Source organism: Fundulus heteroclitus, chromosome 14 (assembly GCF_011125445.2).
Source record: "Fundulus heteroclitus isolate FHET01 chromosome 14, MU-UCD_Fhet_4.1, whole genome shotgun sequence".
NCBI lineage: Eukaryota > Metazoa > Chordata > Actinopteri > Cyprinodontiformes > Fundulidae > Fundulus > Fundulus heteroclitus.
In genome coordinates this window covers 29,100,166-29,244,344 of record NC_046374.1, presented here as the reverse complement: position 1 = coordinate 29,244,344, position 144,179 = coordinate 29,100,166, and the positions used below count along the sequence as shown (strand labels likewise).

The following is a 144,179-nucleotide window of genomic DNA, read 5'->3' as shown; positions in this document are numbered from 1 at the left end:
TTAACCAGAGCTCCAGCAGAGCGGTTTAGACCGATGGTTTGTTATTTTAAGATGAGAAGATGTGAAAAAAAAAGTTTAACGGCTACAAGTTCTTCAGTGATGTGCTTGTTGGTGAGTTTGTAATGACATCATGAAATATTAAACCACTTTTTTTTTTTAATCCTCATCTCCTTTAAATAACTAAATGAATCTGTTTCTACTGTTTGGGAAGTTGCTGGAGAATACAAAGTGACTGTTTGAATTCATTCATGCAGCAGACATGTCTTGAACAGCATCCATGTGCGGATTTTCTCCAGAAGGACGCACCTGCGACGCCGAGCGGTAGGAAGCAGGTAAAAGAATTTAAATAAACAATATTTCCCATAAAAATCCATCTGGAGGGGGAAAACGCCCGTGCACTTGAGTGTCTCTTAAAACTCCAGATGTTCTCTAATTAAAATGCTTCCACATCATTGTTTTTCCACCCGTTGCTTTAACGGCTCGCCGAAGATGGCGGAGTCTTCTATAGTTTCTGCGTTTTCGTACCAGTAGTCAGCTTTTAACCGGCTCACAGAGCTGCCGTCCGTCTTCCTCCCCTCCACACTAACTTGCTGACATCCACTTCGCTCGGTGATTATCCTCCTTTTTTTCCCCCCCTCCCTCTGCCTCCATTCTTCCTGTCTTCCCTCCTGCGAGGCGGCGCTGGGAGAGTGAAGAAAATGGAGCAATCCTCCAGCAGAGCTGAATTTATTCCTGCACTTAGTTTAATGGAACAGCCGATAATCGCTGTGTGATTGTTTGTGCTGCAAAATCATTTTAGAAATCTCCCCCTTTTTCCATTCATTTCTCTTCCGGCTGCACCGGAGCCCGCTGTCATAAACGGAAAGCTCGTTTTCTCTTGTGCACATTTTGATTAATAAGACACTTTACTGGGTAGTGTGATGGGCAGTAAACGTCTAGCACCGTGTTTGGAGGAGCCCCAAAAAACAGCATTTCAGCAGAGACATACCAAGGGTCAAGCACAGTGGTGGGAGGGTAATGATTCAAGCTCAAAGCCGCAAGTCACCGATTTGACCATGAACGCCTCTGTGTACCAAAATGTTCCAAAACAGCTGAAGCTTAGCTCCCACTGGGTCATGCACGAAATATGACAACATTGGTTCCTGTGTCTGCGTCTGTGATTGGTTGGGAGGATGTAATGACTGTAGTATTAACCTACATGACTAGAAACTTCTATTCTGATTAACTTTTTATTGGCTCCTATCATCGATATACGTCTATTGATCGATATATGTCATTATTGCGTTATCGTCCAGCCCTACAATAGAGATAAAAACTTAGGAAAAGCAGCTACTTCACGTTATTTCTTCTCATCCTTTTATGCATTGTGATCCCTTCAGTGGAAAGCTATTGAAAAGCTGTTTTTAGCTACTTGAGAAGTTGTTGATGGTGTAAAGGAATCCAAGCTTCATCAGTTCAATTTTATTTATATCGCCAATTAACAGCACACTTCATCTCAAGGCACTTTAAAAAGTCAAATTCATTCAAATCATCCAGGCAGATTGGTCAAAAGGTTTCTTATCTAAACAAACCCAGCAGATTGCATCAAGTCCTGACAAGCAGCATTCACTCCTGGAGAAGAGTAGAGCTAGAGTCGTCTGCATTGTTGATGGGTTTGCAGCAATCCCTCATACTGAGCATGCATGAAGCGACAGTGGAAAGAAAAACTCCCCTTTAACAGGAAGGAAAACCTCCAGCAGAACCAGAACCAGGCTCAGTGTGAACGGTCATCTGCCTCGACCCACTGGGAGTTAGAGAAGACAGAGCAGAGACACAGAAAGCACAGAAGCACACATTGATCTAGTAATCTGTTCTACATTAGATGGTAGTAGCGGGTGATCTGTCTTCCCTGGATGATGTCACAGTTAACAGAACGCCAGACCAGGTGTACCTTCTATGAAGAGAAAAATGACAGTGGTTTCACTTGGTTGCTGTATTTAAAGTTTTAGTACTCTGCCGCTTTGGTAAATGTTATTAGGACCAGCTTTTCATTATTTCGTCATGACTGTCATTTTAATTCACTTGGTTCAGCTCTTGTGGAAGGATAGGTGAATCTTGTCTGATTATCTGATCACAATTTACTTTATAGATAGCAAAGTCATAAATTATTTTGGAACAAATTCCGTTGATCTGCAAACACCTGCCTTCACATATATACTATCTATATATTCTGTATTTATTCTGTATATAGTCTCTCTCTTGCTCAACAGTTTCATTATAAATCTCTCCTGCAGAGCTGAAATCTGGGCCTGAGGAAATGCATTTCAGATAAGATTTAAAAAGGCAGGTAATCCATTTTTATGAGTAGCTCCCCCCCCCACCCCACCCGCCAGTGTTGGGGAAATGAGATGGGAGGAAGAAAGGAGGTGTAGACCAGCTGATTGGACGACAGGTGGAACGTTAAAAGGAGGACGGTCCTCTTCCTGCAAGAAAACCCGCCTGACATAGAGCTAGAGCTACAACGGGCAAGGTCAAGGCCTAAATCCAAGCGGGGAATCTGCATCAATCGATGTTTGCTGATGCTTTCCATCCAATCTGATTGAGCTCGAGCTTTTTTAGAAAGAAGATTTTAGCCTCTAGATGCGCAAAGATGGGGGAGACATACTTGACTTGCAGCTGCAACAAAAGGTCGGTCTAGAAAGGTTATTATAAAATATTTAAATGATGTTTTATTTTGGTGTTGCAAATTTGTTGTCGGATCAGTATTCTCTGGCTCCATCTGAATACCCTTATAGAGGAAGGACTCTTTAGCCAAAGCGGAAGTGCGTCAGCGGTCGCCATGATAAGTGATGTCTGAATTGTGCAGTCTGTAAGAAAGGAGGTAGGAAAAGGAGCCTGTATGCTTCCTCCCACGGCTAATTCAGCTTAGGAACCTAATGTCTCCTACCAGTACTAATGAGCTATAAGGAATCCCACAATCCTTTGCGTGACATGACGTCTAAGCACCTCCCACCTCACAGAAATGTGCCTAGAGAGAGACTCCTTCCCTCTCAGTGATCTCAGCTACTCCTAATGCCATCTTGTTACCTCCACCTGTCTTCTTCCTGATTTCTCCTCTCCTCTCCTCTGCATATATGTGTACTCCCTGGTTTTCTGGACCCACTGCTGGTTCTTCTGCTGTCATTTTTGTACCACACCACCTTTCCTCCCGTTTGTCCATCATGTACACCTTCCCTATGCCAAAAACACTTATCTTAACACACAAGCTTGGCTCAGCTTGACGGTAATATTGTCAAACAACTGGGATCTGTTTACAGAGCCCTGGCAGGATAGGAGTTATCTAAAGGTCACCCCCCCCCCCAAGAAAAAATAAATAAAATAAAAAGCAGGGGTGGCAAGTCTCATTGGGGTCAGCAGATGATCCAAATGATGATCCAAAATTTCTGACTTTACAATGTCAGAGATATGCTTGGTTTAATATAGCAAATGTGTGCCTTTTAATCATAGTAAAATTATTTTTTTCTAGAAAATTTAAGAAAACTTTCACGTTTAATCTTTCAGATTATGTTAATGAATAAAGTTCAACTGTTTCAAAGCCCTGACACTAATAATAGTTTGATGCTGATTTGATAAAAAAGATTTAGTATTTCTTTAATTGTGATGAAACTGAAACCAAAAATATAACTTTACATGATGCTGAATGTTCCTCATTTTTACTTTTTTAAGGGAGGACACTGCATTTCTTGTACAGTATTTTTTGGACTATGAGGCGCACTTAAAATCCTTAAATTTTCTCAAAAATTCACAGTGAGCCTTAAATATTATTACCGTTGTGCTCACTGACCAGTTTTATGTGGTGCAATGCACTCAAAAATCTGTTGAAATGTGTAAGTACGACTTTGGTAAGCAACAAATCCACTCTGTTCAATGGATATTCGGAGCATTACGGTACACTGTGTCACTACCTGATCGGACCCCTGAGCTGTCTACAAGACTACCTGACTGTAATGTCTAAACTAGAAGTGCAGCCCGCGGCCGGAGTACGCCCTAGCAACAATAAACCAAGTTAATTCAATATAAAAGTTTATCCTGGGCTTATGTTAGAAACAGGGCAGTGTAGTCCAACTACTCTGTGCTCCCCACAGAGACGGATAGTTCTGGCTCTCAGGAGAGAGCTGTGTACGCGGAGGGGCGCACTGCAAAAAGGGAACTAAATGTAAGGAAAATTTTCTTGAAGTGAGTATATTTATCCTTGATTTGAGAGCTAAATAATTTGCCAGTGGAATGAGTATTTTTACCCCTTAAAATTAGATAATTAGATATCCTGCACTTGAAATAAGACGATGGAGATGAATTGTCGCGATAGACTAGCGACCTGTCCAGGGTGTACCCCGCCTCTTGCTCATTGACAGCTGGAGATAGGCACCAGCAACCCTCACGACCCCAACAGGGATAAGAGTGTTAGGAACTGGATAGATGGAGATGAATTGTTTTTATTTTAAGTGCAAAAATCTTTTTCCATTGGCTTATTTACCTGCTCAAATCAAGGAAAAATACACTAATTTCAAGAAAAATGTACTTACTTTAAGTCCCCTTTTTGCAGTGCAGCGTGATATTACACACTTGGGAAGAATTGTTTATTCTGTTCTATAATCCGGTGCGCTTTATGGTCTGAAAAATTCAGACCATAAAGTGAGATTTCATAAAATTACTACTTTATTGGTGCAATGTTATGACTAAATTCTCGTGTAATTTCCAAACATAAAAACATTAAGCCTTGTAAAAATTCTATCGGAGCTTTACTTTGAATGATGCTGCTATAGATAATTGAGGAATAAAGTCATTTGGTTTCCTTTTATAAAGGACGGTCAGCTCAGACTCCTCTCCTGTAGGAGACCAGCTCTTTGCTATCTCTGGGATTCTACTGAAGAGTTTCACTCAGGAACCTTGCTAAGGTAAGAAACATTGCTTTCCTGGAGCACGGCCATGTCTCCGCGGCTCAAAGAGGACGTTTTCCTTTGTCGGTGTTAAATCACACCGAGGTTAATCTCAGACACTTCCTGATTGGTTTGGAGTTAAGCCTCACCGGAGCTGCCGTACCGACTCAGATCCACACACACTGTCTTCTATATGGAGCCATTCATCAGTACGTTTCTCTGCTGTGATTCTCTGAGAAGCTCAAACCACTGATTATGATTCAGGACCTTCGCCCTGAGCTGAATGCATGTCCCTTTGCCAGTTTTTAACACTTCCTGTCTTTTTCTATCAATCCAAGCTGTGATGGAGATTTGTATGGGAAGTGGCAGAAGTTGGCACAGGGAGTGGACTTTAAATCACTCCTTATTTCATCATACAGATCCCTGAAAAGCATCTGTTCCCTTATAGAGGTTTTTTTTGTTTGCTTTATTGTCACACAAATACGTTTCACATCATTAAACAAATGTTAATATTAGACAAAGCGAATAAAAAAGGTTTCTTTCAAATGATTTTCTACTTGAAGGTCAAATAGAAGCTATCCAGACCTAACTTTCCCCATGTGAAAGAAACCCAGCAAACCCAATAAACTGGCCCTGCCATCCTTGGCAGCAACAATGCCATCAAAGCTTCATGATGACTGCTAATGAGTCTTTAACATCGCTGTACAGCCATTTTTGGCCCACGCAGCTTTGCAGAATTGCTTAAATCAAGGCGCGCTTAAAGGCTCTTGAGCATGAGCGGCCCATTTGTGGTCTAGCCAGTACGTCAACAAGGTTTAAATCCAGACTTTGACTAAGCCACTTAAAAATATTTTTGGAGGTGGACCTGCTGGTTCAGATCGTTGTCCTGCTGCGTAACTCAAGTGTGCTTGAGCTTAAAGGTCACACACTGGTGAAAGGATATTCCCCCCCAGGCTCTCCTGGTAGGGACTGAATTAACTGAGTTAATGCAGCGGTTCAAAAACTGTGCGGCAAGCAGCGTTCAAATTTTCTTTCTTTGTTCAATCACCAATAAATCAGGCATCGTAACAATTGCAATTGTGGTTGCACTGCAAACATATTCTTCTACGTCTCACTTTGACACATACACCTGAAGTTTGCATTTAGACTTTATAACCAAGATAAGATAAGATAGGCTTTATTGATCTCACGTTGGAGAAATTTGTCCCATCGGCTCAATAGTCAGAAGAAGGTGCCAAAAGTAGGAAAAGGTGCATCAGTTATATACAGTGTATCTTCACATTTACAGTGGATCATAAAGAAAATGAGAAAAAATAAGAAGAAAAATACAAAAGAAATCGGAGTAGGCAGATGATGTCATATGTACATTCTCGGTTATATATATATATATATATATATATATATATATATATATATATATATATATATATATATATATATATTGACATATATTCACATATATTCACTTGGTGATAGCAGCAGAAGACTCTTCTTTCGGGATTATTGCACGGGTTATAGCACAGTGTATTAAATAGATTATTGCGCATTAGTTATTACAGTTATGGTTACAGTTATAGTACAGCATTGTATAATCTGGTAGCAGCTGGAATGAAACTGTGGATCTGTACTTGATTTATATCAAGTATGTAATTTTAGGCAGAAACTGCTCCTAATCCCCTCTGGGCTTATTAGAAAATGTATTTATCTGTTATGAAATGTTAACGTAGGACAAGCCTTTGAGTTCTTTTGGTTCTGCGGTGGTTCTGGCTTGGAGCGCTCCAGTGGAAGCAAACTTTTTGCTTATATTTTCTCTTTGTTTAATCATGAACTCTGCAGGGCTCTCTTGTCTCCATTAAGGCCAGTGTGCAGATGTTGTTCTGTGGTTCTTTTGTGACCTGGATGAGTCGTAAATGAACTCTTGGAGTAATTGGAGGGGAAGGTTCTCCAGGTAAACCATTAGTGGTTAATGAGGTTTATTCGAGTCCCAACGCCATTTCAAGACAAGGAGGACAAATCCAGTCCCTTTTTAATGGTCAGAAAATGATTTGAAAAGCAGCCAAAGTTCAAAAGAACACTGTTGTTTTTTGTTTTTTACCTTCAGAGTTTCTGAAGAGCTGCTGGTATGCACCACTTCAAAAGATGAAACAGTGTAGATTGTTCTCTGTGCACCTCTGTGCCACCGTTGCCCGGTTTATCTTTGCATTTAGAGGTTGGAGAACAACATTTGTCAAGAGATTACGTCACGGTCAAATCACAGGGGAAGCTCTGCTCTGACCGGTTAGTTTTTTTGGGTTATCCCTTTCGTCTATTCGCGCATTACCTCTGCAGGGCGAAGTAGGAATATCCCTTCGACACGGGTTTGTACCTGCCACCCCACAGGGACAGATGCACAGTTTCACCTCCATGCACAAAGCGTCCCTCACGTCTCCCACGTAGGAGAAGGTTGCGGGAGGCATGCGGGGCGTTCTTCCACGCGGGCAGCCATCGAAGGCAGAGCGGCTCCTCCACCAACCTCTGCAGAGGTCATCGCTGCAGTCCCTAAAGCCCCCGGGCCTTTGAAGGAGCATCAATCACCGCAGACCTTCCACCTACGCCTCTGTTCTCACACCCAGACCTCTTACATGCGGGCCTTAGGGACAGCTGTGGCCACCACTTTTATCAAGGTATTGCTATTTCCATGGTCAAACTGATAAATCTGTGTTTGAACTCTGGTAAAAATCTGTTATTGGCCCCATGTTTACAATGACAAACCACAGACACTGATCAGGTTTCAGGTTTTGGCCTTTATTGGCACGTATCGATACCTGTGGGAGTTTTTTCACCCTGTGAAACATATTGAAGGTAAAAATACACACACACATATATACATATATATATATATATATATATATATATATATATATATATATATATATATATATATATATATATATATATATACACATATACATACACATATGTATATATATATATACACATATACATACACATATGTATATATATATATACACATATACATACACATATGTATATATATATATACACATATACATACACATATGTATATATATATATATATATATATATATATATATATGTGTGCTATCTTAGAATAATCGATAATTTTACCTTTAAGGTTTCCCAATATATACTTCATGAGAAAGTATATATAAAAATATATATATGTAATAATAAAAAAAAAAACGTGATTTTCATCCACACTACTTTCAAATGTGATTGAAAAGTAGTTTAAGCCCGCAAGCTGAATGTTCCACATCATTCAGCCGATTGTGGATACAAACGTGTAATTGAATAATTTGCCTTAACAGATTAACTGTCAGTTTTTAAGTCTAGGATTGTGTGAAATAAACTTCTAAATAAATGCGACTAATAGTCCAGTGCGACTTATATATATGCTTTTTCCTCATTATGACACATTTCTTAACTGATACGCCTTATGTTCCGTAGCGACTATTCCTGCAAAAAAATACGGTACCCTGAATGTAATGTGGCGGATCTAATTACCTTCTCAGGCTGTGATTCTAAAGAAAAGGGTGATGCACTTTTACTCAAAATCAGCTCGTCCTTGAAGTTGGGAGTTTAGGTGAGTCATTATTGAGGAGCGCACACGCTGACGTTCAGGTGCTCATCCATCCATCGTCTGCACCCACTTATCCTTGCGTCGTGGGGGCTGTTGTCTGTCTCCAGCTGTGATTGGCTGAGAGGCAGGGCACACCCTGAAAAGGTTGCCAGCGTGTCACGGGGCAACGCAGAGTCACACTCCTACCTGAGGGAAACTGAGAGGAGCCAGCTCGATGCAGACAGAGCCCAGGCTGGGATCCAAACCCAGGATCTTCATCGCTGCAAGGCAACCGTGCCACATAAATAAAACAGTCTAACTGGTCAGTCCTCTGCATTGTGTGGAAATAAAGATGTTTTATTGCAAATAAGTTGCAGTATCAAGAAAGGACTATTCTTGTTTATGTGCAACACACACCCCCAGGAAGCTGTCATGCACAGCAGTCTAAACTTTTCTGCAGGCACAAGCAAGGGAGGAAATTCCATTTCATTGTTGGGGGGATAATAAAGAAATTTCTCAGGGGCAATATTTTGGGACGGACACCAAAAGAATAGACATTATGTGCGCTTTTAGTGGTTTTCTGCTCTCTTTTTCTCTCTTTGCTGCCACTTGCTCTGATCTCTCCTTTCTCTCTTCTCAGTGATCAATCCCTCCTTCCCGTTTCAAGCTCTTCTCAAAAGTTTTTTTAAATAGTATCACTTAGAGAGTTAGATATTACTGAAATATCATGTTACTAGAACAAAAAAGTTCAAATCGGACCCCAAAAACAACATTTCTAAGTTTGGATTTACATGACACTACATTGCGGTCTGTTGCAAGATTCAATGAGGTGAAAAATATGTGGAGTGATTACAAATATTGAGAAGGTGGAGTGAATAAACGTGACATCTTTGTTTTAAGTAGCTACTTCTTGGAGGTCAGTTATTTTCTGCTTAGTAGACACATCTCTGCTGCTAAGATGGCACCGCTGTGTTTGTTTGTGCTCGATAACTCGATACGGTGGACCAAACCCCAATAATAGGTGTATATACATCGTTTTGCCTAGATGAATGTCGGATTTCCTTTAATTTATATTATTTAAAACAAATATAGGCTCATCTAATTATTTATTGGATTTCTTTACAAATCTACATCTTTTGCCAGATGAGGGGTCCAGGCCCCACTCCCCGCTCCGTGATTTCCGCCGATTGGCACAAGGTTCAAAACGCCGAGTGCAAACCAAACACAGATGCTGCAGCGGAGAACGCACAGGTCGTGCCTTCCAGCGCGGCATTATGTATGCATAGCTCGGAAAATCCTGCACAGATGATATTAGCTCGTACCTGCAGAAACAGAAGCCATCTTCTGATGATAACAGCAAACGCTCTCATGCTGATTTGTACTTTATTTGTAACCTTCGCACACCAAAAATTGCAAGAAAATCTAAAACGGACGGCGCGTTCAGACCGATGAAACGCAAACGCAGAATTATTGGAGATAACCAATAAGCTTGAATGCAGCTACTGTTCAGTGTGGTTAGCAGATTTATTCATTTTTTTCTGCCAAACTGCATAAAGCATCAGACGTAGCACAATATACTAACCCTGGGATGTGCCTTTCTGTTTATTGTGATCTCAATTCAATTCAATTCAATTTTATTTATATAGCGCCAAATCATGAAACATGTCATCTCAAGGCACTTTACAAAGTCAAGTTCAATCATATTATACAGATTGGGTCAGATTATACAGATTGGTCAAAAATGTCCTATATAAGGAAACCAGTTGATTGCATCAAAGTCCCGACAAGCAGCAGTCACTCCTGGGGAACCGTAGAGCCACAGGGAGAGTCGTCTGCATTGTACATGGCTTTGCTGCAATCCCTCATACTGAGCAAGCATGAAGCGACAGTGGGAAGAAAAACCACCCATTAACGGGAAGGAAAAACCTCCGGCAGAACCGGGCTCAGTATGAACGGTCATCTGCCTCGACCGACTGGGGTTACAGAAGACAGAACAGAGACACAACAAGACAGACAAACAAGCACAGAAGCACACATTGATCTAGTAATCTGTTCTACATTAGATGGTAGTAGCGGGTGAGCCGTCTTCTCTGGATGATGTCACAGTTAACAGAACGCCAGACCAGGTGTACCTACTATGAAGAAAAAGAGAGAGAGCAAAAAGTTAAAAGCTGAAATGACGACAGTCATTTCAATGTAATACAATGCAAAACTGGAGAACAGTAGACTGAAGAACAGTAGAAATCAGTAGAGTGAGAAAATTAGACCCTGATGTCCTCCAGCAGCCTAGGCCTATCACAGCACAACTATAGAGATAGCTCAGGGTATGAGCCACTCTAACTATAAGCTTTGTCAAAAAGGAAAGTTTTAACATTAGTCTTAAAAATAGATAGGGTGTCTGCCTCACGGACCAAAACTGGGAGTTGGTTCCACAGGAGAGGAGCCTGATAGCTAAAGGATCTGCCTCCCATTCTACTTTTAGAGACTCTAGGAACCAGCAGCAGACCTGCAGTCTGAGAGCGAAGTGCTCTGTTAGGAACATACGGGGTAATCAGAGCTCTGATATATGGTGGAGCTTGATTATTAAGGGCTTTATACGTTAGAAGGAGAATTTTAAATTCTATTCTTGATTTAACAGGAAGCCAATGAAGGGAAGCTAAAATTGGAGAAATATGATCCCTCTTGTTGATTTTCATCAGAACTCTTGCCGCAGCATTTTGAATCAGCTGAAGACTTCGAACTGCATTTTGTGGACTTCCTGATAGTAAAGAATTACAATAGTCCAGCCTTGAAGTAACAAATGCATGGACTAGTTTTTCAGCATCACTCCTGGACAGAATGTTTCTAATTTTGGCGATATTCCGGAGGTGAAAAAAGGAAACTCTGGAAACCTGTTTAATATGGGATTTAAATGACATGTCTTGGTCGAAAACAACACCAAGATTTTTAACTTTATTACCAGAGGCCAAGTTAATGCCATCCAGATTAAGGGATTGATTAAGAACTTTATTTTTTGAAGACTCTGGCCCAAAGATTACAACTTCTGTCTTGTCAGAATTTAAATGCAGGAAATTTAAAGTCATCCAGCTTTTGATGTCATCAAGACATGACTGCAGTCGAAGTAACTGATTGGATTCATCAGGATTTATGGATAAATATAGCTGAGTGTCATCAGCATAACAGTGGAAATTAATCCCATGCTGTCTGATAATTTTGCCAATCGGAAGCATATATATAGTAAATAGAATTGGTCCAAGGACTGAACCCTGTGGTACTCCACAAGTGACCCTAGAGTTTGAGGAAGATTTATTATTAACATGAACAAACTGGAATCTGTCCGACAGATAAGATTTAAACCAGCCTAATGCTTTTCCCTTAATCCCTACAGTATGCTCAAGTCTTTGTAGGAGAATATTGTGATCAACTGTATCAAATGCAGCACTGAGATCTAACAGGACAAGTATAGACACAAGTCCATTATCTGAGGCCATGAGAATATCATTAGTGACCTTCACCAGAGCTGTTTCAGTGCTATGATGAGCTCTGAAGCCTGACTGAAACTCCTCAAGTAGGTCATTACTTTGTAAATGTTCACATAGTTGATTAGCAACTACTTTCTCAAGAATTTTAGATAAGAAAAGAAGATTAGATATAGGTCTGTAATTTACTAACTCATCTTGATCAAGAGATGGTTTCTTAAGTAAAGGTTTAATAACAGCTACTTTAAAAGCCTGTGGTACATATCCATTTACCAAGGATACATTAATCATGTCTAAAATAGGACCACTGATCAGAGGGAATACCTCCTTAAACAACTTGGTTGGGATTGGGTCTAACATACAGGTAGAAGGTTTAGATGAAGCTAAAATTTTAGATAGCTCAGAAAGCTCTACTGCTTTTAAACAGTTCAGACACTGCGCAGGTTCTAAGGATTCCTCCAATGCTGCCTCACTTACTGAGGATGAGGTAATCATGTTTGGGAGGATGCCAATTATTTTATTTTTAATGGAATCAATTTTATTTATGAAGAATCCCATAAAATCATTACTGCTAAGAGCTAAGGGTATGGATGGATCAACAGAGCTGTGGCTCTGAGTAAGTTTGGCAACTGTACTGAAGAGAAATCTAGGATTATTCTTATTCTCCTCAATTAATGATGAAAAATATGCTGCTCTAGCTCTGCGAAGGGTCTTGTTATACAACAATAGACTGTTCTTCCAGATTAGGTAGGATTCCTCTTGGTGTGTAGAGCGCCATTTTCTCTCCAATTTCCTAACATTGTGCTTCAAGGAACGCAGCTCTGAATTAAACCAAGGAGCCAGCTTCCTGTGAATAATCACCTTCTTTTTCAAGGGAGCTACATTGTCTAATGCAGAACGCAATGACGAAGTCATACCGTTTACAAAGACATCTATTTGTGAATTGGAAGAAACAACATTGCTGCTATCTGCAGGGCATTTCTGCAATACGGAGGATATTAAAAAGGGGACAGACTCTTTAAGTTTTGATACAGCATTATCCGATAAAGATCTACTATAATGGAACCCTCTTTTGGGGGTGGAGAACTCAGTTAGATTAAACTCAAATGTTATTAAAAAATGATCAGATAGGACAGGGTTGTGAGGAAATACTGTTAATTCTTCACAATCAATGCCATATGTCAGAACAAGGTCTAAAGTATGGAGCCGAGAGTGCGTCGGTTCATGCACATTTTGAGCAAAACCAATTGAATCTAGGATAGTTTTAAAGGCTACACTAAGGTTATCACATTCTGTGTCAACATGGATGTTAAAATCACCCACTATAATAGCCTTATCAGTATTTAACACCAAATCAGATAAGAAATCTGACAACTCATCCAAAAACTGAGTGTAAGGGCCTGGTGGACGATACAAAACAACAAACAGAAGAGGTTTTATTGCTTTGCAGCTTGGATGAGGGAAACTGAGGGTTAAATGTTCAAAAGAACTGTAGTTATTAATTGGCCTGGGACTAATTAATAAATCAGACTGAAAGATAGTTGCCACTCCTCCTCCTCTTCCCACAGATCTGGGAATGTGGAAATTTGAATAATTGGAGGGAGTTGACTCATTTATACTAACGTAGTCCTCTTGTAGCCAGGTTTCTGTGAGACAAAACAAATCAATCTGTTTATCAGAAATCAATTCATTAACTAACAAAGTCTTTGGAGGGAGAGACCTTATATTTAATAGACCACATTTAATTGTTTTATTTTTAGGTTCAAGGTGAACCGTATTGATTTTTATTAGGTTTTTATGATTTGTTCCTTTTAGATAAGTTTTTGATCTGTTAAGTTTTGGCCGTGGGAAAGACACCGTCTCAATAGGATAATGGATGGGTAACAGTACAGAAGCTGCAGAGAGGTGTGTTAAACTACGGCTCTGCTTCCTGGTCTGGACCCTGGATTGTCAGCATTTAGGAGGACTAATAAATCCGGCCAGATTTCTAGAAAGAAGAGCTGCACCATCCAAAGTAGGATGGATGCCGTCTCTCCGGATCAGACCAGGTTTTCCCCAGAAAGTTCTCCAGTTATCAATGTAGCCCACGTCGTTTTCAGGACACCACCTAGACAACCAGCGGTTGAATGATGACATGCGGCTAAACATGTCATCACTGGTCAAATCAGGCAGGGGACCAGAGAAAATTACGGAGTCCGACATTGCTTTAGCAAACTCACACACCGAAGCAACACCAACTTTAGTGACCTCCGATCGGCGTGATCGGGTGTCATTACCGCCAGCGTGAATAACAATCTTACTGTATTTACGCTTATCCTTAGCCAGCAGTTTTAGGTAAGATTCTATGTCGCCCGTTCTGGCCCCTGGCAGGCATTTAACTATGGTCCCTGGTGTCTCTAGTGCCACGTTTCTGACTATTGAGCTCCCAATAACCAGGATCGGCTTCTCAGCGGGTGTGTCGCTGAGTGGGGAAAATTTATTTGAAACGCAGACGGGTCGGTGGTGAACTGGGGGCTGAAATCTAGAGCTATGCTTCCTACGAACTGTCACCCAGCCGGCCTGCTTACCCGGCTGCTCGGGTGCTTCTGGAGGACCACTAAGTGAACTAACGCTAGGTCTATGTGGCTCCGCGCTAGCAGAGGGGCGGCTATCAGCTGGTCTTTCCATAGCACGGAGCCGGGACTCTAATTCTGACACCCTCGCCTCCAAAGCTACAAAAACACTACATTTATTACAAGTACCATTATCACTAAAGGAGGCAGAGGAATAGCTAAACATCTGACACAGAGAGCAGGAGATAAGGGGAGACTTAGTCAGAGACGGAGAAGCTGAAGTAATAGTAGGAGAGGAAGTCATTGTGGAGCTAAGGCTAGGCTAGGCTAAAGCTAGGCTAGCGCCCTTCTACCACGCCAAGAGAGCAAACCGTGAAACACGAGGAGTTCCCAAGCGTGATGTGCAGCAACAGAAAATGTTTTAAAAGTGCTTATGTGTTAGAAACAGATGTTACAGCAAAGAGATTAAAGATAAAAGCGAGAGAATCTGGAGCAACAAACCGTTGCTCACGCAGTGAAAACAGGAAGTGATACAATACGCCTTACCGCAAACAGGAAGTGACGTCAGTTTTAGATCTTGCAACCTAGAATGAACATAATGGATTATGTAAATATATTGAAATACCGAGGCATTGGACTGATCTCTGCGATTAGCAATAAATTCAAACTATCCTAGCTATCTTTTTTTTTTTTTTTTTTTATCCAGAACAGATGTTTTTTTTTTTCCTGAGCTTCTACTACATCTGCCCCTAAACAATAAAACTTGTTTATCAAGAGCCGATCCAAATAAGAGTCATTAAATGGTGAAAGGCTGCACAGTGGCAGCCCTCCGCTCCATTAAAGGGACGGGGTTAGACGTGAAGGACACATTTCGTTGGAATGTATTTTTCAATGACAAATAAAGATGATTATTATTCATATTGCTTTGCCGTCTTATCTGCTACTTTTCTAACTCCCTTTGAGCAACTCTTCTCCCGCCTTCAGCTTTTCTTCTTCCAATCCTGACACACGCGCACACAAACGGTGACAAGATGCTGCCTGCTTCCTGACTTATTAACATTTCTGTGATCTCAGGGATGCGTGAATGTTTTTTTGCTGCCGTGGGGAATCTTCCTTGAAGTTTGAATGTTTTAAAGGTGGGTTAAAATCCTTGAGTTTTTATTCAAACAGCAGCCATCATGCTTGTGTGTTATCTTACCTCCCAAGCCAGTGTGTATGGAAACATGCTATGTAGGGTCCAAACATGAAGTGCATTTTATGAAACATCTTGTTGTCTCTGAGGTGTGCTTGTCTACGTGTAAAGAGTCCTTGTTTTGGGACTATAGAGCACAGTTATTGGGATAAAGGGTGTAAAAGGTGCATACTGCTATGAGATTTACCACATCAACATTTTCCCCATTATCCATACATGTGGATTGCCTGACCAAGTAGGCCTAAAAGATCAATGCTCTACACGCAGCCTCTGACTGCCTCAAGTGGCTCAGTATTTATCTGCTTAAATGTGCAACAAGTGAATTTTCACCACTAGGTGGGTTGTTGAGCACGGGCACGCCCGGCCGGCCCGGCCATGTAAACTAGAGACTGGAGAACAACACAGAGAGATGGTGTGTGATGTCATACCATATCCCATCTAAAAAGATAGCTGTAGTTCTTCACTAAACACCTTGAGATGTTCAATGACCTCAAGGCAAATACATATTGAGCCACTTGAAGCAGTCATAGGCTGTATATAGAGCGCACTTAAAGGACAGAGACTTTTTTGTATCAACAGGTAACTTTACTTTGGAGTCCTTAAAAATCACATGTGGGGTTCCCCAAGGGTCCATCCTGGGTCCCCTCCTCTTCAATATCTACATGCTCCCTCTAGCTCAGATCATAAAAAACAACATCAGCTACCATAACTATGCTGACGACACACAGCTCTACATCACCATGTCACCAGGTGACTATGAACCAGTTCAGGCACTGAGTAAATGCCTAGAAGAAATCAATGCATGGATGTACAAAAATTTTCTTCAGTTGAATAAAAACAAAACAGAAGTAATAATTTTTGGACCAATAGAGGAGAGATCAAAAGTTAGCACACAGCTTCAGTCGCTTCAGCTAAAAACCACCAATCAGGCCCGAAACCTGGGTGTAGTGATGGACTCAGACCTGAACCTCCAAAAGCATCTAAAGACAGTTACAAGGTCGGCTTTCTATCACCTGAAGAACATTTCTAGGATTAAAGGACTGATGTCTCAGCAGGATCTGGAAAAACTAATCCATGCGTTTATTTTTAGTCTAATCGTTGTTTTCACAGGTCTGCCTAAAAAGTGGATCAGACAGCTGCAGCTGATCCAGAACGCTGCTGCCCGCGTCCTCACTAAGACTAAGAAAGTAGAGCACATCACCCCAGTTCTAAAGTCCTTACACTGGCTCCCTGTATCTCAGAGAATAGACTTTAAAATACTTATGTTAGTTTATAAATCCCTGAATGGCTTAGCACTTAAATACATCACAGACTGTCAGTGTATCAACCATCCAGACCACTCAGGTCTTCTTGCTCCAGCCTACTCTGCAGAACCAGAACCAAATACGGAGCAGCAGCATTTACTGAAAAAAAAAACCTGTTTGTTTAGAACTGATTTAGAATTTTCTTCTTAAACTATTAATTAAATCATCATTTGACTTTGTATTCCAACATTTCTGTACCTGCGTTTATCATTCCTCTGTGATAATGCAATGTACAGTACTTTAAATTGTCCCATTACTGAAACATGCTATACAAATAAACTTGCCTTGGCTATCTGCAGAGTTGGGCAAATGTGCAGTAAAAACTGCATCACAAGGTTGCAGCGTCCGTGTCCGCGCTCTTCTCCCAACATCTGAGGATAGGTTTATTATGAAAAAGAAGAGACAACATTCTAACTTGAGTGAGCATTGGAAAAGCTAACAATTTATAGTTACTACTACTTCCAATATGGCCATCTATCCATTTCCTCTGAGCCTGAAGACACAGTTGGAACCCGTCTGTGAGGGAAACCACAACATAAATCATTCCAGCCATGTTGTCCAGCTCCTCATGGAGAATCCCCCCTGGCAGGAAGGGTTTCCACCAGCAAGTTTGGACATTTCAATCATGCCCACAAAGTAGTCTACAACATTGATTCTACAAGGTTCATGGGGATTGGTTAGACGTCTGACTGAGATGCTTCATGGATGCTGTCCAGGTTTTCCAGGCACGTCCCACTGAGAGGAGGCAACCTTCAGAGAGGGGTTTCCAGGAGTTGTACTTTTCTTTTGACCGACCCAACAAGTCTTATTGGTTTTATTAGACCGCCGTTGTCTTTTCCTACTTTTCAATGTTCTTTAAGCTCTTAAACATAGACCTTAATGGAGCTAATTTATTACAGTAATTAAATGCAGAATAAAGGTTAAAGACTCTGCACGCTTGGGTTTCTCGCGAAACAAGATTGCTGACTGCGCCGAAAAGAGGTGACCTGCAGCACACACACAAAATATTTAACTTCCTGTTTGGATGAGAGAGAGCGCACGTGCTAGTTCACACAAACACGGTACAATGACAAGGAAGGACTGTGTGATTTAAGACCGTGGCGATAATCATTCTTTGGCTGTTGCAGCTTCTCCCCTGCGCTGTTTGTTTCCGGACCTTACCACCATCATGATCAGCCGTCTGTCACGGTTCATAGAAGATAGTCTCCTGGCTTCTGACAACATTACGGTCATCATTTTTAAAGGCTAACCCCACACTGCTAAAACGGATCTAAAAATAAGAAAATTTTTCTTAAAATTAGTGTTTTTGTCCTAGATTTGAGCAGGTAAATAAGATTATCTGCCAATGGAATGAGTGTTTTCACCCCTAAAATAAGATAATTAGATATACTGCACTTGAAATAAGATGATGGATGTAAAAATCTTATTTCATTGGCAGATCATCTTATTTACCTGCTCAAATCAAGGACAGATACACTTATTTCAAGACAATATTACTTATTTTTAGTTCCGTTTTTGCAGTGCATGAAGAAAATACTTGCATACCAACATAGGAAGCTGTGTACGGTAAGGAACATATTTATGGCGAATGAAACGTGAGGAAATTCCCCCAGCCTCGAGACGTTTGATCACACAGAAAACGATGCACTCTAATACCATCAAAGGCCCTCCCTGTGTGCCGGGCAGGGTAGAATACAGTGATTTACATCATCTATACATAAATAAAAAGATTTGGAATTAAGAGATAGTGCATAAGAGATCCATCAAACATTGTTTCAGTAGGATTTAAGGGAAGTCTGGCTGTAACCAAAGTTTACTTGAGTGAGTAACAAAAAAGGAAACAACAAATCTTCCCTCCCAGCCTACTTTTAGCCAGAGAATAATAATAATAATATTAAAAAGATCAGCTTGAAAGCTCCAGCTCCGTGTCCCTCTCCATCCTTGGCTTCTGCTTTTATCCCTCTTTTCTCTTGTGCGGATCATGGAAGACTAATCTCAATCTGTTTTGCTGCGATATCACACAAACGGCTCCATGGCCAGACCGGCGCCAGCCTGTTGGGCTCGCCGCTCTGCCAGCCGGCATCAGCTCGCGTACGCCGCTTTACTGAGGCTGTCCGCTGGCCGCTCTGCAGCGACAAAAGTGTGTCTAAGCCATTATATCCAAGAGCATTGTTTAGACATTCCCCACAAATTTTTCCCCTTTTTCACTGGTGGAACGAGCTCTGAAGCGTTCACACCAGCGCAAGCCAAACATGAGGACCTGACATCATAATCATGAGGTGGAAGGAGTATCTTTTTACGCATTTATATCTGAAAAGTGTGGATTGTCTTTGTATTGAACCCCCTTTTCTCTGATACCAAGATCAGTTCAAGGTGCAAAACCATGTGTTTTGCAATAAACTAACACTGCAAATCACCCCGAGAATACCGTCCTCACTATTAAACATGGAGGTGAAGGCATGATGATTTTTTGTCAGGAGAACTTGATGAGAAGATAGATGGAAATGGAGGTTCACCTTCCATCATGCAACCATAAGCAGCCATAGCTATAATAATAATAATAATGCACAAGTTTAGATCAAACCGTGTTCATGGGGTAGAATGGCCTAGTTAAAGTCTGGACCAAAACACAATTGGGAATCTGTAGCAAGACCCGAAAGCTGACATTCACAGACACTTTCCATCCAATCTGAAGAGTGGGCAAACATTTCCCCCTCTGGATGTCAAGCTCTGGTTCATTTAGCCTCTGGTTGACCTGGAAGGACGCCGGGGACAACTCTTTGTCTTTCTGGAGACATATTCAGGTTGATGACTTTCAAACAAGAAAAGGCAAAGTTCTTCACACTTCCGTGCGCTTAATCTCAAACGCATTGAGTTTTTTTTACCATTACTTAATCATCATTTGCAGGAATAACCCATTCAGTTTTAAATGTTGTAAACCGACACAAAGGTTTGTCCTGATTTAAATTTAAATCAAACAAGCGATTAATTTTCACCCAACATATAAAACCCTCTACTTTGAACAGTTAAGCACAGTTATCTCCAGAGCTGGAAGAAAATTCAGTAACAATATATATCGATTGATAGACGTATATCCATGATAGAAAAAAAAAAGGGTCAGTAAAAAGTTCATTAAAGGTCATTAAAATAACAGTTTTCCTTCCTTTTCCATTCTAAGCATGTAGGTTCATATTACAGTCATTACATCCTCCCAACCAATCACAACGCAGATCCAGGAACGCTCAATCACCAAGCTCCGCCCCCTTCAAAGTTCAGAGAGTAAAAAGTTGGTTGGATAAAGGGTTGAGTTTGAATTCAGTGTTTGTGTGTTCTGTATCAAAAAATAGATCCTTAAGCAACAGCATTAAATGGTCAGGGCTGCACGTAAAATATTGTTTTGAATTTGTCGATAATTATCGATATCGAACAATATGATTTCTATTTTATCAATATGATTTTTTTTTAAATATATATTGTCCAGCCCTAGTTCTATGCAAAGATCAAGGAGAAAAACGGAGTTTCCTTTAGCAGTTGGATCCTCCAGGTAAACCAGTGAAGTTCGTCGTTGTTCTGCGTGTCTGGGACTGTTGGAGGACCCTATATTCGAACCAGACAAACCGGTAAATCTAAAGAAGGTTTATATAAGACAGATATGAGTAAAAACAGACAAGCAGTCTGGCTAGACGGGTTCAGGCAGGCTCGGTGGTCAGATAGCAAGTCCAGGTCGATGCACAGACTAGCAGGTTAAACAGACAGGGGTCAGGCAAACCCGGATAATCCAGAAACAGGCTGGGTCTGGTACACAGGTTAGCAGGGAGAAACAGGCAGCAAAATCAGGTAACAGGGATCAGGCTGGCTCAGAATATCCAGAGGCTAGTCGAGTCTATATCAACAGCTCAATTGGAAATATGAAAGCTGGATAAAACTCACGGAATGGCTTGTAATGATCTGGCAAAGTGGAGTGTACTGAAATGGGTTTAAGTATGGAGGTGAACAGAACAGAGTGCTAATTACCAATAATCAAAAATTATAATCAAAGGGCAGGTGGGGACTGAAATGAACCCAACTGATTGGTCAGTGACCGGTGAAAGGGGCGTGGCAGGCAAACAGACTAGCAGGTGAACTGAGCTGATGACTGAGAAGTAAAGTGCAAAACAGAATGAACACAAAAAACCAACCTGAGACAGAAACTAGAACGAACCGAACTAAAACTAAGATAGAACCCAAACCAAAAAAGGACCTAAGCTAAGACATAAACTCAAACTTTGACACGCACAGGTGTTTAAGGTCTCTTGAAAAGCTTCCTGTCATCCTCAAGTGGTGTCTCGGGTTTTAGACCTCCACTAGAAGCTTCCCACTTCTAAAGAACTTTGTGTGTTTCACATGAAATCCCAGGAGATTAAATTGAACCTGGTGGCTTTTAAACAGGGAAATACATATTTTATTACACTGCTATACCTTTGTGTCTTGTGTTTACAGGCGCTTCGTTTTTTTAATGATTCCTATGTTTTACGTGCGTTGAGATTTAGTTGCTCTCCTTATTAGGTTATTCCTGTGTCGGGTCTTGACGGGAGCTCCGCTGTGAACACTTTTAATTAAGTGTTGCAAAGTTTCCATATGTGTGCTCTAAAAAGACGAGAGCACGTTCTGTAACTGTGCCTCTGTTAGATTTCCCAGGTGTGCACGCCGTAATCTCTTTCTGATGGGCCGTTTTAATACTTTGGCGAGCACAGAATGTTAATTGGAGATTAAAGCTTTTAATGACAATTTCCTAAAAGATGTCATTGGTAAATGGTGCAATCACTTTGCTGTGTTTTATATGTGTAATCTATTTATCTCAACTTGACAGCTCCTCTATGGTTGAGTCAGAACCGAATCAGTTTGGAGCACATGGGGCAAGTTTACCTGCAGGATTCATGTAAGCAGGTTTGGAGAGATCCAAAAGCACTTTGTGATAAACTAAGAAGACCCCGTTTGATGAATGCAGACCCGTCTCTAGCGGCAATAAAGTCTGCATGACTGAATGCTTTGGCTTGCAGAGGCGTTCATGGTCCGCTCAATGACTGCAAGGAGTGCAGGTCCTGTTGCTGCAAACCAAGCCTGAACCATTTGATTTCTTCCAAACGTAGCGATGTGCATTACTACCAGACATTTGTACCTTGGTCTTGCTTGTCCAAAGGGCTTTTTTCCAGAAGTGTTGTTGTTCGTTCAGCTGCAACTCTGCAAAGCGAAGTTGTGCTGACCCTTTATACGGTGCATCAAAGGACTTCTGCAAATAACCATGTAACCCTTCCCATAGTGATTAATCACTAATAAAGTATTCAGTCATTCTATTGCTTGGCTACGGAGCCCTAGAGGGGTCATCGCAAAATGTTTTGCATGTTGAGAAAATGTGCACTCGTTTTACTATAGTGTGAGCTAATTTTACTAAATTGAGCTCTAATTTTAAGCATAGTAAAACGAGGGCACAATTTATTAAACGAGTGCACTATTACTCAAACGAGAGCACAATTTAGTGAACATGGTTATAGAACATTGTGTGCACGATCTACTTAAACGTGGCCACAATATGTAAAACATGCACTCAATATTGTCTTGACAAATGTAAACATGAGCATGTTATAGTATATTCAAGATCTTGATCTACCAAAACGCACCCACGAATAATTAAAACGTGTGCTCGAATAAGTTTTATTAATTCGAGGACTCAATTAAAGGAAACGTGCTCACTAATTATCACGACCTGAAAAAAAAATATCACTTAAAGTGAGCTCTCCCAGGCTCCGTACTTGGCAATGTTTTTTTTTTTTTTTAGTTTTATTTGTAGATACCTTCTCCTGCATGTTCGAAATAAAGATATCAATTTAATTCAATTCAATTCAATGTGCTAAAGGGAATTGCATGTTCCAGACCAGAAAAATGCCAAAATGTCTACTTTTATAGACGTAATAACACAGTGAACAATCAGTTCATCAACTGGTTTTGGTTATCAGCACCTGGTTGCTGCTTTTACAATCAAATCCCATTAAAGCAGATTTCTGAACAAAATGCAATTTGCATTCCCATTCCAGCTGTCTGCTTTAGTCTTGTAAAACATATTTTTATTCTAGACAGAGCCCCAAAATGTGACAAATGATCTCTGAATAAAATAAAGACCATCATTGGGCCAGAGTTGATAGCCATCATAACTCAGTGAGCCCGTGTGAGCAGCTTTTAATTTAGGACAATCAGCAGCCACAGACCTGCATCTGAGGGGATTGACTGAGAAACTGACCAGTTTCATTTTTCTGTAACCAGAAAAAGGTAACGCTGTAGACCCAGGTAAGCCCGTGCATTAACGCGGCTTAGCTTGGTGATTTGAAGGCAATTCTAAAGGAGCAGAGAACGTGATTTTTTTCTCGTTTGATGTGGAACATTAGAAACTTTAAAAAGAGGAGCATCTGTACTACGTATGATGTAAGACGGCATGTGGTAGTATGTTAAAAAAAGGTTTGAATAAACTTCGCCGAGAGTGCAGTGGATGTCCCACTTCTTCCATTATTCTGAGCGTATGTAAAAAAAACACATTTATGATGTAGTGGCTGGATGAGGAGCTGATTTGGGTCTCGGAGCTGCAGAGGGATTGTCTGCTCTGTTCAAATGGGCGCCTGGCATCTCCACAAGACAACGGGTCAGCCTTCCTCCTCCTCCTCCTCCTCCTCACTGCTTCGGTTCCTTGAGGATTCAAAGCCGCTCGCATATTCTTCCTCCCCTGCTCTCTGTCGGTTCTCATGGCTCTCATCGTGGGCCCCTTGTCAGCTTCTCTCTCCTCATCCTTCTGTTTTTGTCATCTCCCCCTTTCATTTCCTCTCAAGTCGTCCGCTCTTCATCCACGGATTTCTGTCTCGGGACATGATGTCTGCTGGCTGCTGCACTGCCTCCCGTCTTGTTTGTGTGTTTTCACTGTCCTGTCGAATCCTTCCCGTATGAACTAATTCTTCCTGCTCTTTTTTTGTTTTTTAAACCTCTGCTTATGAGTTTAGACTTCTTGTCTGCGATTGTGCTCACTCATGAATATTCAGGGCTGGCTCTGCAGGAGAGCCACGTGTAAAGAGACAATGTTTACGACGTGGGGCTCCTGTGTGTGTGTGTGTTTTGAAAAGATTGACTGCATCGCAGATGGCGCCGCCGCCGCCGTGCATCAAACTCGGCAGCAGTGCAGAACAGAGCACAGGTCTGTTCCTCAATCCACAAATTGTCCCGGAGGCTGCCGGCGAGGTAGAGCCGGTTGTTGCAGAAGCTGCTGGGATCCTGCTTGAGTCGGTTTGATTCGCAGACGTGTTTTTGCTCTTCGAGTCGTTTTCTGTGAAGCACTGAGTTGTAAAGTAGAAGTCTTTCAGCACAGCCGCTGTGTGCGGTGTCAGAGCGTAATTTCCCACCTTGATTTAATCCAAAAGTTATTTATCAAACCTGCTATTTAACTGTACTTTACAGGGTACTCAGCTGTGGGGTTTTACACAGCAGCAGCACTCTTGCCTTTGACTTTTTTTATATATATATATATTGTCCTGATGGTTTAATTGAAAACGACCATTAATAAAAGGTGACTTTTTTTTCAACTGAGACTGATTTACAGCTCTGATTGAACTTTTCCACATTTTGCTACGTTACAGCCACAAAATGATTTATTTTTTTCACTGAGATTTTACTGAGAGGTGGAAGTAAATGATCAGTCACAAATACATTTGATTTTACATGATAGTAATGGATGAATTATTGTAATGTTGAAGGATGATAATGCAAGGCTTTAAAAAGTCGATCCTCTGTAGAACCAACGATCACTGATGTTACAGCTGAGAGCTTTTTGAGGTACATTTTTACTTTGCACATCAAAAACTACATTTTTGTCCATTGTTGTTTGAAAAATAGCTTAAGGGAAGTCAAAGTGGATGGAGAGGATCTGGGAACATCAATCGTTTAACTACCAGCAGTAATTATTCAACTTTGGTCTAAACTCTGACTCTTTGACTAATGAACATGCTTTTTCTTTACAATTATGTGTTCTTATGCAAAGATGATTACCTAAGACTGAGGATGTTGTATTGTTCTCTCCCTTTTCTCTCCTCTTTCTCTTTCACCTTTTTATATAACATGAAATATTCCCTGCATAAATTATAATAAAGCTTCTTATATGTATAAAACAAGCGGAGCCCTATGGTGAAAGCGGTAAGGCTCCACTGGTGAAAATCTGTTGGGCTCTTTTTGGCATTAAGACAACAATTCTTATTGTTGCATTGCCAGACAGGAAACACACAAAAAAGATAATTATATCCATTTTTCTTAATTTTATTAAAGAAAACTCCAGCTTTTAATTGAATCCAGGCATTTGAAATAAAATGTGATGTTTTGAAACTTCACTTTGAAGGAAGGAAATATGCATCTGCATAGTTAAAAGATGGCAGGATGGAGCCAAGCAGGAGCAGATAAAGCATTGTTGAAAATGTTTTATACGTTTATTCAGTTTGCAAAAGTCAAAAAGTTAGGAGTTTCAGTGATTTGTTTGACACAAAAACCCGACCCAGTTTAAAACCAATCTAAAACCTGTAGGTAAAACAGCAGCAAATTGAGGGTTGACAAGAAAATCAACTTTTCGTTTTGGCCTTACAGCAATAAAGTCTGGAAACTGAAACAAAATTGCTCATCCATACCAGGACAAATCTTAACAGCAAATTTTATACTTTTTTCTCTAAGCTGTGGGAACCACATTGACCATTAAAGCCTGCTACGTGTCCACTGCTTTGCGTTTTTCATCCCTAGGTTTATGCACCAGTTTTTTTTATCATTGGGTCATTAATGCATAAATTTTACTTCCTCTGGAAGTCGTGGGCTAATTTAGATGTTTATGAAGATAGTATGACCTCCACTGGCAAAAGAAAATGAAAAATAAAGGTATTCTGGCTGGACAATGAAAAGGCAAGCAGGGAACTATGAATATATCAACTAAACATTAGTCTGTTGTCTGCTGTCAACAGCAAAAACACATTTTTTTTCTTCCCTGACTGTAATTTACTTCACAAAAACGAAGTAAAAAATTTAATTAGAGACACAGAAGATAAAGACATGTTTTGGGTTGGAGGTTTTTGAACACGGATCACAGGCCTGAATGCGATTTTAAATGTTTGAGGGGGTTTTAATTATTCACTTGCACTATTATTTTTCCAGGTCGCATGTTTTCCTCCAGTTTTTCTTTCCCATTTAGTCGAGACTCAGATTGTCTGCGCTGACGCTAAGACTCGTTATGGTTCCAGTCTGCAGCCTGGGACCGTTCCTGGCACAATCATTAGTGGGAGCTTCAGTCTTGTTGCTCGTCTTGTAGTACAGACAGAAAAGTGTAGAAAGTGACGCTTTACTGCACTCAGATAATCACTTGCTGGGCAGAACATGCACCGTTCTCCGCTCGCACGGTTACAAATTACAGAGGAAATCAACTGATGGGCTGGTGAAGAAGTCAGCAGTGACTAAGGAGGGTGTCAGCTCGCTCGTCTTTCCTCCAGCCTTCAGCCGTTAAATCTGACTTCTTTGTCTGCGACGAGTTTTCTTCAGCTTTGGAGTGTTTTTGTGTGGGACTGTGTGACATTGGCAGCTGCCACACTGATTTAAACACAGACACACATCGTCTAAACCAATTTTTACACGAGTGGATATCAAAGGTCCGAGGTTTAAGGAAAGTGTTTTAGAGACTTAAATGCAGTCTCCACAGCAAACAATAGCATACAATACATTCCAAAAAAGCTAGAAAACAAAACAATTGGACTTTTTTCCGTAGTTTGAAGACGTTTCACTTTCTGGATAGGAAGCAAAACGTCTTCAAACTTCGGAAAAAAATCCAATCGTTTTGTTTTTTTACTTTTTTTTGGAATGACCATGACCTGGATGACCGAGAATCTTCACCAGCACACAGTACAGTATCGCAATGCAAAAACAGAACTAAAATTAAGTCAAATTTTCTTGAATTTAGTGTCTTTGTCCTTGATTTGAGCAGGTAAATAAGATGAGCTGCCAATGGAATGAGTATTTTGACCCCTAAAATAAGATAATTAGATATACTGCACTTGAAAAAAGATGATAAAGATGAATTGTTCCTATTTTAAGTGCAGAAATTTTATTCCATTGGCAAATCATCTTATTTGCGTGCTCAAATGAAGGACAAATACACTCAGTTCAGGAAAATTTGACTTATTTTTAGTTTAGTTTTTGCAGTGCAGCTTTGATTTTTGGACTAGCCTAAAATGATCAGGAGGACCGTATAGGAATTTTATCTGATATTTCCAAGTGTTACAGTAAAAACATGGAGTTCAGTTGTAGGGATTGGGTGTGACGTGCTTTAAAACCTGAGTTTGCATGATCTTCAAATTCTGAAACAAAGTCAAAGGCAGAGCTGCTCCTAAAACATTTTCCCAGAGCAACCAGCTTCTCTCTGACAGACGTCCTTTACCCACATTTGAATGATACATGCACACATTTAGGGTGAATCACGTCTCAATTATGCATGTTTTTGTAATTACCAGCCAACAGAATTACGTGGGTGGTCATAATGTTTTGCCTAAGCACCGTGTGTTTATTTTGGTGGCTTCAGATTGTAATTTGAGGTGAAAATAAGTGAGTTTTGAGTTTTTTTCCCCCTTAGTTTCATCTGTTATTTTCCTGTGTTTGGCTTTGTTTTCATACTTCTGTGTCTTTAGAAGTCTTTCTGTTGTTCAAACACCAATTCACTTTGTCCAAGAACAGAGTTCATGCAAGAACAAAATAACACAATTTAGTTCTGTTTATCTGAACTAAATAATGGACATTATTACTGTAATATCCACCAAATAATGTCTAGGCAACAGTTGCGTTACTGTAGGCCGTACACACACCAACCCATCCCATCATTGTAACATACGAGGTGGCTACATTACTTTATTTATTTTAAAATGAAGAATTAATCTTGGTTTTTTCATCTTTATGTATTTTCCTTGATTAATGTGCATCTGCACATCATAAGGGTGTTTAAACTCTCAGCCTTACAACTAAAAATCCCTCAGTGAGGCTAAAACCTCCATGGAAAAGGTGATTTGTCCGCAGCTGTGCAAGTTAACCAATCAGATGTCAAGGTGTGTTTAGTGAAATACTTTTATGACGTACTGTGGTACAGGATATAAAAAGTGTTTAAAAACATACCTACATGTTGGTATGTGAATTTACCATGTAAATGATTAAGATTTTAATCAGATTTTTCTATTTAAACAATCGTTGCTTAAACTGAAGCCTTTAGAACAGGGGTCAGCAACCTTTACAACCCGCAGAGTCATTTTCACCCTCGGTCCAGCTAAACAAATTTTGTTTAGAGCCACAAAAGTTACACATCTCTTTGAAACAAGAGCTTGTTTTTATGGTATACAATAGGAAATTTGTTTTAATTTTTTAATTTAAATATCAACAGTTATTATTTCACCAATAGTATTTTTATGTTTAGGTTTAATAAATTTTCTTGAATTGGACATTTGATTTTTATAGCAAATGGCATCAAAATTATGAAAAAGCAAGTTGTTTGCAAGCTATTGACAAAAAGCTACTACATTTATCTATAGTAAAATATTATACACACCATTAGTTTCTTTATTTCTGCAAATATTATGCATATATTGCAGAACTAAATGCATCCTAAAGCTAGGAATTTTAAGTTACCTTTACATTTAGAAATATTAACCATTTTCCCCCCTCCCGCATTTTTGGTTTTTAAGAGCCAAAGCTGAAGGTGTAAAGAGCCACATGCGGCTCTGGAGCGACAGGTTGCAGACCCCTGCTTTAGAACATACAGCTGGATTTACACATATTTTTGATATTTTCATATTTTGGGACTGTAAACGATAAAAGGAGGAACCAGAATTGAACTTCAAATGCCAACTAATCATGACTTTTCTACTAGTTACAGAATGCCAAGGGTGGGTAGGCTGGCCAGCCAGACTGACATGAACCAGAACCTCAGAAATCCACAAGAACTACTAGTTAAAATTCTTCTAAAGCAAAGACAAAGTCTGGTTAGTTGGTAGTAACGTATACAGACTATGGACGTGGTTTCCTTCACACTGGATTTACGTGGATCTGTCAACATAATCTGCAGAACCTGCCCACCATATATCTGCATTCCAGTCCGGTCTCTTTTCTTTTTTTTTACCCCCTGTCACCGGCTTTTATTTGCAGCATCCGGAGAAGTCAGAGTGGCGGATACCTGCATTATGTGTTCATTTAAAGTCCCCTGCAGAGGAACCCTCCGTATCAGTCCCAATTTGGGGCTCATTTGTCTCAGGCTGGTGCCAGTTAACGGCCCCTGACTGGCACGAGGGAGCAGAGCGTTACTACATTATCTATAACAGCGCGGCGCCGCCGAGGTGTAATTTAGAGTCTAATTCACAGCTGTATCCAGAGACCTGGCGTTATACGGGGTTCGACTTAAAGACGGAGCAACGTGTCCAAACAGACCGATGAACGGCAACATATTCCCTCTCTTGCGTTAGCTTCAACCTGGTTCCCTTTATCCTCTGGCAAACCTACAGTGCAAGCTTTCCGTCTTTATTGGACATATTTGTCTGTGACACTAAAGACTTGGAGGAATGTTGGCTGAAATATGAAGTCATAACGCATCTGCGCCCTCAGCTCCCTTTCATGCAATTGCCAGCGTCGAGATGACAAATCCTGACTAATAGTCTGTGTGTCTCTGTCGTTTTCGGCGTCTCCGGAGCAGATGCTAAAATCTGATTTACAAGCGCGTACGTACGGCCACAGTGCGAAAAGGGATGAACGCGAAGATCGAAGCCACTCCGACGAGGCCTCGAATTATGATCTCGTAATTCGTGTTGCGGAGAACAGACACAGGGAGAGAGAACGTGTTACGCAGCATGAAGACTGGAAATACTTTGCGGAGAGAAATATGTCTCCTCGTTGCTGATGAGGTCTAATCCAATCCTCTCCGGGTCTCTTTGTTTCATTGTCCTTCTGTCTCTGTATATCTGTGTCTTGGCCAGAGTTCGTGATTCTCTTCTCTTCTCTGCCCCCAGCACCCCCCCCCCCCACCCCTGCTCCTCTGTGTCTTAGCCAGTTTGCGCAGAATGATGTTCATTCCAGTCTGCCTCCGTCAATATTTTCCACTCCAAACCAAAGCTCTGCCTTCTGCTTCCCTCGCTGAGACTTTTGTTTCGCAAGGGCTGGATCCCATCTCCCCTCTCGCCCCTACCACCTTGTACTGTTTCCTGGTGTAAAAGTAAGACAGGAGTGTCCCCTTGACCTTTGATTTGTCTTCTCCCGTGGGGTAGCAGCTGTGATATCCCTCCACAAAATGGCACAACCTGCCGGCTGGTCTTGCATGAATGGCCCTCTGGGTGAACCCGAAGTAATCGAAATGCTGGAAATTCAAAATGCAGTGGCGTCCTGCACCTTGCGGACAATAGTCTCCCTTTTGGGGGGGCGTGGGTCCTCATTGACCGCATACACGTTAAAGCAATAGAAAACATGTGCCGAGGACAATAAAAGAGGTGCTGTGAATTTGACGTCTATATTTAGGTTCTTGTGCTCCGATGTAAGAGGCGACTCTGCCAGATTGCTTGGGTTCCCAACAGGAACCGAATGTTTTAACCGCGCCAAAGGGTGGCGATTTACCCCCAAAGGAACAACGCTGTCTCATTCACTACAAACTCGCAAGTTTTTTTTTTCCCTCAACCTGGCCGACTCTGAAAGTTGGTACCCCCCCCCCCCCCCCCCGGTGTCGGTTTCCTAAGTTTATTCTCATGGTGGGTGCTGTGGGATGCCTCCCAGAATGGATGTTGCTGTGTGAGAGAAAAGCATTGGAGCGAGGAGAGATAATCATGTTATTTAACAGCCCAGGAAACTTGCCATAGGTGAGTGCGTGTTTGTGTGTAAGGGGGGCAAGGGGGGGGGGGGGGGTATCCTGCGGGGTTTTCTCTTGCTGCTCTCTACTAGGCCAGCAGAAAAGGAGAGGAATAGAGCAGCGCCAGGCCCGCTGGCCACAAATCACAGGTTCCCTCGATCGCTTTACTTTTGCCTTCCCAGGGGGAGCGCCGGCTGCTCCAAAGGGTGACCACTCTTGCTTAGCTGTCATCTCACTTTATGTAAACCTTGTATAACATCAGAGCGGAAATTAATCTACACTTTTTTATTAAAGCCTGTGTGGGCAGTTTATCATTGGAGCACTTGGTGATTTTTTTTTCTTTTTTACCTATGGCTGCTAATATAATCTAATGCTCTTGTTTAACTCCAAAATTGACACCTTGTATCCTGACTGAGCACAATATCCTGAATAAATTACAGTCTTCCATCAATGTACTACTGAGTACACCCTTGTCAGTGTTACTTATTCTGCGTTTTGCTTGGTTCAGATGAAACGACGATGCCAGTCTGCTGTTTGTTTCAGCCCTTGCAGATGAAACATTGATGTAAGGCAGAAAAGGAGTCTCGTATCGAAGCTGTTCTGCCAGCTAATTGCTGGTGTCACTTGCGGCATTACACAACGACCTTCGAGGATGAAATATGAAACCAACAAATAAGTACCTAAATCTGAAGTGCCTCAAGTTTGGATCGCTTGCAAACGCAATGGCAGCAAACAACCTATAATTGACGAGGGCTGAGGGTGCAGCCTTGTCTCCACACGAGGTCCAGTCCTTTTCTTGGTGCTAAAGCAGGGGTGTCCAACGTGAAGCCCGGGGGCCACTTGTGGGGCTCTGAAGGGTGTTGTGTGTCTCTAAATCACGATACAACAATGACATAAATCTAGTTTGCCAACTCAGGCAGCTGATACAGATATACATGTAAAGAAATCAAGTGAAAAATACAAGTGAATTATTGTTTTTCTTAAATTGGAAAATAAAAGGTGCAATTGCTCATATTGAGGAACTCCTCCTCGGACGGGCCATCAGTTTGCCTGTCACTCTATTCAGGGCCTATGTATCTCACAATAAAGTGTTGTGTGGTTCCCTTGACACTTTGTGGGTGAAAAAGGAAAAAAATTGTGGTGTTTTTACTTTTCTTCTATACCACAACAACGGGCGTTTCTTCTGGAAACGGCACAACTTGAAAACAAGTTGTTTTCAAGTCGTCAGTGGGATTTAGCGGCCGCAACTTTTTAAGCCTTGTGGGAATGTTGTTGCGTATCAAAGAAGATTCAAATCCATTTAAATTTTTTTTATATAGCACCAATTCATGAAACATGTCATTTCAAGGCACTTTCCATAGTCAAATTCAGTCAGATTATAGAGATTGGTCCAAAAAAAAAATCCTATCTAAGGGAATCCAGTAGATTGCATCAAGTCCTGACAAGCAGCATTCACTCCTCCATGAAGGAGCGTAGAGCCACAGTGGACAGTCGTCTGCATTGTTCATGGCTTTGCAGCAATCCCTCATACTGAGAATGCATGAAGTGACAGTGGAGAGAAAAACTCCCCATTAACGGGAAGTTAAAATCTCCAGCAGAACCAGGGTAAGTGTGAACGGTCATCTGCCTCGACCCACTGGGGGTTACAGAAGACAGAGCAGAGACAAAAAGCACAGAAGCACACATTGATCCAGGAATCTTTTCTACAAGATACTGCCTACTAGTGGCTTGGCAGTGAAACTACTAGATTTTTAACATTTCTGCTATTGTCATGTGTGCATAATTAAAGCATTGCAATGTAGTTGCGTTAAAAGAAAAGGAACAACAATCCCGTTTCCGACGGATCTTTGTTGTGTGCGCAGGGCATTTTGGTGGTTTCACATTAGAGCTGACTGGTCTGCTTTAAATGGTCCAGAGTTTGTTTCCTCGGATAGCCCACTCTGTTTGGGCAGGCATCTGATCAAACAAGTGATCTTGGGTCTGCCTGAAAACACAAGTCTTCCTCAAACCTGTTTTATTATAGAATTAGTGACGATGTTCTTTGTGTACCGCAACCTTCGTCTCCTCTTCAGAACATGCTGGATTGCTCGCTGCCTCTGAAACAATGAGCTGCATAACGTTCTTCACTGCAGATTTAAAAAAAAAAATCAGAGTTAAGGTGAACTGGCCCCAAAGCAATTGTGAAACTTCAGCATTCTCTGCCTAACTGTGCTTCTGGCGTGAAAACATCCTTAAAACTCCTTCCCTTGAAGAACTAACTCTGCAGACTGTTCCTGTCTGAGGACCACATCCACAGGCTCTGAGGTTTTAATCTTCATTGCACCCTCACTCAGCCACAAAATCTCCAAAGTGCTGGTTTGACGTCCGTACTCAACGAGGTCAATAGAACCATATCGTGAACAAAGACCTGGGACAGGAGTGAAAGTTATGAGCAGACTTTGAGACAATGACACAAGCCAGCACTGACGAGAATAAAGAGCATGACACATCTTAAACCTAATATTCATAATGTGGTTGACTTTATTTAATTAAGATAAAATAGCCATGCTAAGGCAAAAGACTGGATGGAAAGTTAGGGAAAAAGCATCCAGCATCCATAGAAAATGTTTAAATACCTGCTTTATAAGAGCACACGAAAGTCTGGTACTTTGGAGGAAAGACAAAAGAAATTGAGTGTGGTTTTAAACTTTGGTTGCTTTATTATGGAAATACCCACTGAGATTTAAAATAACATTTACGAGGGTGTCCTGGACAAAAAACAAGCACTCAAACACATTACATATGAGATTTTAAAAATTATGAAACATCAGTGATTGGTAAAAACACAAAAAGAAAATATGTCGGTCAAAACATCTACATCCACATTTTTGACGTGAGAGTTGGGTTGTAGCTGTGCCTGCAGCGAGCAGCCGGGACCTCTGGAGACCAGAGTTTCTGTGTAAGGTTCTTGTTCCTATCCGGTCAAATCTGACTACCTGTCACGTTGAGCCAGTCAGCACCAGCGTTTGATGGCGCGTAATTGGGTTTTTCCCCCGCGCGTTGACGTCCGTGACAGCAGTGACGCAATATCACAGACTGTGCCACGGCGTCTTTGCGTCCTTCTCGGAGCGCAGCACCGACAGGCTGGCTCAGTTTGTCTCTTTAAGCCGACATCACTTCTGAGCTCGGTGGTGGTGGTGGTGGTGGTGGAGGGAGGTGGGTGGGGGGGGGGGGGGGAGCAGGGGCACCCCCGAGCCCAGCCCAGCCCTGTCCCAGCCGGTAGGTGGGACATAATATCTCCGACGTGAAAGGAGGGCTCTGAAAGACGGAGGGGGAGGAGAAATGGGAAGGAGAAAGAGGAGGGTTCAGGGAAATGAATTAAAGAGAGTGTGTGTGTGTATTTGTGTGAGTGTGTGTGTGTGTACACTCTGTAATGCACTGTGAACAGGGACGAATGAGATGCCGAGTCTCTCTCCCACATACACACACACATTTCCATGCATGCTGCCTCTGTCACACACCTTCACCTTGTGGCACCGCTTCATCTACACGTGCACACCCTCCTTCACACCAGCCTGCAAGAAGGCTAAGAGGTGCCCCCCCCCCCCCCCCCCCCCCCCCCGTCCTTTGACTCTCTCCTCCACACGTCGGTGGACCCACTTGCACTCCGACCGCACCGGACCACCGTCGGCCACCGGTGGAGCCCCCACTCCCCCCCCTCCCGCCCCCCCGGACGAGAGTGAGGCACGGCTACCTGCAGGATCCCTCTACTAACCACCCACCCTCCTCATCTGGTCTCCTCCTCTACATTCATTCATCCCTCGCTCCCCCTGCTGCGAGAGGAAGCGTGCGCGGCTGAAGGACACAGCGCTGCGCTCTGCTGTGAGAGTTGGAGAGCCCGATCGGACGAAAAAAGAGGGGGATGCAAGAGACTGACTGGTCTTTTTCTTTGACACCCCTCTCCACCTCCCTCCCTCTCTCTGCATTCTTTCCCCCCCCCCCCTTTGCTTTTGAATGTCACCTCTATCTCTGGGCAGTAGTGGATTCATCAAGCCGTTGTGTGTCTCTTTTCCTTCTTCCCTCAGAGCGTAAGTGATCGGAGGGGTGATGCCAGGAATCAAGGCACGCTCCGCTCACCAGAGACCGCAGACCTGGTAACTCGGGCCGGGCAGGACTCCTCCATCTACTCGTCTCGCTCTGACAGTCGCGGATGGAGGGGGCTGCATCGGTGAAGGACAGAAGGTGAAGGGTTTGATATCTGGACAGTGTCTTCTCTGTTTGGCAACGGACTGAGGGGGTTAAAGCGGGACAGAGCCGATGTATGTTTGGTCCGGCGATGTGGCGGGTGGTCAAGTGTCCTCTCGGACTTGGCTAAGCTGAACTTGGCCGGAGCCGGCGGTGCTCTGGGGAGAATTTTGAGAGGAGAGCAACATGGCACGTCACAGCAGGAGATCGACGCCTTCGAACCGAGGAAGAATCGATTGCTTCGCCTCTTTCGCCAGCCGTCATCACATTTCCACGGGATTTTGAAGTGTCCGCCCTGATTTTCTGCCCCGGCTCATACCTAACCCCTGATTTCTTTGGACCGTCCCGAATCAGAACCCCCCCCGCCCTCCATCCCGACGCCTTGGTCCTCTCTGCAGCTTTCCCTCAGAGGTGCTTCATCGCCCTGGGTAAGCAGGTGGAGGGGGTGGCCCGTGGAACCCCTGGACACCTCGGCGCCACCGAGCCGCCAAAGGCCGGCGAGGCGGGGTAAGGCTCGGCGCTGGGAAGATGGCCGCTCTCGCCAGCTCCCTCATTCGCCAGCGACGGGAGGTCAAGGACCCCCAAGCGAACCGGCAGATTGCCAGCAAGCGCAAGCCCTGCCCGAAGAGCAACAAGTCGCTCTGCCAGAAACAGATTCTCATATTGATATCAAAAGTTCGACTATGTGGCAGTCGAGGGAGAAAAATGGAAAAAAGGCCCGGTGAGTTGACTTACTTTCTCTCCTTTACGGCTAAAAGTTGTTTTTTTCTCTCTCGCTTGGCCAGGCCACAGATTAATCCCGAACTGTAAACCCTCAGCAGAGGAACATGCGCAGCCCTTTAATTTCAGACTTCAGAACTTAATCTGAATGTGGAAAACATCCCGACCAAATCCCTTCTTTCCCAGCTGTCCGTAATAGCGTCAGCGGGAAGTGGAATACTTTCCAGCTTGATGCACATGGTTGTGCCACACTGACCACCGTCCAGGGCTTGTGTTGTGACTGCAGAGATGGCTCACTCTGGGCACGTGTCGGCACACGAACACATGCTGGTAAATCTGAAGGCACACAGAGAACTTGGCTGCACGCTACAGTGATTCACACGGCTAAATAAAAACGTCAGGAGATGTCTCATTTCTGACCCCGACAGGCCGGGCTCCGTCAAAGGCAGCTCAGATACACGTTTCTTCACGCTGGAGACAAATCTGGTCATGACAAGCTAATGAAAACCAAAACTTTGCTTCGATTTCCTCGGATTTGAACTGATCTTTCCTTTCCTGCTGTAGTACATCTAACCTTTTGCTTATTGTGTGATTCATTTTAGGCCTGTTTTAGGGGGTAAGCAAAGTTTAAACAGCGACAGAATTTAAGAGATTATATGTTTGCGCACATTTTCTTTCTAATGCTGTGAACAGAAAAATCACCATTGAACCCAAACATCTGCCACACTGCAAAAAGAGAAGGAAAAACAAGTAAAATTGTCTTGAAGTGAGTGTATTTGCCCTGAAATTGAGCAGGTAAATAAGATTATTTGCCAATGGAATGAGTATTTTTACCCCTAAAATAAGATTATTAGATATACTGCACTTGAAATGAGATGATGGAGATTAGTTGCTCCAGTTCTAAGTGCAACAATCTTATTCCATTGGCAAATAGTCTTATTTACCTGCCTAAATTTAAGGAAAAATACTTTCATTTCAAGAAAATTTTTCTTATTTTTAGTTCTATTTTTGCAGTGCAGAATTGTGGTTGATTGCCTGAAATACAAACCTGTCATTAACACCAAATAAATTTAAAACAGCCCACGTGATTCAATTCAGATCCAAAAACATTCCCTCCCAAATGAGTCCAGTGTAATTTCAGTAATATTCTCATTCAGTCCAACAACATCCTGTCCAACTTAATCTAACAATTAATCATTTCTCAACAGTCTAATAAAAAAACATAAGAATACCAATTAATAATAAAAAATAAGGCCAAAGAATGTACATCTATTCAGTCTTAATGTTGCAATCTGCCAACCTCAGAAAGGACATGGAGACAGTGGAGAGGAACAACTCCCACTTAACAGAAAATAAATATTAAAAAAAATTGTATTACATTAAAAAAACAACATATTCAGATTGATTTATAAAAATTAAGAAATTGTGTTTATGTAATAATTCAAAATAAAGTACAAGTCTTAGGTGCTGTACTGTAAGTAAAAGTCAAGTACCGCATTTACAGCTGTTGCCTCTCAATAGGGATGGTGTTTCAGCCTTACACCATGAAAGGCCCCGGAGCTTACACCTTCTCCTTCTGCACAGCATAACCCCCCCCCCCCCCCCCCCCCCCCCCCCCGGTACTCCAGTTTCCTTTGATTGTCCTAAAAAAAAGTTCCATGTTAAGCTAATTGGGCACGCCAATTTACCCTTTCCTATTTGGTCGGTTGGTGTTTTCATACATTTCTACCACCTTTAAGCTGTGTTGGATAAATTCAGCAAATGAAAATGAAAAATTTGTTCATTTCAAAAATATATTTCACAAATATGAAGTGAATGGAAACTACAACAAAGAATCAGTGGGAGCCCTGAGCTCGTTTCTCTCCAACGAGACGGTCCCGTCTAGGGGTAATGGGAGACAGCCAAAGTGTCTTTTCTCATTGCAACAATCCTTACATACCTTTAGGACTACCACCATTGTGCAGAAGCTCTATGTTATGAGCAGACTATAACAATGTCTGTTGTTGCAGGCCGGACAGAATCCAGATCCAGCTTCTATAAATTCTGCATCAAATCTAAACAATTGCTGTAGTCCAGACATATCCAGATACAACATCATTGCTTCTTTTTTGAAGAATAATATAAGTTTACATGAAGTAATTTCCACACTGCAAAAATGTTCCATCTAACCAAGTCTTACAATCCTTTATCTAGCTAAAAAAGGCTCTTTAATCTTTTGAGGATCTTTTCAAAGTAAGCACAGTATACTGCCAGTGCAGTAAAACATTTGCACTCGGTAGCAATTCTTGAAATCACGCTACATATTCTCAAAATAATAAGTCTTACCAAGTTAAAAAGAAAATTTATAATCTAACAGCATCTGCCCTAGCTTAGAATATCAATCTCCAAACAAGATCAAAAAGCCTTTTTGGCTAGATATAAGATTGTAAGACTTTTAAATGGTAGTCAACAAGTTGTGTGTGAAGTTAATCAAAGATTAAGGGGTTTAATACATTATAACAACTTTAATCAGGAATTTTGTTGGGTTAAATGTCAGAAAAATATAAGTTTATTAACAGTCCCATAAACAGCTTGGTGTTTGGTGTAAGGTAGACATTAAATCTCCAATTTAATGTCTAACGCCAAAGCCTCCAGTTTACATGCCAATGAGAAAAGCTGAAACATTAAATATTTTATAAATTATATTTTGAAATGATTGCTGTTACTACTTACTTTTTGAAGGGTTTTTAACAACATTCAAATGTATATTGATGATGAAGCCTTCTTGCTAGTTGCATCGCCTTCGTCCATTGAACATGGCAAAGAAAACAAAATAACCACGCTAATTTATCTGATTTTTTAAATGGACTTTACTGAATGCAATGGGAACCACCATTGCTGTAACATTTAATTTTAATTTTCTAAATGAATCATCACAATACATGTTGGCATGTTGAAGTGTTCTGTGTGTGACGTTTTTTTGTGTTTACATCTCACTGCAAAAAGGAAACTAACTAAAGTAACTAAAATATTATTGAAATTAGTGTATTTGTCCTTGATTTTGAGCAGGTAAATAAGATTATCTGCCAATGGAACGAGTTTTTCTACCCCTAAGATGAGATAATAATATTTTTTAATAATACTCTCCTGGATACCGTGAATAGCACACTGTCTATTTCCCCTGCATTGTTTACATTGTTTTACATTGTTTACATTTCAATTGTTTACATAAATCGCTGCTGCATCTTTATCCTGAAATTTAGTGCAATTTACTGTGATTTTTCAAGCTGTATGCAAACGAAATTTCATTCTGTACGCACTTTGTGCATACAAAATGACAAATAAAGATGTCTATGTCTAAGTCTAAGATAACTAGATATGTTGCACTTGAAATAAGATGATGGAGATGAGTTATTCTATTAGCAGATTAAACTTTCCTGCTCAAATCAAGGGCAAATATACTCACTTAAATACCATTTTACTACTTTTAGTTCCCTTTTCGCAGTGATTGGGTTTGAGCTGGTCTCTTGCAGCTTTGTTTCTGGAGGGTTTCAGTTTTTTTTGTGTGGCTCATGATTGTGTTTTCCTCATGATATTGTATTCCTGATGTTGTGCATTGAAAAGTGTCACACAGAGGAGGTTTAGTCCTTGCCTGGAAGCCTGGAAACAGATCTTCATCTTGTTGCTCATTCACCGTTTTTAACGCGAGTCATCACCGGCCATCGCCCCGTGAGTGAGGTCGCCGCTCCTCCGTCTTCTACCTGACTGCGTTTTCCCGTTCCCCGTGTGTGTGTCCCCTTCCACCTTGTGTAGGTGCAGCTGGTCGTGAGTGTCTCGCGATATTTATTACCCGAGCGTTGCCAAGTTCATCATGATAATTACCCGGGAAACCTCTAACGGGGAAGCGGCAGCTGCCATCGAGGCGGCGGCTCTCTTATTGTAATAATGGTTGTAAAATTTGTTGGACAGGCCGTGGCAGAGAGGACTCTTTGAGAAAAGGCCACACATGCATAATACCTATTGTTTGGTCTAATTTACACACGTATGGTGGACAATGCATGGGGCTGGATTCAAAATAGGCCTATTTATGTATTTGTAACAACGCAAGGACCACTGAGTCTGCAAGCCGGTGTGTAATTTACAGAGTGAGAGCATTAGTCCTCATCCTTCCCTTGAGGTTTGTGAGTATTTAGCATAGAGTGTTAAGAAAAAAAATTTAAGCCTTCTCAGTTTATTTTTTTGTCAGGTTTAAATATTTGAAGTTATTAAACAAATTATGTCAGACAAAGACAATCCCGAGTAAATACAAAAGGCAGTTTTGAAACTATGATTTCACATCCTTAACAGGAAAGTACTATCCAAACCAGCAGGATCCTATATATGTAAATATATCTGTCTCCTACATAAATCATAAATTAACTGGCAGATTTAAAAAATCTCCTAAACAGAACCCACCAGACTACATTAGTTTAGCTAAAGATCTCAGAACACATCAACTCATTCCCCAATTTAAAGAAATTCAAGAACAGAATCATGTAAAAACAAGCATATGAAAGAATCCAGTGTAGCTTAATTAAAATATTCCACAATAAGGAGTGGTCAAAAACTCATCCACATTAGACAAGGCTCTCTCCCAGTTATCACACACACTTGTTGCCACCAAGAGCAACAATCGGTTTGGTTAGTAATTACTTTTTCACATAGGGCTAGGCGCAAGGTTTGATTGGATAGCCTGTTTCCCCTTGGTAAATTAAATCATGTGTGTTTGGTGTTAACATTTTCTGATGATTTAAAACAGTTAACTATAACTAACAAGCAAATAAAAAAACAACAACCTTAAATGGGGGAAGACTTTTTCACACCACTTGTATGTAGGACACTCTTGACCCCTGGCCATGAATGTGTGTGTGTGGATTCTCATCTTTGAGTTACCTCATCCCTCACTGAGCTTCATCCTGAGGCCACGCTTGACCCTCGGCCAAGAATAATCAACCAGAATATTCTTAAGCTGTGTCCTCCTCCTCCTCCTCCTCTTCTTCCTCCTGCTGGCAGAACTTCAGAGAGGCCTGCTTACAGTTTACCGTCATTATTTCTAGCTGCTTTTCTCTGCATCCAGAGACTTTTAGTGGCATGTTTTATTGAAATGTTGTGCTGAATGACATTTTCATTTAACAACACTGTAAATGCTAATTTGCCTGTACTATAGTGTTTTATCAAGTCCCGGGGACCCCAAAGAGCTTTACGCTAAATTCAGTCATTCACCCATTCCCCTGCTGCCGGTGGTGAGCTGCAGTGTAGCCACAGCTGCCCTGGGGCAGACTGACAGAAGCTCCTACGCCACTGTGGGTAATTTTCTAATATTTTATAATATTTGCATAATCAGTGTTAATTTTGTAATATTTGTCATTTTTTGATCTTTCAAATATTTATAGTTGCAGTCTTGTTTTGATGGAGCAATCCTCAGAATATGTCTTATGCTACTTTCAGCTAACTAGAAAAATATCTTGCAACTAAATGCTGTATAAACTGTTCTACATTTGGGTTGTTATATTGGAGAAAGGAATATCTGTCATTTACAGACAATGATTTGAAAATTAAGTGACTTCTGCTATATTATGTACTGACTAATAAGTTAAAAAACTTAAAAAAAAACACCTTAGATTTAGGGTTGATTTTTCTGGCCGCATTAACATATGTTTACATTAGGCCTGTACCTGGCTAACCTAAATAATTAAAAGCCATAACCCAAGCCGTAGTAACAGTCATTAATTTAACACCTAATGTGGTTGCAGAGCATCCATCCATCCATCCATCCATCCATCCATCCACCCAATCTAACTTCACTTGAATCTCTTTCCCACTGGGACGTGGCTCTGACCGGCCATTAGGCTTACTCTGTTGAACCGTTAGCTTGTACCTGGCAGCTATTTGCTGGGCTGAAAGAAGCTTAACTATAGGCAGCTGTAACCCTGACTCTGAGGAGCCATTAGCTTCACATTGTGTAGCTTATGGCTATATTCAGAGTTATCCTTACCCTGAGTAGTTGTTAACTGAATTATGTGCTGCTATTAGCTTAAAACCCTGTTGCTATTAGCTAGGAGCTACTGAGATTTTAGATCATTTGAGCCATTCAGAGGTGGCCTTGAGCTTAAGGACATAGAGTGTAAGATTATTAACTGATGGCCAGCAATTCTCCTTCAGGATCTACTGTTAGAGAGCAGAATCCATGGTTCATGCACTGAGACTGCTGTCCAGATTCTGAAGCAGCAAGACAGCCTCAGATCATCACACTGACAATGCCATATTTGACCGTTGCGTTGTTGTTCTTTGTCCAACATTTTGTTTGTTTTACGCCATCAGATTCACACTAACCAAAAAGTTCCACTTTTGTCTCATCAGTACGCAGACCAATCTCCCAAACGTCTTTTGTCATCAAGATGTCTTTTGTCAAACTTGAGGGGGGTCTCCGTGTTTTTAATCTTTCATTGTCATTTTCAATGTTTCTGTCGAGCAGTGGTTTTGACCACTGAATTCTCCTGTGCAAGCCATTTTTGCCTGGTCTCTTCCTTATTGCTTAATTATGAACACTCTGCAAAACTTTGTCACAAAGTCATCTTAAACTGCTTTGAGTCCAAATACGTGTAGCCCTAAAGCTGACTGATGCATATTCAACACGTACCAAAGAGTGTCCTGGAAGCACTTTGTCTCAATTATGCCAACATATGTTTTTGCTAATTTGCACACTAAATTTATTCATCCATCCGTCCGTCCATCCGTCCGTCCGTCCATCCACTGTCTTCTGCTTATCAAATATTGAGTCGTGGGGACAACAGGGCCAGGAGGGAAATCCTGACATCACTCTCCCCAGCAACATCCCCCAGCTCATTCTGGGCATGTCAAGGTGTTCTCAGTGAGTCCTGGGTGTTTCCCAGGGTCTCCTCAACAATGGGACATGCTTATAGCTGAACCCTGCCACCCTCTGGAGGAAGCTCATTTAGGCAGCTCCAGTATTTCGACCATGATCCATACCTCATGATCATGGGTGAGAATCAGAACATGAACAGACTGGTGAATGGAGAGCTTTGCTTTTTGGCTAAGCTCTACAACAGACCAGAGAAGTGTCTGCATTACCAGATACAAAGCCCTAGTCTGTCTGTCTTGTCCATGAGTGATGATAGGATGGAACCAGAGCTGGACAGATACTGAAAGTCCTCTACTTGAGGCAGAGACTGAGCCCAAACCCTGAGTTGGAGACTATGGGGAGGGTCTTTACGTGCTAATCCCTGGTGACAAGGACTTACTTTAGGGAATTCATAGATTTAATATAGTTTCACTGTTACGACCTGGCTCAAAGGCCACAACAAAAAGGGAGTGCAAACATCTTTTTCCATTGGCAAATCACCTTATTTACCTGCTCAAATCAAGGACAAATGCATTCATTTTAAAGAATATTTTACTTATTTCTAGTTCCGTTTTTGCAGTGTGAGGTGTTGAAACCAATGAAAGGCCGAAAACATTAGCATTTACCGCAGCTTTTGATCTCTCTAATTAAACTTTTTTTAGTCAGGCCATGATGTGCAGCTTTGCGAGTTCCTTCGCCTACTTTATGTAGTCATAGTTGCATTGTTTCTACAGGTCTAGTATCAATCAGGCGCTTGTAGAAAACTAACAAAAGAAAAATGCTTTTACACAGGAGCCTTTTTTCCCCCCTTAGCAAAGCGACCGTTATCGGAAACGTTTATCCGTGACAGCACTGTAGGAATATGTCACGAGGTAAATGCCTTCGACAGCACGGCATGTAATGTAAACAGACACGAAAGTGTGTCAGCACATGTGTTGCAATTCCAGTCTACAAATCTGTCCTCTCCACTGTCAGCCCACGCCCTCCACTGTGCGTGAATGTTCTCATGCATCCAACGCTGTCTGTCACTGCGTCATTGCGTTGTGGCCGGATTGTTCGGGCTCCCTTTGTGCTGCTGAAGGCCATTCGAAGCTATTGTAGGAGAGGAGGTGTTGTTTAAAAAGAAAAAAAGAGAGCGAAACACATGTGTGTTTGGGTGACAGCACATGTCTGCACAGTTGTTTTCCTCCAGGTGACTGATGGGCGACGGTGACAAATTTGTTTGTCCCTTTTTGACCCTCCGGTTCTCTCTCTCTTTTACGTCTATCCCGCGTCTCTCCCCCCTTTCCGTGTTACCCTCTAACCTCACCAAACGCAGACGGGCGCCGTCTAACCTAAGCCATACTAATGACGCCCTGGCACCACTCGGTTTATAACAAGGTCATCTCGACCTGCAAGGGCGCACACAGACGAGCGCACCAGGTATCGTAGGATTGCGGCGACACGAAAAAGCACCCGCGTACGTTCGCGAAGACTAATAAATCAGCCGACGCTAACGCAAACAAACGATGAGACGTGGAGATAATTGAGGAAGTGGAGTGTAGGTGAGAGATAATTTCGCCCCCTGGCTTTGCGTCTGCGCGCGCGTCTGATGAAATCCATTGGGGATGATAAGCCGGCTATTGGATATCAAACAGGAATAGCCGGTGTTTTGTCCTCCGAGTGGCTGCTTCAAGCGGCTGTTAACAGGGTGGAATAACATTCGGAGTTGTTGTTGTTGCAGCAGCAGCAGCGCAGGGGCTAAGTATCTGTCCTGCTGCTGCAAATTAGTTTGTGGGCGCGCGCGACTGTGGGAGACGAGCGGCAAACAACAGGACGATGAACAACTGCACACACAGACACACACACAGAGGCTTGGGGTGGACTCTCCGTTTTGTGCGTGTCCGTTTAAGGCTCATTGTTGTGTCATGATTCATCGGACCACATCGGCTCCTCTCATTAACGCACACTGATTTATCAATAATGTGCGGCCGCGTTTGGAGAGCACACCCTGAATTGGGGGGAAATTTACTGCCTCATCGCTGGGCGGACGCCGTGGACAATCCGCACTTAGTGAGGACCGTTTTATCTGCTCGCATCCTACCTCCTCCTTCCTATCAATCCATCACCTCTCTCTGTCTAACCTCCCTTTTTTCCCCTCTTCACTGTAGCCTTGATCCCTTTCTGCCCCCACCCCCACCCCACCTACCTCCGCCCTCCACACTTATCATCTCAAGGACATCTAGACTCTTATAACTGTCTGTCCCGGGGTTTTTCCGTCTCTCTGCACTCACTGCATTTCCCCACCGTGCCTAATCAACTTGTCTTTGGTCCAGCTAGGCAGTCACTGGACGTTACAATAACAGAGGGGATGCCATGTACGGTAACTGGGGTTTCATTGTGAAAATGGGGCATTTACCGACTCATTTTTAGCAGAATGCTATTAAAGTTGAGCGTAACTGTGTCCATAAAGGACATTTTTGGATCATCCATGATTTCAACATTCATTGGTTGAATCATCACCAAAGCAAAGACTTCAAACCTGACTTAGCCTCGGTTCTATAGACTTGGCTTGGACTCAGAATCTGGGGCTTGACTTTGATACACTCAGGATGAAAGTGAACTGATAAGTACAGATTAATTGAGTACGCTATTAATGGGGTCCCCTCTGTCTTAGTATATGCCAATGGCGTTTTTTTGCCGTAACATATGGTACGGTACACATCAGGAGCTTCCGAGGCTGTCTACTTTTAATTTATATTAATGCTGGGTAGCATTTACCCTGACTTAACTCCAAACCACTGTAGCTAAAGGCTTATCTCTTACAGAGTTGTGTTCATTCCTCTGCTATGGGGTGCGTTTGATTTATTTACCTTTGACACTAGCAAACTTTGGGCTATTATGTCTTTATAGTTGTCCTATCTAGTTAGCTGTAGCTTCATAATACTGACCACATGGATATCTCTCAAAATTAACTTTTTCTTTAATGACTTCTCTTGTTTCAAAACAAAACAAATGAGAATAACATTGTCATTGTTAACCTAGCATGATGACAAAGACTTCCCGTTTGTGACTTCAAAATGAAAGCAACATCAACAGATGCTTCACCTGGTTCCACACTTCTTCTTTGAACATAAACGAGTAAATGGCTTGTACTTGTATAGCGCTTTATCAAGTCCAACGACCCCAAAGCGCTTTACTCTACAGTCAGTTATTCACCCATTCACACTATGTTAGTAGCCACAGCTGCCCTGGGGCAGACTGATGAAGGGGACACTGCCATACATCGCCACCGTTGGGCCCTCTGACCAAGGCCGGCAGAAAATTGGATGTAGTGTCTTGCCCAAGGACACAACAACTGACACAGTCAGAGCGGGGGATCGAATCAAAATTACAGCTGTACTAAAAATCCCTAAATATTAAACTGAATTTTCTGAAATATATAAAGATTTTAAATATTTATGTGTTTAAGGCTAATGATTTCAATACTGTGTTCTGTTTTTTAGGCAGATTATATGGCATTAATAAAATCTGAGGCAGTAAACAATGATGATTTCCATCTTTGAAGACTTTGGGCTTGACCTGGACTTGAACTTTAAGGATTTGACTCCTGACTTGGACTTGTGCATCCCATACTTCAGTCCTGAAGGGGAAAGTCAAATTAAAGTCTCATGTCTTTAAAGGAGCAATAAGCGAAATTTCATTATTTTAGATAGAAAGAACTAAAAAAAATGTTGTGTGGAGAACTAAAGGGATCTTTTCAGATTGACTGTTGTTAAACATCACATACTATCTCTCTGTGATGTTCTCCAATCTCTTGTTTACATTGCCGGACCAGCCTGCCTCCTCCCTGCCCATAAAATGCCACCGCCAGGCACAAAATGGCGGACATCACGCCGATCGGATCAAAACGTTCTCTTGCTAACAGCATTATAAAGTTATGAGTTACTTACATCTTCAATGGATATGTTCCTCTGAAAGGTGAAGCTGTTTTGCTCTGTTTTTATCCTTCGCAAATAGGCTCATACGAACTGATGGGTGAGAAGGGGAAGAGGTGCCGAGTTCTGGAGTTAGAGAGAGGCGTGGCTTGATACACGCCTTGTTTTGGTCTACAGACGGTGCTCAAGCTCCACCTAGTGGTGGAATATTGCTTATTGCTCCTTTAAGAGGCAAGTTTGAGTCACAAGACTTTACTTGGATCTGCCCCTCAAGTTCTTGAGACGTCACTTGAACGTACGGCAGAAATGTTTCAGAGCAGATGGACTTGTCCCTCAAGTACTTGAGATTTAGAAATTGACTTGGACATCCTAGTCTCAGATGCTGGATTTGAACTTTTCCTTGAAGGACTTGAGACTGGACTTGGATTTACCCTTTAAGTACTTCAGACTAGTCTTGGACCTGTCACTAAACAATTGTGATTTGACTTGGACTTGCACCTTAAAGACTGAAGTCTTTACTTGCATATCATGAAGCCATTTAAGGACATGAGACTTGACTAAGACTTACCCTAAAGTGTTTCAGAGCAGACTTGAGTTTGTCCCTCAAAGACTCAAAAATACACAACCGTTCTTTTAAGACCTGTTTAGCAGAACTGTTAATACATAATGATCTACAACACCTTTCAAACAATAACAAGAATAACACTTCCTTAAACACTTTTTTTCTTCTCGCAGATTTTGACTTTGGTGAGTAGAACGAATCCATAAAACTGGTCATTATATGATTGCTACACTGTTGCTCTTGTCTGTTCTCAAGCAGAGAGTTTTAGACAAATAGACTGCACACGTGCTATATGTTAGTGCTGAACCAAAAGGGTTGTACTGGTAGGTTTCAGTGTGACTACATATCCATTTACACCCCTACTGAGTAATGGAAGAGCAAGAAACTCAGAAAGTGCTGTGTACCCGGTTGGTATGGTTATTCTTGTCTTTTTTTTAGCACGGCTTGAACTTTACGTTTAAGCTGTCCGTGGTGTTGCTTTTGTAACACATGGCTGTTCTTAACTGGACGCAGAGATTTCCAGATATTTTAGCAAAAACTTTATTGTTAGTTTCTTTTTTCATTTTTGCAAATGCCGTAACCGCTAGAGTTTATTAAATGATTTAGTTTTGTTTACATAGGTTTGACAGCAGGCAAAAAGTAACGATAGAAAGTGTTAAATCTGTGAATTTTATGCTCAGAACCCAACAGTTTCAGCCCTAGATATAACTTTAAAAGTTGTTCGCAGTGTGTGGTTGTCCTGTGTGAAGAACTGCCACCTTTCCCCGGGTGTAGCCTGCCTCTTGCCAAATGACAAATGATGAAACCAACCCCTGAACCATTTGGAGCAACCTTTGTCCCGTCCATAATTTTTAGTCACTGACTCCTGCCAAAAATGCATTTCTCTAACACACTTTTTTCATGCATTGCACGTATTGCCTCAGCAGATTTTTGAAAACAGATATTTTTTTTATGAAGCAAATTAGGACTGACATCTAAGGGGTGAACATTTTAGAACATTTTGCTCTATATGGTGCGAGCAGCGGTTTACAATGACAAACATTAAAAAGTAAAATAAAAAATATGTTGAATGAATTGTAACAAACTTAAAAAAAAAAGCTTTTTTGTTGTGTTTTAAAGGAATACACATGGACCAGATCATGAAATGACCCCCAAGCGGAAGAACAATCCTATTTTTAACCTTCTTGTTTTTTAGTTGACAGCATCCAACCTTCAGTTTTGCCTAAATTATGTCCTCTGCTCTGTATTTTATCCTGTGGGCCTGCGTCGCCATCAGTCAGCCACATTCACTGGTTTATAACGGGTTCTGCCCTCTGCAACTGCCTCGGCGGCAGATTTTATTCATGAGACCCGGAACAAATGATCGGGAGACACTAACATTTGGCGATCAATGTGATCTCTCTGTGGTCCCTCCCCTCCCAACAGCTGATTTATGGAAAGCGCCACTTTTGTTTCTACTTTTATGCCTCTCCAGCTGCTGTTTCTGAGAGTGTCGACTGGTACATGTTTGGCTTACGATGGCTCCAGCGTTCTGGCAGGAACGACGACAGCCGCTCGGGCTCTTTGTGGAGCATCGGCGGCACAGAACCGCGCGGAGAATACCAAATATACTGTAATTAGAGCAGGGTAATGAAGCAGAGGGACTTCGGATCTGGTGGCTCTATACTTGAAGTGACCTCCAGCTGAGATTGTGCCGCGTACATTTTGTCTATCCAAGCATGCTACATCTTGAGAGCTCTTAAGCACCCCAACCTTGCCGTCCTCAATGTCACAAGAAGAATGCGCCATCCCTCTAATCGATATCTTATAGCTTGAATTGCAATATTAACATGCCGAGGACAGTAAAGCCAGAATTAGCGTTTCACATGCAGTCAGTTTGCCGCATGGTTTGCGTGCACAGCTGAGCGGGGCGTGTGCTACACGGCGATGACAGCTCATGGGGTACATGACACACGTGGGGCAGCATGAAAGCTAGAAAAAAGACAAAATGCTGCGGACAAGATCTTGGGCTAAAACACAAATCCCGGTGAAGTGTGGAGAGTCTGATCTCTGACACAGTGTCCCTGACCGAAGTAACGCTGTTCAGAAGACAGCTCTTTAAATCACACAGTGCCCACACACACACACACACACACACACACACACACACACACACCCGAGCTTCTCCATCTCTGTTTGTGCGTTAACCTCTCGCACACATTTCCTTAAGCCTGCTGTCCGGCAAAGCCACAGAACAAACTGGCCTTATGGGAAACGACTGTGTGTGCATGCTTTTCTGCTTGCGTCTGTATCTGATTACGAGCTAATTTGCTTTGATCACAGAGACGCTGGCACCCGGGGAGGGTGGGGGGTGTGTGTGTGGGTGCAGGAATTATTGACAGGTGCTACGGGCTGCAACAGATCAGCAGGCGGGACAGACTTATGGTCTGGTACCCGGAAAAGAAACACAGAAGTGTTCAGTGAGTTTTAGTGTTCATGTATCAACGCACTGTGGAGGGATTTTGTTTGGTTCATGCAATGGTATCACCTGTTCAGAACAAAAGCTAGCTAACGGCGCGATAATGACGAAGGTCAAACTCAAGTCTATCAAATCGTGCTCAATTCCTTTTCAACTGCAGATAAGTGAGGTTCCTTCACTGCCCACTTTTAAAACTCGCCTTAAAACCCACTATTATTATTTGGCTTCTAGCACTAGCCAGACTCAGTTTTCATTTTAAATAGTTTTTGTTGTGTCTTTGAAGTGTTTTAATGCATCATCTTTTTATTTACTTATTTTTTAATTGATGTGTTTTAGCTTGCAGCAATGTACAGCACTCTGTTTCAGCTGTTGGCTCTTTTTAAGCGCTTTATAAATAAAGATGATATGGTATGGTAACTCAGAAATGCATTAAAGTAGGATCCACACTTACTGGAAGTAAGTTGGATACAGTCCAGTTCAATCCGATTTGACACGTTCCAGTTGCAAGTCATAATCTGATTTCTTTGATTTCAATTCAATTAGTTTCAAATTTCAATTAAGATCTGATTCACACTTTGTTCCAGTGGCTTACATCCTAAATTACATAGTTCAACGGGTGATACATAAATACATGTAGAGCGTTCCAGATGCTAGAAAGTTACACGTTGCACTTAAAGGAGGAGCTAAATGACGCTGCCATTTTTTCTCTGGTTTTAAATTGAACTGCTAATCCTGGATGTGACATCACTGTGCTGTCTGTTGCCGTCCTGTGAGTCCATGAAGACGGCTATCCACAAAGTTGTTTTTCTTTTGTTTTGTTTTTTTGCCTCCTGCTTCGTATTGTGAACTGATTGTTTGAACGCCTACCAAATACATATCAACCTTAATCCCAATGCCTCAAAAACAAACCTTGGTTAATAAACATTTACTCTGAACTGTAACATCCCTGTATACAGAGACTGGTTAGTAATCTCAGTCTTACTCTTTTGTTTTAGTTTAAAAGTTTTCCTTATTCTTTTCATTTTTACTCAGTTTAGTTAGATTTAAGCATCTTAGTTAAAGACATTCTGTATCCTCTCAAGCACGTCTCCTAACCGGCACACAAACGTTTGACCAGATAAAACCTATTTTAGGCTCCCTGCACCGGCTGCCTGTACATTTTAGGATTCTTTTTAAAAGTCTCTCATTCAGGTAATGGCCCCGCCCCGCCCTACCTGTCCGAGCCGCTCCGTCATTCCATAGTTTAGGAGCTGTTAAAGGGATGTGATGACCTTCAGGCCTCTTCAGTGTCTGTGTTTAAATCCCTTCTTAAACCTCCTCTGCCTGGTATTTGACACCATCTGAGATAAAGACTCGATTATGAAATTATGAATTAATTCATTTTATAATCTATTTCCATTTTCCTTCATTCTGTTTCTGAATGTTTAATCATTTCAAAACTAGGCTGTTTTGTTATTTCTTAGGTCCTATTGATTATATTTTTTGATTTACTAGCGTATCATGGGACTACTGTTTTATTTATTCAGCGTGCAGCTTTTTGGACCCGCGGCTGTTTAAGAGCTCTATAAATACAGCTCATATGGTGTGGCATGACTCGATAATGTAGGCTTTGTTTTGTGCGGACAGCAGAGCGAAGAGTTTCCATTTCAAGACATCTCTCACGGCGTTCTTTTACAGAGACTGAAGACGTTCCAGCGTCTCCTCCGTTCGCACAGCGAGCATCCAGATTTGTTTGGATATAGAAATGCAAATATTATTGTACAGTTTTAGTGACAAATCTGGTTAATTACGCAGACAGACGGTTGGGTTTACATTTTCTGGTGCCAGCACCGTCTGTGGACACTCGCCGCACATGCATACCCACAGAAAATATAGACGAGACGCAGCGAACACAGAGCAATATAAAAAGTCCCTTGTGGTGGAAATGGAACAAAATAATGATTCAGATTTGTCTTCAGGAGGAAATGGTTGCAGCAGCAAAGCGATAGAATAAAACAAACAAAACAAATGATATAAGAAATAATCAGTAAATGAAATAACATATGACATGTCTGTAGTCTCACCGTATGACAACCTTGAGTAAAAAATACCTTGCTTCAAAGTATTCACACCAAGAAGTGTAAATAAATGCAAAGAAAATACAACAAGGCCTAATTTTGTTAAATTAAATTAGAAAAACATTATTTTTACTAATTCTAAAAGAAAGTAACACTTGTACTTGCACTTAAAATAATGTAATCTATTAATATGTAATGCTTAGATGTCAGATGAACAGATGTGTTCAAACGGCTACAATAACCATTATTTTTTTTCCTTATTGCTATTCTGCTCCTTATAGAGTAACACTGATGGTATTAAAGGGACCTATGACGCTTCTTTTTTAAAGAAGCTATTATAGATCCATGGGTGACAGAGAACATGTTCATTAATTATTTTACACAGACACATTCTCTGATAATGAGATTTCACCTGCTCGGTTTCACCTGTCTTGACTTGCGTTCAAAATGAGCTGTTTTTAGGGCTCTGTCACTTTCATACATATAACCTGTAGTTGGCCACGCCCCCAACCCGATGTTTGCACCCAGGCTCTATCCAAATTCCTTTAATTGTAAATGGTAAATGGACTGAACTTATATAGCGCTTTTCCATGCTGACCACCCAAAGCGCTGTACACTATAGCCACATTCACCCAGTCGCTCTCACTAACGCTCACACATTTATACACCGAGACGCAGCTCGGTAGGCAACTTGGGGTTAAGTGCCTTGCCCAAAGGCACATCGACATGTGGCAAGGGGAAGTTGGAATCGAACCCACAACCTTCTGGTTGCCAGACGACTACTCAACCCATCAAGCCACAGTCGCCCAGAGAATTGTAGATCCTAGCTCCTGCTCCTTGACCTTTCATGGGGTCAACAGTGAGGAACTGTATCGCTATGTCAGACAACTGAGCCGAACTCAGTCGTCCTTTAACTCCGACGTCGTTACGTGACTGAAACACACATGGATGATGCGAGTCAAATTCGAAAATAAACTACAAAGTGCTGCTCTTCAGCCATTTCTTGTTCATTTCGGTGAGGTGTGCTGTGCTTGTACGTCATGTCACACAAAGGATTGTGGGATACTTTTATAGCTCCTAAGCGCGCGTAAGGGACATTGTGATGTTCCTATGCTAAATTAGCCCTGTTAGGAAGCATACAGGCTCCTTTTTCCTATGTCCAGCACCTATCATGGCGACTACTGGTGCACTTCCGCTTTGGCTAAAGAGTCCTTATCCAATAGAGGTATTCGGATGGACCTACGCACTTTCACAATGTGGCTGGGACGTTGCCACGAAAGGAAAACGAAGCCCGGCAGCTCTGATCTCTGTGACTGGGAGAATGTGCACAGAAACATCCAGAAGCCATAGTACAGCTCACACAGAGCTAATACTAGCTGACCAGACATGCTCCTCTCTTAATAATGAAGTGGGCGGAGCTTTGTAAGAGTAGCTAAGAGAGGGGTGGTGCCCGGCGATTGTGACGTAATAATCAGGCATGCACTAATATCCTGCATCAGTCAGTGTGTAAAACAGCGCCATCAAGGGGGAGGTGCAGCTCTTCTGCCATGTATTTGAACAGGCAAAGGGTAAATTAAGCAATTCTGACCCTAAAATTGATTACATCATGATGATAATAAATTTATAGAGCAGTCAAGCGGACAAATAGATTTTAGTTCATCATTGTTAGCATCTTATGTGTCTTTTCCATCGTGACACTTTGATTTGATTCACTGCGAGTCCTCTTAATTCAATTCAGAACCGGTTGTTATCTATTGCAGCTGAATATGGTGCCAATGTGGGGACGGTTGTCACAGCAAGGCGGTGTGACGAAATGATTGAAGTGAATTTTTATGCACCTCTGCATTGGACCACGGCACTGATTTGGAAGCTTCCATCTTCATTCACCCTGTAGCTTCTGTCCCTGTTGTGCATGGTTTTAAATATGCTGGGTTTAACTCCAGTTCTGGAGTCCCTCTCGTTACGCAAAATGTGACTCCACCTCCTAGCCAATCACTGATCGACAGCCTTGTGACATGACGTCTTCAGGCTGACTCGTTGCGCTTGGAACCACGTCGAAGCAGGGACTAAAAATGGTAACAATAACAATTCAAACAGCTACCAGTAGAAAAGGCATAAAAAGCGGTAGGTACTTTACCGTAACCCCCAAATTGGTACTAATGAAAAAGGTCCTTTATTAGTCATAACAACAATAATTGCGTTTTCATTGGCCAACAAATTACTCAAATTGTAATTCCGAAAATAAATTTGTTTAATGGAAACACAGCAATTTCGAAAATAATCGTATTTTTGGATAAAAGATTTTTGTGCTAGGATGAGGTGGTTTTTCAGCCATATTGAAATTGCTATAGTTTACAAAACTGCAGTGGAAACATTTTTTTATTGCATCACACGAGTCACGAGGAGACGGCGTATTTTATACAACATAATAGATTTAAAACAGCAAAGAAATGCAAGCATTTACCAAGATCTTGCAGCAACCATGAAAGAAGCGGGGTTCCATAAGCCGTGGAAAATCTTACGTTCAAAATGGAAAACGCTAAAACAAAAATACCCGGTGGAGAAGAGAAACCTCGGCAAAACATGGCATCAATGGAACGATAAAATTTGTTTTAAATAATTCTCCCTCATGGATGAGATACCTGCGTGAATAAACATATTAACGTACAATTTTAACTGCATTTCCTATTTAATGGAAACACTGCAACTGTGCAAAATGGGTTTTATCGAAATTAGCAGAATATCAACAATGTTTTGCACACATTTGTAATGGAAAGTTACAAATGCACGTCGTTGATGCCCACATGGAGGTAATTACCATCAAATGATAAAAACTAGGGAGCAATACAAAGTCCGGGGCATAGATCAAGAAAGGTTTTTTTTGCGTTGCAACTGGAGATTGTACAATATTGGAGGAAGAATTATAAAAATGCTTTGCTGAGCATCTGAGATGTCTAATTTTCCGCTTTTATGTTGATGTATGGTGTTTGGAGCTGGTTGTGTGTCGGGGAACAAATACACACCTGCCACCCATATGAACGTCTGTTCTTGCTGCGACAAAAACTCTAACTGTATATGAAAGGTAGATTCACAGTGAATGCCCAAGTGTCTTTGATGTGTGAGGGACACCTTGCTGATTGCAGCACCTTGTCTACCTGTGTGCAGCTCCCGTGTGGTTCACACGGGCAGAGCTGCATGACGTGTCCTTCACTTTAACGTGTCATCAATCTGGAAAGCTGGAGACCGGCCAAAGTGCAACCTCCACACATGCACACACACACACACACACACGGTAAAAACACTGAAAATATGTCATATTCGGAGCGATTCCTCTTCTAAGTGAAGGGGATATTCCTGTAAACTCTGGATTTTCCTTCAGCCATTAGATTATCTGTCATACATTTCTCTGCTGAGAAGGTTCAACATGGATATACAAACACTCAGGGATCAATCGTCTGATTTTTTTTTTTTAATGTTCAATCACTCTTTTTTTAGTAGTAATGTCAGGTGTGTTGGGATCAAGGCGTGCATGTAAAAGTTGCAGGACGGTACCTCTTGAGGTCTGAGGAGCTGGGCACCCCTGGTCCACTGTGTGGATATGGGGTCATATGACAGCAGTAAAGATTATCTACCAGCAGGAGGTTGCTCAGGGTGAATGAACCGAAACGAGGATGAGAGGCAAAAAAAGTGAGATTATCTAATCCGACATCTTCGGTTGGATATATTGCGCGTTAGATTTGATTATTTTCCAAGATAATTGTTCCCCATCAGAGCTACCTGTTTTAGAAAAACATCACATTGCAGTATTATTTCCTTCTCTGCTCTCTTTATTTTCCTTCACTGCGTTTCCACCGCTGCTCCTGGGCTTTCTGGTCCTGGTCATTAGGATCCATATTAGCTGTGCGCATAAAGAAAGGTGGAACGTCGCCGTGGTGGCATAATTCGTTGATGAAAACCAGAATTTTAATATAAGGCACCTGACATTGTACAGCCTTCCGCATTCGGAGGCAGTCTTCTGTTATTGGAATATCGCAAACTGATTTATTCTGCAGGTCTGATCTGTATAATTAATGAAAATCACAGCCACAAGGAAAAACACACTGGTTTAAGTGCTAAATAGTTTGTCTGCAGGGACAGAGTTGCAATGCTCATGTGCAAAATGGGGGGTGCGATTTGGAGAAGTGGCCAACGCACCCAGAGCCGTTTCGTGCTGCGTGTGAAAGGTCTGTAGTCTGAGCAGAATTAGAGCCTTTTCAAGGTGCTCCAATGTCATTTTGGACCAGACTGAGTTAATTTTGGGCTTCTCTATTTCTTTAACCAGACTGAGTCTTAGTCTTAAGACGATGGAGAGCGGCGACATTGTTCAGAACTAAAAACTGTCAAGGCGTTGATCAAAAGCACAAACATTGAGGACAGATCTCACATCTTTGTGACGTTTGCTAACCGTTCTTTCACGATTTACCCAACGCTCGCGTCCGAGAAGAGCAGAGAAGCGACAGCTGTACTGCGCTGGAGCGGCTTTCCCAGGAGAGTGGGCTAAACTGGAGCTTTGCCGGTTCCTCGCAGATTCGCAGCCAAACGCAAAGCCATAATGACTTATCGTCAGGTCGATCATTACTGTCATGTTGCAGCGAGGGAAAACAGAGCTAATTGCTTCCCTCTGAAATCCTCGGAGGTTCGCCTCCTCCATAAATTAGAGCTCGCAGAGGGTTAAAGGGGAGGGAGAGAACGGTGGAGGGAGGCAGCTTTCCAATAAGGCGGTCAATTCGCTCCTCGTCAACGTCTCTGCCTGGCTTCTGTTTAATCAGAGGGAAGGCGAGGCAATCATGGGATAGCGGCTTAGGGAGTCCTTGGCTACTTTGTTCTCACTAATAGCAGGAGTTTAGCGAGACATTTTACATCTGCTACCTTTGTCATGCACAGGAAGTCATGGGGACGTTGTGCAGAGCGGCTGCTCGCACATGAATGCCGCCCTGGGCTACCACCGTGCTTTGACACGCTGGCTTTCTCCTCTCCTTGCCTGTCAGTTTTCTGCTGACGTTACAGGGAGGAGGTTACCTGACTGGGCAGCAAAGTCCCCCCCGCCCCCATAGAGACACTCACGTGAGCGGATTTCCAAGAGTTTGTTTGGTTTTCAGGAGGCGTGGTTGTTTTTGCGGTGCCGGTGAAACTGACCTTTCTGCCTTTAAGAGCGTCTCAGTCCTACGTGAAGCATAGAGCTGGCTAAATAAAGGAGAAAACTCGGCACGAACAGGCAAACACAAGCGCAACCAGACCAACAGGCCTGTTCTGGTCGGGAATTGGTGTTTTTTTACGGCAGCCGGACAAAGTTGTGCATCAGAGAAATCGCAGACGAAGGCTGGACACCCAGATTAAAAGTGAGGGGGATACACTGTGTGTACGCTGTACGGCAACAGTAACGTTATCCGTAAACTGCAGTTTTCCTGCCTTTGTTCCACGCCCAGTTGCACAGACTCGAGAAGTGCTGACGCGGCATGCATCGACTATCGAACCCGACTCAGAGGAATCTTTATTTGCTAAGCACAACAACAAAGCATTTCTCCATCTTCATCCCGCTGCAGTTTCGCACGCCCCTGCGTAACACCGTCCTGACAAATCGCTTGATGCATTTGTTTATTCTCGTTCACACGGGGTCCATTTCTCAGGTCCCAAGACACATTAGGTGTTATCAATGTGTGTTTATTCACGCCGGCACTGGCTGTAACTCTGCTGCTGGACTGATGACGGTTTATCCAGCTAAATGCCTGGTTCGGTGTAAAAGTTCAAACATTCTTAACTTGTTAAAGGACAAACTCCTGGCGGCACACCATGCTGGCATTACAGATTATTATCTACGAGATTCTGCTTCATGGTCTAACTTAGCAGTTTCCCAGTTGTTCAAAGACGTAAATATGAACCGTTTGCATGTATTAGGGGGAATGACAGGTTTTCCATTGAAACATCTTGTTTTCTGGAAGCCGCTGTGGACAAATTGTTCACATGACATAAACTGAAGTATCCCCTCTCTGTCTCATACAGCACATTTCAAAAGTTTTCATTCCTCCTGGGCTTTTCACGTTTCCCCTTTATTTCCAAAAAACTGTGTTGTGCTGCTAGTAGGTTTGTGTGACACAAAGTAGCTCTTACTTGTGAGGTGAAAAGAAAATAAGACATGAATTAAAAATTTTGGAAATCTGAGTGTGGTGTGCATTTGTATTCAGACCTCACAGGTCAATACTTAAAAAGAAAAACTAATTTTAATCCATTTAAAGCTGACATTCATTTGTTGTATGTCTCTAACAGTTTTGCCCATCTAGAAGATTTCAATTTAAATTTCTTTTTTATTTTAAATTGCTCACGCTCTAATCTAATTGGATCAAACTTCTGTGAACATCGATTTTCAAGTCTGACGCAGAGTTTCAGCTGAATTTAGCTGTAGGTCATGAATATGCTTTAATCTAAATTAGGGATGTCAAAACTTTTTGCCATGCGTGCCGGAATTGGACAGCTGTAAGTAATGACAGGCAACAGATATTAGATTTTTAATATGGAATATTTTATTGAAAGAAACATTGTGGTCCTATTTTTTTTTTAATGAAATGCATCAGTAATTCATGTTAGAGCTGAAATATAAAAACGGGACGTTTTGCCTCATTACAATGAAGGCACATCATTAATTTTTGGACTCCACTGTCACAGGTTATTCCCAGCAACAAAAACAGGATATGGGTCACGTTCTTTTCAAAAATCGTTGTTGCAACTTATCAATTGCTTGCACTGGTAGATAAAATGTTCTTAAATTGTTATCGGGAGTCACACTGGATCATTCAGAGGGCCACACTTTGAGCACGCCTGATCTAAATTCTTCTATTGTAGCTCTGTCTGTATGTTTAAGGTTGTTTTCCTACTAGAAGATGAAAGTTCTACAGCTTCTAGCAGACTTTCTTTCAGGTCGGCCCTATTTTTCTCTCTTCAAATCGGTGTTTTGGATTTTCTGAGTTTTTGCCTTTCCAGGACCTGTGTTTTTGGATTCCCTGAGTTTTTCTTTGTTCCTGCCTGTTTTTGGGTTCAGCTAACATGTACTGACTGGAACTGTTTTTTGAGCCTGTCTATCCCTTTTTCTGCCAGTCTGAGGTTAATAAATCCTCCTTTCATCCACTCCTGTTGTCGGTCTGAATTCTGGGTCCATCTGTCCCCGTTCATTACAACAACATTTTGACTGGTCGCTGTTCTCAATGAGCTCAGCCTTGTTTCTTCGGGCAAGTTGTTTCTGTTCTCTGAAGCAGCAGAGCGGGTGCCTAGACAGGACCGGTGTTATGTTGCTTAGGCTGGCGGTGGAAGAAAAAGAAGTGTTGCTTCATGGGATACTTTATGAAATCCATTGAACTTAATTTAAATTAAACATCAAACTTTGTTGGCTTTCTTCGAGACATATTTAGCCAGCACTGGAAAGAACTGTGGAATCTAATCCGTGCTTGGACTGTTTTGATCCAGTTAAGCTTTGAGTTATCAAAAACAATAGCTTCATCTAAACCTTTAAATTGTACGTTAGATACAATCCCAACCAAATTATTTGAGCAAGTATTCCCTTTAAACACCCCCCCCCCCCACACACACACACACCATTTTAGATATAATGAATCTATCCTTAGTAAACATATATGTACCACAGGCTTTTAAGGAAGCTGTTATTAAACTTTTACTTGGAAAAATGTTCTCTCGATCAAGACGACTTAATAAATTACAAATCTATATCCAACCTTCCTTTCTTATCTAAAATTCTTGACAAAGTAGTTGCTAATCAAGTATATGAGCATTAACACAGTAATGACCTATTTGAAGAGTTTTAGTCATAGCACTGAAACAGCTCTAATGAAAGTCACTAATGATATTCTCAGATAATGGACTTGTTTCTGTACTTGTCCTGTTAGATCTCAGTGTTGCATTTGATACAGTTGATCACAATATTACCATTGAAGCACTTGAACCACCATGAATTTAGGAGTTAAGATTTTTTTTCTGAAATCTTATTCGTCTGACAGATTCCCGTTTGTTCATGTAAATATTAAATCTTTTTCACAACTCCAGGCTTATATGTGGAGTAACACAGGGTTCAGTCCTTGGACCAATTATCTTTGCTATACATGCTTCCACTAGGTTAGGGATTGACAACTCCAGTCCTCGAGGTCCGGTGTCCTGCAACTTTTATATGTGTCTCTGCCTCAGCACACCTGAGTCAAATAATCAGGTAACTGGCAGGACTCTGGAGAACTTGACTGCAATCTGAGGAGGTAATTTAGCCATTTGATTCAGGTGTGTTGGATCAGGGAGACATCTAAAGGTTCCAGGACACTGGCCCTCGAGGACTGGAGTTGACAATTCCTGCACCAGGTAAAACGATCAGACGCCGTGGGATACATTTTTGTTGTTATGCAGATGACACATCTATATTTATTCATAAATCGTGATGGATCCAATCAATAAAAAAATAAACTGGATGGCTTAAAATTTTCTTTTTCTCAATTCAGACAAGGCAGAAGTTGTCGTTTTTGGACCGGAGTGTTTGAAAGAGAAACCGCTCTGGATGACATTAAATTGCCCCCTGGTAATAAAATAAAATATTTTGGTTCTACAAATTGTAACTGAAAATTATATTTCCATCCCAAATTTTAAACATCCTGTCCGGGAGTGATGCTGAAAAACAAGTCAATGACAGCCTTGAAAAATGACTCAAGGTTTATCAGCTTGGCTGTGTTTCCCTTGTCGATGAAGCCACCTATGGGGCTACAGTAGTACAGCCATTAAACTAAGGCTTTCACATAGAGAGTAAAACTGGATCAGCACTTCTGTGCTATTCTCTGCCTCTGCTCTGTCTTCTTGAACCCCCAATTAGTTGTGGCGTTCACACTCAGCCTGGTTCTGGTTCTGCTGGTAGTTTCTTCCTGTTAATGGGGAGTTTTCCTCTCCACTGTCTCCCCGTTCATGCTCAGTATGAAGGATTGCTGTAAAGTCAAGGACATAATGCCATTGACTGTCCACGGTGACTACCCCTACACACTCTTTCAGGCGGAATGGATGCTAAAAGTCAATGACTCGATGCGATTTGCTGGATTTCCTCAGGTTGGAAAACTTTTCACCCATCTGTCTGTATCATTTGATTTACCCGACTTTGTTCCTCATTCCTTGACATGTGTTGTGAATTGATGCTATATAAATAAACTGAATGGTATCGAATTGCCTTGCAGGCTCTGGCAGCAGTTTAACACAGATTTAAGTTGGGCGTAACTCTGAACCATTCTAGAGCCTTTTTGCTGTGCATGGAACAAGTGGAAGTAAAAGATGTGTCTGGTCTGCAGCATATGAATGGCATCTAACGAGTCCTGTCTTTTACAAACTCAGGAATTACGTATCCTGACGCACATCCTGTCAGATACATCATCCATTAATAGATTTTTCAGCCTTTCACTCTTGGGGGAGCCAAAATTGTTTCTCTCAAATTACATTACTGGTAAAAAAAAAAATCCCTAAAGCTGAGAGAAAAAAAAGCTGATATTTCAAATATTTTGTGTGGTTCAGCCCTTTAATTTACAGCCCTTTTTATACCTGAATGATTTATAGATCCACTGTCGCTTGATGCATGCTTAGTATGAGGGATTGCTGCAAAGCCATCAACAATGCAGACGACTGTCCCTCTTCGCTCTTTCAGGAGTAAATGCTGCTTATCAACACTTGATGCCACCTGCTGGGTTTCCTTAGATAGGAAACTTTTGACCAATCTGTCTGGATGATTTGAGTCAGTTTGACTTTGTAAACAGCCTTGAGATGACGTGTTGTGAATTGGCGCTATATAAATAAAACTAAATTGAATACATATTTGTTCACAAACAAGCAAACACAAATAATCAGGTACGGGACAGCAGGTGAGTCAAAAACCAATTAAAAAAAGGGTTGCAGAACTGTTAATAAAAAGACAAATATAGGACATTTCCAGAATGTTTGGGAGCTTAAAATAATAGGAAAAAGAAACTAGAGGTGGTTTCAAACCCGAGCACATAACCATATCTATATATTAAACAATTAATACACAATGCATATTTATGAAGCTGTATGTTTAAATGGGTGCAATCCTCTCTGCGTGTGTGTATCTCACACTCATCAAATTATGCAGAAATACTGTCATTGAGGGTACAAGGGCATCGCTAAAAGCCCTCTTCATGCAAATGGAGATGTGTGTGTGTGTGTGTGTGTGTGTGTGTGTGTGTGTGTGTGTGTGTGTGTGTGTGTGTGCGTGCGTGCCACAGGCTGCATCTCATAATGATAACTTATCACAGCCTGCAGATACGGCTGATACGGACGATGAGAGACACACACAAAGAGAGCTAGCACTACGCAACGAACGCTGAGACGCATGATCTTCCTTTCCCTCTCCCTCTTACGGTCTTACATGGAGAGCTCATTAACACATTTATTAATGACCTCTTAATAAGCCTGCTTATCTTTTCCTCATTAGGGTTTAATCTCTTGGGCAACTCACACACACAGACGCAGAATCAGAGACGTTTTTGAAACTTTAATGCAAAGCCACGGAAACGATTACAAACAGACTGGAAGGAAAATGCGTTTTTTTTTACTAAAACAATCTTCTGAAAGTCTGAGATGATTTTCTTGTATATTACTTGCGGTTATCTTCTTTCTTCATATTGTTCTTTTTTTCTTTTTTTTTTTTTTTGCTCATATTTAGTCACAGTTGTGTTCCACCCATCCTTTTATCCTTTCCCACACACCTACTTTTTCTCCCCACTATCTACTTCCTCATCTCTCCTGACCACATTCACCTCCCTCCATGCTTATACCCACTTACCTCTCCTCCCTCTCTATCCTACATCCCATCTTTCTATCTTGCATCTCTTCCTCTCTATCTTAGGGCTGCTTTTGGGTCTTGCATCTTATTTGCATTCGGTGCTTTACCTGTGTGTGCTAGTTTCCTTTCTTCACAGCAGCATAAGTGGATGCTGATGAAGGGGGTTCTGTGCAGAGGGCAGCACCTCCAAGTGTGCCATCCTGCGATGCAACATTATCTTAACCTGGCATAGGACTCTGTAGATGTACCTGGACAAGTGTAATTAAAGGAATCCGGCACAGAAAATATATATTTTTGTGCACCCATCACAGTGAGCCAATTCATCTGAACTTTTTGATTTTTACAATTCATAATGGAACTTTTTTACATTTTTATTTTACACCCTCTACATTGCAGTTCACACACACACACACATACACCTACCCTAATTTTTCCTCTTTGTTTTGGATACAAATTGTAGCCTGAAACATCCTTTTGTCTCCCAGCAACCAGCATAACTGCAGATGGGTGCAATTTGGAGGCGTGGGCGCCCTCCCTTGTTGGGAAAACTACTCCTTGATAAACACAGTATAGATACCTTATACCATCTGTAAGGGTGCTGAGTATGGGTCAGTCTTTCTTGGAATAGGGGATTGCTTGCTTCAGGTTCGTAGAGCAGCGGTTCGAAGCCTTAATGCAGCTGCTGTACCAAGAGCACTACAATAACTTTCTTGGAGCACAGCCAGCCTAGTGTTAGTTTGATAAAGTCCCATCTTTGGCATTAGACCAGTGGGGCCAGGCCTGCTTTATATTATCTAATGAGCATACCACACCAGTGTGAACTGGCTTACCTTCATGGTTGTCAAGACACTCTCTGTCTCTATTCCACGTAATAGGAAGTTCACTGTGTGCTCAAAGACCTCGCCAAGAGCCTGCAAAGACCTCATAGTGTGGTTGACAACCCAGTAATTACATTTACACATACATTTCTTCACTTACTGCATTGAAACTGCTCTTGCTGTTTAGTTGTGCCTCATTTTTTAGCAGTCACAGAGCAATTTGTGTAATTAACGTATATTGAATTGCATTTTTTCTCATAGAAAGTACACCTAGTCCAGAGTTTTATATATTTATATAGATAGATGCACAGTGGCGCAGTGGGTAGCGCTGTTGCCTTGCAGCAAGAAGGTCCTGGGTTCAAGTACACCCCTGGGTCTTTCTGCACGGAGTTTGCATGTTCTCCCTGTGCATGCGTGGGTTCTCTCCGGGTACTCCGGCTTCCTCCCACAGACCAAAAACATGACTGTTAGGTTAATTGGCTTCTCCAAATTGTCCTTAGGTGTGTGTGTGAATGGTTGTTTGTCCTGTTTGTCTCTCTGTGTTGCCCTGCGACAGACTGGCGACTAATCCAGGGTGTACCCCACCTCTTGCCCAGTGAACGCTGGAGATAGGCACCAGCACCCCCCGCGACCCCATGAGGGATAAGCAGTTTGGAAAATGGATGGATGGATGGAATGGATAGATGGATAGATAGATCTGTGCTTCTGGGTTTCTGTGCTGCTCAGCACACAGCTGCTGTCTCGTCATAACATGAGCTTCACAGTGTTCTGTTATAAATGGATTAAATGAGATCAAACTGATATCTATCTGGATTGAATCTGATTCTGCATGAAGTGGAGGTGTTTTTGTCTTGTGAACTGACACTTGCGAATCATTGCTTTTCAAAAAATGAACGGAATTAAACTTAACCAAATTGCATTAGTGTTTATGTTTTGTCCTCGTCAAAAATAGTTTTAAAAAACAATATCAAGATGTATGTACTTAAATGTATTTAGCATACTTCTCCAGGAAATGGTGTAAAAGAATGACATTTTTCTGCAGACTGGGCCGCTGTCTGCTCTCTGCCCCCCAGGCCACTCTCTGGTCACTTTCATCCAGAAAGTACTTCCATCTAATCATTAATCATTAGAAAGTACCTGAAAAGATGGTCAATTTATCTGCTGCTGTCTGTCGATAGAAGATCATATCATGTGATTGTGTTTCACTTAAACATACATATGAGGCTTAATGAGGGCAGCATATTATAAGTAAATCTCCTGCTATTAGAGTAGATAGATGAGATGTGTTAAAAGTGTCAAGAAACCCTACATAATAATCTTTCGTTATTAAGACGGAATTCTTCTGAGTTGCATCTAAGTGAAGATTTAAATGGATTGCATGAAATACAGGAGAACAGGAATTACATTAGAGAGCGATAGATCTCAGTGAGTCATCCTCATCTGAAGCGTCATGGGTTTAAATCTGTCTAATGACCTCTGTGAAAGTCAGCGTACTACAATAAGCCTTAGATGGTGTTCAATGTAGATCGAAGCTCAGGAAAATAAATGTTTTTCAGGCACGTAAGAGTCGCAAGTCTTATTTCCTTTTTAGCACTACTATTTTCTTATAAATCCTTGTAATTTTATTATGCTTTAAGTTACACAAAAGCCTTTGTTAAGACTATTAAACTAAGCCTTGATAGGGCCCTTAACCTCTGGTTTTTCTCCAGCGCTGCGAATTTTAGCCAGTTTCTCCATGCTTGCTAGGTGACACGGTTTTGAATTCTGAGCCTTTCTGAATTTCCACTCGTCTTAGATTACATGTAAATGTTGATCGATTGAGCCAAGTTTCCGCTCTATGATTTTTAAGTATTGAAATAGGGCTTTTTTTTTTTTTTAGAATGAGTGCATCATAGTGTTGGGAGTTATGACACTTTTAGATCTTAAAAGACTAGAACATGATAATGAACTGCTACTGAAGAGAGATCCTGGCATTGTCCAAAAGGAGATCCTTAAGATTATGTATGATTTGGCATAAAATTGATTACTCTGTAAAATTAAGAATAGATAAAAATTAGCAGTCTATTGTGGCAAAACAACCTCTACGGCAATGTTCAATGTGACATAGATGCTGTATTAGTCACTGCAGACTCCTATAGCTTTGGTGTAAGCACAGTGCAGTATGCTGCGATTACGCCAATAAGAAATAGAACGATCAAAGCAAAGTCCTAAGGAAGAGCTCAGTCTTCAATAAGTTTTATCCATATATATTTATCAAACTGCAAAGAGAGCACTTTATGAGGTGATTTATCAATAAATCCTATCAAAACAGAGAGGAAGCACGCTAACGTTAGCCTCGCACTTTAGCAACCTTATCCCTACTCAAAGATCCTCAGCTGAAGTGTTGTTATAACAGTAAAGAAATTTAATTTAATGTTGAATAATATTATTAAAGCAGTGTGTTTATTTTAAATAGACTGCATTACTCTTGTTTGAAATGTGTGCTGCTTTTTTTGACTGATTTTGAAAAGCTCCATGAAAACATTAAATCATTGACCTAATCTTATTAATATTGGGTTATTTTCAGTTTATGTGTTAAAAAAGCTATTTTAATTTAAATGTAAATCAAAAGAACTTTATTGATGCTCATTTTACAGGGGTGAGAGTGGCACAGAGGCTATGAGTTTTTCCTGTAACTGATGGGTTTCCGTTGTTATTGTGGTCATCGTCATGTCCTTGGGCAAGATGCTTCACGGTGGTCAGAGGACCCGGTTGCGCCAACTGGCTGTCACTTATCACTTATCCACTTATCTGAAACAAATATCCAGAAACCTGTAAAAGTACGGAAAGCCTGAGTTCTTTTAAATTTAATTAAATTCAATTTTGTTTTATTTATATAGCGCCATTTCATGATACATGTCATCTGAAGGCACTTTCCAAAGTCAAATTAAATCAGATTATACAGATTGGTCAAAAAGTTTCCTATCTAAGAAAACCAAGATTAAAAACACATTTGTTCAGGATTACCTTTGACTGTTTTACTGAAACTTCATTAGTTTAAATTTGTAGCCAGACAGTTTTTAATATAATATATAATAATAATAATAATAATAATATATATATATTTTAATATTTGCTTTTAGTTTTCATTTTCCCATGTTTTATTTTGTTTAATTTTTTTCTATGTTTTATTCCAACTTGCTTTTATTCTGTTTTTATTTTCCTATATTTTTAATCATATAAAGCACTTTGCGTTGTCTTTGTACTGAAATGTGCTACACAAATAAAATTTGCCTTGCCTTGCCTAGAGACGCCTGTCTCATTTTCAATCAGAAATAAACCTTCTAGGTCAAAAGAGAACAGTTTTAGATCTAAATCTGCCAATTTTAGGCTCCTCTGTGTGTATTTGAGAGTAGAAGTATGGGTTTGACCCTGTGAGAGTTGGAGAAAATCGACAATAAATTCAAACTTGTGCACCAGTAAATCTTTTTAAAAAATGAGCAGTTTAAATTCAACTTTAAAATGAATATGGTGAGTGCACTTAAACATCCCTGCGGCAGTGTCATTCTGACTCGGCTCTCCTGTTCCATAACATAATAGGGAGGAGAGCATCCTTAATGGCTCAGAGCAGTGGTCAGGGCACAGCAGAAATCAACAGGAACAGAACGATGACAAACAACACTGACAGTGCGCAGAACAGTGTAATGTTTATAATCATAGAAGTGCATAAAATGAAGCCTAACGTGGGGAGATAATAAAAACTCCTGTCTCTAGTTCAGCCTAACACATTAAAAGGGTGCAGGCACAAGTTTTTGTTGTTTCAGTTTTCCTTACTAATTTGTAAGGGACTTTTTAAATGCTGTATATATTTGAATTAACATCATTGGACAGTTTTTACTGGCACTCTATGAACGTGGATGTAATGAATTTGAACCCCCGCTGACCTTCGGCTCCTCGATGGCTCATTAAGTCACCCCGTTCTGTAAATCTGCTTTTATAACAGACTCCAGGCTTCTCTGTGCATGGGGTGTGGGGTTATCTAACGTGACCGGGATAGCTTAAAACCTGGAGCGACGGCACGCACGGTGCCGGGAAGACGAGCGGCGAGATGACCTGCTGACACCAAGGCAGGAGACGTGCACGCATGGAAAGACGTGGCGGGAGATCAGCAGGCCGGTGGGAGATGACGGGGGTTGCCCCCCGGACGGGTTTGAAAGCGGGGGATACCCGTCCTGTTCAGGAAAAAAAAAAAACAGCTTGCACAATTATAGTATGGTTTACGAGCTGGAGGGGGATTTAATCCCTTTAAAACCAGAGCAAGAACGACACGAAGGGGAGGGGAAGGTAGATAAGCAGGTGAGGAGAGACGGGAATTCAAAAGGAGAGAAGAGCGTGCTGTAGTTTCACATTTTCTATTATCTTTGTTCGGCAAATTAAACTGCGAGGCTCGGGAGCTGCGGTCGAAAGTCTTATAGAGTGTTGCTCCTTGTTTGCAAAGATAAGCTACAGCAGGGTTTAAAGTAAAAAAAAAAAAAAAAAAACAATAACAAAATGAAACCCCTCACTCTGGGGTAGCCTCACCAGCTTCCCCAACCAGTCAGTTTCCCGCTGACAAATTAACTCGGTGAACAATAGCCGGTTGACGGCTCGCCTGCCTCGCCCCGAGCCGGGTGCCGTTCGGAGACCTCCTGGGTGGTTGTTTGCTGCCGATTCTCACTGTTTGTTGTCACCCATCAAAGAGCGATTTGAGCGAACAGGGGGGGAGCAGCTGCCTCGCTGAAATCAGGAAATAATTAGAAGGAATGTTTTGTGAATTGTGTGACATTTCAGCTTATTGATGACGCAGGGGGGAGCGAGGAGGCACCGTGCCGCCTTCTTGGTACCGAGGGGGCACGAATGAATTGAGGACAGACTCTTTGGATCAGTTTAATTAAAGAGTATCGATGCATGAGATTAGATGGGAAGCCGATGGTGTAAAGGATATGATTACACAGGACAAGGGACAGAGACAAATGAAGAGAGGACGGAGTTGAGCAGAGTGGGAGCGATTTTGGGAGAAAGCGGTGGCTGTAGCTGCCTGTGGGTTAAGAGCAGGACGCCGGTCCCAAGGCGGCTCCTCTGCAGAAGCACCCAGGGTGTTTCCTGTCTCGATGTTTCCTCCTGATTCAGGCGGTTCGTGTGAGGAAAACCTCTCTGTCTGCTGCTGAGAGGATAATTAGAACGGTCTCAGAGATGCCGCTGCACAACCGCTGCAGGATGTGTGTTCGTTTTCATGGCTTTGCTGAGTGTCTCTGTTGGGTGGGATTGCTGAAATGTATTTTTTTTTTTCTTTACACTGCAGGCGGCAACTCATAATGTCAGGGAATGAAAAGCGTCTTTTGCATGATGGAATTATTTTGGAGTCCAATGGTGTTGATATAAAGCTTTAAACTAGATTTTCAGAGTCGCTGACATCTGGGTCAGGTTCAGCCACGGTGGCTATAGCTCATAAAATGCAGAATCCTTCTTGCTTTTGTGTCACAACTGTCATCAAATATTTGCAATAACTGGTAATGAATCTTTTGCACCATTGTGTAAGAATGTGAATGTGTGCTTCGGATGATCGTTCTCCTGTCTAAACCGTGTGTTCTTCAGATGAAAGTCCCAAACTAATGCTGGCCGGACTCTCTCCTTCAGGATTTTCTGCTGAAGATCAGAACTCAATATTCTGTAAATTACAGCAAGTCCTCAGGGTCCCGAAGCAGCAAGGCAAACCCCAGCCATCACACTACCTTCACCATGTTTAACTGTCAGTATCATATTCTTTCTAAAATATGGTGTTAGTTTTAAATAACTTGGGACACCTTCGAAAAAGTTCAACTTTTCTCTCATCGGTCCACAGTTCCTAAGAGGTCTTGGAGACCATCAAGATGACTTTTCTTTTGATGAATCTGAGATGAGTTTTGACCTTCAAACTCTCGCATGGGCTATTTTAGTCTAGTCTCGTTTCCTACCCTCAAAGACAACAAGAGCGTTTCCTAACCAGGGAACCATGGGTGGACAACACAGGGTGGTCCCTGCTAAAGACCTGTGATGCAGCATTTTGATCAGGAGAATAACTGGACAACAACAAGGCTAGAAGTGAGCTGAAAATGACATCCAGAAGGCAAAGCACAGGTACAAGCAGCGCCACGAGGACCGCTTCAACAGAAACAAGCCCACTTAACGTGGAGAGGCATCAGGACCATCACGGACTATAAGAACAGCGACTCAGCACAACCCAGCTCTCTCCGACTCCTTAAACAGCTTCTTCTCCCCAAGCAGCAGCGGTTCTGAACCTCTTCCCCAGTCAGGGGAGCCTCTCATACTGAAGCGGCACAAAGTGCCCTCCTCCTTGAAGATCAACAAGGCTGCAGCTCCAGACATGGTGTCAGGTCGGATGCTAAAATCATGTGCTGACCAACTTAGACGTTTTCCTGGAGATCTTTAACGTCTCCCTGCAGCTGTCAGTGGTCCCAGCCTACCTGACGTCCTCCATCATTTTGCCTGTGCCAAAAAAACAACCATCGCCTGCCTCAATGATTACATCCTGTTGCTTTGAAGTGTTTAAAGTGTTTTGAGCCTGCAGTTCCCATACAGGTAGAAACGTTCTACAGAGCATGCTGTCATGCTGGCTCTTCACACGGCTCTGACTCCACTGATCCTCAGCACAGGAACGCCGCAGGGTTGTGTCCTCAGCCCTGCTCTCTTCACAGTTTGCGGGCAACTCTACAGTGGTGGGTCTCATACCCAATAATGATGATAACGACCACAGAGATGAGGTCCATGATCTGACAGAGTAGTGCTCCAGGAACAACCTCATCCTGAGCACCAGCAAGACCAGGGAGGTCATAATGGACAACAGGAGGTCCAGGAAGACTGAACACGCTCCTCCCTGCCTACAGGGGGAGGTGGTGGAGCATGTGGACGGCATTAGGTTCCGGGACATTCACATCTTCTCCGACCTCTCCTGGACTGTGAGCGTCTTCCATCTGATGAAAAAGGCCCAACGACGGCTTTTATTTTTCACGAAACTGAAAAAGACTGGATTTTCCACTTAGCTACTAAAAACATTTATAGAGCTACAATTGAAAGCATCTTTCTTAGCATGACAGTGGTATATGAACTGTACGGCACAGGAGATGAAGGATTTAGCATGGGTGGTGAGGTCAGCACAGGGGATGGTAAGATGCCGTCTACAACATCTAGACACCGTTTATGCTACAAGAGTCCAGAAAAGGGTCATACGTAGAGCCATGGATCCCACCCACCCAGGCAATGCACCGTTTGTCCCATCTCCATCAGGCAAACTATTCAGGAACATCAAATCAAAAGTCTAATAGACTTAAAAACAGCTTCTTTCCCAAAGCTATGTGGGCTAATGCCCCCTGATGATAATCGAATGGACCACCAGCTAAGTTGATTGTCTGTCACATCTTTACAAACATGCTACTGGCTCCACAGGTTCTTGATTTGATTGAGAACCATTTAAAGTCTCTCACGTCATGATGTCTATTTGCACACTTAGTTTCTTAGTGTTTGTTTGGACATTCATGCAAATTGCACAGTTCTTTAAATTGAAGCTAATGACTATTTGCACACTTTAGCTTCTCTGGAAATGTTTGTCTAATTATTAGACAAACATTTCCAGAGAAGCTAGACTCTAATACATTCACACAATTGCACAGTATTCCTTACTTCCTACTGTAAATTGACGTCGACCCGTCTTTTTGACTTGAGCACCAATTAACTTGAACATTTCAATGTTTGCTAATGAATATTTGCAAACTTCTCAACCTCTCAGGGAATGTTTTATCTGATACTTTAAAATGGGACAGTGTTGCGTCTCTAGTGCAGAACGTGTTAATGTAGTCCGTCCAAAAGTTCTGTAGATATCTTAATATTCTTTTTGGGAAACATTTTTTCAAGACATTCAGTTTTCTCTATTACGTTTTTTTTTTTTTGAAGAATTACATCACTATTTGCTGTGGAGCAGCTAAACAATCATGGACTTCTGGCAAATGTGCCATTTTATGTTTTTCCGCCGTGATTTTGTAGTCCAAGCTAAAGGATGCCAAAACTACAAGTGGAGAAGTAAATTTGAAAAGGAAGGTATTAAAAGGCATGGTAAATCCTCTTTAAAAGAGAGATAATAGAGGCTACATAACAGATGGATGTGGAGAATTACCATTATGACCAGTAGGGAAAACACAGTATTATAATAATACAGCTTTTGATTGCCTTTTTTGGGCTCTAAGGGTGAAATAAAAGGAATAAACAGAAATGGTAGAGAATTAAAGAATTAGGCAAAGTTTTGTCTCTTTTTAATGACTCCGGTTTCTTGTTAGATTTGGCTTTTGCTCTTCTTCGCTGTGAATGAGAGCGGCGGAGGAATTGGAGGGACTGATCTGTGCTGTGCCCTGTGTTTCGCTGCTGAGGCTTCAGGAAGGAGGAAGATAAGAGCATGAGGCAAAGAAGCGCTGACTCAGCACTGCGTACAGAGGAGGAGGAGGAAGAGGAGAGCCAAAAAAATGTTTGAAGAAAGAAAATGAAGGAGCACTTTAAAATTTGGGGGTGACTAATTTGGTAGACGGAAAATATTTTGTAACCTGCTCACGTGTGAGCTGGTGACCTTCTCGCTGTGAGGCAATACTGAAGCAAATGTTCTGAAATAAATGCAGGGTAGGAAATCTAAGGTTCCTATCCAATTTTCAAAAGTCTGGAAAACTAAGGAAATATTCATGACTGAAAAAAAAGAAAACTAAATGTTGAAAATTTACTATACTTCCAGACTTTAGTCATGACTCCATCTTCTAAAAGTTTGAGATTTCTATAATAAAATGGTTGCTATTTGCCTCATAGTAAAGCTAAAACAGGCTCATTTCTTGGATGTATTAGACTCTATCATTGTAAATTACTGTTTTAACTTGTTGATCTTAAAATGGGTGTGGTTTGGATGCCAAAATTCAACAGATTTTCTAAAAGTTTCCTCACAAAACAAAGTGTCAAACACCACAAACTGTGCTGTAAAGAATCTGTGTAAAACAGTTGAATAAATTCAACTGATCAAGTTTCTCTTAGTTCACAAATTTATTTATTTATTGTATTTATTTTCTACCCTGACCTGCTATTTTGGCGCTCAAACATTTGCATAGCTGTTTAAACAAAATAAAGGCTGTTATGATGTAAGAAAAAGACACCATGAAAAATGAATGTGACATATATCCTCCACAATTCATGTGAAAAACAATCCAAAAACATCCAAAAGAAAAACATCCGACCTAGAGTGTGGCAGCACCGTGGTCTGGGCTTACCTTTAGAACTTTTTGTCAAGGTAAATTAAATTATGAATGGATTTTGTATCGCTCAGCTTTGACCCAACACAATCAGGAGTCTAGTTGAAAGCTGATGGTCAGGAAGGATTTTACTTTCTGCATCATTGTGAGTCCTAGCATACGAAGGAATGACTTCCAACAGAGGACACGTTTTTGGGTCATGCTTGGCAAGTTCAGAGCTACACCTGACCAGCAATCTGTGGGGTTACCTGTTCAGGGCTGTGGACAAGCAATCTCTTCGTAATCTGCTAGATTTGGACAAAACTTTGTCCAAAGCAGAGTTGGAAAACAGCGTCAGTGTCGATTTGGGAAGATGATGAGATTCCTTCCAAAGAGGACTGAATGCTGAAACTGAACCACAGGTGTGCAGACTTAGAATGTGTTTTTACTTTTTACACTTCCTCCCTCACATTTTGGTTGATTTGTGCAATATTTATTAACAGGGACATTTTGAAATAATTATACTGGTCTCACCAAACCAGGTATCATAATAGGAGAATGCAGAGTTTTTATATTCATGTTTAAATCCAAGGATCAGTGTTTTTATTTTCTTACAGTATTTACTTGAGATACTTTCCACTTTCTGTTCACCTTTACATAAACAAAGCCACTAAAAACACTTGTGACAATTCTTCCTGTTTCATTCATTTGTCAGCTTTAGTTTCCTCCCTCCTATTTCTGTGTAATCTCTTTTTTTGGATGACAGGTGGTCACAAGTTATTGACTTACATCGGCTGCATGAGTTAGAAAGTACAAGAGGAACTGATTTCACTTAGCATCAGGCTTAATTTTGTATGTTTTGTTTTATTTCAATGTTTTGAAATAAAAGAATGTTACATTTCCAAGAAAGTCCAAAGAAATAGAAATCTAACTATCCTTTATTATCCCACTGTGGTTTACTAGCAGCAATGTGATTTGCAAATGGAGCATACACACACACACACACACACATATATATATATATATATATATATATATATATATATATATATATATATATATATATATATATATATAGAGAGAGAGAGAGAGAGAGAGAGAGAGAGAGAGAGAGAGAGAGAGAGAGAGAGAGAGAGAGAGAGAGAGAGAGAGAGAGAGAATTATATTTATGTATCTTTGCATAACAGATGTATAAATCTCTGCTGTTTGCAATCAACAGAGGTTTACAAGCTTATTGAGCTTGTTGGAAGCAATAATGGTTATGTCTTGCTAAGAAAACTGTCTACATCATGCATATCATTGCACAGGCTCTGACTCAGCTATTAATTGTCTACACTGTACCCAAATGCTAAGGTAACTTGCACACGCCTTAGCTGGGATGCTGCTGGACTCTAATGCACAGTGGATGTTGCATAAGCTTTGTACATTATGGAAATTGCATGTATGGTAATATTGCATACTCTATTGTCGTCTGTTAGGTCTATAGGCTGGAGTTATTTTTCCACCATCAAATAACTTTGTTCTTCCTTTGGTCAATTTATTTATTTACCCTCATAGTCTGCTCTTGGTGTTTTCTTTAGAGCTAACTTTAGATTAGACAGTTTACTTTTCTTTTCCTTGTATTATGTTTTTCTTTAATAATAATTGTGTGTGTTTGCCACTGTCACACCTGAATTTCCCCATTGAGGGACATTAAAGGAATTCTTATCTTATAAAGTCCAACAGCTGCTGGGATAAGAAAGAATGTTTTGGTACTTGTGTTTTATTATCCAAAGTACATCAATGTATCACAGTGACAATTATCCAGAGGAAAAGAATACCTTTGTGATTTAGTCTCAAAGCAAAATGGCTTTCTCTTTTTTGTCTGACTTAACTTGGATAAGGTCTGATGGAAGAACTTCTTGTTTGTTTAAATTCTCCATCTCTTGCAGCCCATTACCCATCTGCTCTGACACACTTTCATCGTCTTCACCTAAGGGTGGAAAATCTGCCGTTGACTGTGGTCATTTGTTGAGGAATAGCAGCAGGCCATGATGCACAGAATGTTTAATGCTGATGGCCTCAATGAGGACGGTGGACGTGAAATACACCAGTCCCTGGCAGGGCTTACTTTGCTCGTTCACTTCTGTCAGACTGCCAAAAACAATAACAAAAAAACATATTAAACTTGTTTTTTTTTTGTAGGGTATTGAGGAGTAGTAGTCAGCTGTCAGGATCTTATACGCCAAGAATAGCAGATATACTGTTTTCAGTTTGGAGAATCAGACAAACTCTCATAAGGAGATACCAGATAATTAAAATTAAAACCGAAAAGATTGTAGCTCATCTTTCCAGCCATATAGTAGTTTCTTACATCTCATTTCCTTGGTTTGCTTCCATTTTCTCTGTTAAACAATAGTTGTGTTGTTTTGCTAATTGTGTTACTTCTACAAAGTATCCAATGTTGATCATCTTTGCCCATTCGTAGCTGTCCTCATTGAGTAGAAGTTGTAGCCGTTAAGAGCTGCCTGCCGTAGCCCGATTTATCTTTAAAGGCGCTCTGACTATTAGCCGGACTTCCTGACCAGCCCCTAGCTGGACACCCAGATTAGCTGTTTAATGGACTCTGACTATTTGGTAGGTGGACCCTGACATACTGTTAGCTAGTTCTTGACTAGCTACTCGCTTGACTCTTGTTAGCTGGGCTCTCTGAATGGCTGTTTAAATGGAGAATCTGGCTCGCTGTTAGTCAGGCCCTGAGCAGCTTTTTACTGGACTATGACTAAGTTTTTAGCGGGACTTTCATTGTCTGTTAGCATGGCTTTAACCAGTAGTTAGCTGGACTTTCTTGATTACCTGTCAGGTGGACTCCTACTAGATGTAGACTGGATCTTGACTGCTAATTGGTCGGAGCCGAACTTGCTGTTTGGTGGACACTGGGTAACTGTTGACTGAACTGTCTCACTTACTGTTAGCTAGACCCTCGGAGTAGCTGTACATTTGCAATGAGGGAAAAGGGAGGTTTCTCCTCGGTGCACTCTTTGCTCTGACTACAGTCGAGTTTCACGAAGAGGCAGCAGCAGCTGTCTGTCTACGAGACATTGCTTAGAGAAGAGGAAAGATGCTCACAGCAGCACTGACCGCTCTCCAAAGACAATAACTGCAGAACGATTGGTGGTCCCCAATAACGCTAAAGAAAGTCACTAGAATTTTTCCTAGTTCACTGGATGGTCTGAAAAATCGCTAAATATGGCGAGAAATTTGCTAAATTGTCAGCAGTGACCCGGCGCTTCCTTGGATTACAAGTATTGCCCCTGTTGGCCTTGCACTTCACCTCACTAATATTGCAGCGAGCGTAATGGGTACTCGCTAGTACCGACAGGATTCGGTTGGTACCTACTATAAAAGTCCCGAATTCTGCACCCATCGGTAATAGCTACTGACTGCTTGTAAATCTCCAGGTGTTTTTTGACATTTTTTTCTTTTACTTTTCCATTTGAATTCCTATGAAAATACATTAAAAATCATGCTCTGATTCTTCTTTTTTTATGTATATTTCTGTCTTTGATAGTCACATTCATGTGAGGAAAGGAGAACATCATTCATTCAGACTCATGTAGCCTACTGTGTAGGCCTAAAGGGTATTGAAGATTGAGTAAGCTAAATTTTGGATTTAAACAAGGTATTTTTAATCAGCATCATGGTCATAAATCATAGTTATGGCTTTTAGGTTGGACCACTACTGTCCTCTTGATTGAACCTATGAGGATTGTTATCAAACCCTAATAACTCTAACCCTTGGGCTTTAGTCTGAAGCGTTATCTTTCTTTGAACATGGACATCTGCTTGTTTTTTTAAAACATGTGATATTACCTCTAATTTTGTTCCGTATCAACTGTAACTTGTATTTATAGTGTACTACAGCAATTCATGACCACTTTGTGAATCGTAAACACTCACTAATACTGTGGTAAGAACTTCCCCTCAGGGACTAAATCTCCACATTTCAGACGTTTATTATCAAAGAGCTGTAAATTTTGTAAATTTGGCCGCTTTGCAATCTTCTTTCAAATTTTCATATGGAATGTTTACGTCCTCTACGTGTGTGTTACTGTGAGCTACACCATAATATGCTTGAAGTGTCATCCGGAGGCCCTCTGTTGACTGGAAACTGGCTGTTTTCAGGCTCTAATGGCTCTTAAGGGAATATACCTGTTTGTCTTCGTATGGGTCAGCACTTACCAGGTGGAGCAGAATTATGGCATGATGCTAAAATGCTGCAGATGTAAGACGTTGTTTAGAGACTGGGGAGGAAGAAAGCAATAAACTGTGATGCTGGGGGTTTTGAAGGTATGAACGAGAGACGATGGTGATGAAGAGAGAAAAAGTGTGTGGGTGGAAAGTTTGGTTCTTGGCCATTGACTCTTTTTCAGCGTTACAACACCAGTGCTGCTTGGTGATTGATTTCTCCATTGGTCTCCCAGCCTTTTCTTTCCTGTTGCATTCACCCACTGCTCTTTTGTCTCTTGTTAATTCACAGGCTTGATTTTCTCTCCTCCTTCTATACTATTTTTCAGATAGTTAATCTCTATTTCTGTCCTCCTTCTCTTCTCCTGTCACTCCTCCTTCTCTGGCATTCACAGGGTTTTCCCATCTACATCCTCCCTTTCATTTTTTTTTCCGTCACTCCTTCTCTTTTTACCTTAATTTTTAAAATTGTGCCTCTGAATTGCTCCATACCTTGAGTAAGCAAAACCAAAATGGATGGTTTCAATTGAAGGCGAGCATCTTACCTCCTCTTAGCATTTCTCTTTAATAAAATACTTGACTAGATACCGCTGCATTACAAAAAAGGAAGGATTTTAAAAAAGTGCAGCCCTCAATCCCAATTCCAGAGTGGTATAAATTTGGCCCACCAGCAAAGGTTTATGATGGAAAATTACGCAATCTAAAATTTTCTAGGGAGAGATTTTCACTGACAAATTAAAATATTGGTGATTTTGCCCATGTGATTTTGCCCGCTACCCAAAGGAAATACATTTTCATGCTAGTATGTTTGAATCAAAGCTTGTTTTGTTCTTCTACATTTAAATTTTAGTAGGTGGCTAGCGCCTGCCTAGCCAGCTGAGGCTATCAAAAAAAAGTAGGAGTAAAGGAGAATCTGTATTTCCTCCATACATAGGAAATTAATTTAGACATTACATTATAACTTACCCTTACTCCTTGGAGGTTATCTGTGCTATTTCATTAAAACTGAAGTAATTTTAATAGTAAAAACAGGCATGCGTAAGTCTCAAAGATTGTTATGCTGTTTCACACGGAGCTATTAGCTGGCTGCTAGCCTAGCCTAGCTAGCTAAGGGTAGCAAACAAAATGAAAGTAAAGCAGATCCTTTGCGAATAGCCCCTGCTTCATAAATAAATTAACTGACGAACCCCTAAATATTTCCAACATAAATCCAGAGTGGATGTCGGGCTTAAAATAATTTTAAACAAATTTGTCCTGCAGACACTGTAGCGGAGGAGGAGCACTGTGAGGTGAAGGTGTGTAGTTCTACAACTTTTTTATAAAGACTTTTCTCTTTAAGACAAAAAAAATTCAGAGATCCTGGACCCACCCAAAGCTGCTTTGTCCATGAGCCCTTAAAGACGTAACATTTCTGAAATCATCGTTGATATGAAAACTAACTCCACTGATGAGATAGAAAGCAAGTTCAGCTTCTGGGAATGGTGGCAGTAGCAGGTCATGTAAATCCTTTGTCCGTTAATCATGCTCATATGGAGCAATCCCACGGATCTTAAAGATGTTTTCGACATAACAAACCTTGTGGGATGCGGTTGCCTGGAAAATGGCAACCGCATCCCACAATGCATTGCAAAGTCACATGCCCCTTTCAAGCTTCATAGCAGCAACTTTCTGTTTCTGTCCCTCTCCATTGCCACCCAAAAGGCAAAGCATAGAACTACAACAAATGCCACTCACACTGTAAAGGAATGTATAAACGTCTTAACAGCCTGAACCAAAAGATCCAAGTCAATGTTCTACTTCTGGTAGTTAACCTTGTGATCTGCAGAGACCTCCAGCTGCTGTCTTTGCCTAACACTAATATCTTTGTCTTTCTTTGACACCTCACCTCAGGTTATATTGGTTTGAATCATTGAGCCACACTGCGTGGGCAGGGTCTGGCTGTCGATCATTGTTGTAATTAACTTCAGTAAAATTTGGTCCTGGGTTGTTGAAAACCTTTGCACAGTGTGGCTCACACAGCATCCTGCCTCCTCTATGGCATTTTGCTGCAACTGGTTTTGAATTAAATGCAATAAAATCCAACTTATAAGAATCCAAAGAAGCATCAGTTCTAATTTGTACTTCAGATTTTGTCATTCCTTGATAATTTCTGAAGAAGAAACAGGATTGTCTTGTGTGTTTTCTGCTCTTCCACCACTTCTTACCCTAACTCTTTTACTGCACATTGTGAACATTATGCCCTGCATTTAGGTCAGCGTTGTCAAAAATTCATGACATTTGCTTTACTGGAGTGGATTACACCCCCAAAGGGCACCATCTTGTTTGGTGTCTCTGTGTTGGGAGCAACCTGCAGCTTTAGCATTCAAATTGTGGATGAGTGAAAATAAGGTTACATTAAGTGACTTTTTGAACGTTTGCTAAGTGCATGGGATCCGCAGCTTGTCGTCCTGGTGGCTGTGAAGCTGCACTTACACAAGGCCCATATTTATGGCTTTTACTCAGTAGTTTTGCACATAGCAGTAGTCTTCTGCAGAGCACTAAAGGACTATAAAGTAGTTCACATTAGTTATTTTATGAAAAAAAGTTTTTTTTTCTTTCCCAGAACTGATTAAAAATATTTTGATAGCAGTCACCAATATCTTTATTTATATCATCTATTTAATGTTCATAATATTCTTTAAGTGGGTATGCGATAGTATTGTGTATCTGCCTGTTCTATATATATATATATATATATATATATATATATATATATATATATATATATATATATATATTACTGAAGCAGCCTCTGTATTACTGTGTGTTTGCTTGTTGGGCTTCTTTTGGGCTTGTTTTCTAGAGCTCGTCGCTTTTTTCTCTTGCATGATCTGGCAACACTGATGACTACCATTCACAAAACACATATCTCTAAACCTAAACATATTTATGTTGATTGAGCTTGAGCTTGTTGTTCTTAATTTTGACTCATAATTCCTTCTGGGTAAATGCTATGTTTTGCATTCCTGTCTAGCGGAGTGGTGTAGTGGTCTTACTTGGTTTTAAAGAGCTGGAGGAATGGGTACAAAATGCCTGACAGGTTCTGGAGCTGGCAGAAGCTAAGGTGGCCAGGCAGCTTTTTCTGGATTTTCTGTAATATCTGCCTTTAGTTGTGACTCTTTTCTCTGCATCTTTGCCTTTTCAACCCCCTGTGTATCATCTTCCTCCCAGTCTTTGTTGTCTCTACTGTTTTTCTGATTGATATCCCATGTCATTGCTCCACTCTTCCACCCTCTCATTCCATTTTTCAGTCTTTTATCCTCTCTCCTTATCTTGCTCTCCATATTCTCTCGCTCACTAATTTTGGACGACAGCTCCTATTGTTTCTCTGCCTTTGTTTCCGACTCCCATCAGTGGGTCATTTATCAATGTTTTAAATCATTAAGCTGCAGCAACACACTGGGATAAAGTTTACCCACTATGTAATTGATCCAGAACATCTCAAACTACAGTCTGGTGATTCATGAGTCAACCTGGATGATTGGTTGTGGATCCAACTACTGCTTTGGCCTCTGTTGTGGTCCTGTAGTAGTCCTAGAAAGCCTAAAGGTTTTGGCCAATTCTCCGTGACAGGTTGATTCACAGCTTTGTCTCACTTATATTTAGATAGAAGCATAAACATCAAGTCTTGCTAGTCTTGATAGTTACATATACCGTATATTTCGGACTAGAAGGCGCACTAAAAACTCTTACATTTTTCTAAAAAAACTGATGGTGTGCCTTATATATGATTACCGTTGTGCTTACTGACCGATTTTACAAGGTGCAATGCGTTCAAAAATCTGTTAAAATGTGTAAGTACGACTAGCAACACTCAATGGATATTCAGATCATCACGGTATTCTGTGTCACTACCTGAGGTGTCTACAAGACTGCCTGACTGTAATGTCTAAACTAGAAATGCATCCATGTAAGGCAGCCCACACTCGGAGTACGTGCTAGCAACAATAAACCTAGTAAGTTAATTAAATATAAAAGTTAGGTTTATTTTGGCCTTATGCTAGAAACAGGGCAGTGTAGTCCAACTACTCTGTCCTCCTGACAGAGACGGATAGAGAGCTGTGTACGTGAGGGGGCGGGGGAGTCATATTACACACTTGGGAACAATATTTAATGTGCCTTATAATCCGGCGCGGCCAATAGTACGAAAAATACGATAGTATCAAAAAAACAAAAGAATTTTATTTTTCAGGATTAGTTAATTGTTGGACATCTTTCACGGTATATTGTGTTAATAGCAAGAATACCTGTTGTGATTACTTGAGTAACCCATGTAGATTTTTAGCCTACTTTGAAAAATTTTAAAAAGTCAGTTTTAAACTGAAATTTAAAGTAATCGGCAAGGACAGTTTATTTGTATAGCATATTTCTGTAACAGGACAATTCAAAGGGAAAGTTAAATCTCAACCCTAAACTAATTATGTTCCAGTTATCTGTTTAAATGGACAGACAAAAGCAACTCTATGGGGTTAGAGTAGTGGCTCAGGAGCTAGGAGTTCGTCATGTATCCATCCTGTGGTTTGCTGGTTTGTCATTGCGTGCTTGAGCAACACATTTGACCCATTTTACCTGCTGCTCTTGGGCGGAGGGCCCGGTGGCACCAATTGTATGGCAGCCCTGGTTCTGTCAGTCTGCCGTAGGGCAGCTGTGGCTACAATGTAGCTCACCACCATCAGTGTGTGACTGTGTGAATGAATGGGTGAATGACTGAATGTAGTGTTAGACGTTTGGCCATTAGGTGTACTCTAAGAAACCATTGACATAACTCTGAGAAGGCATTAGGTCAGGCCTGTTGAACTCCTGTGAATGCTTCACAGGATGCTCTAAAGGACATTACAGCCCCCCTTGCTAGACTCAACCTTATATCATACCAGAAGCTCACCCAGCTCACAGTGCCTGTGGATCATCAGTTTCCTGAAGAACCGGCGGCAGCAGGTGAGACCGGAGAGCATCTTCGCCTGCACACGAATAGTCCACACCGAAGCACTGCTGTGTGTTCATTGTCTCATCTTCTCTCTGTACACAAATGACGGCACGTTGGTTGACCTGTCTGCGAAACTCCTGAGGATTGCAGATTGACACCGCTGACATGGGTCTGATCCTGGACAACGACTAGTTTGCATGCCGACACAAGATCGGTGGGCGGATCCACTGGTCAGAACCGCCTGGAGCTTAAAGTCTAACTCTTGGACTGAAAAAAAATTTTGAAAACCGTTGAATAACTTCCAGAACAAGATAAACTTTGAATATTCATGTATCAAACGTGTTCAAATTAAGTTTAAATATGAAATATTGCGAATTTTTTACACTGATTATGGTATTCCGCGTTTGAGTGCTGCCTCCGTTTACGATCGGCCATTTCCGACGTGTGACGTCAGTTCAAGTGACAAAAGTGTTTTATGCAATTCACACTTCACTAGCGAGAATTTTGAGGGGTACTTACAATGGAGCATCGGCTCTATGTCTTGGGCAGCGTTAGATATAGTCTCCTCAGGTTCACCTTGTTCAAACTCCGTTTCTTCGTATATATATTCGGTATCGGAGTCGCCGATGCTTGAGGTGGAGTTTGTAGATGTATCAGACATTTTTTTTTATTAATTTTTTGTACGTAGAGTAAGAGTTATTAATTAAATTTAATAAATCGGTAGCGAAAGTCGTAGTGTTAGCAGCCGGATGCACGGTACTAGTTCTGTTTGTGACGTCACATTCCGGACATTCCCGATTAAGGAATGTTCGGACTCTTTCGCTTATACAGCAAGTTTTATCAAAATTACTTCCAAACGGCGCACATAATTCACATATAATATACATTTCTTTACTCTGGTGACTATTTGAATGCATCTGCTTTAAAATACATTCAGTCCAAGAGTTAGACTTTAACCCGCTCAAGACTGTGGGGAGGATGGTGGATTTCCAAAGAAAGCGTCCCCTCGCTATCCTCAACAACACCTTTTGTTGTGGATCACTGTTGGTTTACACTTTTTCAGGTGTGAGGGCCTGAGCTGGTCCTCGCACCTAGACACTGATGGAAAGAAGGCATGGCAGAGACGGTACTTCCTGTGTCAGTCCTGTGTGGTTTGGCTCATCCACAAAACTGGACAGGTCCAGACGGCAACAAACAACAAGGTTTACGGAGAGGATCATCATGGCTGACCTTCCCTGCATCAGGACTGGTGTCGGAAAAAGGTCAGCGAACATCTCTGCAGAGCCCACCTGTCTTGGACACAAACCACAGAGACAGTCCCTCCCAGCTGTCTTTCCAGTCACATACTGTTCCCTTTGTCCTGTATTTTATTTCTTCCAAAGATTATATTTTGATTTAACGTCTGTGCAGTGTGAGTGCTTTAAAGCAAATGTATAAATCCTTTTTTGTGAACACAATCTTGGGGAGTAAAGCTTATTCTTATTGTTGCTCGTTTCTAACTCCAGATGACCGCAGTTTAAACAAATTGAACCGTCTCTTTAACCACGACACAGTCGCCGTTACCTTCTGCCAAACTTTTGTCGAGATTCAGTCACGCACTCCTATTTGTCACTTCCATCAATATCGATTTTCTTGAAAGCCAAGGCTCGACTGTAGTGAGAAAAAAGATTGAATGAAAAAGAGGGAGAGGCGGTTTGTTTTGGAGGTGTCCCGCCTCTTTCTACTTCTGCGTCCTATAAGGGATGAGGTGGCGGGTGATTTTTAGGTGATTGATGATTCTTGTAAATACGGTCATTACCATATAGGCTCAACCTGCCTTTATTCTCATTATTCACTGTCAGCTGGGGACACTGCGAGCCCATGGATTTATGCAACGTATAAGTGCGCTTAATGTGAAACATGAAACATGAAATATTCTACGCATTTTCTTTCCTCAGTCCCGATGTTTTTTTTTATAAAAAGTTCGGTAGAACTGCAAAAACATGCTTCATAATGCTCCACTCGGACTCCTTTCCATTTCAGGATATGATAGATCCTTTGTGGTTTCTACTGAGCGTTTACTATTGGCCGGAATTAAATGAAAGATGAAAAACTAGTTGTAAAATCCATATGTCCGTGGATTAATGGCTTCGGGCTCTGAGGCAAGTGGTGGGAAAGACAATATTACAGTCAGTGGAGAGTAACAAGCTTATTAACTGTAGAGAGAGACGATTTTTCTGGAACCAGTGTGCAGAGACGTGGCATGTTAAGCAGCAGAAACCAAGCAGGACTTTGCCCACAAAGCTTTATTTGACGAAGGAATTACAGTGAACTGATGTTTGTCAGCCGCCTGATGATGGTCCGACTTAGACGTCAATTTTTTTTAGGCTCTTTATGAACGCAGGACTCCAGCGAGGAGATGAATATGCAACGTGTGTGTTTGTGTGATGCAGCAGCGACAGCACGGGCAGAGAGCAGAAATATTACTCTCTTACTGCATGAGCAGCACGCAGCTGTAAATTAGTCCTGCTCTGCCTGCAGGAGTAATTACTTGAAGAAGTCAACTATGCTTTGTTTCCTTCTGTCGCAGCGCACAAAGAGCAATCTGTCAGTGTGCAAACTTGACTTACAGTGGTTGTCTCAGGTGCAGTGTTAACTATTCAATTCAGCTTGGCAGCTTAGAGATTGGATGGAAAAACCTCGGTGGTGGTGTTGGCACCTAGTGTTGATCTTGTTTGGGTTGTTGACAGAGTTCGTTTTATGCATTATTCACACTGCTGTGAGTCAGGTTATGCTTTATAACACCCTAAATGAACCCAATGCATACAATAACTGTTGTTTTTCCAGCCGTCAGCTGTTTAAAAAGCACTGTCATTTGTGTCTTTGGGTGCACTTGGCAATACAGCCGCTAACTAACAGGTTAAGGAGAGACGTGGAAATAAGGTTGGTGTTAATTTACTTGTTTTGATGATGTTTCAAGCCAGAAATGGTTGTATATATATGTATATATATATATATATATATATATATATATATATATATATATATATATATATATATATATATGTATGTATATATATATATATATATATATATATATATATATATATATATATATATATATATATATATATATATATATATATATATAGTAGTGCTATTGTGACAGATCACAAACTTCATAGCAGGGGACGATAGCCCTTACAGCTTTTGGAAGTAAGCTGGTTTTGAGTCTAATTGTTTTTGATTTAATGTTTCTGAAGCGTTTACCTGATGAAAAGGGGTCGAACATTGCAACAGAAAAAAAATTTCCACATCTTTATATATATATATATATATATATATATATATATATATATATATAGTCTTTATGGTTTTAGAGCGTTCGTATTTGAGTCCAGAAAGTCTGCTATGAGACTTATGTGAATTGGACTAAAGAGGTCTAGTCAAGGATTTATTTAAGTTATTCCTTTGTTAATGTATTGTTTCTCTTTTCCTATGTAATGTTTCCCTCTGTAATGTTTTTCTGTTCATGTCCAGCACTTTGAATCGTTTTGTTACTGAAAAGTGCTGTATAAATAAACTTGCCTTGTCTTGACATGCCTTATGTTGAAGTGCTTTGATTGGTCAATATGGAACACTATGTAGGTTTGGGTCATAAAGTTTTCCAGGATAAAAAAAAAAAAAACTAAAATCTATGCTACATTTTAACATTGGATTCAATTTTAATTTCAGCTGAACTGCGGTTTTTAGACTTTTGGGACAACAGGTGGTTTTATTTGGCATTATAACAATAGTTTGCTGCAAAGTTGACTCATTCCCCCTGACAAACCCGCTGTAATGGCTTGGTGATAGCCGCTCCAAAACATTTAAAAGTTTGTTGTCCTTAAGCCATTCTGCAGCTCATTAGGCGGTACGCTTTGGGTCCTCTACTTGTGTCCAAGCTTTAAATTCCTGGCAAACAGTGGAGATGCTGCCTCAATATTTCCACATATTCTTCTTTCCTCATGATTTACAAACTCTAATCTGACTATTAATGCTGTTTATGGAGTGATGGCCTGATCCAACCTGAGTTTTTCACACCAAAACATATTCATTTCTTGGACCCAGAAATGAAATCAAGGTTTATTTCCAGGAACAGAAAAGAGAAGCAAGAAGTGAATCAAGCTGTTCTTTAGTGAATCTTTGCACCACAGGAGAAAAACGAGCATCATTGGGGATTTCGCAATACTTTGTCTTTGATTTGTAGGTTAGCCGCATAAAATTGGAGAAAGTAAAAAAGAAAAATCACTAAATCTCTTAAACGCTGGTCTTATACTCCAGTCCTGGAGCAACCTTTGTATTTGTCTCGGCTTCAACACACCTGGCTAAGATATTAGAGCACATGTTAGGGCTGGACTCCCTGATAATGATGGTAATTAAGCAATTTGTTCCAGGTTTGCAGGGTAAGTAACACATGTTAAAGATACCAGACCCCGAACCCGTGGCAATTTGAGTTTGAGACCCCTGATCATAGATTTCTCTCTCTGTTCCAACTGTTCTGGCATTTATCAATGAATAAATAAATAAAATTATTCTGGTAATCCCAACTCGCCTAAAACAGGAGCTGTCTCGTTGAATATAAGGTCAGACAGTGAGAGAAATGTGGGTTTTTTTTATGCAGTGTATGCAAATTTTAGTTTCAGTTTAACTGCAAAAAAATCGTAAACAACTTCTGCAAGAAATGGCTTGTATTTGATTCTGCCAAAACCCTTAAACTGTTCCTGAACTACAGTGATCACAATTCATCAGCGCCGTTGCACATCTGGGCTCCCCGGGGAGCGGCAGCTCGGCTGCTGACACTGACAGAATGGAGAGTGCTTCTGAAGACGTCCCGACAAACAGATGGACGTATAATAATCTGCAATCAGCCGTCAGCTTCAAAATGAATTAGTACACCACGCTGAGGTGAACCAAAAAGCCCGTTTAAAACACATTTTGAACGTTTAGGTGAAATCTCAGACGGCTTTTCCTCCGAGTCCTCCGTCTCCTCTCTCCTACTTCCTCTGAGTGACGGTCTGTCATTCAGCTGTTAAGTGCTGCCGCTTTTTCCCCACTGCGTCAGTTCTTCAGGATTCAAAAAGAGCGACAGTAAGGGGTTTCCCTGCAGATTAGGTATGCAGTTTTTGGGATGAGGTGGGGGTAAAAAAATACAGAGGATGATGAAGGGACTGAGGGAAGAGGCGGAAAAATGAGTCAGAGAGGAAGAAGGAAGAGAGAGCGAGGGAGGGTAGAGAAAAGTTCAAATATAAAGACTATTATTGCAAGAGGTGATGATTTGCCAATTATGTGCAACACATACTGTGTTATGTTAAACATTACAAATTTAGCAATTTTCAAACAAGTCTTCTGCAGATGCACAGTGTCTTAAATCAATTTCTTCAGTAAATACGAGCTGAGAGTCGCCTTCCCCTTTAGTTGATAGTTTATAAATCTCAGTGTTTGACCTGTTCAGTGTAGACATACGACGCACATTCCTGAAAAATACACAGAAATGTCTCTTTAGTTTAGCACCAAATCACAATCAGTGACAGATACAAGCCTCAGCATGATGAGTTAGCCGCGGGTTATTGCACACAACACTGAAAGGGGGCAACTCTTCACCGAGCAGCGCTGCAAATAAGCAGCATCAAAATCTTTGGGGCACAGCTGACAGATGCCGCCCCAAAGGCCCTGCTGCCCTGAGCAGAGAGCCATGGGGGCCATGTCGAAAAGACGCCCCTGCAACGCCACCTTAAATATGGTGGCTGGTTGATCAAACAGGTGCTCTGTCATCGCTGTATCCCGTACTTAAGGCCCAAACCCAGCTGACCTTCACATAAGTTAACATTCACTGTGTTCAGAAGGTAACAACAGCGGGTTGACTTGAGCCCCCCTTTCGCCTGTTTTGAAAATCACACAGAGAGGACAATCGGCCTCCCAGCTCTAAATGCTTGGTAAAAGGAACTCCTTGTCGTGAAATGCCTTAAAACCAGTTTTAAGTTTTAATTTTATTTTTTTATTTGTTGCATTTTTTGGTATTCTACCCTTGAGGAGCCTATTTGTTGCTTAAATGTCAAAGTCATGACTTAAAGGAGCAATAAGCAAAATGTCATTATTTTAGATAGAAGGAACTAAAAAATTATCATGTGAAGAACTAAAGGTGATATTTCAGAGTGACTATAGTATGACGTCACACCGCAGCTGTCTGCGTTATTCTCCAGTCTCTTCTTTACATGGCTGCACCGGACCGTGTGTGTACACGCGCGCGTGCGTGTACGTGCACGTGAACAGCTGCCACTCAGGGCTTAGCCCCTTCCTGCCCTGAAATACCACTACCAGAGCAGTGCAGCGTTGGAGCAACATGGCGAGGGCCCCACAGCAGATCAAAAATGTTCTCCGCTGTCAAACATCCCACGTCACAGCAACATCCAGCTCCTGATCGGTTGTCGTGCCGCAACAAGACACAAAAGTTCCGCTTTTTCAACTCCAACAACTGTCGCTTTGCATCCATCGGAGGTGTTGTGTCAACCTGGTGTCATTTCAGTCGGCAAAATCATGCATTTTGCATTGCTAGAATTGCCTCTGCACCCTCGCTTAGCATTGCGTAGCGTCACTTCGCTCCTGTGTGGCACCTGTGCATATGGATGTCAGGTAAATCTGTGGCTTGGCCTGATACCTCAATGTAAACGCACCTTAACACATCTTGTTTTGGTCTACGGACAGTTCTGAAGCACCACCTAGTGGTGAAATACCACGTATTGCTCCTTTAAGCAAATATTCCCGTAAAGATGACCAGAAACTGCACCTAAAAAGTGGACAAAACAGTTTCAAAAATTGAAAAGAAATTTTGATAAGTCTTTTAAACTGAACGGCACAACACAAACGGCTAGCCTACAAATCAAAGACAAAGTATTGCGCAATCCCCAATGTTGCTCATTTCTCTCCTGTGGTGCAAAGATTCACTAAAGAACAGCTTGATTCACTTCTTGCTTCTCTTTTCTGTTCCTGGAAATAAACCTTGATTTAATTCTTGGCCTAGCTCTGTGTACAGCGTCTGATAACGGATGTGATCATCCCTGCTTTCAGCCGAACTGTTGGACATGCCTAAACTCACACGCTGGGAACAACAGTGTGTCACAGTGGTAAAAATAACATGAGCCGCAGCGCAGTTGTCTTTGGCCTTTACGGGGCCTCAGGGCTCAGAGTGACTTCGATGGCTATAGTTCTTAATATGGGAAATTAATCCCTGTTTCTTTATTAAGATCGCTGCTTGACTCTCTTTGAATGCCTGTGAGCATCCAAAGAGGAGCCAGTACTTTTCTCACGGCTCCTCGTGTGTCTCTCTTCATGAATCCAACACGTGTTTATTCTTCAGACTTTTTGGTTCTGGTACCACTGATTACTTTGAACGGTTACACTTATTCAGACTTGACACCTTTCATAACTTCAGCTTTTGTGAAAACGGCAACATTTCATCTTTGTAAAATAGCTCAAGCTTAGTCAGTTAGCACAGAGAGCATCGGTGGTCAATTTTCACGCGTCTCCATGGATTCTTGATGAGATTTAGGTTTGGCCTTGGCGCCATGATGCTGCCACCACCATGGTTCTCGATTGGGGATGTTCAGGGCGACGAGCAGTTTCAGTTTTCCACCTGTGTCTGGCATGCGAGCCGAAATGTCCACATCCGGTCTCAGCATCTCCAGAGCACCTTCTGCCACATGGTTGCTGTGTCCCCTACACGGCATGTGACAAACATGACTGGTAACAGCCTGCTTTCAACAATGGCTTCCCACTGACCTCTCTTAAAAACATCAAAGGACAGATTTGAGGATGGATGATTAATACTCGTCAACAAACTCTCCCACCTGAGGGGTGGATGTCCGCAACTCTTGTGGAGTTACCTGGGACCTCTTGGCTAGAAGCAGTTGTTTGCTCAGGACTCTATTTAAAGGTATCAGAGCAAAGCGGGCGGAATGCAAAGGCAGATTTTATTTGTAAAAATGGTTGAAATAATTTTTGGTCTATCTCAAAAGATCCCAATAAAAAATACCTGATGTTGGAGGCTGTGACATGATGAAATCTGGAAATCTTTATGTTCAAAAGCTTTCAGTTTATCGTTCCAGCTCGACTGTGGCTTAGGGATATTTTCCCGTCCTTGTAGCTCAGAAGATGCATGCTGGAGAGATTAAGTGCGGAGGGCTAGGGTGTGGCACCGTCAGTCTTCAGCTCTGCACATGCACCAGATGTTGTGCACTCACTGCCGTCCGAGAAGCGTTCCCTCGGTTTTAAAATGCAGCAACGCTACCAAACAGGGCTGCACAGAGTGGCGGCAGAGACTCGTTAAAGGTCAGCGCTGCGTGTTTGCTGCTCAGATCCTCCGTGCCCGTCAGCCGCCTGTGTTCAGATGCACATGGCCCGCTGTGTGATCTGGGGCTTAATTTGAGATTAACACATAACAGATTACCACACTCCACGCCTGACCTTCTGTGTCTAGTCAGCCGGCGATGGATGGATGGTGCCTCTTATCTTTCTGTGGTTACAACGACGCAGGCTCAGTGCAGAGGACGCGGTCTGCCGTGAAAAGCCTTTAAACATGTGTCGCCGGTTTAGTACAAAAGTGGGGATTAAACACAGGAAGTCATCAGCAAATCCATGGCAGGACGGTTACAAATATAAAATAAAGTCAGCTTGAACTTTACTAGTTCCAGTTAGAGACAGCTCTTCTCTCGGCTTAGTGAATCGTGGATATGGACTTGCAATAACTCTGGTGTTGAGCTTTGTTTTCAGCGCTAAACTCCAAGGGTATGTCTACCATTGGAGAGTAACTAACCTGTTAGCTGTGACATCATCCATGGAAGACAGATCATCCACTATTACGTAGAAAGGATTACTGGATCAATGTGTGCTTCTGTGCTTTCTGTGTCTCTGCTCTGTCTTCTCTAACCCCCAGTGGGTCGAGGCAGATGACCGTTCATACTGAGCCTGGTTCTGGTTCTGCTGGAGGTTTTTCCTCCCTGTTAAAGGGGAGTTTTCCTCTCCACTGTCACTTCATGCATGCTCTAGTATGAGAGATAGCTGCAAAGCCATCAACAATGCAGACGACTGTCCCTGTGGCTTTACGCTCTTTCAGGAGGAGTGAATGCTGCTTGTTAAGACTTGATGAAATCTGCTGGGTTTCCTTAGATAGAAACATTTAGACCAATCTGTCTGATTTGACTGAATTTGACTTTGTAAAGTGCCTTGAGATGAGATGTGTTATGAATTGGTGCTATATAAATAAAATTGAATTAAACTTATTTGAACATAATATAGACCAGCTTAATTGACTTTTAAACACAAAATCTATTGTGCCTGAAGGAACAACTTGCCTTTCACCACAAACTGAGCAAATGCCTTAATTTCCCCATCCACATGGCAGAAAGACCACATTTATTCAGTAGATACTACTCTCTTCTATGACACTGTTAATTGTAATATTTTTTTGGTATAGGGGGTTATTTTCTTGCATTATATTTGTATTTCCTCTGATCTTCTTCTGATAGCTCCTCTTTTGAATCAGAGTTGTCTTGCTGGGCGATTACATTTCTTGCCTTTGCCCTGGCTGGATTTGATGGCTTTTATTAGTAAAAAACAAAAAAGAAGAAAAAAAATGGTTTGACAAAAAAGTTAAAACTGAAGAAATCTGTAAAGAGGGGACGCTGTTCGATGCACTGTTTTTAAAGAAAATAAAGATATTTTGTGACTTTTTGATTGTCATTTTAAATAAGCAAATTTACTTTTTAGTAAGCTATCTTTTTTATCCACACGCTGAAACGTCCTTTCTGTCAAACGAGGGCAAGCTGCCAGCTGCCCCCATACTGCTCCATCCTCTTTCATATTTCATGTGATCCATTAAAAGTTGATTGTAGAAACACTTCAGCATCCTGACATTTCTTCTTATCCTCCGTTTGGTCCTCCTCAGCCCTTATGAGCCAGAAGAAAAGCCAACTTGCTAACTTAAACAAGCCAGATGCTAACGGTTAGCATTTCAGCTATCAGGTTTAGAAGCTAGTAAACAGACTTTGAACTGAATTTTAACCGTTTACTGTAACATTTTGACACAACTGCATTTATCAATATCAATGTGGGTAAAACATTCCACCCCCAAAACCAATGTGAGCGGGGCCTGTTTAGTTAGCATGATGTGTTGGCTATTTTATGCTAAAAAAGTAAATTACTCGCTGCACCACAAGGAAGCCAAAATGAATCTTAGTTCTGATAAATAAAAAGATGGTTTAATAGAGTAGTATAACATTTTATTTTCAATCAGCAGAATACTTATTATTTGCGTATTCATTTTCAGTTCCCCTGTCCTTAAAATACAGAAGCTAACCTGTAGAAGAAAGCTAATGGCTTGTCTTCCTGGGTTGATAATGTCTGAGAAAATATCTGCACACATGCCTTTCAGTCTGAATGGTTGACAGAGTAAATTGTAAGTCTTGTCCTGTTAAGTCTACATCCACTCTTTGAGTTAGGCATTTGCACTGAGAAAGGCCACCTGACAAGCGTGTGTGCATGTGTGTGTGTGTTTGGTCCTGGAGGCTAACATGTGTCTTTAACAATGTGTTTGCTCTGCAGAGCCCCAGCTGAAGGGCATCGTCACACGGCTCTACTGCAGACACGGATTCTACCTCCAGATGCTGCCGGATGGCACCATGGAAGGCACAAAGGACGAAAGCAGCTCCTTTTGTAAGTGAGAGTAGTTTAGAAATTATTTTTGCTGCCAGATGAATAGATTTGGATGCAGTCATTGATGCACTCTAGGATTAAGCAGGAAAATGTGTCAGTACTGTGAGGTTAACTTGATGATTGTTGCCTCAGTCTTCTCTTTTTCTTCAATCATGGTGATGCCCTAACCGTCTCCATGTACTTTATCATCTCAGGCACTATGATCTGACCCAGATGTGGCCATCAAAGACAGTGGAAGTTAATCTGACTGGTCATATTACTGGTATGCAAGGCATAATTGGCACTTGGTTAGAACATTTCAGCCTTCCAACAATCGCAGTCCACGCTGTGCTTTGTGAAATTGATGTTCTGTGTTCAGATAATATCATGAGGATTGTGATTGGGTATAATACGCAGCCCTAACTGAAAATAAATTACCATCCACTATATCTCTAAAATTATAGGGTAATTTTCCTTAACACACATGTGAACTCGACTAGCATCACATGCTTAATCCAATGGGATTACTTTTATGTCTGGCCACCCTTTGCTGCCTTAACAGCTTCAGCTCAATAAGCCTTTCCACATGGTTTATGAGTGAGTTTATGGACATTTTTAACTTTTTCTTGAAAATGCATCATTGATGTTAGATGACAGGTGTCGGCTTACAATCTCCTCTCGAATTCTTCCCAACGGTCCTCTGTCGATCAGGACTTCGAGAAGACCAGAAAAAGGTCTTTTACATCAAACTAACCCAGGTCTTTATTAAGGTTGCTTTGCTTTGGAAGAAGCCATCCCCAAACTGTTCCTATAAAATTCAGAGGATGAAATTGTCCAAAAATGTCTTTCGAAGCATTAAAAGTTTAGGAAATGTTCTACTTTCAACCACCAAAATCAAACGTGTCCATTTATGATGCAAGGCTTGTATGTAGCTTTTTACCTTGGAAACAACCTGTTATTGGGTATCATGTGAGGGTTACATGAAGTTTGGACTCCCATAGCCACTGACTGCAGAACTATAGCTTCCTCAATGTGCCTCAGCAGCCGCTGTCCCTGTTTTTGGGATTTCATGTGACCCAGCACTTTGTGTTCAAGTTGCTTTCAGTCCCAATCACTTTGGCTTTGTTTTAATAGAAATAACAGCAGATGGTAGCATATCTAGTTGCAAGGAACTTTAATGACTGGGTTTTTTGCACAGGCATATTCTATCCTAAAGGTATGATAGACGATCTTTCTCAATCTTTGTGACGGGCTCACCTAATGCCAACAGAGGTGTCAAGTAACGAAGTACAAATACTTCATTACTGTATCTAAGTACACTTTTTAGGTATCTATACTTTACTCCATTACTTATTATTCTTCCTACTTCTTACTTCTACTCATTACATTTTCACACAAGTATCTGTACTTTCTATTCCTTACATTTTTAAAACAAACGTTATTCGTTACTCTTGGCTTCAGTTTAAAATTTATAAATATTTATTTCACGTAATGTGCGCCATCCAATGCAGATCATTGACGCCATCCACACCTAGTCTCTCTCTCTCTCTCTCTCTCTCTCTCTCTCTCTCTCTCTCTCTCTCTCTCTCTCTCTCTCTCTCTCTCTCTCTCTCTCTCTCTCTCTCTCTCTCTCCCTCTCTCTCTCTCTCTCCCTCCACACACAAACTACCTAGAATGTTTTTGCACCAAAGGGTATAGTTTACCTTAGGTATTTGATGGAACTCACACATTTATGTTCTGGCAGTTCTGCTGGATTGAATACTACCTCTGTTTGGAATTGAATTCCAATAAAGTTTGAGAGAGAACATGCTCCTTGAGTGACTTTGTCTTTGACTAATGGGTTAATGATTATGTTGTGTCTTGGGCCACATGTAGAACTAATCAGTGTTTAAATTAAGCTTTCAATTCATATAGTGGCATTTTTAAAGGTTACTTTATACTTTTATACTTTAAGTAGTTTTTGGAGCACATACTTTTTCACTTTTACTTGAGTAAAGAGGTCAAGTTGATACTTCAACTTTTACCAGAGTGTTTTTAAACTGCAGTATCTATACTTCTACTTAAGTAACAAATGTGTGTACTTTTGACACCACTGAATGCCAATGTGCATGCTTAGTCCTTGCTAGTTTTCTCTTGCTGCACATGCTCACTTCTAATGTCTATGTATCCAGTGAGTTTGGGTTACAGAGATTCTTTGTAGCTCCGCTGCTCTAATCGTATACTTTCAAAATGTCTGTGGGTCGCAAGAAGCGACTTACAGTTAATGCGAAAAAGAGGAAGGCCACAGTTTATATTCCTAGGTGCTGGACTGTATATACTTGCGGCCATGGAAGTGATTGGAACACCCACATTGATGGAGGACCCAATACTTTTAGCAATATAATCAATGTACTTTTGTCAAAATGATGGCGTATTGGGATAGAAGTTAAGAATGTTGCCATCAGTATGGTCAAGAACGAGGTAATTGTAACTGTAAGAGGAGTTGTGGTTGTGTCTTGGTTGTTTGTTGTAGTTAAAAGGGGCTTGGTTATAGTTGTGGTTGGGCGTTATTTGGTTTTCATAATTACCCAAGCGTTGTTGTGGCCATTGTCGAGAGTTAGGTGGTTGTTGTAGTTGGCAAGTATGCAGATGTGATCTTTAAGAATCTTAAATTTTTTTGCATTGTCACTATGCCAGGTAGAATGACATAGCAAATTAATTCTATCAAAAATGCAGTGAGAAAATCCCTCCATTAATTCTATATAGCCCCTTATTTGTGCACAGTCGTGAGGGGCTGATGTCTAGCTCATTATCTCCATTTGTCATTGAGCAAGAGGTGCAGCCTACCATGGATAGTAATGGACAGTTCGCAAATCAAAGGCAATTAAGCCATTGGACAAATCTTAGTGTAATAAAGGAAGCCAGAGTACTCAGAGATAACCGACACATGCAGACAGAACATTTGAACTTTCTGTAAATTCAAATTCAAAAATACTTTATTAATCTCAAATTGAAATTGAAATGCTGGTGTAAGTCATATTACAGGAATTTCTTCAACCAGTTGTTTTAGATGGTGATGCTGAGGCGGAGCATAAAACGTCTGAGGTGTGACAGGGAAGTTTTGTGTCAAAGGAGGATGTGATGGCTGTGTGGCTGTGGGCAGGAGAGAAGGATGCCAAGCTTGTTCATGAACTGAACCTGTTCAGCTCACTGGCTCTGTCCAAATGTCCATCTGTCTGATCCTCCCTCTGCTTGAAGCCAGTGATCTTTTTCGTCCCTGACCACACATCTCTAATACTGTTCTGCTGGAGCTTGCTCTCCAGCTTCTTCCTGTACACGTCCTTGCTTTCTCTTATCTTGACTTCAGGTTTCTTCTCTATACTCCTCGGTAATTCCTAACTCTTTTTTTCTCATTCAGTCGTTCTTTCAGGTCACTGGTGATCCAGGGTTTGTTGTTGGAGAAGCATCAATGTTCTGGTGGGGATGGTGTTGTCCACACAGAAGTTTATATAGTCAGTCACACACTCAGTCATGGCAACGGTGTCCTGTCTACGTGGCTGGCACAGAGTGTCCCAGTCTGCCTCAAAACAGTATTTAAAGGCTTCCTTGGCTTCCTGTGACCATTTTCTCACAGTTCTCTTTAATGCAGGTTGCCTTTGAAAAAGAGGCTTGTATTCTAAGCAGATAAAAACCAGATTGTGATCTCATTTGCCGAGAGGAGGTCTTGCCTTAAGAGATGTATGAGTCCTTGGTATTTTGCATAAAACAACTCCAGAGTTTTCTGAGGTAGAGCAGGTGACAGACTGTTGAAAAGTTACAAGTGTAGCAGAGAGTGAGACATGATTAAAATCACCAGGTATTGTCAGAAAAGCATTTGGGATGTTGTGTCTGTAGTTTATGCACAACTGAGCTGAAATCATCAGATACAGTGTCGGCAACAGGTGATGGTGGAACGTAGACTGTTGCCAAATTAACACAGGTGAACTCTCTGGATGAATAATATGGACAAAAACTCACTGCTAACACTTCAATATCCAGGCTGCAGAGACGAAACTTCAAAGTCACTTGCCCTGGGTGACACCATCTGTTGTTCACCAGCAACGCCAAGCCACCACTTTTGCTCTTTCCACTCTTCTTTAAATCTCTGTCTGCTCGTATGGTCAGAAAGCCTTGCAGAGAGATGCTGGAGTCTGGAAAGTTGTCCTGCAGCCATGTTTTAGTGAAATAACACCACAGACCTGAACGATAAATGTAGCAGGGCTCTGTACAGGCGCTTTCCAGTTCACATGAATTGACTTGTGGTTGTTAAAGTTGGTGTGTATTATTAAGCCTGGCAGTAGGGTGGTGTGAATTAATCTGTATGCGGAGTAAGACAAAGACAGTTGGAAAATGCAGCTTAAGCGAAAATTCAGACTGAAGAAACTCTATTGCCTACCTCCATCAATCAGGGACTCATCCGCCTCCGACGCAAGCCAATCAGCTTTGAACTGCTCCTCCTCAAAGCCAATCAGCATCCTGGGTTCATCTTAAAAAGAACTCCACATCCTCATCTCAGCCTTCTGCTCAGCGAGCAAGCAGTGGCTGCGCGTGTCCGGTTTGCATTCTGTCGACTGGTTTCAACCCACCTCCATCCCCTTCTCCACCATCGTAGCAAGCTCCGCCTGGCTTTCCTACGGTCCTCCTTCAACCTCGTTCCTATCAGAGTGTAATTCCTCCTGGTCTCTCATGGAATTCCCTGTCACTCCTTAAAATGGTCCGGCAGAAGACCGCCATGCTGAGCCTGGTTCTGCCAGAGGTTTCTTCCCAAAGGGGAGTTTTTTCTCTCCACAGTCGCTTCATGCTTGCTCATTATGGACAGTTCATGCAAACCTGTGTTTATCAAGTTGGACATCAAGCTCAAACAGATCATCATATGGACTGAACAAACTATGCTTATCTCCACTCCACCACCAGTTTCAGACCCGGGGGGAAATATCCCTATTCTCATACGCCTGCTAATGCATATTCAAGTGTAATTCAGCGTGAATTTTTCCTGCCGAGGTCTGAGCGCCAAACTCTTAAAATATTGTATCAATAAAATTCTTCTAATTGCATTTTCTTTCTGTGTGAGTTTTTCAGATTGAAATAGTTTTGCGACAAAATGGTAGTAAAGAGGCATTTTCTGTTCAAGACAAACATCAAGGAGCAGATTCTCCAGGGAGTATAAAGGTGTATAGTAGAAGACAGGTGAAACGTTACTTTCTCTGAAATACTCTCTCTCTGTCTTACTCATTCTGGGATGTCTATAAAATCATTTGTTTGAGCAGAAAAACTGAGAGGTACCATGAGTCCGGTGAAATATCCTTATACTATCCATGTGTGAGGTTGCTTGTCGTCCAAATCTGGCCAAGAATGCTGAACTGAGTAACGAAACGTCCTTCAAACCGATGATTGCTAAAAGGAGCCGACGCAGAGCCAGTTTTCACCTCCAGGATGTGTCTCTTATGAACACTTTCAGTCAGGGTTGACTGCCAGCTACACAAAATTCCCCCAGACATACCGCTCCTGTTCTGTCCTTTGCCCCCTGGAAAATGTCTTTTCTGTCATAGATTATAGTTGCAGTGTGCTTACTGTTACTTGTCTGCCTGTTTCTTTACATCAAGGGGGCAACAACACGGGGCCTGCGGGCACCAACTAACCCTCGAGGACCACATGCGGTGCCCACGAGCCTGTTCTAAAAAAAAAAAGCACAATCCACCAGTCAGCTGCATCTAAAACTTTATTTTATTCCATTACTCCTGTTTATTCACATCTGCATTTATACAGACGACAATATCTATGACAAAGCATGAAAATTATGTTTATTTTACATAAAGTTGAGGTGAACTCTGACTCTTCTTGGTTAAAGATCAGTACTGGTAGCCGTTCATGTGACACTACACCAAAAAAGTTTGTGACTCCTGCTTTACATAACGCAAACATTGGAATCTGAAGTCAAATTCCCTGTTTGTATTCTCAGACTTGCCAAAATAAGGTTAATTCAGATTAATTCTAATTCAATGACCATTTCCTCTAACAACCCAGGGATTTCCTGGTGATGATCTGTAATATCTCCCAACATAAGTAAGCACCATCTCACAAAGTAAAGAGAATTTCTGTTTTCTTGAAAATCTGGGCTTTACCTCTGGATTATCACGGGTTAGAAAACTATCACCCCACTATTGAAGGTTCATTATTTTGCTTAGACAATGGTGATGAGACCTGGGATAAAACATCAACATTTTTCCCTTTTATTTTCATCTTCATTCTTAATACGGACACATCATCACACCTCAGCCTGCTTTGGGTCACCTCCTCTGTGATTACTGACTAAAAACCATCGTATCCCGCTCTGCAGCAATCCCCTCGGCCCTGCCCTGACAGATCGATAATACAGCATGCAATATCCCTTATGTGGCAACACAGCAGATTTTTTTTTTTCATTTTTCTGTCAAAACAACATTTTAGGCAGAAAACATCCAGTCGGCACAATTTCAGATTTATAACCTACAGCGATGAGTGAAGAAATAACAGTCCGACTCTGTTAAGCTTATGTTTCTGCCTCTTTATTAGAATGTCAGAATGTGGCGGACGAAGTGTTACCAAACCGGATCTAAGACATCAATCCTTTTTTTTTTGCAATGTCTTTATATTGTTCTTGCTACGCACAACAAGCGCAACTGTCAAGCGACATGAGAGGAAAGTTGTGGCCGTGATCGAACACGTCCGGAAAGCTTTGCCGCCGCTGATTATTCCCGCCCCTTATGTAACAGCACACCTACGCTCGGGGAGAAACAGCGGCTGAACTTTAAACAGTCTCATGTCCAATCTGAAATATTCATCATGTAATACCGCAGGGCACATCCGAAGGCGAGCGGGGCTCATTTCCCAGACAGGTGTAAAGATTGTTGTTGTGTAACGCTGCTTCCGCTCCCTCGCGTGGCGGAGCGTCGAGCATCAGTCAGCGGAGGTCACCCCCGCATCTGAGCGCCGTGCGTGGGTCCCACTCTGCCGGCTCGTTTTGTAATGGCTGGAACTCCATCAGACTCTGCATGAGATGTAGAGCCACCCGTGGCCTCCTTTTTTTTTTTTTTTTTTTTTTTTTTTAGCATTCTCAAGTCGCAGCTCGGGAAATTGTTCCCTTCCTGCCTGAGTCGGATTATTTAGTCACTCACGTCATTGGAAACCGGTATCAATCAGCAGCACAATCATCTACCTGACTGCACAGAACATTAAAAGAGGAGGGGGAAAAATTGCTGCGTGAGCATGTTCTGCCGCACTGAGTGGGATATTCATGAAAGAGACTGTGGAGACGTCGGCTGTAAAGTGTTTCTTTGAACCAGACAGCCTTCTGTTTCAGCCGCAGCTGTCATCCTTCCTCCAATATCTCAAATCGCCTTTAAAGAGCCGCATTCCTGTAACACCTCGTGAATGGTAGGGGGAGTGTTAGAACCATATATTACCTGTTGGATGCCTTAGTGCGGCCTCCGGCTGCTTGTTCGCATCTGTTTCATGTTGTAAAATCGCTCCGTAATTGTGCCGTAATTCGTGAAATGTCTTTTCGCACTAGGTCAGGTCAGCTTTTCATTTCACAAATAACAAAATTATTTAAAAACTGCATTTTGGTTTTACTCGGGGTATCAAAACTGAATCGTATGGTGGTGCAAACAAGTTTTTTTTCCTTAACAACTGCCATAAAATGTTTGTAAGATCTAAAGAGGGTTTGCTCCGTCCTCTATACAGAATAATTTATTTTTTCAACCACAATGGAGGCTTTTCAAACATGAACAGCTGGTCCATAGCTACACCATAGCTGGGCGAGGCGATACAAATCCAGGAGGAGGTCCAGAAAACAGAAGCTTAGTGGAAATCTAGCAAGGCAGAGAAATCCAAGAAACATTAAACGAGATCCTGACGAGGTAATCAGACATTAAGGAACGTTGGACATCTACTAACTAGAAACGTTCAATAATCCGGCGCTGTCCTGCGGTCTGCAGTGAGAATAATCAGCCTAGTGCGTGGCTGGTGAAATTGCAATTTACGATTTAGCGATCGTATTTTCTCAGAGGACCAGATTGGTTTCAAAGGCCTTTCAATTCAATTCAATTAAATTTTATTTATATAGCGCCAATTCATGAAACATGTCATCTCGAGGCACTTTACAAAGTCAAAATCAATCATATTATACAGATTGGTCAAAAATTTCCTATATAAGGGAACCAGTTGATTGCTTCAAAGTCCCGACAAGCAGCATTCACTCCTTTATCCTTTAAATCCTATCAAATGAAAACTGCTTCTTATAATTACTTAGGTTATCATTGCCGGATATTAATGCATGTTTGATTATTTAAAACGTTTAGTGTGAGTAAAAAAAAAAAAAAGGAGGTGTAACGGTTGGGGAGATGTTCCTACGGCACGCTTTGGGTCTCTTAGGCCCAATTTCGACAACGAAGCGAACACAGAGGAAACGTGATAGGAGGCCAAAGCGTTCCGACTCCATTGGATCTCCGGATACGGCGGTGAGAGGTCTGGTGTAAAAACTGTCGCGGTACAACCGGGCTGGAGGAGAGACAGCACCGATCAGGAAGCTACAGCGACTTCTCCGAGTCCCCCTGCTGCTCTGGCATCAAGCGGCGCCGCTCATCTCCAACATGCTGTCTGATCTCCCGCATCTGAAGGAGCGCCCCATCTCACTGGCGTCCCACAGACACGTGGAACGCACTTCTCCTTTTCTGATGTACGCCAGACGACAAAGTGCTCTGTTGTTTTCTTGAAAGCGTGACCCACTTCGTCGAGAAACGTGTCAGCCGTCGCCGCTCGGCTCTCAGAAACAAGGGTAAGAAGTAATTAAGGTGAAACTTAAAAGTGGGAGAGAAAAAAAAGTGCCTTCTGTTTAAGTAAAAAAGAAGAAGTCTCCCTCTTCTTCCCTCGCCTCATTATTCTTTCTGCTCGATTACATAACAGCCTGAAAGAGCCAAGAAGAGGGAGGGAGAGAGGAGGAGGGCAGGGAAGGAGGTGGGAGCTCCTCTGACCTCCCAACAGAGGGGGGAGACACAGTGATGGAGGAGCCATCAGCTTCATACCTGCTGCTGCGTCTCTTCCTTCTTTTCCTCTCCGTCTTTCTCACCTTCATTTTTTCTTTTACTTTTCTTTCTCTTTCTCTCTCTTCCCCTGCCAACCCGTCTGGTCTCGCTGGCTTGCTTTTCTCCAGCAGGTCGCCGTTCTTTCTTTCTTTCTTTCTTTCTTCTCTTCCCTCTGATCCTCTTGCTCTTTTGTTTCCTTCCCCGTCTCACTTTGTGCTTTAACGCGGCGCCACTTCCAGCTTTGTGACAACTATCACCTAGTTAGGGAAGCCCCCATGGGGGATCTTCCTGGGGAAAAAAAAAAGAAAGAAAAAAGCGATACAACAAAAGCAGCGCTGCACTAAACCAGCTCCCATCGCCTTTTTTGTTCCAACGGTTCCCCTCAGGGCTTCGGCTCCTTTCTTTTTTTTTTCCTCCTCACCTACTGGCTCGCTTTGGTCCAGATAACTGAGAGGATGGGACTGCGACGGTAAAACTTTGTTTTCTAGAAAAGCGGACAAGAAGGCGGCGTCAGTCCACTTTGAACAGGTTTTTTGTTCATTTGGGAGCTTTCAAGTTTGATTTTCTATCTTTTTTCCCCCCATAATTAGCCGAAAGAAGAAAAGTTTCTCCTGATGAACTTTTGTGCTCTAAAGTAATTACCAAACCCTAAACTTCAGGAACTTAAATGTATAATTATGCCACCAGATGGGCAGCTGCACAAAATTCAAATAAGCTTAACTTCAGCTCCTGCAAAAGCAATATGGGGCATTATGTTTTCTTTTAAATAGCCAACCTTACTTTTAATGTTTTAAAGTGGCTTTCTGGAGGTTATCTCGAGGTCTTTCAGGGTTTTCCTTTGGATTTTGGTAGCTTTTTTAAAAAATTATTTTTAGTCCATTCCCTGTAGCTGTTGTGTAAAACAGGCTTTTTTCTTAAAGAGGTGGATGTGTGAGAGAAAACTAAGCCTGAAAAGCATCAACAGACGATGGGTTGCATCTGTTAGTCGTATCTACAGGATGACTAACAGGATCTGATGGATGGATGATCTCACAGTTAATCAACTGTGGACATGGCAAGCTCTAGTTAAATCTGATGTGTGAGATCCTTTCATGTCTTTCATATGTCTCATATATTTAATTGGCCACTAGGTCATTATATAAGCTGCGAGATAATCACACTGCATGTCCCATAATGCACCCCGACAACTACTACCTCCTGAAGACATGAGTGCCAGGTAACTTTCATCATCTTGGGACTTGCAGCTTCCAACCAATGCAGGTTCAAGAAGTCTGCATCTTGGCAATCATACGGTAGAGATTTATTGCCAAAAAACCTTCCTGAGTCGTCGTTTTCTTTCGACTGACCCTCACAGGGGGCGCCAAAGAGCCTCCCGCACCTCCATCCCACCCTATCCTTTGCCCATGCAATGGTTACACCAACCATCTCTGCGTCCTCCTTCAGTATGTCCATGGATCTTCTCTGGGGTCTTCCTCTTTTCCTCCTGCCTGCGAGCTCCACCGCCAATATCCTCTTTCCCAAAGGCTTTCTTGAATCATGCTAGCTAAACTACGCAAGAAAGTAAAAGTGACATCCTCCACATGTCATATCTTATGCGACATTAAATAAACCGAATTCCTCCATCTGCTCTGCACCTGTGGATTTCAAAGTGCACTTTTAAAGTCGCACACCCAGTTGGACCCTCCTAGGCTTCAGAACTGCCTGAAGTCTTTGAGAGGCGGATTTAACGAGGCGTTGGAAACATTCCTCAGAGATCTTTGGGCGTTATTGTCAAAGATGCGTCGCTGGATTCAGATGTGGTGATTGTGGAGGCAGCTGGAATGCTGTGAAGCCATTGTTGTGTTCATTAAACCCGTTTGAGATGATTTGAGCTCTGTGATATAGTACATTATCCTGACCTTCAGAAGGTGGGTACATTGATGATAATAAAACGATGGACCAGTGTTCACTTAATATGAAGGGATTCAAAATGTGCTCAAAAATTGAAACAGGGTAGGACGGATCCATGCGTTCGTGTTGTTTACAGCAAATTCCAGTCCGGGCCATGTTTTCCCAATCATTTCCTGTTGAATGTTGGCGAGTCTGTGTGAAATGTTTGCCTGTCCTTAGTTGACAAAATTAACTTCCTGATTCATATTTTTTGCCAGCCAAGGTAAATCTGACTGACTCCGCTATGTAATTAGCCTGAGCTAAACACTAGTTGTTAGCAAATGGACATGACGTAGCTGCTGTCGTTCTCGTGTCACATGTGCAAGTCTTTGCGTACGTGCACCTTTGTCGTCATAAGAGCTGACAGCAGAGGAACATGAAGAAGCATCCACCCAAATGATGACGCATCATTTACTCGCCATGTGGCAGCTAGCCCTCGCCAAGCAGGAAAATCTACTCGCATTTGGCGTCTGACGAGTGTTAATTTCGGACCGTGGTCGCCAATTTACTTCAAGGCTCAGCGTCTGGTCTCTTCAGCGAGGGAGCTCCGCGTATGCTGGCTGTAACGAGTGGTTATTTCCTCTCAAAGCAGTCTGCCGATTGTCCTCTGACATCAGCAAGGCATTGTCTCTCTTACCATGCTTCGGAACAAGTCTACTCTGTTCGTTTTCAGTCCATCTGCTGGGATACCTCCATATTGCTCTTAATCAGAGGCGAGAAAGGGAAGCTGCTAAAAGCAAGTAATAGAAATTCCTCTGTCAGCAACCAACAGACCTCCAGAGGGGGTGAAAAAAGCATAAAGCTATGGCACATGAAGGAGAGGAAGAAAGAGAACAATCACAATATCAAGTGAGGATACCAGTCAAATACAAGGAAACTTTTACAAAGAGACAGGCAGGAGAGGCTGCAGGGCAAACGCGGTTTCCGGTTTCACAAGGTGGAGGGAATAAAAAGGCGACGAAAAAGGGAATGGCGTACCCTACATGAAAAATACAACGTAGTGAGTTAGGAAATATGCTGTTGATTTATGAGACAAGAAGACTGAAGGGAAAGATGGAAATGACAGGCAGACAGATTAAGGCTCAGAATGATCAGTTCTGAGGAGGAAAGCCTGAGGGGCACGTTGAAGGTAAATAACAGGAAAGTGAAGGCTGTCGTCTTCAGAGCCACAGAGCAGGCATGAAGCTCAGCCTCAAGTCAAAATGTAAAACTCAGCTGTTTTAGACAGAAATGAGCAAACAGAGCCGTTTTCAACCCAGACACGCCTTTAGTTCTCTTTCCTTATTTGTTCCAGCCTCATTCTAATAACCCCAGCGCTCTCTCCTGGAGACTCAACTTCAGTTTCTTATACAGTGAGAATCCGGAAGTAAATAAAATATCATGAATATTAATTATAGGGGGGAAAAATGGACGTATACTGGTAGGATAAAATTCTCAGGTAAGGGTTTTAATGGGCCTTTAGTTATCGGTTTATGTCCGCATTTATAATCACATAAACACATTGTGCAAAAGCTGATAGAGTGCTCTATTAAAGTCAGTAATTATGCTTTTGGCCTTTTTGGCCACTATTGGACTTACCAATTAGCGGAGTTCTCCTGTTTGAGATCTTTTCATTTGTTCTGACGGAGATGGCGTCCACTTCAGGTAAGACCTGGACCTGGGTCTGGAAAAGTCACAAGTTTCATTTGAGTATTTTCAAGGTCTGAATGAGGATGAAACATAAAAGCCGCGAAAACACGAAGCGTGGTTCTCGATGTTGTGCTGCTGCTTCCGTACTCAAACACAAAACTGAGTTTCCTTGTAAAGATGACAGTAAACTCCCATCCGTCTGTTCGTCCATCTGTTTTTCCTTTCATCTGTCCCTCCTTGGCTCTTAAAATAAAAAAAAGGTGTAGCAATCATGCTACAGAGACTAACTACTTGAACTCCACAGAGTCCCGTTGCTTTAAGATAACGTCTTAAAGGTTATTTTTCCTGATGTGCTGACTCACCAGCGGCCTGGCCACTTTTAAACTCGACCATGCATCCCAATGAGCCCAATCAATGTGTTTTCAGCTCATTCTGGAAAAAGTGCTGGAAAAATTGTGTCCAGATAAAAAAAATAAAAAAAAATGGAGCGAGTCCATTTAGATATTTTTTTTTCTCCTGCCTTTTTTTAATCACAATCCTCTTATCTGCTCAGTTTCACACAAGAAGCAACATAATGAGCTGAGGTTTTCACACGTGACAATGATCTTGCTTCACCTTAGACCGACTGTGCCGAGCGTTAAATTCTCTTTAGAGCTGCAGCTCAGCATGCAGGCCCACAAACGTCCTCTGGAAGGCCGAACCGCCCTGCTGTACAGCCTCCCCTTGTGCGCTGCCTTCTCTCATCCAATTTCTCCTTGTTTATTTATTATACAGGTGATCTCAGGCTCCAAATTGACTCGGGGGATTGTTTTGGCAACTCCCTCTCCTTCATTTCACTGCCCCGCTCCTCCCTTTCCCCTCCCTCCGAAGACTTTTGATTAAACCCGGAGTCGCCTTTTCGCTCTTAAGGAAAGCAGATAATTCAAACATAAGGACAGACGGCGATGGGAGAATTAATGCTTTTATAATTTAGACGGTTATGTGAGCCATGCGTTAAGTACGCGTCCTTTTGTTGGGTGTGAAAAAAATCTCTTGTGATATGTAATACCTTAATATCTGCAATATTTATTACGTAGGTGCTTAAATTTCAATTAAGCAGAAGGTAAGCAGGGATTTTTTTTGCAAAATTAAAGACGCAGTATTGAGTGGATGACTAGTATAAAAATGCTTATTCAATTATTCTACATTAATACAGTTAAAACTAAAGAAAATACATCTATTGAATGAAAGATTGTGGCGAGCTGCCCTCTTTGTTTCTGCAGATGGTTTAATTACTACTTTTCATGTGTGTGAAGCCCCAGTTTCACACACAGCTGCTCAGAGACCATCTGAGCTGAAAACACATCTAAAGTGTCCCTAAAAGTCTGGTTTAAAGTTAAGATAGAGCTGCAATCTTGTCAAAGTTTATACCCTAATCACAAATTTGACAATACATTTTTATTCACAGATGAAACTACAGTGAAAATCAGATGTTTTACAGTCATATAAAATCACACATTGCCTTTTTTTCTTTACTTTCTGAGTTTGAAATCAAGCTAAGTTTTGTCAAGTTTTTGGCCGGTTATCACTACTAAAATTATTTGTAGGTGTCAAAATCCAGAATAATGAGGGTTGACATTCTTCAAAGTTGGAATAGTAAAGACCTTAAGATTACTGTATAGTAATTTGACTTTTATTACTGTAATATTGTATTATTGTATAAGTACATCATGAGCATTGTACAACCCAGAGTCAAACCCTTGTATGTGTACACAGCCCTGGCAAATAAAGCAGATTCTGATGAGATAGTTTGCAGCCTGTTTTGGGGAAGGACACATTTCTCCTTTTTTTTAACAGACCTGAAAACATATTAATTTAGTTAGAAGGATTTACAAATTTTTTTTCTGCTTAAGTAAGGCATATAGTCCTTGCTAAGTTATGCTCTTGTTATCTAACATTTTTGTTAGCTTTGTTAGCTAGTTAGCTGAAAACTGCAATAGTCATCCAAATACAATTTCCATTCTTTACAGATTTGATTATCAGATTTGCTTGTTAGTTTGGAAATAATTACAAAATCCAAGAATACAATTAGCTTAGGGGGAGCAGCTCTTGACATCTGTTGCTTTCTTTGGGTTTTGCATTAAAAAAAGAAGCTAGTTAGCTCCAGCTGCCAATCACAAAACCTATTTTAAAGAGTTTTCCCCTTTCTTTGCAAATATGTCACATAACTTCAGTTTTGTCTGATCTGTTTAAGTAAGATACATAATGATTGCTTTCTCACTATTTTATTTTATAAGAGTGAGCTGCTTAGCTCCAGATTCTGTTTAAAGACACTTTCCCTCTTTCTTTAAAGGTCTGATCATGCAGCTCTTTAATTTGCAAAGAGTTCCAAAAGCCAACAGGCATGAATAAGGAACGTTTCATGTTATTAAGTTGCTTTATAAATGCTGTCATCTTCATTTTATCACTGACACTGTACGCTTGTTAGGCTAATTGGTAGCCTGTAGTAGAGCTGCTTTGTTTCATTCTTCCTTTGTAACGTGTTTCTTTAGTTTGTTGAAGAATTTCACGTCTGAATCCAATTTGGTAAGAAGTATGGCCACGCTCAGTGGTTCTCTATTTTAATTTTTTATTTCCTAAAAGAGGAAGGCACAGCAGTGCCTTGCAAGATGGGGGATTTTTATGTGTTTGTGCACTTTGTGAGTTCACTGAGTGGGAAGACGGAGAGGGAGAAAAGACTGGACCGAGGAAAGAGACTTTGTTTGTTTGTGTATGTGTGTGTGTGAGAGAGAGAGAGTGAGAGTTTCTGATCTATTTGTCATCCCGGCTGCACTCTTTGGTGACACCTTGTTCATTTGCGAAACCCGCTGTTTGAGATGCAGCGATCGATCGAGCAAATAGAAGAGCCGAGCCCTTGAGATAAAGAGAAGAAAGGTAGAGAAAGAAAAGGTGCAGGTTTGAGATTTATGTGCAGGTTTTATTACCAATATTTCAACCTTGAAAGTAGGCACACATCACTATACAGACTGACAAAACAGTCGATTGCAGAAAAAACGTCACCAACCTCCCTGCAAAGATGCAGTGATTTTCCAACTTTACCACTAAAATAGACCTGGAAGTGTTTGTTTATGACATAGCTTTGGTAATAAGCCCATTTTCATACAGTTTAAAAGGAAAACTTTTATTTGTAAAGGCAGAGCTGGCAACGTTTAGGCAGTCTCATAACTCAACATTAATCTGTAACGTTTCGAGAAGTTTGAATTTTCAATTGATGAGGTTTTAACAACAGCGCCTAGATTTCGTTTACAGATGGATATTACAGATGCTTCCATTAGAGAGTAACTAAACTAATCGATAAAGTGCTTTCTGTTGATTAAGACTATAAAACGTGGAAGAGAGCTCCAGAGGAATTAGACTTTTAAATTTCCCTTGAGAGTCCGTTTTAAAGATCGTAACTGGTACATAGATAAGTAACCTCTTTCATTTACGTTTGGTTTTCTTTCCTTAGAGGTAAGTAAGAAAAAAAGATTAATACGTTGCTGTTGAAGCCTAATATAAAGCCACGGTAAGGTTGTTTTCATTTATTCAGGTTTTAGATTATGTTCCATATGCTTTGAAGGGTTTGAACTAGATAAATCCCCAAGTTGGATTTTATCTACATGTCAGTTGTAATTCGGAAAACAAAGGATTTTCCTCTCTGAACAGGCATTATGTTGTTCAGTGTTAGGGTTTATAGAGATTTTTAGTGGGTTTTTTTTCACATTTTTACAATGTTTCATTCTTGTTTTTATGTAACTTCAGAACAACATAAAAATAGCTTTATTTAAGTTTTTAACGTGTCCTGAATGGGCAGTATGTTGTCCTAATGCCAAGACAGAGCCCAACAGATTTTACTTTCACAAGTGGAGCATTACTGCTTTTGCCAAAGTGCTCCGCTTCAGTTATATATGCAAAAAGGTTCTTTAGATTTTATTCTGGGACTAATTCATGTTCAGTGGACACAGAAACAGGAAAGTAGAAGGTAAAAAAGAAGAGTAAAAGATGAGACAACAGACTAAGAGGGAGAAAAGTGACTAAAACAGAGGAGATCAAGAGTAGAGAACAACATAACATCTGTCTGCTTATACACCTGCAAAATGAGAAATAAAAAGCATAGCAAAACAAACCAATTACAGGTACAAACAACCAACGCCTTGATAACATCACTGAAAAATACACAATATTATTTAATACGAGACGTATAAAGTGACAGCTAAAGCTAATGAGAGGGTTTTTTGTATAGAAGTACCTGGATCCAAGCAATTGTGTTTGCGAGAGTGCAATAGTATATTTAAGGTTTATCCATAAGAAAAATGCTTAATAGCAGTTGTGAGGAGCCAAAGACCAGAGGTAGAAGTTTCTCTGTAACTTCAGAGCAACATAAAATAGCTTTTAATAATCAAGCAGATGCTGATTCTTTTTATCATTCAGAGCCAACACGGGAGACTTTTTTTTGTGTGCATTCATACACTTTTCAGAGCAGCATAAATAAATCTCAGGTTTCCAAATATTTAAGGGTGTGTTCATCAGGAGTCTATGTGAAAGTTCTAACCAATCAAGACCAAGTTTGTGTTTCACATAAATCTTCTTATGTGTTGTTTTGAACATAACACACCATAATTGGTTTCTTCTCTGAGCGCGCTTGCACTCATAGAAGGATGCAAGTACCCGGTTTGATTCCCAGCGCCTGCACTCTGGGTCCCTAAGCAAGACGCTTAACCCCAGATTGCTCCCCAGGCGCCGCACATGGCAGCCCACTGCTCCCCAAGGGTGATGGGTTAAAAGCAGAGAACAAATTTCGTTGTAATGTATGTTTCAATGTATGTTTCAATGACAATAAAGATGATATTACTATTACTATTACCAATCACTAACAAGCACACATTCATACACTGACACACAGACTGGTAGGGAACATTGCCATACAACAGAACCAAATAACCACCTTAGAGCCTAAAGAACAGATTTTTATCAATTTGGTAAATTTGATCAAAGTTCAACTGACATTAAGGCTGCAGTCGCACTGTTTACTGTATTCTCACTGACATGAAACACAATTTATATGAGTCTGATTGCGAAGAAATTATGTAAGCAGTTTATGAGCACCCCAAGAGGTTAAATAAGTTATTTGCTGGATTAATAAGGAAGTAGATTGGATCTCCTGCCGTTGGAGCTATTTCAACTTGGCATGCCAAGATGAGTGAATCTTCATTAGCGCAGACCGAGTACATGCATAGCGTAGCATGGGATTAATTTATGTTATTTTAAGGTCATTGATACTTTTGAGTAGGAATTTGCAAATGTGTAAATATAGTGTCTTGAAGTTAAAACGTCCAAACATTACAGAAGACGTCCAAAATATGGATTCTAATTGTGCTGGAGATGAAATTTGTGTTTCCCAATGTGTCACATGCAGAAGAAGTCTATGCAGCAGTTTGTTTTACCTAAAAAAGTACATCCTTGTACATGATTGAATCACACCACATATACAGTAGTGTGACAGGGGCACTAATACTTAAGATTTTAAGTACAACTTCTCGCTCATTTTAAGAGCTAAACTAGGGGTAAAAGGGCACACATGCCTGATTAAAATTAGTTTATTGAGCTAAATGAAAAGTTTAAAAATAAAACTGAGCAGCAGTCCAATAGCAGTTGACATTTACAGACAATATTACAATCTTCATTTTTAAACGAAATTCAAATCTAAGGTAATAATAAGGTACTAGAGGAGGGTTTAGATTGTTATGGGCAGGAAGACTGGCTCAGCTTGATCTGTGCCTCCATATCCAGGCTGGACTCTTATAATGTACTGCACTAATGCCGTGCAATGGCAGGTTCTGAATCATCTTTTTAGAAGGCACTTAACAAAGGAATGACAATAATGATGACATAAAATTAAGTATAAAATCAGTACCAGTTTCAACGACCAGCTTGAATAGTTTTCTGCCTTAATCATCTTTACCTTTCTGGCCAAAGTTGAACAAGGGGATTATCATTTAGAGAATTTCTTGGTTATTTATGTGGATTATAGCTATAAAACATTTGCCAGGACTAGATAAATATGACCCCTCTCTTTGCAGATAAAGAAAAAAAAGAAACTTTATCGACCCGAAGTTGCATTTTAAAAGAGCTGCGTCCTTATCCAAATGAAAATTTCTGCCCATCGTGTCCAATCTGCAGCACACTCTCAAACTTTTATTTATCTAATTATTATAGTGGTGTGTTTGATGCACTAGTTTTGATGTGCTTCATGACATTGTGACACAGCAGCTGGATGCCAGAGGCTGTAAATGTCAGGACCACTCAGTTCACCGCGTCATACCCTGTTAGACACTCTTTTAGATGACTTACACTCAACAGATAAGAAAATAACAATGATCTCTCAACCACAGAGCTGTCATGAGATGGTGTAACATGAAGGAGCAAACTATGAACAGAAAACTGATAGATACAGACAGTGTCTCTTCTTTATGGGTGAACAGAAACAAAACTTTAAAACCCCAAATCCAAAAGGACAATTTAATTTGAGCAAAGACAATTAAAGACAAGTACAATATTAGAGACTGAATGCATAACGTTAGATTAAAACTATGTTCCGTTTTTTGTTCTGTCCTTTTCTATTAGTTACTCTTCTTCTCTATGCTATTTTATTATGTCCTGTTCTGTTCTAGTTTGTTGACTTTTATCTTGTTTTGTTGTGTTCTGTTTTATTTTATTCTGCTTTGTTAGAGTTTTCACTGTTCTCTTTTATTCTATATGGGTCCAACCTGTTTAAATCAGTTTTTTACCCCCAGATGTGATCTGTTTGTTTCTCTGTTCTGTATCGTGTTTTGTTTTATCGTAGTTTTCTATGTTTTTACATTTGATTCTCCTCCATTTCTTTCGACTCTATTCAGTTCTCTTCTATTCTGTTTTTTTATTGTTTTGGGTTCTAATCTGTTTGGTTTTGTTTTATTGTCTTCTATCTTTTTTATTCATTTTCTTCTCTACTGGATTCTATTTCATTATACTTAAACCTTATTTTCTATATATGTTATTTTATGTTTTGCTGTTAAGTTCTTTTGTTTTGGTTTTATTCTATAAGCATGTGGGGATACCGATAATTTCCTGTGGGCATTTTCCTCTGCTCTGATTGCTTTTTGGGTTTATCTGTAGAGCTATAAGAACCCAAGGTTCCTGAAGAGGGGATCCAGTAAACTGCATCATAGAGTGAGTTTAACTGTGTCAGTAAAGATAAAATCAACTTTCAGCAGGCTCACAAGATGTCACTTTGTAATTTATTGAGTTTGCGAAGCTCCCGGCTGAAGCATCTCTCTCTCTCTGCAGCCGCTGTGTTCTCTGTGATGCCACGTCCAAGCTTGAATAGTCCGTCAGCACCAACAGTGCCTTTCCGTCCTCCTCTCTAATCCCCACATTTCATATTATCGCTGTCTCGTAGCTCTTGTCTCGTGTGGGTGAGCGTCTGAGCTGGAAACATGGAAGTGGAGGGATCATTTCATGGCACATTAAAACACATGGGGAGAAGGCTTTTCTTTTTTCTTTTTTGGTTTTTGTCCCTAACACCATCTGTTCGTCTTTGTGTCCTGCAGTGCAGTTCAACTTGATTCCTGTGGGACTCAGGATAGTGGCCATCCAGAGCACCAAGACGGGGCTCTACATCGCCATGAACAGCGAGGGCTACCTCTACACTTCGGTACGGTCAGCACATATTTTACTCTGAAGCCATGAGACTTTAAACCAGGGGTGTCAAACTCATTTTGGTTTAGGGGCCGCATTCAGCTTTATCTGATCTCAAGAGGGCCACACGAGTAAACTCATTGCAAGATTAAATAGAACTAATAAAAGTGGACTTGTTGATTTTTATATTAAGTTAATTTCACTTTTACACAATATATTATGAATAACCTCAGCGTTTTTAAGAAAAATATGTGTAATTTCAACAATACTTTTACTCAGTTAAACATTTACTTGTGCATTATGAATAAGAACTGATCACAGTGATTATACAATGTTGAAAAACATTTATTCACATTTTTTGGAACTTAAAAACACTGTCCTGCATGACAAAATACATCAAACAGATAAAAATTAAGAAATGATTTGAATTTTTTCCACATCTGAAGCTTAATCTGCTAATTAAAACACAGCGCCCCTCGTGGACAATATAGGAACTGCATATTTTCAATTAAACGTAGTACATGTTTTTTTCAACAATTGTTTTATCATTCTCTTCCTTTTATCTTGTCCACTTGTGAAAGTCAAATCTGATGAGCTCTTTGTGACATCTTATTGCCGCATTGCCAGACAGGACACTGGAAAAAGAAATTTTTTTTTTTTTTTTTATAATGATAATGCATTTAGCCACAGGGCCGGACTAAATTGTTCGGCGGGCCGGATCCGGCCCACGGGCCGTATGTTTGACACCCCTGCCTTAAAGACTCGATATGTGATTCCATTATACACGCTCCAGCTGGAGGAATGACCCCCCCCCCACCCCTTCGCTGCTGGTTTTACACCCGCGGGCTCAGATGAGCCCAGTGTCAGGAACCATGCTTTCCGACACATTGCACACCCCCTCCCCCTCGCAGCAGAAGTTATGTTCGCATATTTCACAGTTTTCCTGCGCTTATGAAAGCTTTCAGAGTCAGTCTGTGTGGCAAAATCACTCAGCTGAACACCAGGCCGAACACTGATAGCCTCATTCAACGCTATATCCACCTTCTACCAATACTTCATGCTGAAATCAGCTCAGATGTAATACCTGTAATGGCAGTCGTCGCAGCCACCTCTGCTACATCAGCAGCAAGCTGCAGTGCAACGTGTTTCTTTTTATTCAAGGGACCACCTGTCGATTCCCCTCATCATAAAGCTGTTCGGTTCATTTCAAAACACACATTATAATGTGAAACAGCTTTAGATTTGCTGCTGATACTAAAATGATGTAAAGCTGTATTCAGGTTGGGAAAAATTGACTTAATGTTTGTGCTGCATTGTTTTCAATACTTACGAACCAGCTCGTGTGCGTTTAAAGTCAAAGAACCGGCGGCAGAAGATTTGCTGCTTGAATTGCACTGCCAAGCAAAAAATAAAAAAATGTCTCTCTGCTCCTGTCTATATGAACAATTATTGCCGTCTAAAGTGAAACGGTGAACAGGTATTGTTGATGACTGGCGGGGCAAAAAAGCGTCAGATTTTTAAAGAGCGGCGTTGTTTGTGACGAGCCGTTTAACTCGTCGTTTACCGTCTCCTGAAAGCTGGCGGTAGTCGCTTCAACGGGAAGAGAGCGGATCCGCAAATAGCATATTTCATGATCTCATCAAATGGTAAGACGTTGTTGCAAACTATTTTCTCTAATCTACAACTATTGGCAGAACTGTTCAGGGAAATTTGGCCCTTATTGTATTTATTTTTATCAAACCTTTATACAGGTATTCTTTTTTTCAGGAGAGACCTGTTTGATAAAACAAAACAGCAAAAAAACACATTTTACAACACATTAACAATAAATGTTTTTAACATTTGACTCAATTTAATAATCTAATAAAATATGACTTAAATACAAGAGCAAGTTGCTGAAGAAGATTTCTCTTTTCTGTCTTGAAATATATGTAAATTGTCCCAGAGGAACAGTTGTCTTCCCTTAAGGTGTTCATGAATCTAAGTGAGATAGATTAAATATTATCCTAAAGTCTTTATGAAATAATTGCTGTCAGGGTAAAGACTTATTCTGTGGCTTTCGCCTGAGGAATTTACTGTACCACCTCTCTATTCCTGACAGAAACGAACTAACTTTTTATTTAAGTGAAACAATATGTTGTAAAAACAAACATGTTTTTTTTTTCATGATACAGATACAGCAAATTAATCTGCTCAGTTGAGGCTCGCTTGTCCGATTAAAAGTACCTTTAAAAAGTATTAAACGGGTATTAAGCATACTTTTCATTGAGCAGACATTTCTGTATTAAAGGGGACCTATTTATGTATAAAGTGCAGTGTAAACGTGTAGCTGGGGGGCGTGGCCAGCTACAGCTCATTTGCATAAAAGTGACAGAACCCTAAAAACAGCTCATTCTGAAAGGAGCTGAACATGCAGAGCTGTGGAGGTGAAATCTCTTCATCTGGGAATGATTTTGTAACAGAAAAATGTAGTGACCATGATTTTTACAGCCCACAGACCTAGCCTAAATGTTTCAAAGGAAGCATAATACGATTATTCAATAATAACTCCAATTTATTGAGATGCAGGGTGGAGCAGTAGTTAGCCTGTTTGCCTTGCTGCAGGAAGGTGCTACATTTGAACCCCAGCCAGGGCGTTTCTGTGTGATTGCTCTGCCCGTGCATGTATTGCTTCTCTCCGGGTACTTCAGCTTCCTGTCATATTCCTAAAATATGAAGGTTGGGTTATTTGGCAACGCTGTAAATTGCCCTTGTGCATGGTTTGTTTGTACAGTGGGTCTCTGTGCTGTCCTCTGCTTTAATTCCCCTCCTGCCTACTGACGGCTGGCTTCCTGTGATCCTGTAAGGATAAGTGGGCATAGAAAACTTGGCTTGAACACACGTTGCATTAATGCAGGTGGAAAACATGCTAAAACAACAGGTTTGTATGCATAAATGTAACATGCATTGTTCTGAGCTGCGGGTTGCAGACTTTATGGCCTAAATATGCTCATAGAGGTGGTAATTTTTGGAACAAAAACGGATTAGTATTTCATCTGTGAGCAGGACGCTTCTCTCTCTGAGTTTCATCTTCATGTCAAATTTCATTTAAGGATACCTTCTGTGATTGTTGCTTATCGGCACAGGCACCAAAAAGGGGGAGTCATCACACCGCGGCGGGAACTTCAGAGCCTTTGTTTTATGCCAGCAAACATTTGCGTATCAAACAGGCTCCTGCTCCGGCTCTCAGCAGCCCGCGTATGCCGCCGCCTCTGAAAGCGGCTCTCACAGAACCCCCTCAGGGTTGTTTTGGATTGAAGCGCGGGGAGAAGCGTCAGAGCCGGGCCTCGGATTTAACAGGTGGATTGAAGCGCAGATCATCAACGCTCTCTAACGGGACCCAAATGAAAACATCCCCTCCCCTCGTGGCGCACAGGAACAGCGTGTGAGACCTTTTTTGAAGTGAAGCGTTCACTTCACAGTCCGTTCAGCTGTGCCGGCGTAGCGCGCCGCCTGAGCACAAGAGAGGAGCCTTCTGTCAAGTAGAACAACACAAAAACAGGTCAGAAGGAAAGCGGAGATGAAAACCCCTGCTTATGCTGTCACAGATCCAGAACCAGAGCGCCGTTCAGCTGTCCAGGAAACGTCGCGGTGTTTCATGCTGACCCCTGGCTCTGCCTGCTTTTTCAATTTTGTGCAGCTTGTAGCTGAATCCACTCATTCAAACCGCTACTAAAATCTGAACGGTACTGACGCATCGCCACCACGAAAGCTGCTTCTGAGTCAGGCTTAAATGCTTGGTTCTGCATGGCATCCAGCCTGGCAAGGAGAGGGGACAAAGAAAAAAAACTGGGAGACTTTGCATCATTCCTAAGTTTTTGTCTCTGACCTTTGACCAGCTTTGGCCGCATTTACTAGCCGCCCTGGGTTAACGTGTAAAAAGCTGTCAAACAGGCTCAAATTAGAGGCAACCAGACTTTCGCTCAGTTCTTTCTCAAAAATTTTTAACACCTATCCAGGAGTTGATGCTGGCGGCTCGCATTGAGCTGCCTGCGGTTGAAGCGCTGCTGTTTTTAAGGACATGGAGGCCCGTCTTCCCTGTCAGATACAAATCAATGACCTGCCGTCACTGTCCCGGGTCGTTAGAAGCTATTGCTTGGTGTGAGTGGAGGACTCTGTCACCTTAATCATGATGAGATGCTGATGTAATCTCCTAGGAACGCGTTGGAGGACCGAGCTGTAAACACTGGAGTACTGCAGACATAATCCTCCCCTCTGTTTAGTGATGGCTTTTCTCTTTTCACCAAGATGGCTTCTCTGAACCCTCTTTCAACCAATCGGTTCTTTCTGTCCAAAATCTGGTCATTGATTTGCATCTGGCTTGGAATGCGCCTAGAAGAATTGGCCTCCAACTGCAGGTTGCTCAGACCTGAGGAAGACTCCTGCATAGGTGTTGAAACTTTTTCAGAAAGAACTGAACGAAAGTCCGGTTGCCTCCGATTTCAGGCGGTTTGCTGTTGCCACGACCCGGAGAACTGAGAATTTTCACAGGCATTTAAAAAGCCTTTAAAATCATTTCATCTTATATGGCCAGTGTCCTGTACCTTTTATGTGTCCCTTGTCCAACACACCTGAGTTAATTAATCAGGTCATCAGCAGGGCTGCAGACTAGGGAGGTCATTCAGCCGTTCGATTCAGGAACGACCTGCGCTTATTTTAAACGAATGAATGTTTTAAACACCTCAGGTGTGAAAACACCCTCAGAGCACCAACTCTCGCTGCCTTTCTTCCTTCCATCTGTTATGAGGTCGTCTTAAAATGGATTGAAGTCCAGCGTTTTACAGAGAAATAAGGATTATTCACAATTTGCTGGACTTTCCAGCTAATTTCACCCCGAGGTCAGACTGTACAATGCTCAGAGATATTCAGAAAGATCCATCTTATATGCTGCATAACTCTCACGATCTGGATCAGTTTCCTTTGAGACTAAATTACAAATTTGTCAGCATGACACAGAGACTGACTAAACCCATCACTTCAGCACCAATACTTCACAGCAAATGTCAAGCACCAGGGTGGGGGGTGGGGGAGGCCGACGATGTGGACTTGATTTGCAGCCATGGGTCAGAACAGAACCCGCTGATCAACACTGGCTCATAACCAGAACAATGATCCCAAATCTACAACCAGAATAAGTGAGAAAGAAAAGAGGCCTAGTCAAAGTTCAGACCCCAATGTGACTGAAGCGATGTGGCGAGATCAAAGCTGTGCAGAAACACGTCTGCACACCCCAAAGAACCGACACTGAATAATCAGACCGAGACAATTTGAATTTAGCCTCGTGTGCTGAACGTCTTAAAAAAAAGAAGTTTTCCTCTAATGAGCTCCAGAAATGTCCTCCCTCCATTTTCCCGGTGCTTGTAAGCCAGCCTTCCCCCGCAGATAGTAAAATCCTGCACAGCCAAAAGCACACACAGGAAGTCGGAGCCGTTCTCCTGACGGGGACGAAGGTGACCCATTTTCCATGAGGGAAATAACCACATGGTGGTGGTGGTGGGGTGGGGGGGGGCATCCTCCGGGAAAATCCCTCCGAGAAGAGAACTTGGATTGGACAAAGAAGATGAGGCGACTTTCTTACATTCCAACTTTTTTGCTGTAGCGGTGCTGTGGTGCACGTGAAGCAGCGAGCAGCTTAAGGATGTACGAAGAAGGCCGTGTTTTGTTGCGTGTATGCATCAGATCATATTTTTAAGTCAAAACGCTCAGGTTTTGTTGACATAACACCAGTTTCTTATCGTCTGTAGCAGCTTTTCTGCCGGGCTGCATTAATCTTTCATGGACCTCGGTGGTGTTCTGGTTTCCCTCTGCAGCCACACACGGATAAGGAGATAATTACAACACTTATTTAAAGGACGGGGAAATAAAACACCCCCACCCAGCTGGTCACCGGCCTGTAATGACTCACTGAAAGACAAAAAGTACTTTCCCGCTCCATCGTTTATCTTTATTTCGCTGTCGAATTTCTTGTGTTTTTTTTTCTTCCTTTGTTCATTCTTCCTGTTTTATTCTCTATCATCTCTGGTCACCTCTCATTTCCCTCTGAAGGATCCTGAGGATTAGATTTAAACCCATAATTGTGGTCTTTTTTACTTGCATCAGTTTACCCTGTAAACCCCGTAACAGTTTTCAGGAAACTAGAAAAGGAAAACAGGTTTTAAGAAGTTGGTAGCATTTTTTTTTTTAAATATGATTGCCTTTAAAGAAAGTGAAGATCTTTAATATTTAACGACGTGGTCCAGGTGTCATCTCATTTGCCAAAGTATGTGGGCTAGTAAAACAGAGCTAAAACTAGCCATATTGCTTCATATATTGTACTATAAAGATGACATTCAAATGATGGCTCTTAAACATCTTTAGAGATTTCCTGATCCAATCCTCAATATTGGATCAGGGTTCAAACTCTGTCTGGGAAGCCATGAAAAGTGTGAAATAAGATACATAAAGTCTCGAGAAAGCAAAATAGAGACAGGAAAAACCTTATTTCTTCTTTATTTTGTTGTCTTTTAGCTGTGTCCATCCGTCCGTCTGTCCATCAGTCACCCTCCATCTTTTTATCTCTTCCAGCCTTCATTTGTTCCTTTATTTAATTTCTTAAATTTGTCGTCCCTTCCTTGTACTATTCATTAATCTGGTTTTGTTTTTAATCTTCTAATCCATCTTTTGATCGTCACTTCCTGCTATTTAACCTTGCATCGGGCCTCTCTGTTGTCCTTCCTTCTTTTTTTTTTCCTTTGTTCTCTCCTTTATTTGTTCTTTCCTTCCAACCATCCTTCCTTCCTTTCTTCCTTCCATCCTTCCTTACTTCCATTGATTCTTTCTTCTATCCTTCTTTGTCCCTTTCATCTTCCCTGCATTTGTTCTTTCTTTCTTTCTTTCTTTCTTTCTTTCTTTCTTTCTTTCTTTCTTTCTTTCTTTCTTTCTTTTATTTTTCTCCCCTCATTCCTTCATTCCTTATTGCCTTTTATTTTTTTGTTCCTTCAGCACCCTTTAGCAGCTCTTTAGTTACATACCTTAATTTTGTTTAGTTATGTGATTCAATTCAATTCAATTTTATTTATATAGCGCCAATTCATGAAACATGTCATCTCAAGGCACTTTCCAAAGTAAAATTCAGATTATACAGATTGGTCATAAAGTTTCCTCTCCAAGAGAACCCAGTTTATTGTATCAAGTCCCGACAAGCAGCATTCCCTCCTGGAGAAGCGTAAAGCTACAGGGAGAGTCGTCTGCATTGTACATGTCTTTGCAGCAATCCCTCATACTGAGCAAGCATGAAGCAACAGTGGAAAGAAAAACTCCCCATAAACGGGAAGGAAAACCTCTGGCAGAACCATGATCAGCATGAACGGTCATCTGCCTCAGTCAAACAAAGCACAGAAGCATACATTGATCCAGTAATATGTTCTACATTAGATGGTAATAGCGGATGATCTGTCTTCCCTGGATGATGTCACAGCTAACAGAACGTCAGACCAGGTGTACCTTCTATGAAGAAAAAAGAGAGAGAACAAAAAAGTTAATAGATGAAATAACAACAAAAAATGCAAATTGGAGAACAGTAGGAGAACTCAGCAGAGTGAGAGAAATAGACCCTGATGTCCTCCAGCAGTCTACAATATTGTGCAATGAATTTAGTTACAGATTTGCATGGATGTATAAACAGACGATTCTTGAGAGATTGAGTGTGTTTATACACCTTCGCAAGTACAAGGCAGCTGCATATGCTTTGATTTACATCAGATCAGAAACCCATGTAACCAGTAGTGTGTTTATAACATGTAATAGGTTGTGAACTGGGCTAATGGTTTGTTTGGTGCTAAATCCTTCCTCTCCTCCGCTGTGCAGCTTCCATACCACACTGAAACATACAATGCTTCCAATTGTAGCTCTGTAGAAGTTTTTTTTAACACCGTAGTGGAAAGTCTGGTCTTTTTCAGTTTCCTGAAAATGAAAAGCTGTTGTTGGACCTTCTTCACCAGGTGGGAGGTGTTCATAGTCCAGGAGAGGTCAGAGGAGATGTGAACGCCCAGGAACCGGGTGAAACCATATAGAGATGTGGGGCTCGCCTAATGCCCCATTTATGGACGGATGGTAAAAATGAGGGCGTCCAGAATAAAGTGTTTGTGATTCAGGAGGTTGAGGAATCCTCTATCTGCTGATCTTTACTCACCCCTTCAAAGACACATTATACAGCATTACCACCATTTTTACATGAGGCTGCGTGGGTGTATAATTCAACTCACTGACATGTGGGGCATAAAAATGACAAAGCGATGGAAGGCATGTCTGCACGTGGACAGTTGCGCAATACAAACCTAAACTGGAGCTCCTCTGTCTGATGAGAAGGCTCAAAGGTAGAAAAAAGTAACACCATAGACCGTTTTTGTGCTCTTTTGTGTTTCTGGAACTTGAGCACTGTCCTTTTTTTGTGCATTTACAGAAGGGAATCATTTGTATACAAATTATTTTAAGTTATGAACTGTAAATGAGATCCTTTTGCAAAAATTATTAACAGTTACTCTTATATGCGGTCAGAAGGAAACCAGGGCGGAAAAAAATTAAAAAACAAGTCTGAAAGATGAGGTTTTAATGTTTGCTGACATGCGGCTCCACTTCCTGGTGGCACGCATGCAAATCGGCACAAAATTCAAGTCTCCTTGAGAGTAACGGACTGGAGCAACAGACTGGATCTCAGCACCAGTAATAACAAACGGGGCTGATTGTTGTCTTGAGGGAAAGAATGATGGAAAGACTGGAGCACAGCGCAAAGAGAAAGAGGGAGGGAGAGAAGTATGGCCTGACAGGACCAGACTCGGAGCGAGCATAACGTCTCCCCTGGGAACAGAAACCACATCCATGCCCATATCTCTTCCCCCTCCTCTTCCTCCGCACCCCACCCGTCTCACTTGTATAGCTTTTACTCGCCTGTCAGTCTGTCTTGCTCCCTGTCTGGTCATTTGTGTCTGTTGGCATCTCTTGCGACTCGATGTTTTTCTCTTCTTTGTACCATCCATTGTTTCCTGTCATCCCGCCAACCTCTCTCTTTTTCAGAAGATATATCCCATCACGGGTGGGCCCCTTCGTGTGTCCTGGGTTCTTGCTCCTGTCCAGACCACCAAGGGTCTTTGCTTTTGTCTGACCAGCTGATAAACTGATCGCTGTGCCCAATTACCGTTTATCCCTTGATAAATGCAGCTATCGTTTCAAATTATCATTATCAATTATCAGGTCATGTGATCTGAAATATTTACATTAGACAGAAAGCAAAAAACAAACAGACAGAAGAAACCCCGTCGGGGACAAATACATTTTCACAGCACTGTACAAGTACAGCTCAAAAAATTTGAATATTGTGAAAAATTTATAACATATTAAAAGAAAATTGAGTGGAAGGAAAAAGTGCACCAGCAACAGGGAAACAGGCATCTCACATGCAGTGGTGCTTCTAGAAATATTTTGTGGGGGTGGCCAGATGGAGCCACTTCAACTCTTGGGGTAGCACTGAAACTAAAAGTTGTAATTTCAGGATTTTATTCTAGTATTGTAGTAAAGCTGCCCGTAGAAAGCTATCTTAAAGACTTAAGTAAATGCCTACTAATATCTTTTGGTTTATTGTTTGATTTTTAATGTTACTGATGATCTTATGTGCATAGACCAATAACAGTACAGTTAATATTTTGAGTTGAACAACCATTCCTTTTTATTCTATAATTATATTTAGAATAAGATGTACAATTATAATTTTTTTGGAAAACAAAACAGTTACTAGGGGAAAGTAGATACTGGCAGATACATATAAAAGAGCGATAGAAGCTCAGGAAGAGCGGCTGCCTTGCTGGCTGTGCATAATGGGATGAAATGCTAAACTGATGTTACTACAATTTACACTGGCGAGTGGGGTGGCCAGGACATGGCACTGGGGGGCCATGGCCACCCCTGGCCACCCCCTGCTTACCTGGACTAAGGAGAAAAAGAACTAGACTTCTGCCTATTGGTCCAAAGTCCTCTTTTCATATTAATGTGAAATTTGTTTTCAACTGAAAATCAAGGAGTCGGGAGGCAGAGGCACAGAAACCAAGTCCTTCAAGTCCAGTGTGAAGTTTCCACAGTTAGAGATCGTATGGGGGGACCATGTCATCTGCTGGTGTTGGTCCACTGGGTTTTTTGAAGTCGTATACCAGGAAATGTTACAGCACTGGATGTTTCCTTCTGTTGACAAACTTTGTGGAGATGCTGATTTCATTTCGCAGCAGGACTCGTGCCACACTGCCAAAGGTAGCAAAAGCGGGTTCAGTGACCATGGTGTTCCTGCTCCTGATTGGCCAGCGAACTCCCCTGATCCGAACCCCACAGAGAACCTATGGGCTGCTGTCAAGAGGGACATGAGAAACACCAGACCCAACCTGGGAAATGACCTGAAGGCAGCTATCAATGGAATCTGGGCTTCCTGAACACCTCAGAACAACCAAAGGTGGATCTCCTCCATGCCATGCTGCAAAGATGTAGTGATTCATGAAAAAGGACTAAAACTAAATATGGAGTATATAGAAATGAACATACTTTTTAGAAGAATGAAATTTATGTATAAAACATCCCTTTTTATTGATCTTATGTAATAATGTAGACACTGAATTTTGGGTGTTTATCATTTGTAAATCATTACGATCAAAATTTGAAGAAATGAAAGCATGAAATATTTCATTATATCTGTAATTAATGTATTGGATTGTTTACGTTTCTGAAGTGAATGAAAAATGTGAAACTTTTTTTTTTTTACCATATTCTAATTGTTTGAGCTGTACTTGTACATGACAGTGAAATATAGGGTGTTAAAGCACACATCAGGACCTGCACGGGTCTCTGGCTGTGCTTGTTGAGCACCAAGGCATGTAAGCCAGGAGAGGTTAATGGAGGCAAGCAGGGACTCCTTGTTATGGCTCTATTGTTTAAAGCTGCTGGGCCCTACTTACCTGTGGGCACCACCTGAAAATTACTTTCTGATAAAAATAGTGTTCAGCCGCGGACCTGGCCCACTTTATTAGCCGTGCGCTCTGAAAAAGCCTTCCGGGTAAACGGATGGCAGTGGGGCGGGAGGGACGAATGGTTTAACAGGGTGAGGGGTTGAGGAGGGGGGGTGAATTGGTTCAGTTGTGCAGCCTAAGCCACGGCGAGAAATGAACTAACACACACTCTCTCTTGTGCAATTTCGCCACCCTCCACATCCCCACAAACACACGAGTGCAGCCAGGTATAAACAATCTGACAGAGGCAGGCCGACATAATTGGGTCGGGCTTGATACCCGGGACCGGCTCTGGCCAAACTCTCTGCAGCTAACAGGGGAAAGTTGGACAAAGTATAAACTTCCCTCAGATGACTTTAGAGATGTACACTGAGGATAGATGAACCCCGTCCAACTTTGGAGGAAGAAAGAATCGAGCAGATGGGTAAAAGCCATACGGACAGGATTTTAGAAAGACAATCACCACTTTTTATATATTGTTGGGTTTCTTTATTTGTGAAAAGGCAGGATTAAAAAAAATCCTGGAAATCTGTTTAAAATATTTTTTTTTTATTAAACTTTTATTTAACCAGATAAATGATCCACTGAGATCAAGATTTGACCAAGAGTGACCAGGACAAGAAAGGCAGCAGCAGCAGCACATGTCATAGTGGACAAGAGAGAAAACAATTACAAAACAAGCATTAACATATATAACATGCAAGCAGTTTGAAAAATAAATGATAAATGGCCTGTTCTTGTCTGCCTTTGGGCTGCCACACGTCGGTGCCACCAGGTCCTCTGACCACCGCCAGCAGGATAAAATGCAGGACTTATTGTTGCAAGAACAGTATGAAACTGAAAACGGTAACAATTTAAGGTTTAGTACACAGGTACTGTTCAAAGTATTTAAGTCGCCGGCCTCTTGAAACAGCGAAAGGCCGTCAGTTCATGTAGATTTTTAAACGCATTGTCTGCCCTTCAGTCCTCGTTGGAGACGGTTGGGGTTAAGTTGACTGAGTAGCTGTTAGCTTGACTCTGAATAGCCATTACCTCACCTTCTGAGAACTTTTTAGATTATGTGTATTAAGTAGCATTTAGGTCAATCTTTTTTCTGCTCATGACATGTCTTGTTAGCTTAGTTGTGAATACTTTTATTTTGAGTACCGTATTTTCCGGACTGTAAGTCGCAGTTTTTTTCATAGTTTGGCCGGGGATGCGACTTATACTGTGGAGCGACTTATGTGTGAAATTATTACACATTTTTACCGGTATATCATTACACCTGTTATTTTCACACCAAACCACCAGAGGGCGCTCTAGGCCTGTGTTGAATCAGACGTAAGCGACGTAGAAGCGGAAGTGCCGCATCTTCTACCTCCGGAGTTAACGGAGTTATTTGAAAGTGACACCGAGGATGAAGATTTCTATAAATTTTTGTTATTTGGAGTGACACGGGCGCTTTGGTTAACTTCTTCGCATGTTATTTATGCTATAGTTATCTGAATAGCTTGTAATATGTTATGTTAACATACCAGGCACGTTCTCAGTTGTGTCATGTAGCGTAAGCTAACCGTACAATTATTCAGCCTGTTGTTGCCTCCGTTCTATTTTTATTTAAAATTGCCTTTCAAGATGACATGTCTGTTCTTGATGTTGTATATAATCAAATAAATTTCCCCCAAAAATGCGACTGATACTCCAGTGCGACTTATATATGTTTTTTCCTTCTTTATTATGCATTTTATGGCTGGTGCGACTTGTACTCCGGAGCGACTTATAGTCCGGAAAATAAGGTACGTCCTAACCTGTTTCTGAGTTAATTCAGAATCGAGCTGTTAGTTATGGGTGGAATTTGAGAATAACTGAACTTAATTTGGCCCCATTTGAGTATCTGTTGACTTGACTCTCTTTTGAGAACTAATCTGTTTCTTTAAACTGGGATAACTCTGAGCACCTCCTACCCCTGGAGCAACCCCGCCGGCATGGGGGGGCATTAGGGGGGGCCGTACCCTCCCACATCGCCAGCCTTGCCCACCCTGGACTGGAAGCTGGGTTTAGTTTTTTTTTACCTGGGAGTGGCCAACTGTATATTATTCCTATCTTTGATTTGTCAATCATACAATTCAATTCAACCAATCAAATCAACGACCGAATGCAACATGCTAGCCAATGCTAGCATGTTCCCTTCAGTGCCGATGTTCCCAACAGAAATGAATGCCGCTGCTTCCTATTCGCTCTCATTTGCTCCGTTATCACTTCTTGTATTTATTTGGAAATAAGTCCGAACATCCACATCGCACCAGCGGCGGTGAGCACTGAGCAACGCGGCCGTCTCTGTAGGCTACGAATGTATGACCCAGTGAGCCGCCCCTCTCTAGGAGTAAACTTCATGCTAGGAGGGTTAGCTACGACAGCTAGGGAGCAGCACCGAGCTGTGAAACGCAGCCAGATGGAGAAAATGGTTTCTTACAGGCTGCAGGGAACACTGCTTTGTTCTGTGCTCCCTAGCTGCCATAGTTACCTCTTCTAGTATGTATTTTAACTTTAGTCAGGGTTCAGCCTGACACCAGCGCTTGTTTATTTACGCTTATGTTAGACTTTTGAGTTGATTGAATGGACACAGCAGTCAGATCCGGCAACAATCAGTGTGGCTGAATCTGACTGCGGTGTCCATGACTTTTTCCAGCCCAAACAGAACGTAAAACCTGCCCAACTAAACTAAACTAAACTACACTAAACTAAACAAAACAAAACAAAGAATCAGCTCAAATCTCAACGTTTCTTGGATGTTAAAAGCATAGAGCTATTAAACACATAATAAAGATGCGACATGCCATTAGCACACAACTGCACTGAATCAAAGAAAAAAAACGTTGCACATTCAGGTTCCCTACAAAATGTGCAAACAGGCAAAAAAATAACTCACATATAAGCTCACTATAACGATCTCGTTATATCAACCAAAAAAAATTACCAATAGACTCCCAACATAAGTTGTAAATCTAACTTAATACAAAATTAATTTCTCTTACAGAGCATAGATCAGTTTTAACGTTTCACCTGCATCTGTGAAACATTTTTAAGTTGATCAGTAGAACAAAACCCCGTTTTGGGCGTTTATAACATTGATCGATATAATTTCGTAGTCACACTAGATTAACCAGAGAGTATTTATTTGATTATGTCAGATTTGACAGATTCTACTCATTAAAAAAAATAATTCACTTGTAAAATGAGTTCAAGGAGATATGGAAATGTTTAGTTTGACTTCTTCTTTGTTAATGATTCTTTCTAAAAGCCCGCCAAATGTTGTGAAAAGCTTCTTAAATTTTCACAACCCGCCCGTAAACTATTTTTGCTAGCTCAATTTTGAGTCTTGCCTTTTTGCTTTCTTTAGATTTTGGGATTTTATTGAGATGAAAAAAAATTCTCAGCACTGTAGGAGTGGTCACAGGCCCACTGTTCAGCCTGAAGCATATCAAATGTTTTTGAAAAAGTGTGCCCCCCTTGAAAAAACAGAATGCCCCCCTTGTTTTGATTTGTTTCTGCAGGAGAGATGCTTACCGCTGCAAATCCGAGACCGGTGGAGCAAAAGAGGAAGAAGTAGTCAATTGTCCATATATCATGCTGTAGGTCTCCAAAACCAATTTAAAGATTTGCAAAAGTTATTTCAGGTTTGTTGTGAGGAAGCACAATAACCTTGCCGCCATTTAGCGGCTGTTATACTGTTGTATGTCTTCTACGCACAAGAAGGCGGATAAAAGCGTATTTATGACGCATTTCACACAGTGATCACCAGACGCCTGCCTTAATGGTCCTGAAAAGTTCACAAGCCTCTCACTGTGAGCTAAGTCCTGTAAGCGGACTGTTCTTCATCAGCGTTGTACAGCGGCAGCTTCCTTCCTCACAGAAGCAGTTAATTGGGATGGATGGTCTTTGGTGATAGAGAGAGTTGCCACATCCATCATCGGGCAGCGCTCTGTAGCTGGGAGCGGTTCGCTCGTCTGTAGAGACTGGCTGAGAGTCAGAATGAGAGCACGGACGGCCTCTCCGGCTTGGGCTGTTCACTTTGTATTCGTGCTGAGCGATCATGAAGGGAGGACTTTTTAAGGGTCTAAGAGTAGGAGAGGAGCCTGCTCCTCTGATTGCAGCTTTAGTTGATGGATTTCAGTTTGGTGGAGTTTACGTGAGAGGTTATTGTTTTTTTTAAAACGTTTCCCCTTCCAGTCTCCAGGGTTATAATTGGGGTAGAAAAAAAAAAGAAAAGTTATATTCAATAAACATTGATCGTGTAAATTAAGGTGTTAAAAATGCGTCATTACTTCGGGTGGGTCTGACTTTGCCTAATACCGCTCTAAATAAATATGTAATTGTATTAGTTATGGCTAAATATAAAGTTTTCTCACGTTTCGAAACAAACTAAAGAACTTCATAAACAATTCCCAATGCTAAATCACATTCTAGAAGCTATAATATAATGATTAAAAAGTTAATTTGTTAAATTAGGCCCAAGGATAAATGGCACCAAACCTAAATCCAAGTGTTGAGACGGACTGGACAGCATCTGACGAGAAACGTTTAATTTCTGTCATTAGGTGTGAGACTTGACGTGAACTTTTATGGAGGTACAGCTGAAGAAGTGGAAACCCAGGAAAATAGGAACAAGATGGTTCCCTTTGTGTCATACAAAGGACTTTATGGCTGTAAGACAGGCCTGTATGTCAGTATTTTACTTTAATTGGTTTGCTTCTTTTCTTGCTGGTTGTTTCTGTCACCCCCTTTTGGCAAGTTCGGGAAAAAGGAGGAAAAATACTTATAAAGATAGTAAAAAAGTTATTTTATTAGACTATAAAGGCTGACAGATGAAAGGAAATGTCGTAAAACCAAATGGATACGGTTAAATCTATGTTTTCTTTTTAAACGTCAGAGCCTCCAAGCTAGCCTCGTGAGACCATCCTGATCTCGCGAGCTTTCAAGGTTTCACTCGCAGATCAGTCTGGCTACTTTCCGTTAAAGAAAATTTGGAGCCGTTCACCAAACGAACATCCAATCAGCGTTGGCTTTGAGGCGGGTTGAGGTGTGACGCAACGAGAAGCGCGACAGTTCAGTCTAAAGAACATGGCGGCTTCAGCCGATGAAACTAGCGTTAGCGTGGCTATCGGGCAAGTTTTATCGGAATTACAGAGTATTTCTTCACTGAAAGAAGAGCAAAACACTGCTCTGGAGGCTTTTCTCAGAGGAAAAGATGTTTTTGCTCTTCTCCCGACTGGTTTCGGCACGAGCTTGTGGTTGTGTTTTCGTCGTTGCGGTTAGTACGTCATATGCTTCGTTGATCTGATTGGTTTATTTGACCCGTCTATCACCAACATAGGCCAATCAGCTTACCAGTATTTTCGCCCCTACCCAAAATTACTTCAACGGAAGGTTTCCAGATGGATATGCGGAGCAAATCTATCTGGCGGAGTCAGGTTACCTCCAAGCAGCTCGCACAACAAAACCGCGAGTCGGCCGTCGTAACATAGCGAGCACAACGTTTAAGTAAATACAAAGAATTGTACTGCGCGTATCCTTGCAGGAAGTTTGCAGGAAGTTCATGCACATACACCGGTAGACATGAAGTACGACGTGTTGATGCCTGTGGAGAGGATTCTGTCTTGAGCAGCTCCCTTGTGCCCAACCAGCTGCACTTGACAGGTGGCAAACCGGCAATTAGTCAGTTCTCCTCAATAATTTCTTCTCTCGCCACGACCCGACCTACACGAACATGGACCCCTCTGCGCAGCCGGACCTCCAGCTCCTCTCCTCTGACCTTCCTCATAGGAGAAAAAAAACAAACCAACAATGCCGGGCTCCTTGTGTCTGAGTCAGCACTCTCTGTTTCCTTCCCTACTGCCAGCGTTTCTTTCCCGTCTCCTCGTGTCGTTCTCCTTCCGTTTTTCCGCTCTCGTCGTTCTCGACGCCTTCTGTCACGTGGCGGCGGGGGGAGTCTGCGGACACGAGAGGGAGATGATGAGGCACCCCGAAAGGGGTGAGGAAGATGGAGGGATTGAGAGAGAAGCACCGGAAAGTACAGGGAAGGGGCAGAGAAAGATGAAAGAGGAAGGGAGGTTTGGAAAATCCCCAAACACACGGCGAGGGTCAGGCAGGCAAGGTGAGAACCAGAGGACATCCCTTCCTCCTCCTCCTCCTCCTCCTCTCTCTGCGTCTCCCTTCTTCTTCACCCTCTCCAGCTGTTCTCATTAAATGTGTTTGTGTGTGTTTGGACTTTCTGTCAACTCATTTATCTCTGCGTGGCTTTGTGTGGCTCAGATCTGGTTTATTATTCCTCCTGCCCTGTCAGACACCATGATGACACGACTGTTCTGGATGATCCTGCCTCTCTGCGTCGTCCATCTGAACCGGTCGAGCCCCAGTGGTCTTCCTGACCTCTCAGTAAATGTCAGGAGGTCTGCTCTGAGCAGTGCCCCCCCCCCCCCCCCCCTCTCTGCTTGGAGGGTGAAATTATAATGTTTTTTCCCCCTCCTCTCTGCTGGTCAGCAACCCAAAGACACACATGAGGGTTTGGAAGAGCTATGAGTGTCTAAAGGATAAAAAAGACTTGATGGTTTTTTCACCCTCCCTTCTATTAAGATAAATAATGCCAATTTAATAAGATTTTTTTTTCTTTCTATGCACTGGTTACATGAGCAGTGAAAATGGTTTTGAAATTCAACATTATAGATCAGGTTAGGTTGTTTCATTTTTATTTGTGTATGCTTAATTTGCTTCAGGTTAATTTGCACTAGCTGTGTTTACATGCGCAAAATTTCACGATCGGATTAAAATGTATTCGTATTTAATAATCGGTTTCTAAATAATCGGTTTGTATCGTTTACATGGGCACACAATCAATTAATCTGATCTTAATCTATTTTTTAGAATAGAACCACTCTGACATGCGCAGTCAGCAAAGTCCCCTATAACACCACAAAAGAAGTACTTCCGTCTTTGCTAAACTACAACAATAGTAAATAAAGCAGTTTATTACGAGTTTTATTTGTCTTCTAAGCACCCAGGCTGGACTTACATGTTGTTCTAATTACAGTTGAATCGTTTCTGAGTAAGCAACAATTTTGAGCTCTTTTATTTTTCCAAACAGGTTTTACTGGGAGCCCCGACAGTTTTGCTTCCCTACGTATTTGCGCCTCTCGCCAGCTCGGAAACACATCACGTTTATGTTGGGCGCACATGCGCACTCGGTTCAGTTTGCCTCATTAAGAATAACTTGAGCCTGACGAACACACGTTTCCACTTTGCGTCAGTCCATCTCCGTTGAGCTAGCTCAGAGAAGCCGGCTGCGTTTCTGGGTGCTGTTGATAATTTGTTTTCGCATTGTGCTGTAGAGTTTTAACTTGGACTGGTAGATGTAGCGATGAACTGTGTTAATTAAGAATCATCTGAAGTGTCCCTGAGCCCAAGTGTTAATATATCCTTTACAGACTGATATCACATTTTACTGCAGTCCCGCCTGAGGGACAGAAGGTCATGGAGTACTCAATTTTGGGTTTTTGTTGTGCTGTTTACCCTTTCTGAAGACTCTATGAATCTTTAAAAGTATTATTGATTATAGATGACGAATCCCTAAACTATTTGCAATTTTCCATTGAGAAACTTATGTCGCATCCCTGCTTCATTAATCATATTTTACTTTGGATTGGTCTAATATGATTCTCTTGTACCCTTTATAAAATTATTGTGCATTATTTTGTTCCAATTTAATACATTTATGAATTTTTGTGTTGTTTTATTTCATATTCTATAAGATTTTCATCCATAATTTTCTTATTCTTTGTTTAACATTACTTTTATTGTATGACTTTTTTCATTATCCCATTTTATTTTTTATTTGTGTCGTTTAAAGATATTCTTTTCTGTTTCTTTTTTTTCATTTTTATTGTTTTGTTTCGCTTTATTTCAATATTTAATTCAAGTTTACTTTTCTTATATTTTTTGTTGTCTTGTCATTAATCATATTTTCCTTTTTTCTTTAGTTTGTTATTTTTTTATGTATTTGCTTTTTGTTTGAAACTTGTTTAAAGATGTTTTTACTTTCATCCTATTTTAAATGTTTATCAGTCTAAATAAAACATTTGCTTAATTTATGTATGTTTGGGTGCGGCGGTGGGCTCAGTCCAGTAATAGGACTAATAGCTTTTTTATTTTTAGTTAATAATTAATAGGTTTCGTGTTTGTTTCCTGGACAAATGCCAGATTCTGCAAATCCCAGTAAAAGGTGTTCTGATCTAATTACATCATTTGCTATGTCCTGCACTCATTTGACAAGATTAACCTTCTTAAAGATTTACTGGATGTTCTGTCCAATAGCCTTTTGTCATCTTGGGTTCTGTATTTTTTGGTTCTTCTAAGCTCCCACAGCAGCACCTTGAGCCCTATAATAAAGCACTAAAGTCTCAACAATCTAATCGTATGAGGGAATATGCCAGTTCCTAGAAGGAGCTGCGATTTTCGCATATGAAGATTGACTGCATGAATGATTTACTGTGTCTGTGGCGTGGACTCTCCTGCAGCAGCAGAGCAGCCCCTGAGACAGAAACAGTGAAAATGACACGTCTCTTTATCTCGGAGTGAAACGTCTCTGCTTGAGCTGTCGGATTGCGTTGTCGCCAACTCAGACGGAACAGTGTGACACGTAAAACTGAAGCAGGCGCACGTTTTGACGTTTAATAAAACTGCTTCAAAAGGCAGCAAATGTTTGGCGTTTGGGCTCATGAATCAAAGGCTTGGATGTTCAGTCCAAGCTTTGCAGCAGTGATGATGAAGCGGATTGCTTTAGTCCGGGGTTTTCTTTTTTAATTAATAAACAATAATGGAGCCTTTCTTTGGAGAATTGATTTGCAACCCCCTGTGATGCCTCCTCAGCTCTTTGTCCTCAATTAAAGTTGTTTTTCTGCTCATTTGCTCAGATAATAATCAGCTTTGCTGGTAAACACTCTTTTGTGAGGCTAACCTTCCTTAGTGTGCTGATTCTTATCCTCCTGACAGGAGCATCATTCACTGCCAGAAAAATCCTCCCATTGTAAGCCTCGTCCCGGGCCAGAATCCCGTACCGCCATACTGGAATCTCAGTCTTTGTGTGGCAATTTATCAGAGATTTCTATATTATTTGAGCAATTTGAGTGCACAAACATTGGATGCTTGTACAATATTCATGATTGATAAAGAAAAAATACTTTTTTTTTCAAAAAATCCGCATTTAAATACAAGAGAAGCAAACAATATTGTATGTAATGTTTGACACTAAAGTGACTATTTTCCCATAGGAGTTTCTTAAGTTAATTAAAATGGAAAAATATGCAATATTTCCTGTCTTGCTTTAGCTAGTAACAGGTGTAAAACACTGATATGCTGTATTGTCTTACAACCACTTGAACATCTCAGTGCTCTAAATTGGATTCCTTAACAGTGGTTTAACAGTACTTGTAAATGTGTTACTCCACACTGTTACTGTACACGGTTACCAGTCAAATACATTGTAAATTTGGGTAAGGTACCCTATAAGTTCAACAAAACTGCCCGCCAAGTTCTGGTAAAACTAAACTGTACATATTTGATAGGTATCCTGTAAACTTCTCGTAAAATATCTTGGAAGTTACCCAAAAAACACCCAGTAAATCATGTTAGCCCATTCTGTAATTTCTGAGAAGTAACAGGTTACATGTCACTTCATAACTGAGCCTGGTCTTGGGAAAGTCCCACTCCTTGCAGAAAGAGCTACGTATGTTCCAGAAGGTAACCTGGAAATTTCGAGAACATTTTCCAGAAAAGTATCTGCCGAACTCCGGGAGTACGCAAGTTTCTAAACGTTTCTTGTAATAACAGTTATAGAAGGTAATCCAAAAGTTTGAAAATACCCTTAAAATTGGAAGTACCGTGTTATAAGTGTGTAATACAGCCTTGTTACTGAAATATCCTAGTAAGTTCCAAGGTTGAGCATTTTGAGTTCTGGAAAATAAGCTTCAACTTCAGGGAAAGCTCTCTGTGAGTTGCAAGAAAAGTCTGTATAAATTATGAGAGAATACCTTGTAAGTTGTGAAAAAAGTAGCTTATTACTTCCAGCTCTACCTAAGTTATATCTCAGTTCTAGATAGTACTCAGGAAGTTCCATAAAGTACCCGGTTACAAGTAATTTTATACAGCCTGGTCCCTCAAAGGGCCCCATAAGTTTCAGCAATGTGCCATGTCGGTTCTTATCAGAAATATTAAGACGATGCATTTTAAGTTCTGTGGAAGTAAGCTGTGCGTTTGAGCTTTTACTCACACGTTCACGGACAATAACCTGTCAGTTCCAGAAAACGTTGGAAAGTATGCTACAGTTTCCAAAATAAAAAGGTATCCAGCAAATTATAGACAAGTATCTTGTAAATTATTACCGTGTACATCTAGTTAAAGCACCCTTGAAATTCCAAGAAAGTGGATTATACAGTAAAAAAAAAAAACTTTCCCTGGATCATGTACAACCAATTTTCTGGTAACATTCTTGGAAGCTAACTATAAGTTACAGAGCATAGCCTTTAATTTCCGAAAAGTACCCTGTAGGTGTCAAAGGAATTATCCTTTTTATTTTAGGAAATATCTTCGGGATTCCTGTAAAATTATACCATTAAATTCAGGGAAAGTACATTATAGATTATTTGAATATTACCCTTTCAGTTCTAAAAACGTCTGGGAAATAAGTTGTACACTTGGTGAATGGTCCTTGAATGTTTCAAAAGTAAAACAAAGGATATTTAAGTAATGTGCTGTTTCAGAACCTACCCTAAAGGTTCCAGGAAGTAGCTTGTAAAGTTCAGGAAAGCACCTGGTTTCAGCTCATAATACAGCCCGTTCCCTGTAAGTACGCTGAATATTTCAGCAACATTGAACACTGTCGAGTGAGACGTACAGGCAGTTTTCAGTTCATGATTCATTCTGTCATTACATGAATGTGTCAATGCTACAGGATATATATATATATTTTAGCTCTGATTATGATGGACCGTTAAGAGAAGAGACAGGAGGGACATGTCGGTGGGCCGAAGACGCGATCAAACAGACAGTTTGTTGACGGACTCAAACGTCTGAAGCCAAATTTGTCCCACGGATCTGATGACATGATTAATTTCAATCATCCAGCAACAAAGAACAGCTTGAAACAACTCTAATGGATGTTATTTATTTTTTTTATCTGGCGGCAGTTGCAAAAAGCAGAATAGTTTACTTCAGGAAAAATTGCTTGCTACAGAAGTTGCTCATAAATATTTATATTTATATTATCTCTGAATCTCACCTTCAATCAACTTAATCTTGTTTGTGCTTAACTGACAATAAAGCTGCTTCAATCACATTTTTTTAAATTTTCCTGAGCAGACAGTTTTACTTTTGACATAAATTTTGACCCCCTTTGTTTACACCTATCTAGAAAAGAGGCTTTGTTTAAATTTTATTATCGCTGTGACTTGTTGAAGGTCTTCCAGAGTTGTAGTTTTTCCTCTTCAGACTTTTCCTTCTGTAAGTTGTGTCTGTTTAGTTTATCTGGTGGCTCCCAGAAACACATCACTTACTGAAAACAAAAAATAAAGCATTTCAACACTAACTCAACCAGCACACATTGAGGTTCCACGTCTAGCTGTGTAGAAGTTTCTGGATTAATTTGCGTTTGATTAGTACTGGCTCGTAGGTTACAGGCGTGTTCACACGCTGTCATCATGTCCCACATCCAATAAATGCCTGATCCAGGGTTTTTTTTTTTTTTTCCAGCTCGGATGCTTATTGACTTTTGGCAGAGATCTCACGGAGAATCAATGCCTTTACTCAATGAATCGGAGGCCTCTCGTTGGCTTTGAACGGAGCTGAATGATGTCTGTCAGTGTCAGTGGATGAAAATAAGAAGAGGAGGTCGTTTTTTTTTTTTTTTTTTTTTTGTCACGACCGGAGACTAATCCGCTCTCTATCTGCTTCTCCCCTCCCTCATCTCTCATGTCATTTTCCCTCTGTTTTATGGTTCTTTTCTTTCTCCTCCTCTTGTTTCATCCTCTTTCACACTCTGTCCCTCTTGCTTCTGCACGGCCCGTCTGTGGGAGTGAGTTATGAGGGAAGGAAGGGCTCCATCCGTCACTGTGGATGCCGTGGGTGTCGGTGTGTGAGTGTGTGTCATCTGGCACTGGGTGGCCTCCCACTGATGCGCGGGAGATCCGTCATGTCTTTCTGTCACAACAGCAGACATGCATGAGTGAACATACACACACACACACACACACACCTAAACACACACAATCTGTCTGACACACTCATTTTGTCTCAGAATTTAATTAATCAGTATTTGATTAAACTATCGTCAAACGTTTTCATATACTTGAATACCCTTTCAGTGTTTTGTTGGCACGTTAAAGGAAACGTTCATTCAAAGCAAATTATGTCAAGAAAGTAGTCCAAAGGTTGGAATTTCAGTAGAAACAAGAGTTTGAAGGGAGACAAATTAGACGTTTTTACAGCAGCTCCAATTTAACTTATTGTTTGTATGTTTGCATGTATGGATGGATGGTTTTGTGTATGTATGTATGTATGTATGTATGTATGTATGTATGTATGTATGTATGTATGTATGTATGTATGTATGTTTGCATGTATGTATGTATGTATGTATGTATGTATGTATGTATGTATGTATGTGTTTGCATGTATGTATGTATGTATGTATGTATGTATGTATGTATGTATGTATGTATGTATGTATGTATGTTTACATGTGTACTGTATGTATGTATGTACATATGTAATGTATGTACGTATGTATGTATGTATGCATGCATGCATGCATGCATGCATGCATGCATGCATGTATGTATGTATGTATGTATGTATGTATGTATGTATGTATGTATGTATGTGTTTGCATGTATGTATGTATGTATGTACATATGTATGTATGTATGTATGTTTACATGTGTACTGTATGTATGTATGTATGTATGTATGTATGTATGTATGTATGTATGTATGTATGTATGTATGTATGTATGTATGTGTTTGCATGTATGTATGTATGTATGTATGTATGTATGTATGTATGTTTACATGTGTACTGTATGTATGTATGTACATATGTAATGTATGTACGTATGTACGTATGTATGTATGTATGTATGTATGTATGCATGCATGCATGTATGTATGTATGTATGTATGTATGTATGTATGTATGTATGTATGTATGTATGTATGTATGTATGTATGTATGTATGTATGTATGTATGTATGTATGCATGTATGTATGTATGTATGTATGTATGTATGTAGCCATGTGATGCCCAGATAGTTATGCTATTATTAAGGTGATCGACGACGTCTCTGATTGTTGAGTGGGGGCTTGGTTTGTTTTGCATGATCTGCAACACTTTGCGGGTGGGGAAGGCACGTTCGGTCCAGCTCTTCTACTACGTCTGGACAGCGGCAGGGCCCGGTAAATACCTCTTGTTGCGCTAAACATTTTTACTCCATCATGATACACTGAAAACGGGGACATTTCCGGAGACAGATAATCCAAAACGGGGACAGCCCCCGGAAATCGGGGATGTCTGGTCACCCTATATTAGTTACTTGCAGTGAACATTTCGACAATATGAAACAAACCTAAACCTTTACAAACTCTAAAAGCAATGAACTAGTTCATTTTTGGTTTAAGTAGAAGTTTAAAAACAAAGCACAGGCTACATTTGCGGATATTGCTCTATATATATTATCTGTTATTTATGCATAAAGACATCTTGCCTATTATTATTATTATTAACTATTTGGTAAAGCATAATATAATATGCATTATTATATCAATATAAATAACATATTTTCTAACTTTTCATCTCCCACTGCACATCGTCAGACTGGCATAAAATAGCCATGTTGAGATATTTGGAAATGTTTGTAGTGTTCAAATTATGTCTTAGAAATATGAGATTGTGGATTCAGCCCAAAGTCAATTCCTTGCTCCATGTCATATTTATTGAAGGTCTGATAATTTCTTTTAGCTTAAAACACTGAGTTTGAAAAAATGGCCCAAAAATAAGCTAAGTGTAGTTCTTTGCGTTTTGAGTCCTTTTAGATAAATTGTTCTAGGAGAACAAGGAAGAGTTACAGAAAGGCACACTTGTTACTTAGGAGGAGAGTAACTCCAATACCTCCTACTTGTTTTGAGCAGCTCCTGCTGAGCACGGGAGGAACTGCATCGCTGATAATGATGTCTGGGTGGTTTTGCAAAAGGAGAAAGAAGGGCATACTTTCACTGTTTGAAGAAGATGGACGCTCAGACTGGTCTGGCGCTTTTGACGTAAAGGTGAGAGGAAGGAAGGCCGTCTCTCCTTCTCCTGACAAAAAAAGGAGATAATCTGTCAACACCCCCCCCCCCCCCCCAGCCCACCCCTTTTCAAAGTCATCTGTGCAGACAGATGTGCGTCTGCCCCTTGTGTGCCTGCAGTGAGAATAACGTGTGAGTAAATGATGGCTAATTGTGTGTTATCCCATTAATTTTCACAGCGGCTGGCAAGATGAGTCTTGCTGGATTCTTTGCGAGAGAAAAAGCCGTAATCTTCAAAATAATTTAACAGTTACGGTAGTAAAGCTTTGATTAGTCAATATATAAACTAAATGGGTTCAGTGGAGCTTCATTTACAGCACCCTAACTGTTTAGTTGTCTTAAAATGTGGAGGGAATAAAACTCTGGAGCAGGTTCTTAACTTTTTTCTGGTTGTTGCAGTTTTGTTTTCTTCAATACTGAGCTCATCTTCTGTCAGGTTTAGATCTTTAGTATCATTTGGAAAAGCTCCTCCATAAACTTTAGCCTGATTCATCGTGGATTTGGGTCGGCTTGGCATTTCTGTAAGCCTGGAAGGACATTAAGGAGGCCTGGTGACATACTATACCTTTACAAATTTCTACTTCAGCAGCTCCCTCTGGTTGCATATGAAGGTTTTCCATTTAAATTATCAATAAAATGAACACGGTTTGCTGGCTTATTATATTTGATTTCTGTGTTTCTACATTGTTTTTGCTCCATTTGTTAGCAAATCACATTTAACATATCAAGCCTGTGTGACCGGAAGTACGATACCGCACATTAGGGGTGTAACAATACATTTATCCGCATCGATATATCGATTTAATGATTAAAGATACAATTATATTGATGCAAAATAAAAAATCGATCCATATCTCCATTTTTAAGATGTGCCTTTATTTTGAAATTCAGGCATGAGACTATAGTGAGCAGGTGCTCTATTATTATTCTTGTTAGTATTTAAAAAATAGACAAACGCTGTATTTTTTTTCATTTAATTTCATTTATTTAATTTAATTTATTTCATTTCACCTATAAGAGCTTATAAATAAAATGGTCCAATCATATTTGGCCAAACCAGGGTTAGGTCCTTTCAACAGCTATTTTTGTGCACAGCTTGAGCTGAAAACTAATTTTTCCCCCCTCTATTTGTTTTTTTCTGTTGGTTTTTTTTGTGAGTTGATATCAATTTAAACAATAATGTTAGATGAGCAGATCATACCATACTCATATGATCACATGGGTATGAAATCATAACCGACTTTGTGATTTCGGCAAATATCGTATCGCCATGCAATATAACATTGTATCATCATAACACTGGTTATTTACGCTGCTATTGCCCATGCACGCAATGAGTAAAGATGGAGGAGCAATGGAGCGGAGCGAGGCAACAACGCCCAGCCGAGGTGAGGACAGAAAGGTTAAGCAACCCTAACCCTGTGGGTCGGGTTGGTTTTCAGCCACGTCAGCCTCTAACACCGTGGTTAGAGACGTTGTAGAGTGATGCCAAATGCTAGTTTTCTTCCATATGGCCGAAAATGTTCAGAGCTCCTTCTCTCACACGTTTGCCGTGTCCCCTGTGGAGCTGCCGGCAGACCGGGAACACAACTTCTCAACTCTTTCTTTCAAACAAACGGTTTTCTTCTTCCAACTTTGCAGAGAAAACTGATTTTTTTTTCAGAGTCCATCACTCTTAGTTGTGCTTCTGATAGATTTTCACACTTCAGCGGAGGATCGCCCGCAACTCCTTCAGCATTGGCGTGTTTCCCTTACTTCCTTTATGCGTTCATTTAACGGAACGTATCGCAGGCAGACGGACGCTCCGGTTTCCGAACACACCAAATGCATCGCAGGAACTCAGTTTAATTAACAGGATTAATCATTTAATAATCCCGGTGGTCGTTTCAAATCGTGTGGAAGATATTGATCAGGCCTTGCTGCCTGCACACACACACACACACACACACACACACACACACACACACACACACACACAGTGATAGTAATCTGATTACACTTTGTGAGACACGGCAGACTTTTGGGCTCCACTTTGCTCTAATGGAGCTAAAGTAATGAGGGGCAAAGAAATGAATGGCTGCCTGTGTGAATGGATGTTTAATTAAAGAACCGGCGATACTATCGATGTAATTAGCTTGTTTACGTGTGGCATTAACGTCGGACGCTGAGGCCTGGCAGACGGACAGAGGGACGGAGAAAAAGAGATAGAAGTCAGGCTGATGGAGTGGAAGCTACTAAGAGAGGCAGGAGAGAGAGAGAAACTGCTTATTCAGGCCTTTTTTTTTTTTTTCTCCTCGCTCATCTTTCACATCATGGCTACAAATCAGTCCCGCAAATTGGTTTGTTCCTTGACAAGGTTACCAAATGACAGGGAAACCGGGGGAAGCACTTGGAGAACGAGAGGGCGGGATTTAAGATGGAACATGTAACGAGGCGGGGAGGGAAGAAAGGTGAGGAAGCTCCAACGTGGCGCCATCTGAACATGTGTAACAGCTGAAGGCCAAGAACGACGCCATTAAACTAAGAAGGGGGGGGGGAGGGGTGAAGGATCTGGGCCGCGTGTTGTTTGCTACACGTGAGCTGAGTTATGGCGCGACATCCGTGTGCACACGCACGATTGAGTTCGCAGGATCCTGTAACCCTGTCGCAATGAAATGTGGAGCCCATTCCCTCCCAGTCCCAGCTGGACCAGCACTACTGGAGCATAACAATATAAATAATGACATAAATAAAAAAAATGGCAGTCACTGTAAACGTGTTATTCTTCTGCTGGGCGCTGAGTCCTGCGTGTGCGCGTCTGTGTGTCTTGCAGGAGCACTTCACGCCGGAGTGTAAGTTTAAGGAGTGCGTCTTCGAGAACTACTACGTCACCTACTCGTCCATCCTGTACCGGCAGACCCAGTCGGGGCGAGCCTGGTACATCGGCATCAACCGGGACGGGCAGGTCATGAAGGGGAACCGCGTCAAGAAGACCAAGGGTGCTGCTCACTTCCTGCCCAAACTCATTGAAGGTACGGCGGACGAACGGCGTCCACGACGCAGCCGAGCGTCTCTGCGGACGACGCCTTGAAAAAGAAGTGTTCGCACACCTTTAACCGGTTTACATTTTAACAATGTTGAAATCACACCAAGATGAAGAAGGAAGATGAAGTTCCCCAGATCTTCATCTTCCTTCTTTGCTTTACTCTGTCTTTCCTTCCTTTTGTCCATCCTTTGTTCCTTTCTGGTGTCTGTGCTTCTTTCCTTATTTCCTTCTCTATCCTTCTTTTACTTCTATATGTATGTTTTTCTTTAATTACTTTCTTATGGCTATCCTTTATTCCTTCCTTTTTGTGTTTCTTCTCCTCTGTCTCTCCTTCCTTGTCTCCTTTCTTTTCTTCCTTATGTACTTCCTTCTTTTTTGGGTCATCCCTCCCTCCCTTCCTTCTCTCCTTTCTTGTGTCCTCTGCTCTTGCCCTTCTTCCTTGTATTATTCCTGCCTTCTGTCTTCTCTTCCTTTTTTCCTTCCTTCCCGTCTTCCTTTAGCCTTTCCGTTTTTTGTTTCCTTCCTTCCTTCTCCTATTCTTTGTGTCCTTCGCTTTATCTTTCTATTCTCTGTTGTGTCATTCCTTTCTGGGTTGCTTTCCTTATAATTTCCTTTCTCATGTACTTTGTTCTTTCCATTGTCATGTCCATCTTCCTTCCTTCGTTCCTTCCTTCCTTCCTTCCTTCCTTCCTTCCTTCCTTCCTTCCTTCCTTCCTTCGTTCCTTTCTTCCTTCCTTCGTTCCTTCCTTCGTTCCTTCGTTCCTTCCTTCCTTCCTTCCTTCCTTCCTTCCTTCCTTGTGTTTGTGTTTCTTTCCTTACTTCACTGTGTCTCTCATTCATTCCTTGTTTCCTTATGTCTCTATTCCCTTCCTTCCTTTTGTGGTTTCTTCTTTCCTTTCTCCATTGTGTACTTTTTTTTTCTTTCCTGCCTGATGTTCTTCCTATCATTGTTGTGTCCTACCTCACCTCCTTTCGTGTGTCCTTTCCTCTTGTATTATGTCCTTGCGTCATTCAGCCTTTCCTTTCTTGTGTCCTTCTATTCTTCCCTCTGTCCTTCCTTCCTTTATCCTTTCCTTTATTGTGTACTTCTGTCCTTTCCTGTGTTCCTCCTTCCATCCTTTCTTCTTGTCAGGGTTTTTCCAGCGTCCATATTTAAAGGCAGCCCACCTCCCAAACTGCTTTTGGAGTTGATAAATCTGGTCAATATTAAGCTTCTGAAATGGCTCTGACCTCATCTCTGTTGGAAATTTCTAGATAATGACAAATCTGTGCCAGGAAACCAACCAATTCAGAAGATCTCTGCCACTCAAGACGAGTTAAATATCCAGCCAGAATTATGCCAGAATGTTGTTGATGGCTTTGAAACACTAACACTAAATCTGACAGGATAAAATGTAAGAGTAGTATCCAGAGTATCTCTGAGGGTGTCTAACCAAGGAATAAAAAATGTTTTAGAGGTGATGAAACTGTATCTTTCTAAAGCTTGAATACAACCTGTGAAGACTGAAATTGTGTCATTTTTCAGTTTTGATGAGCTTCCTGTCTCTTCATGTCTTTTTCTACTCAGTGGCGATGTACAGGGAGCCCTCCTTACACGACGTCGCCGAACAGAGTCCGCCCAGAAAAACGCCTAAGACCTCCAGTGACTCACCCGTGCTTAATAACGGCAAGAAAGAAGCTCAGTCCAAAACCAAAACCTCCTCTTCCTAGCACTGAGCGACACGGGGGAGAGGAGAGGGCGGACGATGTAGGGCGACGGTCACCAGCGGACATCCAGAGGACGTCGTTGAGAGAAAAAGCTCAACCTGTTGCCTGGGATGTGGACTTCAACCTTTCTGGTGTTACAATGTCCATGCAGGGGGAAGTTGGGAAAAGGGGGATATCCCCTTTTTTATCTTCTCAGACCTCTACCACACCAGCCCTCCACTTCTTATCAAAACGCCCCTCTTTGGTCGCCTGAACCCGGGGTTTATAAGCAATAACTCATTGTAGAGCGGAACAGTGGCCTAGTGTTTTAAAGCATGTCACCACAGCCTGTCTCACCAGCTGGAAGGACGCCCTCCAGCCGTCGTGCCGGCGAGCGTTCCTCCAGTCAACCAAATATCCCAGCAAGGTCTTCCTAGGTTTTCACAGCGACGGGCGCATCGAGAAAATCTGTCCCCTTCCCGCCCCTGCAGCACTTTCTTCACAAATGGGTTTTTATTTCCCTGCAGGGTTTTTTTTTTTTTTTTCTGCTAATGTTAGCTTGACACAAAGCCATGTTAATGTGAGACTGTCACACTGTTTCCGTTCTGCAGCCATCTGCTCCGTCCGCCTCTTCTGTTTGTGTCAGCAGCTTTCAAAGATGGCCTGAATTCTCTCCTCAGCCACTGTGTGCACGTGTCTACATCTACCGTAGTGTTTTCCTCTCTCTTTTCCGCTCACCTTTTTGGCACCATTTGATTAGTTTGTGACATGGACTCAATTTTCCACTCTGTGGCACAATAAAACTCCCCCCCCGTCCCTCTGGCTCTGTTAATGGAGTCAAAGGCTGATGGGATTCTTACGACCCTCAAACAAGGAGGCAATCGCTCCCTCGACACTGTGTAACCACGCACACACACTCACTCATTTATTCTATTGTACTTACATTCAAAAATTGACCATGACCATTACAATGACATCCAAGGTGTGTGTTTTGGGGGGGATGAAGATATGATGAGTATCAATGGAGCTATTGTGGTTGCATCGCGATAGCTTGTCTTTTGCACAAACCCTCATGGGCCACACACAGTAGTGTCTGCATGTCCTTCTTCACAAAC

The 144,179-nt window shown here is 41.3% G+C and overlaps 1 protein-coding gene across 1 annotated transcript; it reads left to right on the top strand.

Moving 5' to 3' along the window:
* Positions 1 to 35,678: 35,678 nt before the first annotated feature.
* On the top strand, positions 35,679 to 143,179 carry fgf11a (fibroblast growth factor 11a). Its single transcript, XM_036146695.1, has 5 exons — positions 35,679 to 35,871; positions 92,503 to 92,613; positions 112,838 to 112,941; positions 141,166 to 141,364; positions 142,946 to 143,179. The coding sequence occupies exons 1-5, from the start codon at positions 35,679 to 35,681 to the stop codon at positions 143,086 to 143,088; spliced, it is 750 nt and encodes a 249-aa protein (XP_036002588.1). The 3' UTR covers positions 143,089 to 143,179.
* Positions 143,180 to 144,179: the final 1,000 nt, after the last annotated feature.

Bases quoted from the DNA above. Each gene is read 5' to 3' on its own strand.
- fgf11a (XM_036146695.1), top strand. From the start codon at position 35,679: ATGGCCGCTCTCGCCAGCTCCCTCATTCGCCAGCGACGGGAGGTCAAG. The intron at 35,872-92,502 runs GTGAGTTGACTT...TTTGCTCTGCAG, and splicing joins AAAAATGGAAAAAAGGCCCG to AGCCCCAGCTGAAGGGCATC. The intron at 141,365-142,945 runs GTACGGCGGACG...TTTTCTACTCAG, and splicing joins CCTGCCCAAACTCATTGAAG to TGGCGATGTACAGGGAGCCC.